General features: G+C 38.6%; 1 protein-coding gene and 1 non-coding gene across 6 annotated transcripts; one reads left to right on the top strand and one right to left on the bottom strand.

The window, feature by feature from the left end:
* The first annotated feature begins 19,277 nt into the window (after positions 1-19,277).
* On the top strand, positions 19,278-121,138 carry TET1 (tet methylcytosine dioxygenase 1). Of its 5 annotated transcripts, XM_069460573.1 has the most exons (12): positions 19,278-21,185; positions 45,888-45,941; positions 78,796-81,076; positions 85,547-85,637; positions 86,181-86,274; positions 97,734-97,945; positions 101,860-102,010; positions 102,351-102,437; positions 107,888-107,977; positions 110,222-110,359; positions 114,948-115,302; positions 120,126-121,138. In XM_069460573.1, the coding sequence occupies exons 1-12, from the start codon at positions 19,278-19,280 to the stop codon at positions 121,136-121,138; spliced, it is 6,474 nt and encodes a 2,157-aa protein (XP_069316674.1). The 5 variants fall into 5 exon arrangements, with proteins under 5 accessions (XP_069316674.1, XP_069316675.1, XP_069316676.1 ...); XM_069460574.1 differs by lacking the exon at positions 45,888-45,941; XM_069460575.1 differs by lacking the exon at positions 102,351-102,437.
* On the bottom strand, positions 63,043-63,104 carry LOC138376735 (U7 small nuclear RNA). Its single transcript, XR_011231712.1, has one exon. It is a non-coding gene; the product is annotated as a U7 small nuclear RNA (small nuclear RNA).
* Positions 121,139-121,896: the final 758 nt, after the last annotated feature.

Genomic DNA, 121,896 nt, shown 5'->3' with positions numbered 1-121,896 from the left:
ATTTACTTACTGTTTGTCTCCTGAAAGATAAAAACACTTTGAAAATATTATCCAATAGCTGCTGTCAGTCAGTATTTGTTCTATCAGCAATATTTATTTAGGGCCTTATAGCATGATAATGCCCCATAGAAAGATAGGATAAAAAAGACATAGAAGATTTTGAATTGTACCAGGGAGCTTTCAAGTAGTTGGGGAAATAAAACATTGGCACATGTTATACTAATGAATGGTACCAAAATTACATGTTGGTGAGTACAAATTAATAAAGTTCAATACTATTCTTCATGAATGCTGAGGACAGGGTAATAATTCAGGTGTTATCTAAGTTTGGTGAGATTGTTCAAGAACACTTCTAGGGGAATTGAGTTGTCATTGGATTTTAAATAATAGAATTCTAGAGATAGTAAGGGCCTTAGAAATTTTCAAGGCAAGGCCAGGTGCAGTGGCTCGCACCTGTAATCCTAGCACTCTGAAGGCTGAGGTGGGAGAATCATTTGAGCTCAGGAATTCAACACCAGCCTGAGCAAGAACTGGACCCTGTCTCTACTAAAAATAGAAAAAATTAGCTGGGCATGGTGGCAGTCACCTGTAGTCTCAGCTACTCGGGAGGCTGAGGCAGCAAGACTCTGTCTCAAAAAAAAAAAAAGAAAAAAAGAAATTTTTAAGGCCAATGACAAATATTATTTTCTTTGTTTGATTGAGACAGGGTCTCACTCTGTTTCCTGGGCTAGAGTGCAGTGGCATCATCATACTTCATTGCCACCTCAAACTCCTGGGCTCAAGTGATCCTCCTGCCTCAGCCTCCAGAGTAGCTGAGACAACAGGCGCACACCAACACACCAGGCTCATTTTCCTATTTTTTCTAGAGATGGAGTCTTGCTCTTGCTCAGGCTGGTTTTGAAATCCTGGCCTCAAGAAATCCTCCTCCTCCACCTTCCAAAGTGCTAGAATTACAGGTGTGAGCCACCACACCTGGCCAATATTTTTCAATATCTAGAGGAAGGGATGGGAAAGGGACCCATAAAGCCACTGTTTTGTATGGTTTGATACTAACTGCTTTACATTTATTGTCTTGTTTAAAATATTGTAGCACTGAGGAGTTTACCAAGAAATTAGCCTCATTTATACAGACACATAGAATTACATAATTGCAACCATAAAATTTAGATAGGACCTTAGATAGGCATTCAACAAAAATTTCTTGAGCTATTGGGTGCCCACTATGTGCCAAGTCCTGAGGTAGGCACTGGGAACATAAAATGAAAGACAGTCCCTTAACAGGTGTACAAGTTGGTGAGTAATTGGAGTAGAGTGTGTGAGAATTGCCATGAGAAAGATCTGGTAATATTGCAGAAACATCACTGAGTTCCACAGAGTTATGGAGCTCCTAATTCTGCCTGGGTAATTATGTAAGGCTTCACAGAATAGGAGGTCTGTGAGCTGGGTTTTGAGGGATTAGGATGAGTTTGCCAAGTTGACAAGAATGAAAGTAACATAGGGGAAGGACAGGACAGACAGGAAGGAAAGAACATTCTAGGCAGAGCTGCATCTGTCCCAACCTTTGCATCCCCTCTATTCACAAAGCCTGAGAAAATATATTTGTTAGGAGAGACTCACCAGGTAATTAAGAGAGCTTTACATTAATTCTTAGGGGAAAGATGTCTGGAAATAATTCAGTCAGTTGTTTTTAAAGTGCTGACTACGTGAAGGTTATGTCATAAAGAGAAGCATCAGAGTGGAGCAGGTCCCAGCATGTCCCAGGTGAAAATGAAAGGAAAATAGACCAAGAACACAACACATGGGTTTGGAGGCTAGAGAAAACAAACTAGTTATAGACCAAACAGTCAGGGCTGGCAACTCAATTTTGCAAGTCTTATACTGAGACCAGGAGTCCTGAAGTGTTTCCAGTACCAAGGGGCTTCTGAAGAAGGGAGCAGATAGAGAGAGAAGGCAAGAGAGAAGGTAAAGGCAACGTGGTTGGACATGTAGGTGGCCCATATAGATGTCACAGAATTCCAAGAAGGAGGCATTTTAAGACAAAGGAGAATGAAGATGTGTTGTAAATGTAGCTCTAGAAGAGTGGGTAAATGGATTCAAAAATAAATGGTATTGAAGGAACAAGAAGCAGCAAATAGAAATTGTCTGGGAAATAACTCAATAAGGTCAAGTTTGTTGTTTTTTTATTTCAGAGTATTATGGAGGTACAAATATTTTGGTTACATAAATTGCTTTTGTACAGTTTAAGTCAAAGTTATAAGTGTGCCCATCACCCAGGTAGTGCGCACTGGACCTGTTAGGAGTGAATTTACTCATCCTCTCCTCCCCCCTCCCACCTGCTTGATTTCCGATGAGTTTTATTTCTACGTGTGTACATAAGTGTTGATCGATTAGTTCCAATTTAATAGCAAGTACATGTGGTGTTTGTTTTTCTATTCTTGTGAGACTTCACTTAAGTTCCATCCAGGTTAATACAAGAGGTATTAATTCACCATTTTTTTATGGCTGAGTAGTATTCCATGGTATACATATACCACATTTTATTATCCACTCATGTATTGATGGGCAGTTGGATTGTTTCCACATCTTTGCAATTGTGAATTGTGCTGCTATAAACACTCAGGTGTAGATGTCTTTTTTATAAAATATTCTTTTTTCCTTTGGGTAAATACCAGTAGTGGGACTGCTGGATCCAATGGTAGGTCTACTTTTAGTTCTTTGAGGCATCTCCATACTATCTTCCATAGAGGTTGTACTAGTTTGCAGTCCCACAAACAGGGTATATAAGTGTTCCTGTTTCTCCACATCCATGCCAGCATTTGTTGTTTTGGGATTTTTTTGATAAAAGCCATTCTCACTGGAGTTTATGGTTTTAATTTGCATTTCCCTGATGATTAGAGACATTGAGAATTTTTTCATGTTTGTTGGCCATTAGTCTATCTTCTGTTTATGTCTTTTGCCTACTTTTCATGGAGTTGTTTGATGTTTCCTTGCTGATTTGCTTGAGTTCTCTGTAGATTCTTGTTATTAGCCCTTTATCTGATGTATAGCGTGCAAATGTTTCCTCCCATTCTATAGGTTGTCTATTTGCTCTGTTGATTGTTTTCTTGTTGTGCAGAAGCTTTTTAATTTGATCAGGTCTCATTTATTTATTTTTGTTGTTGCTATTGTTGCTTTGGGGGTCTTCCTCATAAATTCTTTGCCTAGGACGATGTCTATAAGAGTTTTTCCAACATTTTCTTCTAGAATTCTTATAGTTTCATGCCTTAAGTTTAAGTCTGTTATCCATTGTGAATTAGTTTTTGTGAGTGGTGAGAGGTGCGGATCTTGTTTTAGTCTTCTACGTGTAGAATTTTCCCAGCACCATTTATTGAATAGGTATTCTTTTCCTCAGTGTATGTTTTTGTCTGCTTTGTCAAAGATCAGATGGCAATATGAGGATGGTTTTATATCTGGGTTCTCTGTTCTGATCCATAGGTCTATGTCTCCGTTCTTGTGCCAGCATGATGCTGTTTTGGTTACTATAGCCTTGTAGTACAGCTTGAAGTCTGGTAAATTGATGCCTGCCAATTTGTTCTTTTTGCTTAAGGTTGCCTTGGCTATTTGGGCTTTTTTCTGCTTCCATACAAAGCTTAGAATTATTTTTTCTAGATATGCAAAAAATGACATTGCTATTTTAATGCGGTTGCATTAAATCTGTAAATCACTTTGTGTAGTATAGACATTTTAACAATGTTGATTCTGCTAATCCATGAGCATGAGATGTTTTTCCATTTGTTGAGATCCTCTGCAATTTCCTTCCTCTGTGTTTCGTAGTTCTCCCTGTTGAGCAAGGTCAAGTTTTAGTAAACATAAAAGACCTATACACAGCTGAGAAGGAATTAATAAAGAAGAGACTGAAGATGCTAGAAAGAGGGGCTCATTAATGGAACAAGAACTGCTTAAATAAAGTAACATGGAAACTATGGACTCAAGGACACAAGTTAATGGTCAGCCATATAACAAAGGGAAGAAACTTCAGGTAAGGAAGGAAATAGTACTGTTGAGGAAGGGAAGAAAAGGTAAATAAGAAATCTATTGGCCAGGCATGATGGCTCACGCCTGTAATCCTAGCACTCTGGAAGGCCAAGGCGGGAGGATTACTCGAGGTCAGGAGTTCGAGACCAGCCTGAGCAAGAGCGAGACCCCCATCTCTACTAAAAATAGAAAGAAATGATTTGGACAGCTAAAAATATATATAGAAAAAAAAATTAGCTGGGCATGGTGGCGCATGCCTGTAGTCCCAGCTACTCAGGAGGCTGAGGCAGGAGGATCGTTTGAGCCCAGGAGTTTGAGGTTGCTGTGAGCTAGGCTGATGCCATGGCACTCTAGCCCAGGCAACAGAGCGAGACTCTGTCTCAAAAAAGAAAAGAAAAGAAAAGAAACCTATTGTTTGAGGGCCTTTCCTGACATGGTGGGCTGTGAGCAGCTATGGAATTGAAGAGAATGAAGGTTTAGAACTGGTCCCATGGGAGGAAATGGTGAGAAGCCACAAAAATAGGGATTGCTGAGAAGCAAAAGACCTCAGGCAAATTTAGCTCTTAAGATTTTTTTTTTTTTTTTTTTTTTTTTTGCCCAGTAAAGTGGCTCATGCCTATAATCCCAGCTACTTGTGAGGCTAAGGCAGGAGAATCACTTGAGCCCAGGAGTTTGAGATTGCTGTGAGCTAGGCTGATAGCATGACACTCTAGCCCAGGTGACAGAGCAAGACTCCGTCTCAAAAGAAAAAAAGATTTTTTTTCCCAATTTTCTTTGTTTTTTCTTCTCTTCTTTCAATAAAGACAGGGGTCTTGCTATGTTGCCCAGGCTGGTCTCAAACTCCTGTGCTCAAACAATCCTCCCACCCCCAGCCTTCCAAGTAACGAGGACTACAACTGTGAGCCACCACACCAGGCCACCTCTTAAAATTCTGGAGCTGGTTAGAGCTCCAACAGAATTCTACCACTTGCAAGCAGGAGTATAAAAAATGGATGAAGAGTATGTAGAGGTGAGGTGGAAGTGCTTCCAGGTTGAGTTTGGAAGGTTTTTTTTTTTTTTTTTTTGATCTGAGACAGTGGATCTGATAACCACTAAGATGGCTACTAAGTGACTAATGGGTGGGTAGTGTACACAGCATGGTTACAATTATAGATTGTTAATTTCTGGAATTTTCCATTGAATATTTTCAGACCACATTGACCCAGGGTAAGGGCAGGGACTATTGCAATATGAACTATGTTTTGTCTTTTTCCCCAGCTCCTGTCACAGAGCTCCTAAAACCCTCGTATTTCCTGAGTGGAAGCAATGTCTTTAGTTATTCATAACAAGCCCCTTTATCACAGCAGGGTTTATGCTAATGAGGTGACTTAGGGTGGAGTTGCTAGGTAGCCTAGGTAGCCTTAGCCTAAGGTTAGCCACCAAGTGATTTCAGGATTGGAACTTTTTTTTTTTTTTTTTTTTGCAGAGTCTTGCTCTGTCGCCTGAGCTAGAGTGCCGTGGCGTCAGCCTAGATCACAGCAACCTCAAACTCCTGGGCTCAAACAATCCTCCTGGTTCAGGCTCCCGAGTAGCTGGGACTGGAAATACAGGCACGTGCCACACGCCCAGCTCATTTTTTCGAGATGGGGTTTTGCTCTTACTCAAGCTGGTCTCAAACTCCTGAGCTCAAGCGATCCTCTCGCCTCAGCCTTCCAGAGTGCTAGAATTGTAGGCGTGAGCCACCACTCCCTGGCCTCAGGATTGGAACTTTTAGCCCCATCCACAGACTTCTGGGAAAGGGAGCGTGGGTGGGCTGGAAATGACACACTACACAAACTATTGGACAATGCAATTTGTTGAGTTTCTCAGTTGCTGAACACGGAGCTGCTGGGAGTATGGTGGCCAAGAGAGGGCTCGGAAGCTCTGTGAGCTCTCCCTCTCACAATCTTGCCCCATGCCTCTCTTCATCTGGGTGATCATTTGTAGCCTTTTAAAGCATTTTCCCTGAGTTCTGTGAGCCATCCTAGAAAATTATCAAACCCAAAGAGGAGGGTTGTGGGAACTGTGATTTCTAGTTGGTCAGAAGCAGGGGTCACAACCTGGAACTTGTAATTGGTGTCTTGACTAAGCCCTTAACCTGTGAGGTAGTTTCAGAATTGAATTGAATTACAGGACACTCCCTTGGAGAATTGCTTGGTGTGCATGGGAAAACCCTCACACATCTAATCACAAAAGTGTTCTGTGCTGTTGAGTATGAGTAGAGAGAAAAAAAACATTTTTTCCTCAGTCTACCAGTAAATGCTAATTCTTAAAAACCTGCTCATTGCAAATTCTCTGATAATTCCCTTGGGTCTTTTCTACTCTAAGTTTTTCTTGCTCCCTTGGATTCCTAGCAGAGTTGACAGCACTCGATCTTTTGTAATGCTTAGCTACTGCTGGCTTCTGCTGTTGGAGATTTATCTTGCCTAGCTTTTTCCCTGATAACCCACAAGTCCTTGCAGATTGTGCTGTGCCAGGTCACCAAGAGAGAACTAACCCTTTTCTACTTATTATTACATCATCTATCTATCTATCTATCTATATCTGACTCTGATCTCCTTATAGGAAATAATGAGTCTGTCTTTCTTAGTTGCTATACCATTTATACCACCAGGTATTCAACCACGCTTAGTATTGCCAAACTTTTAAATTTTGGCCAATGTAGATTACATTCTTTAGGAAAAAAAGCCCTGTGTGTATGTATAGGTATATGAGTTTAAGGAGAGTGGACAATATATATATGTTTTTCCTAGGGCACTACCCAAGTTAATTAATAAGCAGGGCAGCTCAGATGATTTAGAGAGAGAGCAACAGTAAGATGAGAAAGAATTTCAGAAGGAACTAAAGTTATGTTTTTAGGAGTTAGATAAGTGCAGTTCCGATACCCATATTATATCTTCACATCTCTTTTCTTAAGAGGTGACTGGAAATAAGACATGAATTCTTGCTTTGTTTTTCAAGAAAAATGGGGTAAGTTATTACAATTGTAAGGATAAGGGGAAATTTTATAAACATTTAGTATTTGATATTGAGGTCTGGAAAGAATGACACTTTTTTTTTTTTTCTCCTTGGGTAGACACCTCATGTTATTGTTTAGTTTCCCATGACTTGTTCAACCTTTTATTTTCTGTTATAAATATGCAACCCCTTTTCTGACAGGTTCAGATAGACCTGATGTTATTAGGCACTATGTCTAAGAAGCAGATATCAAGGTGGCTTTAAATATCATCTACAAGCTGATGACTCCCAAATTTGCTTCTCTTAGATAACTATCTTTTACAAACTCAAAATCACCCCAGACTTAGCCATTGGGAGGGACATATATCCTTTCTGATGGGCATTTAGATGGTTTCCAATTTTTTACTGTTGTGGAACACAGTGAAGCTGTTCTATTGACACAGATACAATCCAGCCTTCAGGGTCTTTGCACATACTTTTTCCTAAACATGCAATATTCCCCCAGCTTCTTCCCTTACCTCTTTCAGAGCTACTCAATGAGATCTTCCTTGATTGCTCAATCTAAAATTGCAATCCTCCCTGGCACTGCCAGTCTCCTCTGCTTTTTTTCCTTCCATGAACTTATCATCATCTGACACAGTATATATTCTGCTCATTTATCTCATGTATTTTCTACACCCCCACCTCTACCCCATGCTGGAATGACAAAGCCACAAGGGCTGAGGTTTCATTTGCTTACTGCTGGTTTTCCCAGAGTTCAGAACTGTTCCTGACACTAAGTAGGGACTCAAAGAACATTTGTGGAATGAAGAGAATGAGTGTTACCATGGACATCTTTCTGCATCATTGTATGATTTTCCTATTTCAATACATTTTAAAGTGAATCAGTTCAACTAATTGACAAGAAGCTGATATTGCTATTTCATGATAGTCTTTTTCTTTTTGTTCTTCATGAAAACCAAGTATGTTTGTTTTTGTGGTTGTTGTTCTGTTTTGAGATGGATTTCATTATGTTGATTAGACTGGCCTCAAACTCCTGGGCTCAAGTGATCCTCCTGCCTCAGCCTCTGGAGTAGCTGGGACTAGAGGAACTGGCCACTGCACCTGGCTGAAAATCAAGTTTTGTTTTTTTTTTTTTTTTTTTTGTTGAGACAGAGTCTCACTTTGTTGCCCAGGCTAGAGTGAGTGCCGTGGCGTCAGCTTAGCTCACAGCAACCTCAAACTCCTGGGCTCAAGCGATCCTACTGCCTCAGCCTCCCGAGTAGCTGGGACTACAGGCATGCGCCACTATGCCCGGCTAATTTTTTCTATATAGATTTTTAGGTGTCCATATAATGTCTTTCTATTATTAGTAGAGACGGGGTCTCGCTCAGGCTGGTCTCGAACTCCTGACCTTGAGCAATCCACCCGCCTCGGCCTCCCAGAGTGCTAGGATTACAGGCGTGAGCCACCGCGCCCGGCCAGAAAATCAAGTTTTGAGTCAAATTCTCCCAATATTCCTTTCTTTTTATCTAAGTCCCAGGAGAATGTTTCTAACAAGATATTAACAATTAGGCTTTTCGAAGCATTGACTAAGAAGAGTCAATTTTTGTCTGTAAGATTTATTTCAGGGCCAGGCACGGTGGCTCATGCATGTAATCCTAGCACTGTGGGAGGCCGGGGCGGGTGGATCTTTTGAGCTCAGGAGTTCAAGACCAATCTGAGCAAGAGCGAGACCCCGTCTCTACTAAAAATAGAAACAAATTATATGGACAACTAAAAATATATATAGAAAAATTAGTTGGGCATGGTGACACATTCTTGTAGTCCCAGTTACTCGGGAGGTTGAGGCAGGAGGATTGCTTGAGCCCAGGAGTTTGAGGTTGCTGTGAGCTAGGCTGCCATCATGGCACTCTAGCCTGGGCAACAGAGTGAGACTCTGTCTCAAAAAAAAAAAAAAAGAAAGATTTATTTCAAATGCCACATTTCTGACTTTGTTCAACTAAGATACTTTATCTCATTGTAGCACTGAAAACACTGTACTCAGTAATCAGTTTACTTTGCTAGCCATCCTGGAATCTGTGTTCCTTCGGAGGAGAGGACAAATTTTATTCATCTTTGTATGCCTAGATCCTAGCTGAAGAATAACTTTGAATGACTTAATCAGTGGGGAAGGTTGAAAGTTTAGGAATCTTTCTCTTTTTTCATTATTTATATTTAAAATTTAATAATTTTGTCTTTTCCTTTCTTTCTTTCTTTCTTTTTTTTTTTTTACTTACCACTATACAAAAGAGGAAGGAATCTTTCTCAAAAGGACATCCTGGTGATGCTTACAAAGTATGTATAACAAAGAGTAAAGTTTAAGTGCTGAATGGGCGTAGAATGGTGTATGGAACAATGAGAGACTGAATCTTTTCTCTTTAGTTTAAGTTTGACATGGAGGAATGATAGTTGCATCAACAGCAATTTCCTTACCACCATGACCCCATTAAAGTCCTAGATTTTTTTGTCTGTGTGATGACTGACTGCTGGAAGGAGCAAAAGCCATCAAACATTCAGGGAGAAATTCAGATGCCCTAGTCTGTTAATTCTGGCATAATTCCACTGATTATTCCCCCTAATGCTGAAAACTCACCTCTTCAGGAGCCTTTATTCCTTCACCCATAAATTGATACCACCACTGCCCAGGTCCAGGGCCATATAACTAACAAAAATATTATGATGACCTGTGCAGACACCAAGAGCAGAGTCAAGGAATACAACCCTCATTTGGTTTCTCTCTTTGGTGTTCAGGGCGATTTTCCACTGCTTGCGACCTAGATACTGCTCAATGGTGTCATCTCTGACCTGGCAACCCCTTCATGTGTCTATAAACATGCAACTTAGAGATCCTAAAATCTTTTTTCTCTCAACCCTAATGTCCCCTCTGAAAAAAGGTAATGACAAAATCTTGACACCTCTCTACCTCTCCAGTACTCTCCTTTGACCTTCAAAAAAAAGATGTTGGGAGAGAAGAGGAAGGGGCGGAGGGGGAGAGGGAGGGGTCGACAGGGGAGTCCAGCTCCAGTTTGGGGAAATCCAGCTCGTGTTTTGCCTCTCGCTCTGCAGTGCAGGGTCCAGCGAAGGCAGAGCCCCAGCTTCACTCCCAGAGGTTTGTCCTGGGGAGACACTGCTGCTCCGGGGGGCTGACCTGGCGGGGAGTGGCCGCACACTCCGCTCCGGCGCCGCTTTGTGCGCGCAGCCACTGGTCCCTCTACTCCCGGGTCTGCCCCCCGGGACACCCCCCTGCCCCGCCCAAGTCATGCAGCTCTACCTGCCTCTCCACTGTGGACCTTTGGGAAGCAGCTGCCCACGCCGGGGGCTCGGGCCCTGACCGTGCCGGGAGCGGGTAGGTGTCCGTCCGGGACCCGCCTGCGCCCCTCGCGCCCGCCGGGTCCCCAAGCTCCAAAGTTGTGGGTACAAGCGAGAGTTGGAAAGTTTGCCTGAGGGCTGCTGCAGGCGTGGAGCTGGAGGACCCGCGCTGCCCTGGGAGCGGGAGCCGGCCAGTGGTGAGTTGGGGCCAGGGCAGAGGGCAGGGGTGCGGGAAGGGGGACTGGGACGCCGAGGCCGGAGGGGGTGCGGGGGGCGGCGCTCGGTGTGGGATGGACTTGGCGAGGGCTCTGCGGCCGGGGCTCTCCCGCGGCCGCCGGGGTGGGCCCTCTCCCCTCCGAGACCCCCCACCCTGGGACGCTCGGGGCGCTTTTGTTGCGGGTGGTAAACAATGCCCCCGGCCGGAGGTCTCGCCCGCCGGCCTTGGAGGCCCCGCCGAGGCACTGGGTGGGCGCAGCGGGGCGCCTGGGGTTCTGACCCGGGGCTCCGCTGGAAACGGAGCTGGGGGAGGGCAAGTGTGGCCTGGGGGAGATTCCTGAACGTGCCGGTGATTGCCGGGCCTCTTAGGAGAATCGGAGGTCGGGGCGCACCAGGGTGAGGAGAGGTTAATTCGTACAAGTTGTGGATGGGGAGCCCCGGCTGTCCCGTGCTCAAGCGTACCCCTTAAACAAGTTTTCTCCCTCCCCCCATAATTATATAGGGGACTGGATGGTAAGGAAGACACTTTGGCTCCTGTCTCCCTGAGCGTTTTGGAGAGGCGCCTTCAGGCTTCAGGGGCGAATCTTTGGAATGAAGGCAGTAGGCGAGTCTTGCTGGGGTTGACTTGGAGTTGTGTGGATCGGGGAGGAAGGGAGTAGGGATTAGAAGGAGTGGTCTGTCAAAATGGCTTTTAAGAAACTCTCATGAGCAACACCCGGTCCTTGAATGCGTTGACGTTATGGTCCCCTCAGTCTCACTCGGGCGGGATCCCGGAGCGGGCCCCGAGGATGAGAGGTGCGCAGAGTCCGGTGCCTGGGACTGGCCGATGCGCACGTGAGTGGCCGGGTCCCCGCCCGAGGGCGAGGAGGTGGCAGAGGCTACCTACCGCCCCCAGGGAGCACATTCTCATTCTCACTCCCTCTCACTCTCTCTCTCCCACCCCCACCCTTCTCCCCGCTCCCTCCTCCTTCCCCTGCTCCTGTCCCCCCCCCCAACCCCGCCTGGTTTCACCTTGCATAAGGTTGTGCAGCCCATTTATCCATATATACACACACACACACATATAAAATATATTCTACAAGAAGTAGGAAAGAACTGGCCGGCGCTGGTAACCTTTCCACAGGAACGGGGGACCTACATTGGACATTTCTGAGCCAGCAAAAATTAATGTGTCTCCAAGAGGACAGATGAATATTGAACTAGTCTCTCACTCGTCCTCCTCCCAAATTAACCAACCTCGATGCCTAGGTTTCCTACGATGCCTCCTCCCCTCCTCCCGGGTTCTGCTCTCCGGCGCTATACGAGCTGCGTAATACAACATAGCAATGACCGGTTTATGAAGAAACCTTTGAAAAGTGCTTCAAGACCTTCGAGCGGGCAAAGGATTAGGTGCACAGCCTTGGGTCTGCAGGGTGAGCTGCGCGTTTCACCCGGATGGGTTGAAGGGCTGCGCTATAGGACAGCAACCCCAGGTCTCCCCTAGACCGAAATGTGCTCGTCCTCCTCACCCTCCCCCATATAAAGTAAAATAAAAGCTTTGGCTTAATTGGGCCTCCAGATATTAGAAAAAAAATGTGGAAAAGGCGCTTCTTAACCAGTTGGGGCAAGGGTTAGAGCATATTAGGAATTTATGACTACAATTAAACAAGGGGGGGAGGACAGGTAGATAGGTATGTAAATAAGGAGATGTTCGGAGATTAATCCGTATTATTTCCAAGAACTAAAAGACTTAAGTGATTTTTGGTGTGTTTCCAGATTTTGCCGGTGTAGGTTGTACAGGTTAAAACTCAGGTCCCCTCCTTCCCCAATTAAGGGATCTTAAATTAGGTAGTCAACCTCTCTGTCTTTAAAGCCAAGCTATGGTTTCAGTTAAATTTCAGAAACAAGATATGTGGGAAATGGCAAACAGTATCCCTTTTTCTTTGCAAAGATTAGTAGCCCAGACTTACAACGCTGGGACCACCACTTACCATTTTATGAGAGTTAACTTTCCATCTCCATGCTGGTCTTCCAGAACCTATGGGTGGGAGGTTTGGATCTCCACTGTCCCTTGCTCTTTGTTTCTCTTCCTTCTCCAATCTGATGTGTCCCTCCCCTCCCCCACCTTCTTCAGTGGGTTTGTATCTTCCCTTTCCTGCACATTTAATTCCCCCACCACCACCTTTTAAGGTCTTCCTACTTTAAAGTCTTTTGATTCCAATTGTCTTTTTATATTCTGACTTTATTACTATAAATTTCTTCCCCTTCCCCAGTTTTTCGGCTTTCTTTCTTTTTTTTTTTTTTTGTTTTTTTTTTAAAGCATTTTCCTCCTTCTTATGCTTTTTCCTCTACTTCCTTCTAATTTGTTTTATGCCTTTCTTATCTTCAGAAGGGCCATTCTATCTCCATTTTCACTTCTCCCTTCCCTTTTCTGGGCTCTGTTTGGGCTTTTTCCCCCCTAGCTCTATGCAGGGCAGCAGGGGTGTTTTACATATGGAAGGAAGGAGGCCTTCACTAAATCTGCTGGCATTCTAGTGAGGTTCCCTGAACAGCTTTTCCCTCTGCCGAGGGCTCTCACACTTCCTGTGATAGAAAACTATCTAGGAACAGCAAGCAATTGACTGCTGCCTCCTCTTCCTTCAGATGTAGAACTTAGTTGCTGGAGGAGACAGAGCTAGGTGGTGTCTTTTTAAAAGAAATATTTTGTCTTGTTTTTCTCAGCCAAGTGCAAGAGGCTTTAAGTTCTATGGAGCTGAATGGAGAGACTATGAAATCGCAGTCTTTTTTGCAACTGGTTCTATGTATGCAAATACCACTTTTTTGGCCACTGCTGGTAGTGGGAAGGATTGCAATATAATTTTAAATTGACATGCGGGCTGGATGGTTACATCAGTTCAGCCACTTCCTGCCCAGGGGACTACTTTGAGATCCAGAAGGGAGAGGTATGGAGGTGGGAGAGGATTTTCTGACATGGTGCTGTCAATGTTGTCTTTTACAGATGACAAATACAGTTTAAGAAGTCAACTTTTCACTTTCTAGGCAAGGTGATTATTTTAAAAAATGAAAATGGCTCTCCTTAGTGAAAGAGTCTCATCACTTAGTAAGTTCAAATAATATTGAGGCCAAAATTCTGATCCTGTCTGTTGACCAAGGGGTGGGGATCTTGTGGCTTCAAGGCCACATGTGGCACTCGGGATCCCCAAATGCCGCCCCTTGACCAAATCCAAACTTCACAGAACAAATCCCTCTATTAAAAGAATTTGTTCTGTAAAATTTGGATTCAGTCCAAAGGCCACCCTCATGGATCCAGGAGGATCCATTAGCAAACCCCTTACACAAGCCATGGTTATCAGTGTTTGCTGGGGGACCTGCAGTTTCCGCTTCTCTACTCTGTCCTTAACCTATTGTTGTCTACTTTGGGCTAGCATCATGTCTTTTTATGTCTCAAGTTATGAGTCAGTGTCTTATCTCCTGGCCTGTAGTTTTGGATCTCATACACTCTAGTCCTCTAGACATTTTAGGGAAAAAAAGTTCTATTGCAGGCCGGGCGCGGTGGCTCATGCCTGTAATCCTAGCACTCTGGGAGGCCGAGGTGGGCGGATCGTTTGAGCTCAGGAGTTCGAGACCAGCCTGAGCAAGAGCGAGACCCCATCTCTACTAAAAATAGAAAGAAATCATATGGACAGCTAAAAATATATATATCAAACAAATTAGCCGGGCATGGTGAGCATGCCTGTAGTCCCAACTACTCGGGAGGCTGAGACAGGAGGATCCCTTGAGCTCAGGAGTTTGAGGTTGCTGTGAGCTAGGCTGACGCCACGGCACTCACTCTAGCCTGGGCAACAAAGTGAGACTCTGTCTCAAAAAAAAAAAAAAAAAAAAAAAAAAAGTTCTATTGCAGGTTAGGGGGTCTTGCCCTCTAGTGAAAAGATCTGTTAACTGAGCAATGTTTTGCATCCCAGAATTGGCTTTTAGGTGTTTATTTGTTGTGTTTTTCTTGTTTTGTTTTTTCACTTTTCCCTTCCAGGGCAATAAGAACTCAGGATGGTGTCAATTGCACATGGTTCCCTGTCCTGAGCCCACTGCAATAACAGGGTCACCAGTCTTATTTTCTGCTCAGAACATGATACCATGTAGCTTGAAGACATTCTGGATTAGAATAAAATTGATTTGGAGAAATATGGAAACATCAGTTTTCATCAGAAATGAAAAGTGGAAGTGGAATTAGGGAAGGGAGATTTGACTCTTGGAAATGGTTTAGTTCATCTGAGTGGTAGAATCTGAGTATGCATTTGAAAATGTACCTTTTTATTCATGAGTTGAATACTCTGTGATCAATAAAAGCATTAAAAGTGGAAGCAGAGCATTTATTAATGTTTATAAACTAAAAAGGGAAATTAATTTCAGAAGATCTTTGGGGGTAATTCCATATTTAAATATGGACTTGTTTAATAGAATGGACTACATTGTGTCTCCTCCCCACCCCCGACAAATTTCAAAATAAGCTTGCTAAAAAAAAAAGATAAGCTTGCTGCCCCTACTCCAAGAGTTCAGCCCTAGGGACAGCTTAGTTTACCACAAAAGAAGGTTACATTTCATTAGTGGAGCCAGTGATGACAAAATTAGGGTTTTACAGGAGCCCTTATTTTGTTTCTGGTTGTCTCTGATTCTTTGGCTGGATGATGCCCAGAGGTTTTCTCCCCTGCAGTTGGGTTTTTCAGGGGTCATTGGCCTCTTTCACAATCTCATAAAAAGGCTGTTACCAATTAAAGAGGCCACATCTTCCCAATCCATGTTGTTCATACCTTTTTTATTTTCTTGATGGACTCTTTTTTTAGGAGATAAGGTGTGAATGATACACATTATCTTAATTACAAGTCTGAATTTCTAAAGCATTTCAATTTAAAAATATAAAAGAATATAGAAGAGATAGAGATCAGGTTATACACTACTTTCAAAAGCAGATCCCATGACACCCTCTGGCATAGCCAGATTACTTGCCTACAGATATGAATTTTAATTTTTGTGGCTGATTACAATACCTAGAGTACATGCTCCTAATAAATTTTTAGAAGTGTAATCTTGATAGAGGAGACAAAGCATGCTTTTACTGATATTGTTGAATTTCTAGAGATTGAAATGGATTCTTTTTTATAATAAAAAAAGCATCCTTATAAAAGTATTGTTGACTTTCTGCAGATGGGAATTGGAATGTGTTTTGTTTTCTAAAAATGTTTGTACAAAAAGCAGCAGTCTTTGGACAAAATATCTTACAGGTTTTTTTGGGTTTTTTTTTAATAGCCAAGAGTGAGTTACTGTAAGCCAATTTTTTTTTTTAGGAAAAGGGGAAAGCAGTAAGCTTAGGTGCCAAGAATTCAAGTGAAGTATTCTCTGACCTAGTTTGTATTTAGTACAGATTTATTAAATTGCTATTTTTTGTTTAGTTAATGTTATCACTAATGTCTATTTAAAAAGTCTTAAAGGCACAATGCATTGACTCTTGTGCTTTAGGATCTCTTGTGTGTGTGACCTATAGTATGGTGGGAATGGAAACAAAAGAATATGGTCTTTTCTGCAGGATTTGGCAAACTGTGGGTTACACTGGTTCCATAATAATGATAACTACCACTTATTTTATTTTCTCTTATTATTTTTTGTATCTTGGAGTTGTAAACAGCCTTTTTTTCAAGCTCATATTTATGAAGCACCTATTATGTGCCAGCCCTGTGCTATAAGGCTTTATCATCTCATTTTATTCTCATGATAACCTAATCAGGTCAATACTATAATACTATGCTCCCTCTTCTATTATACATAAGGAAACTGAGTATAAAGAGACCAAGGAATCTGTCAGAATCACATGGCCAGTAATGTTTCTGAACTGAAAACTGAACCCAGTTCTGCCTACTTCCAATGTCCATCTTCTTACCTTGCCTCCACCTCCCCCTACACTCAACCTCGTACCCCAAGGATGAAACAAGGAAACTAGGTTTTCTTTGTAGAAGCCCAATGAAACTTCAAGACAACCTCATTTCAGTTGAAGAATGTGGACTAAGTTGAGCAGTTTGCTGAAGGACACATAGTGGGTGACCACAGATTCAAATTCAGGGTTTTCTGATGTGAGATTATTTCTAGCCTCTAAATCAACCAGTGGGTCCCCAGGATTGCCTGAATCAGTTCAATAAAACAAAAAAACAAAAGAAAATTTGAAGATGATAGAAGGCTGTCAACATTTTACTTTGCCCAAGTAGTAACATTAAAAAATAAACCCACCCCTCCCTACCTTTTCACAAAAGAAAAACTTTTTATTACTTTTTAAAGAAAGGACATTTTAATGGGAAGAAACAGCAAAGCATAATATCAGAATAAAGGATTATTATTTAAAATGAATAAATACAGCTTTTTGAAAAACCTCACATCAATCATCCCATTTTTTTCTCATTTTGTCATGACTGCTGATCACCGTCACAGAGCGGTGGTTGGTAACCATTCTCCTACACCAGGCTTTCTCACAAATTCAACAACCTGTCAACTAGTTTCAGCTATTCTGTTGCCACACTCTTGATTCTGTGGTCTATAGAAAGACTACTGATATATTAGTATAGTGGTGAGCTTCATTTTTGCTTATTACTTGGTCTTATTTTGAGTTAGGTAGTAGACCTGTGAGGAGACCCAGATGCAATTGGTGATAGCTCTAGGGCAGCCCTCTTTCATTTTCTCCTCTTTTCTTGCTTATCTTTCCAATAATAGTTGCTTGCCTAGTATCCTTTATTGTTCTAATTATCTCATGTTCTTCTATTTTTTTTTTTTTTTTTTTTTTTTGAGACAGAGTCTCGCTCTATTGCCCGGGCTAGAGTGAGTGCCGTGGCGTCAGCCTAGCTCACAGCAACCTCAGACTCCTGGGCTCAAGCGATCCTACTGCCTCAGCCTCCCGAGTAGCTGGGACTACAGGCATGCGCCACCATGCCCGGCTAATTTTTTTTATATATATATTTTAGTTGTCCATATAATTTCTTTCTATTTTTAGTAGAGACGGGGTCTCGCTCTTGCTCAGGCTGGTCTCGAACTCCTGACCTCGAGCGATCCACCCGCCTCGGCCTCCCAGAGTGCTAGGATTACATGCGTGAGCCACCGCGCCCGGCCTCATGTTCTTCTTATTTCCAATTTGGTTGCATAGGCATTCATAATAAGACTGTTGGGGCCCTTGGTAGAAGGGATTTTAGAACCAGCAGCCTTTGGATTAGGTCAAGTGAAAGAGAAAACATTTCTGGGTGTGGGCAGTGCCCACCACAATGGCTTTCTTACACAGAGTCAGCCCTCAACAGATATTTATTGGACCTGTGAGTCTTATTTGTAATCTAGTTGTCAATACTAACTCTTGAGATTTTATGCTATTTTTGTGCATGTGAAAAGTTCAAACTTTGTGGATTTTTAATTGAGTGTGGTATTAATCATTGTTGGATCTCCAGGGAGTAGAGTTTCTTCGATTATATTAGCCTCTTCCTCTGGTTTTACCAGCTTTACTCTCAAACAGATGATACTTCTGCCTATGTGGGGATGTGCTCAGGAAAGAGACAACAAAGAGATTTTTTTTTTTTTTTTTTTTTTTGAGACAGAGTCTTGCTCTGTTGCCCAGGCTAGAGTGCCATGGTGTCACCCTAGCTCACAGCAAACTCAAAGTCCTGGGCTCAGGCGATCATCCTACCTCAGCCTCCCTAGTAGCTGGGACTACAGATGAACAACATCATGCCCAGCTAATTTTTTCTATTTTTAGTCACCCGGCTAATTTTTTTCTTTTCTTTTCTTTTCTTTCTTCCTTTTTTTTTTTTTTCTTTTTGAGACAGAGTCTCACTCTGTTGCCCAGGCTAGAGTGCCATGATGTCAGCCTAGCTCACAGCAACCTCAAACTCCTGGGCTCAAGCAATCCTCCTGCCTCAGCCTCCTGAGTAGCTGGGATTACAGGCATGCGCCACCATGCCCGGCTAATTTTTTGTATATATATATTTTAGTTGTCCAGCTAATTTCTTTCTATTTTTAGTAGAGATGGGGTCTAACTCTTGTTCAGGCTGGTCTCAAACTCCTGAGCTCAAACGATCCACCCGCCTTGGCCTCTCAGAGTGCTAGGATTACAGGCGTGAGCCATAGCGCCCAGCCTTAATTTTTTTTTCTATTTTTAGTAGAGAAAGGGTCTTGCCCTTGCTCAGGCTCTTCTCAAACTCCTGACCTCAAGCAATCCTCCCACTTTGGCCTCCCAGAGTGCTAGGATTACAGGCGTGAGCCACTGAGCCCAGCCAAGATTAATTTTTAAAGTGTTCGAAATTGGTAAAAATTAGGATTTAAGCTTTAAAATACATATAACTATAGCAGATGTGGTTTCTAATGTAGAGAAACTCCCATTCCTACCTTATTTGAAGAACTTTGTCAACTTAATCTTTTGTCATAGCAATTAAAGGAGCTTTATATATGACTGCAAGGTTTAAAGGATACATTGGTATTTTTGGGGTCTATTACATATTTTTTTTTGCAGCAAACATTCTCAGTTCCCTACTTTCAATTAATAATTAGTAGTAAGTGTTCTATTTCAAATAGAAGAATGAATAGGAAAAAGTCTCACCACAGTGTTTTTTCTTGTTATTTCAGACCAAAACCTTGTGTGACTGCGCTCAACAGCAATATATCCAGATTCTCCTCAGAAGTGAGACTTTCCAAAGGACCAATGACTCTGTTTCCCGTGCCCTTTCATTTTTCCCTACTCTGTAGCTATGTCTCGATCCCGCCATGCAAGGCCTTCCAGATTAGTCAGGAAGGAAGATGTAAACAAAAAGAAAAACAGCCAGCTGAAGAAGACGTCCAAGCCAGTCAACAAACATGTGGCATCGGTCAAGACTTTAAGCCCTGGAAAATTAAAGCAATTAATTCAAGAGAGAGATGTTAAGAAGAAAACAGATCCTAAGCCACCTATGCCTGTCAGAAGCCTTCTGACAAGAGCTGGAGCAGCACGCATGAATTTGGATAGGACTGAGGTTCTTTTTCAGAACCCAGAGTCCTTAACTTGCAATGGGTTTACAATGGCTCTCCGAAGCACCTCTCTTAGCAGGAGACTCTCCCAACCCCCAGTGGTCATAGCCAAACCCAAGAAAGTTCCACCTTCTAAGGGTTTAGTAAAGCAACATGATTGTGATTATAAGGTACTCACTGACGTGGGAATAAAGCACTCGGAAAATGATTCAGTCCCAGTGCAAGATACTCTAATCTCTCCTACTATAGAGAATCTAATCTGTGTACAAAATACATCTTTAATTAAAGGTGAGAGCCAAGAGACAAGCCAGTCTTGGTCCCAAAGGGTTGAGGATTCCAAAATCAATATCCCTACTCACAGTGGCCCTGCAGCAGAGATCCTTTCTGGGCCCTTGGAAGGGACATGTTGTGAAGGACTATTCTCTGAAGAGACATGGCATGATACCAGTGTTTCCCCTAGAATGTTTGCTCAGGACACTATGTGTGCTCCTTTACCCCAAAGAGCAGCTCCCAAAGTTACCTCTCAAAGAAGCCCCGGCATTCAGTTAGAAGACTTGGGTTCACGAGTAGAATCTCTTAAGTTGTCTGATTCTTACCCGGATCCTATCAAAAGTGAGTATGATTGCTGCCCCACCTCCAGTTTTAATAAGGTTATACCTGAATCAAACCTTAGAAACTGCTTGTCTATTGGTGGGTCTACATATCCTACCTCTATAATAAAATTCTTCTTGACAGGCTCAGAACAAGAAATCCTTGGTGCTAAATCAGATCATCAAGAGGCCTTCAAAGCTACTGCAGATCAACAGGAAGTTCCTGATACCACCTCTGTCCTAGGACAGGCCTTTGGTGCTATCCCACATCAATGGGAATTTCCTGGTGCTAACCCAGTTCATGGTGAGGCCCTGGGTGAGACCCCAGACCCACCAGAGATTCCTGGTGCTATTCCAGTCCAAGGAGAGGCCTTTGGTACTATTTTAAACCAACAAGAGACCCTCGGTATGGGTGGAGGTGCTGTCCCAGACCTGCCTATCCTCCTTCCTGTTCCTCCAATCACAATTGCTACCTGTAATGCTCCTCCCAAATGGCCTGAGCCCCAGAGCACTGTCTCATGTGGGCTTGAGGTCCAGGGTGCTATGCATAGTTTGCCTTTGGGCTCAGGACACACTCCTCAATCATCATCAAACTCAGAGATAAGTTTGGTACCTCCAGTAATGGCTATAAGCAATGTAGAAAATGAGAAGCAGGTTCATATAAGCTTTCTGCCAGCTAACACTCAGGGGTTCACATTAGCCCCTGAGAAAGGGCTCTACCACACTTCACTGGGTGTTGCCCAACTCTCCCAGGCTAGTCCCGGCAAATCAGAAAGAGGGAGCTCCCAGGTCAGCACGACCAGCATGGTTGATGTTGTCAACACCACAGTGGTATCGATGCCAGTGTCACTCTCTAGTACCTCCTCTTCTTCCTACACAACTTTGCTACCTACTTTGGAAAAGAAGAAACGAAAGCGATGTGGGGTCTGTGAACCCTGCCAGCAGAAAACCAACTGTGGTGAATGTACTTACTGCAAGAACAGAAAGAACAGCCATCAGATCTGTAAGAAGAGGAAATGTGAGGAGCTGAAAAAGAAACCATCGGTCATCGTCCCTTTAGAGGTAAGAAATAGCCAAGGGACTGGGTTGGAGGTAAGCAAATATAGCCAAGGGGCAGGGACACTCCTGGGACACTTGGTATAGTGATCTGTGTAGATGATTTACTTCAGTATTATGCCCTTTTACTTTGGTAAAATGTGGCTTTGAGTTATCAACAGGAATTTGTGGACCTACCTGAAGTATGTCTTATGCAGTGATGCCTTAGCTTATTTTTAGAATTTGTCCCAGAAACTAGAACATACAGTTTTTCCATTATAGGATTTGATGGAAACATAGGGAAATTATATGAAATGTGGTTTTGCAAAGATTTCCACTATGCCTCATTTTGGCTAGTTGCATGTCTTTTTTGGAAGTTAACAGATTTAAAAATTAAGAGTGGAACAAATTCATTAATTCCCTTGCAGCCCAGAAAATCAGAGGACCTAAACTTCTTTCCTTTTGAAAGAATAAAACTGTCTACATTCTTAATCTTGAAACTTTGCCTTGGAGGCATAACAATAACACAGCTTTCATATCAGTTTATGGCTAATGATTTCTACCTAATCTACATATCTTATAGGGTTGTTAGGATTAAATGAAAATGATTTGGAAATTCCGAAGTGACATACAAACATTAGTTCTTATTGTTACATTTTATGAACCTAAGGTAGTAAAAGTATTGGTTGATTTAGAATTTATTTAAAAAATGTTATGGAGCGTGATTAACACTCAAACTGTTGCTTTATAGACTTTTAGAACACCTGCCAAATATGTTTCATCATTTTTAGATCACTCACTTAAAGTTATGTTTATTGTGTCTACCATGAATGCAGGCATAAGAGAATAGATAGATTTAAAAGTATTGTGAATTTTAATTCAGTTAACCTTTTCTATTGCATTCTTGACTTAAATTATCAGTTAAAAAATGCTGATTTTGGCTGGGAGCAGTGGCTCAGGCCTGTAATCCTAGCACTCTGGGAGGCTGAGGTGGGTGGATCGTTTGAGTTCAGGAGTTTGAGACCAGCCTGACCAAGAGCAAGATCCCATCTCTACTAAAAATAGAAGGAAATTAGCTGGACAACTAAAAATAGATAGAAAAAATTAGCCAGGCATGGTGGTGCATGCCTGTAGTCCCAGCTACTCGGGAGACTGAGGCAGGAGGATTGCTTGAGCCCAGGAGTTTGAGGTTGCTGTCAGCTAGGCTGACGCCACGGCACTCTAGCCTAGGCAACAAAGTGAGACTCTGTCTCAAAAAAAAAAAAAAAAAAAAGGTTAATTTTGTATTTGACAGAGCCATTGCAAACAAGAAGATTAGACATTTAACCAATCATGTATTGATGGGCATTTAAGGTGTTTCTAAAATATTTTGTTATTAAAAACCTTACTGTAATGCGTAATTTTCCTTTATTCAAGTCATTTCACACATATGGTAGTAGATCAAATGTAGCCAGTTACTGATGGTTTACTAAGTAACATCTAAAACACTTTGTAGCAATATCTCTAACAGAGAGACTTCCCTTATAAGCTACTGATTTGTAACATTTCTAACTAAAGTCTTTGGCAGAAACACTGTATCTCTAATGAACATAAACATTTGTTTTCTTCTTTCCCAAACCAGTTCTTTCTCTTGCATTACATGTTTGGTTCAATGGCTTACCATCTACATGGTCACCCAAAATAGAACATTTGGTCATCTTTGATTCTTCTCTCTATATCACCCATTTATTTTCTCTTGTTCAAGATCTGAGCACTCCTACCTCTCCATTTTCTCGGCCACTGCTATAGTTGAGGCTTTTATCTCTTATTGAGATATTTTCTCAATGTTCTCTTTATTATCAACAAGTTTTTTGCTTTGTTTTGTTTTGTTTTAAGAAACAAGGTCTTCTTTTATCTACTAGACTGGAGTGCAGTGGCACTATCATAGCTCACTGCAGCCTTAAACTCCTGAGCTCAAGAGATTTTCCCGCCTCAGCCTCCTGAGTCACTGGGATTACAGGTGTGAGCCACCACACCCAGATCAACAAGTATTTATTGCACTTCTCTGGGCTGTGCACTGGGGATATAATCATGAGCATACCAGCTAGCAGGATGTCAGAAATTTGAATAATGGCCAGGTGTGGTGCCTCACGCCTATAATCCTAGCACTCTGGGAGGCCAAGGCAGGAGGATCACTTGAGCTCAGGATTTAGAGACCAGACTGAGCAAGGAGACCTGTCTCTACTAAAAATAGAAAAATTAGCCAGGTGTGGTAGCACGCGCCTATAATCCCAGCTACTAGGGAGGCTGAGGCAGAAGGATTGCTTGAGCCCAGGAGTTTGAGGTTGCTGTGAGCTAGGCTGACGCCATGGTACTCTAGCCCAGGCAACAGAGCGAGACTCTGTCTCAGAAAAGAAAAAAAAGAAAAGAAAAGAAAAGAAAAGAAAGTTGAATAACAAGCTCTTCTTAGTGCAGTTCAAGCTTTATTTCTGAAAATCTGTCTCTCCTACCTAAGTACATTTAGTATTCCTCTGTATATGTAATATATTTTACTCAAAATAAAACAAAAGAAAATAGAGCAAAATGTTCAGTGCCTTCCAATCATAGATGAAGCCTAGATTCGTCAGCGTGGAATAAAGGGCCTTTAAGATCTTGGCACAATTGACTTCTTCTGTCTTGTTTGCCTTCATATCTCTTCACATTTTACTAGAGGTTGCAGCAGTGTCCAGCTACTGGCTACTTACATTTCCCCAGTGCCTGTCTTGCCACAGTCTCCATGCCTGTGTCATGCCCTTCTTCCTTTCCCTGTCTGACCCCACCCATTTACTCCCCCCTTCCTGCATCATAACTGTATATGTGTGTGTTCTCCAGGTTCTATACCTGGCTATCTTGGCACAGTGATAGGTGCTTCTCTGGGCTATGCACAAATACTCGTTAGTTAAATGAAGAGAAAATGTATCTGTAACTCAAATAATCAAGTTTATAAATTTAAGTGTTGGCATGTGGTGTCTCTGGCAAGCAAGTGTAGTCATTGTTGTCAAGTTTTATCACTGAGGAAAAAACTAATATTTGTTGACAAATGAATGAATACCTTGGCTGTTGGTCATAATATACTAAGCACCACATTCTTTATTCAAAAAACTTTCATTTTCACATAATTTAAATTTATAGAAAAGTTGCAAGAGTAGTACCAAGAATTTGGTATACTTTCATTCAGATTGCCCAAATGATAGCATTTTATCATATTATTGCATTACTGCATCTCTCTCTTTTTCTGAACCAATCGAGAGTAAGTTTCACAAATATGATACTCCTTTACTCCTACATACTAGAGAGTGTATTTCCAAAAAACAAGGATATTCAGTTATATTGTCACAATTAGAGAATTAACATTGAACCATTATTATTATTTAATCCACAGACTTCATTTATGTTACATGTTATCCTATAAGAAAATGTTCCTTTGGCCTCCTTTGATCTAGAACAGCTTCTCAAAAATTTTAAACAACTTTATATTGAGGTGTAATTAACACACGATAAACTGCACACATTTTAAATACACAATTTGGTAAGTATGACCTATGTATACACTGTGTGACCATTACCACAGTCAAAATCTATCACTCCCAAAAGTTTTTTTGTGCCCCTTCATAGTCCCTCTCCACCTTCCTGCATCTTTCCTCCCCAGGTAAATTCTATTTTTTTCTGTCACAGTAGATTAGTTTGCATTGTCTAGAGCTTTATATAAATGGAATTGTAAACTATGCACTTTTCCAGGTGGAGAGTGTTGAAGAAATTTCTCAATTTTTGTCTTTTATGACATAGCTGTTTTTGAAAAGTACAGATCAGTTGTTTTGTCCCTCAAATCTGGGTTTATCTAAAGTTTTGTCTTGACTAGATTTGGGTTATGCATTTTTATGGGAATCCATTATATCAGGAGACAGGTGATGTCAATTCATCCCACTGCTCATGATCTTCATTTTGATCCCTTGGTTAAGGTAGTGTCTTCCAGCCTTTTCCATTCTAATGTTGGCTTTTCCCCTTTGTACTTAGTAAAGATTGGGAAGTTGAACTTTGTAAATATCCTGCTACTCTTCAAACTTTCACTTCCTGGTTTCAGCACTCATTGACAATTTTTGCCTGATGGTTACCAGATAGTGAGTCTCTATTTCCATAATTTCTTTTTTTCGTTCTTTCTTTCTTTTTTTTTACCACAGTATTACACAGTCCTTAGTGGATTCTGACTTCCATGGCCACCATCCTGCTTCCATCATTTCTTTTTTTTTTTTTTTTGAGACAGAGTCTCACTTTGTTGCCCAGGCTAGAGTGAGTGCCGTGGCGTCAGCTTAGCTCACAGCAACCTCAGACTCCTGAGCTCAAGAGATCCTCCTGTCTCAGCCTCCCGAGTAGTTGGGACTACAGGCATGCACCACCATGCCCGGCTAATTTTTTCTATATATATATTTAGCTGTCCATGTAATTTCTTTCTATTTTTAGTAGAGATGGGGTCTCGCTCTTGCTCAGGCTGGTCTCGAACTCCTGAGCTCAAACGATCCACCCACCTCGGCCTCCCAGAGTGCTAGGATTACAGGCGTGGCCCACCGCGCCTGGCCCATCATTTCTTATAAATCTATTAATTAGCTCTTTAAACTCTAAGGAAGAGCTTTCCCTTATTATTTACTTACTTTGTTTTATTATTAATTTACATCTTTCAGTATGAGCTCATGGATTTTTATTATGTTCAATGATTTTGTTATCCTTTATCATCCTTATTATTATCTCTTATTATCTTTATATATATACATATGGAAGTGATATTTGTGTATGGTGTGAGATAGGAGCTGAGGTTCATTCTTTTTCATATGGATATCTAATAGACCAGCACCATTATTGAAATGATACCTTTTGCTAGAGTGGTGGCATGGGCCAGTAATCCCAGCCACTCAGGCTGGGTGAGAAAACCACTTGAGCCTGAAAGTTTGAGGTCAGTCTGGGCAACATATTGAGATTCTGTCTCAAAAAATAAATAAGATACATTCTCTAATACAATGTCAACTTTGTCATTTATCAGGTGATACGTTTTGAGTCTGTTTCTAGACTCTGTTCATTGACATTTTGTCTTTCCTTGTATTTATACTCTTTATTATGGTAGCTTTTTAATAGGTCTTGCTAACCAGTAGTATAAGTCCTTCAGCTTTATTCTTCAATATTGACTTGAGCTCTTTCTTGGTTCTTTAATTTTCATAAAAAATTTTGAATTGGCTTGTAAATTTCCACTAAAAAACACTGCTGAGATTTTGCTTGTGAGATGTTGAATTTATAGATTAACTTGGAGAGATTGACATTTTTTCAATGTGGGTCTTTCAGTTCATGACTATGGCATGTCTTTGTTTATGTAAGACTCATGGAATTTCGTTCAATGATAATTTTTTTTTTTTTTTTTGAGACAGAGTCTCACTCTGTGGCCCTGGGTAAACCTCAAACTCCTGGCTCAAGTTAGTCTCCTGCCTCAGCCTCCCAAGCAGCTGGGACTACAGGCATGCACCACCATGCCCAGCTAATTTTTTAATTTTTTTGTAGAGATGGGGTCTCGCTCTTGCTCAGGCTTGTGTCATTCTTATAGTTACCTAGAAATTTGCTTTTGCTTATGGTATTCCTGTGTATTTGTAATTTAGCATTTTGAGATTTATGCACTACCCTATTTATTGAACAGTGAAAGATAGTTAAATAAAAAAGGGGGAAAGAGGAATGGGTAGGAGCTTTTTACAGACATTAGAATAGGTGCTTTGGGTAGGCTACACTTTCACAGGTAATTTTTAGTATGTGTAAAAGCAAAAGAAACAGAACAGTTATTTGCAGACTCTGCTTCTGAGGGTGAGGTCTTGAGTTTCATTATATGTGTCTAGGCAGATGATTTTGGTATGGTATTATGCATTTAATTAACATTAATTGAATGACTAGACAAGCAATTTGCAAGTTGATATAGTCAAAGTGAAATAACCTCTCTTGTATTTACCCTGCTTAATGGTGATTTTTTTCCAAAATATTAAAAGGTTATTATGTGCTTGGTTAGATTAAATAGCAGCGTATTAGATGCTAAGTGTGCTGTGTTTATTACCACACTATCCTCTTAACTCATGCAAATTCCACCTGGAAAAATAGTAGTACCTACATAGGCTGTGTTTCAAAAGCTAACAGGTAAATAGTGTTATGATATAAATTGAACCACTGACTGTCTATACTTATGGATATGCTAACAGTCTAGTTTTAGAGTTGCCCTTTCAGAGTTAGCTGACGCACTCATTTTATTTTATTTTATCCTTTTTGGTGGTAGTGGGGGTGGGGCTAGCCTCTGTTGGCCACTGCTTTTCTTAGAGTTTTCAAACAGCTGGATCTCATTTTGGCATATGTTGTATATGGCATATGGAACAAATTTTTGCTACCAACTCCTTCAATTGAGGGCAGATGTTATATGTCCTTAAATATGCCTTTAAGGAATCTCTTTGTATCACTACTGAGACTTCAGTAGCACACTGCACCACAGAACTGGACATAGAAAAAGAAAAACCCTTGGTGCTTAGTGTACATACGTGTGTAAACTCCAAGTATGTCAACAAAACCATGCTGACCTTGATTGATTCTGACCTCTGGGTGTTAATTTCTGGAATCTTGTCACTATGGTTCAAATCCTTTGCCATTTTCTGTATATCATCTTATCCAGGAAGAAAAATGTGTGAAACTGGCTCACACCTTCATCTAATGTCAGCATACTCCAAGTCATACTATCATGTAATATTGAGCACCCCAGTATTTTACATGTTTGTTTCACTACAGAGCATAACTCCAGATCCCTTTTTGTTGGTCATGCTCTTGATTTTTTATTGCAGAGTGATATTTCAAGAGCTGACGATATCAAAGCTGAAAAAGTCCTTTTCCAGCAGCTAGCCATTGTGGGATTATGATGGATGTGGCACAAGTGTTATCAGGAAGGATAGAAGAAAGGATCTTATTTTTTTTGCATTATTATCATACTAAAATAAGACACAACTAGTAAATCAATCAAACATCAAATGAATCTAAGCAAGTCAGGGCATTACCTTGATAATGAGACTCAGTCATGAGTCTCAAGTCATGAGTACCCAGAAGGTGTTGGCTAATTATCATCAGCTCTTCATGTTTGTTAAGAATACAAAAAAGAAAAATCTTGCTTTTTTCTGATTTAATTATGCCCCATTAATACCAAGTCACTGTCTTTAAAAGAAGGCCATGAAATACTTAAGTGAGATGCTTAAGTTACTTCTAAAGCCCAAAGCTGGGATTTAGGAGATATTAGCAGCACATAATAGGTTCTCAACAAATATTTGCTATATAAATGGTTAAATTAGTGAATTAATAAAATCTTATAAAATTATAAGAGTCAGACTATTTCTCATATAACAATGTATGTTTTAAAAAAACCCCAAAACAACTATGCTGTATATTGTTCATTTTACTCCATATGTACTGGATATATTATTTCAGCAGCTATTACCCCAAAACAACATTTTTAGGGTTTATTCTACACATATCATTTTCAAGTACCAAAAATATCAGGATCGTGGGATATCTGTAACTGAAATTCAAGTAGAAGGCTTAAGGAAAAGATTTTTAGGAGGGTATGGAGTGCTTTAAAAATACGTAGTAGGCCGAGTGCAGTGGCTCACACCTATAATCCTAGCACTTTGGAGGGCCGCGGCAGGAGGATTGCTTGAGTCCAGGAGTTTGAGATCAGCCTAGGCAATAGAGAGAACCCATCTCTACAAAAAAATTTAAAAATTAGCTATGCATGGTGGTGGTGGTGGTGCGTGCCTGTAGTCCCAGCTACTTGGGAGGCTGAGGCCGGAGGCTCGCTTGAGCCCAGGAGTTTGAGGTTGCAGTGAGCTATTATGACCCCAGTGTGCTCTAGCCTGGGCAACAGAGTGAGACCATGTATTGCAAAAGAAAAAAAAAGTGATAAAAGCTGTCTGCCTGTGTTGTTTAAAATTATTACCATATACATTTGTGATTTGTGAGTTACACCAAGAAGGGAAAAGGAGCATGCAAGCTCAAAGTCGTGTATTTTTCTAATTGTAAATGGAATTTAGAAAAACAATTCCAAAAGGATACCTACCAAACCAAACTGTTGGAAGTGTTTACCTGAGGACTGGATTTTTTGGGTGGAGGAGGCATATATTAGAAAATATGTTACTTTAACTTTTTGCTTAAATTTTTCCATGTGGTTTGAATTTTTACATAGTGAGCTTGTGTTACTTTAAAAAATAATAAAATATATTAAATCAAAATAATATAATTTGCATTGTAGAAAATTTAGAAGTAGGAAAAAAAAAAAAACCCCACAATCTTACCACTTAGAGCAGCCACCATGAAGATATTGGCATATTTGCTTCCAGTATTTTTACTGCATTTAAAAAATAACATGAGGCCGGGCGCGGTGGCTCACGCCTGTAATCCTAGCACTCTGGGAGGCCGAGGCGGGTGGATTGCTCAAGGTCAGGAGTTCGAGACCAGCCTGAGCGAGACCCCGTCTCTACTAAAAATAGAAAGACATTATATGGACACCTAAAAATCTATATAGAAAAAATTAGCCGGGCATAGTGGCGCATGCCTGTAGTCCCAGCTACTCGGGAGGCTGAGGCAGTAGGATCGCTTAAGCCCAGGAGTTTGAGGTTGCTGTGAGCTAAGCTGACGCCACGGCACTCACTCTAGCCTGGGCAACAAAGTGAGACTCTGTCTCAACAAAAAAAAAAAAAATAAATAAAAAAAAAAATAAAAAATAACATGATTGAGGTCAAATGAGGTAAATTTTTTCTTCTATTTTTTTTCACTCAGTATTTTCTCTTACAATTAGAAGTTTGTAAAGATTTTTTTAATGCCTGCATAATATTCCTTTAGGTAAATGAACATAATTTACCAGTTTGTTTTTTGTGGCTGAATGCTTCAGTTTCTTATAATTTTCCATATGGTGGTGAACTTTTTTCTGCATAAATCTTGGCTCCCATTCCAGCTTATTTTTTGACATTAGGATCATTTGATTCTTTAGTCCAGCTGAAAGTATTACCAACCAAAATATTTTGTATTTTGCTCATGTGTTAATGTCTAATGACTTCTAATCGCTTTTGGAAACCTAAAGTTTATGGTCCAGGTATTTTTTGGAATGTCAGGTCCATTTTCTTCTCCCAAGATGAGAAACTCTGTAGTTTCTGTTAAATTCTTTTTGGTAAACACATCTTAAAGCCCTTTCATAGATGGTAATTGAGTCAGCATTTCAGCAAATCTCTAACTAATGACTGGATACTAGCCAGATCAGATTAGGTATTCTGTGTATTTTTAGCTACCATGGAAAATCAGAATTTTTAAACTGTATTATTCTATTAGTGCTTTAGTCCTGCTAAACTTTCCACAAGTCTTTTGGTTGCTGGACAAGAATTTCTTAGATTAATTCAATCCTAGTTTAAATGATCCCAACATCAGTCTTCTGGATGCTTCAGAAAGCATAAAAATACAATTTCTACATCAAAAGTTCTTAATCTGGATGGTCTTCAGTGGTCTGTGATCCCACCTCCTCAGAATTACGTGCAGCATATTGTTTTTATATTCGTTTTTCTGGGGAGACTGTCAATAGCTTTTATTAGATTTCAGAGAAATTTAAGTCACATCTCCCACTCCCAAAATAAAAACAAGTAAAAGAATCACACCACTCTTTCAGGGCTTTGAAGGAATGCCATTGACTATGGTTCCTATGGTTGAGGAAAACACGGTTGCACTAAGAATTTAGTTATTCCCCATATGGTCATCAGTGTGAGAATGTATCTACTTGGAGCATCGAGATAGTCACACTGCGAAGCAGTGCTGCTGGGAGGAGCAGAGATGTTTTCTGTAAGGGTCTCGCAGTGTACCTGCTACATAGCAGGTGCTCAGACATGGTGGGGACTGTTATATCCTTGAAGAGATTTGTGTATTTATTTCATTACGCTCGCCTGTTTTCCCTCTTACCATTCATTCATACTATTTAGAGGAAAATAACTGAAGTCTTCCCAAGTAGCCCATACACAACATTTCTCAATATCTGCAAAAGCATTTTTCCTGCTGGAGGATTAAGATACTTTATGAATGAATTGGTTTCACTGTTCCCATGTGATGCAAAATTATAGTTGTGGTTTCCAATGAGACGACTATGCCACAGTTATTTTCCTGTCCTTGTATAATGAGAGGGTTTTGGTGTTTCTGCTGTGTTCGGGACATTTACACTATACAGCTTATTTTTATATCATGTTTCATACGCAACACTATTTTGTGGTGAGTTTTCTGTTAAAGAGCAAAAGCAGGATCAAGGGAAGAGGAAGTGGGAGGACAAGACAGTGGAAAGCCACAGTTGCTCCAAGCCATGGAATTTTGGAAGGAGTGGATATAGGTTAGATTTAGAGAGAAGCATGTGCATGGGTGTGTTAGTTTCTCTTACACTTGCAGGAGTAATTTGTATAGGAGTTTATACAGAATTGCAGAGAGAGTTGTCTACCGGGCAACATAGAAATTAAGTTGTTTTCTTTATTCACCTAACCCCATTTTCTAGAGGCCCTTCTGGTGATGAGATGTTAAAATAAACAAAAACCAATAAAACAAAGAAATCAAAACAAGATAGTCTTTAACTCTTTTTTCTTCCTTCCTAAAGAATCAACAACCTTTATTAGTTAGGCACATTACTAATTAACATTACTTCATTACTAATTAGGTACATAAGATTTTTTTTTTTTTTTTTTTTTTTGAGACAGAGTCTCACTCTGTTGCCCAGGCTAGAGTGAGTGCCGTGGCATCAGCCTAGCTCACAGCAACCTCAAACTCCTGAGCTCAAGCGATCCTCCTGTCTCAGCCTCCCGAGTAGCTGGGACTACAGGCATGCGCCACCATGCCCGGCTAATTTTTTCTATATATATTTTTAGCTGTCCATATAATTTCTTTCTATTTTTAGTAGAGATGGGGTCTCGCTCTTGCTGAGGCTGGTCTCGAACTCCTGAGCTCAAACGATCCGCCCACCTCGGCCTCCCAGAGTGCTAGGATTACAGGCGTGAGCCACCGCGCCCGGCCAGGTACATAAGATTTTAATGAAATTTAAACTTCTTTGACTTGAAACACAGGAAGCTGACAAAGGTAGGGAAGAAGGAAGGAAATTAATGTTTTTGAAGGGTCTACCACGGGCCAGAAACTGATAAAAGACTTTCCATTACCATATTCAATTCTGACAGTAACCCATGAGGTATAAGTATTAGGATTCTCATTTTGCAGACTAGGAAATAGAAAAACACTTTAAAAAATGTGTTTAATTTTCCATGGCTTAGAAAGTGGTAGAGCCACTCTTTCTGCTACAATAAAAGAGAATTAAATAATCAATCTCTTACTTTTTTTAAAAAATTGAGATTTATATTATTCACATATTATAAAATTTACTCTTTTAAAGAACACAATTCAGATATTTACAAGGCTATGTGACCATCACCACTATTTACTTCTAGAACATTTTCATCCTCCCCACAAATAAAACCCCCGGTACCATTAAGTAGCCGTTCCACGTTCTCTCCCCCAACCTCTGGCAACCACTAATCTGCTTTTTGTCTCTATGGATTTGCCTATTCTTGTGATTTCATATCAAGGGAATCATACAATATTTTGTTTTTTGTGACTTGCTTCTTTCACTTAGCATAGTGAATTTGAGATTTATCCGTTTCATACCATATATTAGGACTTTATTCCATTTTGTGGCTGAATAATAGTTTATTGTATGAACAAACCAGATTTTATATATCCATTAATCAGTGGATGGATATTTGGATTGTTTCTACTTTCTGGATATGAATATTATGAACAGTAATGTACAGATATTTGTGTGGATGTATGTCTTTCGTTATTTTATATATACATATATACCTAGCAGTGGAATTGCTAGATCAAATGGTCATTTAATTTTTTTAGAAACTGCCAAACTTTTCCAAAGCAACCTTATCATTTTACATTCTCACCAGCAATGTACAGGTTTCTAATTTTTCTAAATCCTCCTCAACACTTACTATTATCTGACTTTTTGATTATTCCTATCCTAGTGGGTGTGAAGTGGTTTCTCACTGTGGTTCTGATTTTCATTTCTCTAATAATTAATGGTGTTTAGCACCTTTTCATATGCTTATTGACCATCTGTATATCTTCTTTGGAAGATATACAAGGTCTTGCCCGATTTTTTAAATGGGCTGTTTATCTTTTTGCTGTTGAATTGCAAAAGTTCTTTACATGTTTTGCATACTAGACCCCTATCGATACATGATTTATAAGTATTTTCTCTTTGTAAGTTGTCTTTTCATTCTTTTGATAATGTCTTTTGATACACAAAAGTGTTCAATTTTGATGAATTCCATTTTGTCTATTTTTTTTTTTTTTTTTTTTTGAGACATGGTCTCACTCTGTTGCCCAGGATAGAGCACAGTAGTGTCACAGTGAGGTAGCTCACTGCAACCTCAAACTCCTGGGCTCAAGCGATCCTCCTGCCTCAGCCTCCGGAGTAGCTGGGACTACAGATGTGTGCCACCACATCCAGCTAATTTTCCTTTCTTTCTTTCTTTCCTTCCTTCCTTCCTTTCTTTTTTCCTTTATCTTTCTATTTCTTTCTTTCTTTCTTTTTTTTTTTTTTTTTTTTGAGACTGAGTCTTGCTCTGCTGCCTGGACTACCAGTGGCGTCAGCCTAGCTCACAGCAACCTCAAACTCCTGGGCTTAAGCAATCCTTCTGCCTCAGCCTCCCAAGTAGCTGGTACTACAGGCATGTGCCACCATGCCCGGCTAATTTTTTTATATATATATATGTATTTTTAGTTGTCCAGATAATTTCTTTCTATTTTTTAGTAGAGACGGGGTCTTGCTCTTGCTCAGGCTGGTCTCGAACTCCTGACCTCGAGCCATCCTCCCACCTTGGCCTCCTAGAGTTTTCTTTCTTTTTTGTAGACAGGGTCTCACTCTGTCATCCAGGCTAGAGTACAGTGGCATCATCATAGCTCACTGCAACCTCAAACTCCTGAGCTCCAGTGATCATCCTGCCTCAGCCTTTTGAGTAGCTGGGACTACAGGTTTGTGCCACCACATCTGGCTACCAATAAATGTTGATTGAATTGAATGATATTGATCATAGCTGTGGAACTGGTAGGTAGGTAAATATTGATATCTGAAGGCATTAATAACACCTATCATGTGTATTTAGTATTTATTAAGTGCCCAACACTGCATTAAGCACTGACATACTCACTGTCTCATTTAATCTTCCAGCAACCCTATAAAATACACATTGTGCCTTTTTTTTTTTTTTTCCTGAGACAGAGTTTGGCTCTGTTGCCCAGGCTAGAGTGCAGTGGCATCAGGCTAGCTCACAGCAACCTCAAACTCCTGGGTTCAATCTATCCTCCTGCCTCAGCCTCCCAAATAGCTGGGACTACAGGTGCGCACCACCATGCCTGGCTAATTTTTCTATTTTTAGTAGAGACGGGGTCTCACTCTTGCTCAGGCTGGTCTCCAACTCCTGACCTCAAGTGATCTTCCCACTTAGGTCTTCCAGAGTGCTAGGATTATAGGTGTGAGCCACCATGCCCGGCAACACAGTCTTAAAAAAAATATGAATCAAATATTTAGAGTCATTGAGTTTGCCAATTCCTCTGCTGCTATATTTTAATTTCAGTGTGTTCCTTTAACTGTCTTTAACTCTTTCTCTGCATTTTTAAATCTTTACTTAAAATATTTTTACCTTCGTTGGACCTCATTGTCCTCTGAATCATGGTCTGATAATTCTTCACTATCATGGTGATTTTTCACTCTCCTATGCCTTCAGGCAGATGACTTTGTATTTTGTTCAGCTTTTCTAATTGTCTTCAGCAGGAGGGTTATTCCAAAGTAACAATTCCATTATCACTGGAAGTGTAAGTTTCATATTCTTTTTAACTTAATAAATGTAAGGTTATGTTATGATGGTATGGTGGAGTTAGCATGGTGTTGGCATGTCCCCGCTACAGGAGCTATCTTGCTTAGTACTAGATTTATCTGGAAGAGGGTCCGGTGTCCCAGATATTGTATGCTGTGAATATCTCCCATTCTTATATTAAATGAGTTTTAATTGCTCATTCTATTGTTTACTTGTATATAGTTTTCTCGATTAGTGACATCTATGATTCTGCTTTGCAGCTCTTGCACCAGCTGAAAGTCAGGCACCATACCACATGCTTCTCATGTCCATTATTGCATCTAACTCTAATGTCAGCATTATCCCTCACTGAGTCAACAGAAGGTTCACTTGCTCATGGTCCCATAGTTAATAGAATCATTGGAATTTGGATCCCCTCAAGGACATACTGAACTTGAATGAGATAGTATTCTAAGTTGGACAGGCCAAAAGAAAATACTTTCTTTTCAAAACATCTAAAGCCTTTTTCTCTTATCACATACATAGTAAGTGACTAAGAGAATTACTGGGTATGGTGATCCTTCACCCTCCCAAAATCCACTTATACTTCATTTGTTATCATGACTAGCAAAAGTAGCCCTATGAAAATATGGGTATATGTTTATAAAATAAGAAATGTAATCACAGCATCAGTGAATAGAATTTGACTTATTCTTTTTTTTTTTTTTTTTTTTTTTGAGACAGAGTCTCATTCTTTTGCCCTGGCTAGAGTGCCGCAGTGTCAGCCTAGCTCACAGCAACCTCAAACTCTGGGCTCAAGCGATCCTCTTGCCTCAGCCTCCCGAGTAGCTGGGACTACAGGCATGTGCCACCATGCCCGGCTAATTTTTTCTATATATATTTTTAGTTGTCCAAATAATTTCTTTCTATTTTTTAGTAGAGACAGGGTCTCGCTCTTGCTCAGGCTGGTCTCAAATTCCTGACCTCCAGTGATCCTCCCACCTTGGCCTCCTAAAGTGCCAGGATTACAGGTGTGAGCCACCTCGCCAGGCCTATTGACTTATTCTTAAATGTTGTACTTAAAAAGAACATCAGTTTTGGGCAAGGCAAGGAAAATATCAATTCATGGTTTATAAATATTTAGTGAGAATATCAAGAACCATTTATTTTAAGCAACAAGAGTGAATGTGCTTCTTGGATAAGCATTTGGAAGTCAAGTAGATCAAACAGACTTTGGGCCAACTAAAATATATATAGAAAAAATTAGCCGGGCATGGTGGCACATGCCTGTAGTCCCAGCTACTCGGGAGGCTGAGGCAGGAGGATCGCTTAAGCCCAGGAGTTTGAGGTTGCTGTGAGCTAGGCTGACGCCACGGCACTCACTCTAGCCCGGGCAACAGAGCGAGACTCTGTCTCAAATAAATAAATAAATAAATAATAAAAATAAGAGAGCATTACAGCCAAGAACCACTTCGTGTTTTAAAAAAAAAAAAAAAGACAAACAGACTTCGGTGGGAAAATTGCATTTTTTTTTGTTTATTTATTTTAGCAATAATCACGCCTTTGCTAAACCTCATTGGCTATGATATTGCCTGTGCAAAGCTGCATTTTCTTAATAGTCATTAAGAGTCAGTTCTGTGGAAACACTATTACAATTGTTTATGCTAAAATATTCCTGATAAAGATCGGCAATTTTTTTCATTTAATTTTGCACAGTTAACACAAGTGTAAGCTTGAGCGTGATACCTATTGGTTTTTACAGTGGGCTAAGGTAAACCTGCTTGTTTTCCTGTTAAATCAAGTATATCTCTTCCCGACCCCACAAGGTATTCCTAGGGGGCTTTACATTGCAAAATCTCGAAAGAATCCCCTTCAGACACATAAATGGTAGCAAGTTAGAAAGATAGGTCTCTGGTAAGAACACCGAGGACCATTTATTTATTTTATTTTGAACAATAAGAGCTAATGTGCCATTCAATAAGTATTTGGATGTCAGGAAAATCAAACAGACTTTGGAAAAAATTTAATTTTAGGAATTCTATTATAAATATTATGAGCTCAATGATAATTTTTTTATTTTTTGTTTTTTGAGTCCCTCTGGGGGTGGGGGACTGTAATCCTTCTCCTCTCTCTGAGTTAAGCTCCATGGAAAAGTGTTGTTCATTAAGTCAGAGAGCCCACAGATGGAACATAGTGCCCTGGAACATAGTTGGTGTTCTATATTCCATTTCTGGCATGAACAAAGGAAGAGCATCCCTCACTCCAAACATCGGAAGCATCTGTGCAGTACAGGGCTGTCCAGCTGAGAGAGTAACTCATTTCTAGGCAGTCAAATCTTTCCTCTCCATAGATGGTGTGAGATTCTAGTAAATGAGTTCAAAAACTAAAGATGTTAACTCTTCCTGACTAACTGATCTCATCTCAACAGAAAGATCTAACATATATCCATTCTCAAAATAATTGCTTTTCTCTGATTAGGAGACTTAGTTGTACAAGGGTGTTTTCTAGATTAAAGACAAAGATTTCAGATCTAGGACAAACCAATCACTTCCCTTTAGTTCCTCCTAAAGGTAGGAGGTAGCTGATATTTGTGATAATCACCTCAGTAGGAGCATTATTTTTGGCTTTTCAAAGAACCACTTACGGAAAACTGAAAGATGGAACAAAAAGAACAAGAAAATACAATGAACTGGAATGGTAGAGAACTAAAGGCTGACGGCATTTCTTCACATGCATGCTCAATAACTAGCCTTATTACCCAAGTGGCAGCATATTTATTTATATGCATATTTCCTCAGTGCCCCTTCACACTTGTACGGGAGTGTAACTTTCAGCAACCGCAATGCTCCCAGTGTTCTCGCGCATGCTATTACCTCCCTCTGAGACACATATCTTTCTTCCTTCTTGCCAGCTCCTACCTGCCTATCCTTAGATTTCATTGGAAATGTCACTTTCTCTGGAAAGCCTTCTCTTCATCCTGTATAGCTTCCTGGTCTCATGTCCATTCTACACTACATCATGAATGTCTGTTTATTTGTGTCTCTCATGAGATGCTAAGTTCCAGGGAGCAGCAATGATATTCCCCCAATTATCTGCTCAGTACCATGTCTGTATAAGAATGGTGACTGACATTTATTAAATTCTTGGGTTTTGGTTATTAAATGGGGAATGTCATTGTGAAAAATGAATTGATAATTTTTTTTTTTTTTTTTTTTTGAGACAGGGTTTTGCTCTGTTGCTTGGGCTAGAGTTCAGCGGCATCATCATAGCTCACTGCAACCTCGAACTCCTGGGCTTAAGCAAGCCTCCTGCCTCAGTTTCCCAGGTAGCTGGGACTACAGGCACATGCCACTATGCCTGGCTAATTTTTCTATTTTTTGTAGAGACAGAGTCTTGATATGCTGCTCAAGCTGGTGTCAAATTCCTGGCCTCAAGCAATCCTCCCGCCTCAGCCTCCCTAAGTGCTAGGATTACAGGCAAGAGTCATTGTGACTTATTTTATTTATTTCTGCCAATGAATTTATTTTTAAAAATTTTTAATTGTTATGGGTATACAATGGTTATGTATCTTTATAGGGCCCATGTGATGTTTTGATACAGCCATATAATGTGAATTATTCAAATCAAGGTAATTGGAGTATTCATCACCTCAGGCATTTATCATTTCTTTCTGTTAGAAGCATTCCAGTTCCACTCTTTCAGATATTTTAAAGTATACCCTATCTTATTGCTAATTATAGTCATTTTGTTGTGCTATCACATGTTGTTCATTCTAACTGTCTTTTTGCACCCATTAACCATCCCACTTTATTCACCTCCCCCTAACTGTCCTAATTGATAAATTTTAAAGAAAACATTTTTGGGCTTGGGGGTCTTTTGAAGTTGTTCAATAATTTTAAGTTTAATTTTGCTGGCTGGGCAACGGTGGCTCATGTCTGTAATCCTAGCAATCTGGGAGGCCGAGGCAGGAGGATCACTCAAGGTCAGGAGTTTGAGACCACCCTGAGCAAGAGCGAGACCCCCGTCTCTACTAAAAAGAGAAAGAAATTATATGGACAACTAAAAATATATATATAAAAAATTAGCCGGGCATAGTGGTGCATGACTGTAGTCCCAGCTACTCGGGAGGCTGAGTCAGGAGGATCTCTTGAACCCAGAAGTTGAGGTTGCTGTGAGCCTAGGGTGATGCCACAGTGCTCCAGCTTGGGGCAACAGAGTGAGACTCTGTCTCAAAAAAAAAAAAAAAAAAAAATTTGCTAACTTGGGAGATCTCTACTTCTAACTTTCTCAGTAAGTCGTGTGTGTGTTGAGTTTTGAAGTGAAAGAATAAATTTTTGTGATTTTGCTATGAGACTTGACTGTATAATTAGATTATCTAAAAATGGAGGGTGAAATGTTACCTTGAGTTAGCTGTCTAGCGTAAATGACATAGAAAAGGAAGGGCCTGAAGCTACAGAATACCTTTATGAAAAAGAAAGAGTATTACTGATTACAAAATAAATAGGACAGGCCATGAATAGGAAGCAAGCTTTAATATATCACTCACTCAAGGGCAAATTGTCCAAAATAGAAATTTCTTCCTTGATTTCTTTGTTTTTGACAACCTATAGATGCTGTTACTGGTTTTTTTCTGTCCAAATAATGGATCTAGACACTAATAGAGGGTGTAGGCTTGCCAATTTCTAGTTAGTACAAGGAAGAGTTGGGAAATTGGAGAAAGGTGATATTTTAGCCTCACTCTTGTGACAGTCTATGATTTACCTCGTTGTCTGTATGATTCTCAGGCAGTAACTGTTGAAGATTATTTGTCCACTTTTTCCTTAATTCCTGCCATTGAAGAACAGGTATTTTTAACTGCAGTAAACTGGAAGAAATGGGGTTGGATACCAACTAGACCTGGCCCCTTGGAGGGAAAAATAGCTCTAGTAGCCTCAAGGAAAGAGGTGGGGGAGGGGAGCCAGGGAACGATTGTACTAGGAGATCAGCCACCTATACCCAGACTATTGCTCAATCCAGTCACCCGGGAAAATTCTCCAGTGTTAGTCTTTCAGGTCCCTCTCACAGGAAATAAAAGAAAACTAACTGTAAAAATCTCATAGAATTGTGGTAAAAGGTATGAGACATTCTTTTCTTATTGATTGAAAATTTACAGAAGACGGTACATGGAATATCTTTATTCAGTTATCATTGCAAATGTTGTAGCCCCCAAAAGTAATGTAAGCAGAAAAACAAAGGATTTCATGGGAGAGGAGAGTGTGACAAATATTAGAAGGATGTGCTTCAATCTTGGAAAGGTGAATTACCCCTGAGATTAATTTACAAGAAGACTCCTCCTCATAATGTTGCTGTTGTTTTAACGTAGGAAGACTTTGTACATCTAGTTTCTTGTGAATACAGAATCGCTTATACCCAGAAAGAGAAGTAGAGTTTTGACACTATTCATAACTCTATCTCTGAGGGCACAAAACATGTTTTCTTGTTTTTTTTTTTAAGCTTCCTTAATGTAATGTTGATTTAAAATACCAATCTTCTAGAAACATGAGCTGCTAATCTTCTATTCTAAAAATGCAGGTATGTATTTTAGAGGACATTTCTTTTAAGGTTGTTTTAGGAAATTTTACAAATATATATTGCTGGATATTAAAATTGAAGAAAAGCTGTAGAGAAAGCAGTATAGATGGTTAGAAGTACATTAAGTTCTAACTTGCTGTGTAACCTGAGTTAAATGATTTTACCTCCTTGAGCCTCAGTTTATCTATGAAATAAGGTAATTTCTTATTTTTGTTATTTATTTATTAAAATTTATTATGCTAAATTTTCTCGTATATTTTCTTTAGTTCTATAATCCTGTGATTTTCAAGAGAAAGGAGATAGATCTCATTTAGTAAATATATAAAAGAACCTGCATAACAAACTTAGCAGCTAGACCGGGCGCAGTGGCTCACTCCTGTAATCCTAGCACTCTGGGAGGCCAAAGTGAGAGGATCGCTTGAGGTCAGAAGTTCGAGACCAGCCTGTGCAAGAGCGAGACCCCCGTCTCTACAAAAAAAAAAAAAAAAAAAAAAAAATGCCAAATAACTAAAAATAGAAAAAATTAGCCGGGTGTGATGGCACATGCCTGTAGTCCCAGCTGCTTGGGAGGCTGAGGCAGGAGGATCGCTTGAGCCCAGGAGTTTGAGGTTGCTGTGAGCTAGGCTGATGACATGGCACTCTTGCCCGGGCAACAGAGTGAGACTCTGTCTCAAAAAGAAAAAAAACTTAGCAGCTAAATAAAAAAAGAAAAAAATTATAAAAATATATATATAGGCCGGGCGCGGTGGCTCACGCCTGTAATCCTAGCACTCTGGGAGGCCGAGGCGGGTGGATTGCTCAAGGTCAGGAGTTCGAGACCAGCCTGAGCGAGACCCCGTCTCTACTAAAAATAGAAAGACATTATATGGACACCTAAAAATCTATATAGAAAAAATTAGCCGGGCATAGTGGCGCATGCCTGTAGTCCCAGCTACTCGGGAGGCTGAGGCAGTAGGATCGCTTGAGCCCAGGAGTTTGAGGTTGCTGTGAGCTAAGCTGACGCCACGGCACTCACTCTAGCCTGGGCAACAAAGTGAGACTCTGTCTCAACAAAAAAAAAAAAAAAAAAAAAAAAAAAAAATATATATATATATATAAAAGAACTTTATACCCTTGAGTTATTACAAAATTAAATACCAATTCATGCAGTCTAACAGTCATGATTCCTTGTGGGAAAAACAAATAGATTTAAGTGACAAAAGCAAGTTCTGCATAACTAGAGCTACCACACAAGGTTTCTTAATTTCTGTTCTTTCAACAGGATCTAGTTGTATGTACTTCACCCTAAGTAACAAGAAAATGGGAATGGCTCTTTTGACTGACCTCCAATTTCTCTGCTCAAATTTCTGATTATTCTTTCCCATCAAAACTCACTGTTGCCTAAGCCCTGAGGTGAGACTATCAAATCACTAAGTATAGGAATTGAAACAGATGGTCACAACCGATAGAGGTTACCAATCTATTCTATGTTCTAACAAGTACAGATCTTCACAGTGTAGTATCAGTTTGATATTTGGAATTAATGTTAGCTCTGGTCATTTTCATTAACTTTAATATCTAGCTAGGATGAGCTTTGGCTTTATTTATTAACTAATTTTACAGAACAGTGCACACAGACCTTTGACGTTTGCTTAGATTGCCAAGTATAATGTCGTATGGTTTCATGAGTATTCTATGCAGTGGAAATGCCTGTCCGTAGGGCTTTAAAACATGGACTTCTCACCATTGTAGATTTCAGTACACCTAATACTCTGAGCCTAATTTTATTTTATTTTATTGAGTCAGACACACACATAATTATGTCATAATATATCATAGCCACCTTACTAAATAATGAATAATTAACCTAGAAAAAATGTTGATGGTTTTTAAAAATTATATTCAAATATTCAAGGGAGGAGGTGTAATATTATATGTAATTAAAATGCAAGGCACTTTAAGAAACGTAGGGCTACCCTGTGTGCATGACTAATGAGAATGTATAATGGTGCACCTGCTGTGGAAAACAGTTTGGTAGTTCCTCAAAAAGTTAAACAGACTTATGTGATCCAACAATTCACTCTGAGGTATATACTCAAAAGAATTGAAAGCAGTGATTCAAATAGATACTGGTACACCAATGTTCATAACAGCGTTATTCACAAAAACCAAAAGGGAGAAACAGCCCAAATGTCTCACAACAGAAGAATGGGTAAAGCAAATGCGTTATATAGGCCGGGCGAGATGGCTCACGCCTGTAATCCTAGCACTCAGGGAGGCCGAGGCGGGAGGATCGCTCGAGGTCAGGAGTTTGAGACCAGCCTGAGCAACAGTGAGACCCTGTCTCTACTAAAAAAAAAAATATATAAAGAAATTAGCCAAACAACTAAAAATAGAAAAAATTAGCCAGGCATAGTGGGGCATGCCTGTAGTCCCAGATACTTGGGAGGCTGAGGCAGAAGGATTGCTTAAGCCCAGGAGTTTGAGGTTGCTGTGAGCTAGGCTAATCCTAGGGCACTCTAGCCCGGGCAACAGAGAGACACTCTGTCTCCAAAAAAAAAAAAAAAAAAAACAATAAAATAAAATGCATTATACATATCTACACAAAGTAATGTTGTTCAGCCTTAAAAAGGAGTGAAATTCTGATACATTCTACAACATGGATTAAATTTGAATACGTTATGCTAAGTGAAGTAAACAGACACAAAAAGATAAATATTGTGTGAACTGTTTATAGGAGGTACCACGAATAGTCAATTTCATAGACAGAAAGTGGAATAGAATTTAGTAGGGGCTGTCAAGGCCAATGAGGAGATACTGTTTAATGGGCAGAGAGTTTCTGTTTAGGAGGGTGGGAAAGTTCTGGAGATGGAGAGTGGTGATAGTTGCACATGGTAAATGTACTTAATGTCACTGAATTATACACTTAAATATAGTTAAAGAATAAATTTTATGTTACGGATATTTTGCCACAATAAAAAAATCATTAAGGAAAAAGAAAGAAAGGAGAAAAAAGACGTAAAGCTAAAAGGTTTTGTACCCATTTTCAAACCTTACTGTATGTAGTTCTATTTTTCTACCTGTTTCGTGGCTGCTTCATTCCTCACAGAGAGCTTCTTAGAGGTAGTGTGGGCTTAGTGTGTTTGGAGTTGTGCTGGTGGATGTGGTTAGGTCAGAATTCATTGGTTTTGCTACAAGTGTTTAACGAAGAGCTGAGAACACCACACCCATTAGGTTTTTTTTTCTTACGTGAATTTGCTAAAAATTAGGGGAAGGGGGAGGGGGAGGTAGTGTAAAAGTGGGAAAACAACGCATGTTGGACTTCCCATTCCAACGAGGAAAGCATGCATTTGTGGCAAACTGAAAGGCTAGGAATCAAGGGTGATGAAATGCAGGCCTTCCGGCCCTTACTCTGTTCCTGATTTCTGGTTGTGGGAATCTGTTCTGAATCCAACTGCAAGTGGAAAACCCATCTTTGGCTGAGCAGCCAAGGAGGCCTTCCTGCCAATCCCCCAAATGTGCTGCTGAAACTTTGGCCCTGCGAGGCTGGAGCTAGGGCTGTCTTCCCAAGATCTGTGCAGCTGTCAAGGTAGCTGTGATGGGACTGTGACCAGCCTCCACACTGCATTTTGGCAGTGACCTTGAGACCAGCCAGCTCACTGCAGCTGCCTTGGTCCTCTGCTGCCACTTTTGCAATGCCAGGAGGCTAAAGGGAGGGAGACTCCTCTGGTCCTGCCCTTCCAAGTGTCTGGCAGGTGCCAACTGTGCTGCCAGTTCTTCCAGTGCTTACCACTCACTGGACATAGGGGCATTCCAGGTGTGTCAGGGGAGATAGTGGCTTGTTCCACCTCTGGCTCAGGTCCCAATCTCTGAGAAGTGGGTGGCTCTGTCTGACTGCCAGCCTGGTGCGCAGACAGACTCCACGTGGGGACTTGCTTGGCAGCTCTGCAGAGAGATGCTCAGTGACAGTTGATGATCTCGGGAGAGACAGAAGCCAAAGGTGCCCTTTTTCCCCCCAAAGGTATGAGTCCAAGTTCTCCTTCTAGTAGGGCAGAGATTTCGTTGAGAGAGGAAGGTCATCAGAAATGCCCAGAGCAAGAGAGAAAAATCTTTTCTCTCTAGCCACTCAGAGCGGCAAGTGTATTTTGAAAACTCCGCCTCCCTCCTAGTCCTCTTCCTGTCCTTTTTCTTTTAAGTGGCTTTATTGTTATTTTTTAATCCGTTGTTGTCATTGGACATTTATTGACAGAAATCAAATTGCTGTGTTTCTGGGCAAAGCGCCTGCTGCAAAGAGGTGTGGTTCCTGAGGAATGAGACACGCAGCCCAACAGCTGAGCCTACACTGTCCTCACATAACCTCCCTGCCTTAAATATCGCCAATATTTAGCCTTGCCTTATAAAGTAAAAATGCACAATACCTTCCAGAGTTTCAGCAAGCCCAAATGCCCCCCTAGGCTCAGTTATATCTCCTGTACATTGGAGGCAGAGCAGCGCACCCCTACCCCGTGCAGACCTGCCCTCAGAGCCACCAAGAGGTTACTAATCAGGGAGACTCCGCCATCGATCCGATGGTGGCAACCTGGGGGATTTGTGTGCATTGTTTTTGCTGAAGCCTCCTGTGATTTCAGCGCGACCAGATCCTCTGCAGCGAACTCCATGTCGCAGCTTGTGGCTGCCTGTGTCCTGTGGTGAGAGCCCAGCCGCACAGGAGATCCTTTGTCTAGGAAGGGCTAGGCTGAGAAGATCACTTTGGAGTTGCTAAGCTCTGCATTGCCATTGGCTGCACTCTTTGTGGGGCTGTTTTTGCAAAAGGCATGCCCAGCACGTCTACAGTGCTGGCAGGCCAGGGCTGCCTTTAAACACCATGATAATAATACCAAAAAGCAGTTTGCAGAACTGTTCCACTGTAGAGGCTTCCTCTGCAGAAGCAAGCAAGATGGCTACCTCGTGGGCTTCGCTGTGAAGAATGCAGAGGCTAATTAAGACAGACTTTAAGGGGAAAAAAGGGTATTTCCCTACTTCATCTTTATGCAAGAATTTTTTTCAGTGACTTTTAAAGTATACATTTTACATAAACTCTTTAGGTTCTGCCTAGCAAACATGTTGATGATTTTAAATGGTATAAATAGTTTTACAGAGAAATAGCCAAAAATTTTTTGGGAGTGGGAGTTAATTTTATTTCTTAAACAGAGGCTCATTTTGCAATTTGATTTTTTTTTTTTTTTTTTTTTTTTAGGTTATAAAGGAAAACAAGAGGCCCCAGAGGGAAAAGAAGCCCAAAGTTTTAAAGGTAATCAGCTGTTGATTAAATAATATTTAATTATTTTTCCATTTCATATAGTATTTTTCTGTCACTTGGGGGTAAATTTGCAGTACAGTGGAGGTGCATTCTCCCAGATTTTCAGTAGATAAATGAATTCTCACTCAACTAAAGTGTTTTCTCTCTTTTTTGATGTGCTGCATAATGTGCATATTAGCATCCTTTATTTCAACTCCACACAAGTCTGCAGAAGGAAAAGTTTATATGCAAAGTGTTGTGAATAAAATTTGTTTTTCTTTAGAGCTCTCCTTGTAGCATCTGCATTTGTGATGTTGCACCAGTGTGTAAACTTAAGCTCTTTAGAAGAAAGGCACTATTTGAAGTTGACAGCTATGATCCATTGTGATTTTAATAGACTATCCATTAAGTACTCTTTTGAAATGTATGATTTTTCTTCAAAAAAAAAAGTCCTTAGACATTTTAGTTCAACTTAAAATGTGTAAGTCGTTGAGATTTCACAGCCAAATTATAATTGTTTGATTTCAGATTTCCATTATATCATCATTAATTTTGGCATTCATGGAGCTGTAGGAATATGCATGTTTTCTTTATTTTCGATAGTGTGCCTATGAGTATTTAGTAGTAACCTAATTCCGTTATAAGCTAGCAATCTGTGTTATGAGATTTGTACAGTATTTAGAAGGGTTAATTTAAAAGCATATGGCATCACTAAAAGTTCAAAGCTAGCTTTACAGTAGCACATAGGTGCTTATGTGTTTAAAATTTCCAGTGGTATATTGCTACTATAAATGTAAGCAATATTTGCAAGCTACCTTTTAAATGCAGGGTAAAATATTAAGCAATAAAATGACTGGTCTTTAAAATTATATTGTGTTACATTTAATTTAAAATATTTTAACCTCATCATAGTTTTTCTTTTGCAAATAAAGTTTTAGCACTCAAAGAGGAACATGTTGAACTATACATGTGGCAGAATTTTATCTTATTTTTTTTCCCCAGTTGTGTAACTTGAAAATATTGACACGGAGAACCGAACCTTGCATTGCTTTCAAATTTGTCTGACCACCTTGAGTTTCTGTTTCCTGTGTATACAAAGCATTTCCATGTACATTTTTTGTCAACCAACAAGTATTTATTTAATATTTACCACACAGTCAGCAATGTGCTAGGCACTGTGAAATGAATGAAATTGCTTGGCACAAATTCTCACTGGGCTTGGACAAATAGAGTAGTGGTTATTTTTAAGGTAAATTTTAAGATAAAAACCCTTTTCTGGTTTTCTTCATATTGATCCATCCATCCCATTTTATTACCTACTCCTCCAACAACTATAGAAGTGTATCATTAAAAGCTCTACTTATAGTTCCTAATCTCCTTTTACACTTTCTGTATTGGGTATATCCATCTCAGGCATTTTGTCTTAAATTTAAGTAAGAAATGGCTTCAGTCTTACTGTTATAAATGGCTCTCAAATTTGGTGAGGAGGAGCAGGAGGAAGTGACAGACCACACGGAGAAACTAATATAGACCAAGACTGGTAGCTAACTCTTCTCCCGCCTTTGCTAAGTAGAATTGGACTTTGGGAATGCTATTTCATTCTATGTTTATTTTGTTAGTATGTGGGTGTCTTGTCACCTGAAATAAATTTCAGAAGTAAATATACCATGTTTTGCTTTTTGGAATCATGGCAGTGAACTCTGACATTTTTTTTTTTTTTTTTTAAGTGCCTTTGGGTGGCCAAATTTCATCTGCCACAGCAAGCAGAACTGAATTGTTGCTCACTTTCTTCTATGGTTAATGATTATTGTACAAGAGTAGGGAAATGTTGTAAAAGGGAAAAAATTCATTTTTTCTGATTTGGCATTTTAAGATGTTTTTAAGAAATTTTATTAGACATAATTTTTTTTCTTTTCCAAAGAAAGCTTTGTTTCTACAGTAGAAATGCTAAAAACTTTCAGATTTGAGCTTGATGTGTGTGAAATTCAACTAGAGCAAGTGTAGAATATTATATAACCCTAATGGAGATGTTAAGAAAATGACATCTGTGTTTTGGGAGGAAGAGTGGGAGAAGAATACAACTTTCAGCTCTAGGTTTTATGTGTGAGGACTTCAACACTCCGGCGGTATGCTACCCAGATGATCCATGATGGGAATCTGCAGGTTGCAATTTGGTCTCCTATCATAATTCTCTGTCTTTGCATGTGGCATTGTAGCAGAGATCTAGTCTGCTTCCCTTGACTCTGTCCTCTTAGATCTTCAAATCTCCTGGGTCACCTGCTGTTTGTCAGGGTGGATGTTGCAGGTATCCTGACTGACTTTTCATCTTCATCATCTATTAGAACGTAGTTGGATAGATGAAGAGGCTGACTAAAAAAGTGGGTGTAGAATTAGAGACTCCTTCCATTCTGCACTGTACCCTGTAACTACTGAATCCAGCTGTGGGGCTGAAATGGACTGGTATGTCTCCCACCTCTCCTCTTAAAAAATATCTTATTATCTATTAATATATTGATACCTATATTAATTCAATTGTGTTCAAAATTTAAAACCATAAATAATATTCTCACATCCCTGACTAGAGAGTCTTCCTCTAGCTGAAATGACAGTTTCTGTCCAAAGCACTCTAATGGCCAGAATGGATATCAAATGTTCATGGGCCAGGTGGGTGGGAAGTCGCTTAGCATCAGCTTCCCATTTAAGCCCTATTGGTGATCACTAGAATTTTTTTCATGTATAGACGACAGCTATATATGTCATCATATGTTTCAATGCTATCATTGGAAACATAAGAGTTTCCTTGACTCTTGAATAAAGTAGAGATGTGGACTAGTTTCAGTATTTGATTCATGAACTTGGGCTTAAATGTGAGGTGGTTTGGGATTCCTCTTGGAAGAAACATTTATGTAAATAATCTCTAGTTTGTGTGTGGAAGGAGGTGCGTAGGAAGATATATTCCCTTAGGGGAAGACAGTTTTAAGGGTTTTGTTGTTGTTGTTGTTGTTGTTGTTGTTTTTGAGACAGAGTCCTGCTCTGTCGTCCTGGATAGAGTGCAGTGGTATCATCATAGCTCACTGCAACCTCCAACTCTTAGACTCAAGGGATCCTCTTGCCTCAGCCTCCTGAATGGTTGGGACTACAGGTGCACTGCCATAATGCCTGACACCTGGCTAATTTTTCTATTTTCAGTTGAGACGGGGTCTTCCTCTTGCTCAGGCTAGTCTCGAACTCGTGAGCTCAAGCAATCTTCCTGCTTCAGCCTCCAAAAGTACTAGGATAACAGGCTTGAGGCACCATGCCTGACCTTAAATTAATATCATTTTGATTACATTATTAGTCACTGTCCCTGGAGAAAATCAGATAGCACAGTCAATTGGGGGTTTGAGTAAAATTTAATGAAGGGATTATTTTAAAGGATGTGGGCAGGGTTAAGGAAAGAACTAGGGACAGCAAAGGATCCCAAGACTAATGAAGTCAGAGAGCTGTTACCACTACTAGGCCCGAAGGGGTAGGGGGATGAGAAGAAGCAACCCAGGTAATACAGTTGTAACTGAATAGTGGGAGCAGGTGCTTTTTCTGTGGCCTTTGGTAAAGGGGTGCTTCTGCAAGGAGTCATGAGGGTGAGTGGGTGTGATACATACCCTACCCTCTGACCCCTCTTCTTTCATTGGCTGATCCCAATGGGAAACAAGAGAGAGAGGCAGCCCTCTGATAAAATGCATTCTGTTCAGCCTCCGGGGACATATAAGAGGGTATATAAGGTGGAGTGTGGACCTGGAAGGGCAAAATGGTAGGGTCAAAAATAGTTCCAGAGCTGTGATTATGTAAGATAGTAACGTTAGGCAAGGCTAGGTGAAGAGTATATAAGAACTCTACTGATTTTGCAGCTCATCTGTAAATCTAAAATCATCTCAAATAAAAAGTGTGAGCATCCTTGAGAGGGGACACATTTATACATTCTGTAATTAGATACTCATTCTTGGCTAGTAAGGAACGTTTTCTAGCTATTTGGTTCTAAAATATCACCAAAGTAGTATTTAGAAAAACTGGGTGAACAAATACAAAGAAATGTCAGTGGCTATTAAACCAGGAAACTATCTACAGAGGCTGATTTAGAAAAGAAAAAATGAAAACTAAGTTATGTTCCTGCTCGCTTCTGCTCTGGGCACCCTGCTCTTCACTGTTTCCTTCCTTCCTTGATGATGCTGATAAAGGAGAAGAACGAGTGGTGGGGGGCTGATGGGGAGGGTGTGAGGCTGTGTCTCCGTAGGAGAGAGGGACAGGACACTTGCATATAGCTGTACTTACATGTCTTTTTGAAACATTTGTTCATGGTCTTCATTTGCATGACATAGTGACACTCAAAATATTAACATTTAGTACCATTGCCTAGCACATATTAAATGCTCAACAAGTCTTTCTTTCTGAATAACATTATTATTAACATTGAATAAATAGTTTTTGAGTCCATACTAAATGCCGGACTACAATGATATATAAGACCAGTGTGATTCCTGATCTCAAGGAGATTAAGTACTGCTGAGAAAAGGCAGATAAAAAATTATAGACAAATGAATTAATTACAAATTGTGGTAGATGCTTTGAAGGACACAAAAAGTGCTGAGGTGGTGGAAAACATCAGGGAAACTTGGTATCTTTGAAAACTATTCCCTTCATTTGTAAATTGTTATTATATATACTAGTGTCAATTCAAATTTAATACAATTAGATACAATTGAGTTACCTTGTTTATTTTTCCAATCCATTAAGCTATTGATACAAGAAATGGAAGATAACAGAGTTGCTAAAGATTTTTTTCTGCATACTTAATCTACAACTTTGTTTCAGTTAGTAAAAATAACCATTGGTAAATGATTTCTTTAAAGTTTCTTAACTTTGGTTATAATGCAACATTCCATTACTTGTAGCATCATGTTGCAAATTTAAGTGCTAGATCAAATACTAAGCTTGACCATTGTTCAGGGGGAAAAAAAACATACCATTTTGATAGAGTTCTTCGTGGTCCCAGGCAACTAATCCCAGACTTGTGAATGTAATGGGACAGTGAGGAAAAAATTCAGAGTGGGTGGTGAGTATCCGCAAAGGGATCCCAGCTTAAAGAAAAAAAAAATTGGAAGAAGATAATCTCAGGACACAGAAGGGCCATATAAATTTAATAATTTAGTTTTATGACAACATATGATCTTTATTTTACTCATTTTGTCATAAACTGGCAAAAACTGTTAAAGACGTGTGTTTTTCCATCAGTGTTTATTCACACAATCAAAGACACACATGGGGCTTCTGGTTTGCATACCCAGAAACTGTAATATAGCTTTTTGCCCAAAGATGATCCCACCAACTTCAGGGCTGGGTTCTCACCGAGCCAGCTCCCACACAAGCATTCACTTATCACTGGAGCATGTATATTTCCAGTGACTCAAGACTCACGTCCACTCTGATTTCTAGGAATGATCCCAGACAGAGAATCAGAGTGAATAAAAGCCAAATGGGGTTGGATGGGCTTAAGGAAAATTTCATTCAGGCTACAAAAAAAGTCTGTTGAATTCTTCCTAGTCCCCAAAAGAACATATGCTTTGCATCTTGAATACTTATGCTCATCTGGTACTGTGTGTGGCTTTTTCTTTTTTCTTTCTTTCTTTCTTTCTTTTTTTTTTTTTTGTCTTGTTTGTTTGTTTGTTTTTTGGAGACAGAGTTCTCCCTCTGTTGCCCAGGCTAGAATGCAGTGGGCTCATCATAGCTCACTGCAACCTCAAACTCCTGGGCTGAAGCAATCCTCCTGCCTCAGCCGCCCAAGTAACTGGGACTAATGGCGTATGCGCCACCACATCTGGCTAATTGTGTTTTGATGGTGCTGGATTCATATTGTTTCTGAGGTCTACCTTTTTTATTGTATACCTCTTTATATACAGACTAGGATATATTCAAGAGTTGGATAAAAAGAGCCAAATAATAACTGTAACAAAAATTTAATTTTTGTTAAAATCTTGCCAGTACTGATCTTAATTCATTTTCAAGTTATGATTATTTTAATGATGGAATGTCTTTCAGTGTCCGAAACATGTCATTTATTTTTGTCTTTTCAAAGATTTGATGGTAAGAGGTACCCACCACAATGGCGTATGCAAGAGAATGTAGCTAACAATGTCCTTTTTTTAACCTGCTCTGATGCTTCATAGTTTTAAATAGTAATTCTTCTAGTCCTTATCTGCACATGTAAAGTTCTGGGTTTTTTTCTCCTCTATTATTCCCATTATACATGTAAAGTTTTACATTTTACATTTTTAATTTTTTTTACATTTTTAATTATTACTTTTTTTTTTTTTTTTTTGGAGACAGAGTCTCGCTCTGTTGCCTGGACTAGAGTGCCGTGGCATCAGCCTAGCTCACGGCAACCTCAAACTCGTGGGCTCAAGCAATCCTTCTGCCTCAGCCTCCCAAGTAGCTGGGACTACAGGCATGCACCACCATGCCCGGCTAATTTTTTTATATATATATTTTTAGTTGTCCAGCTAATTGCTTTCTATTTTTAGTAGAGACGGAGTCTCGCTCTTGCCCAGGCTGGTCTTGAACTCCTGAGCTCAAATGATCCACCCACCTCGGCCTCTCAGAGTGCTAGGATTACAGGCGTGAGCCACCATGCCCGGCCTACATGTAAAGTTTTTAAAAGAAGAGATGCTACAACTTTTATCATCAATGTTTAAATTTTAGTAATAACCCAAGAATTTGATTAAAGCATAGGCTGTTTTTATAATTCTAGGAAACCAAGGCTGGGTGCAGTGGCTCACACCTGTAATCCTAGCACTCTGGGAGGCCGAGGCGGGAGGATCGTTTGAGCTCAGGAGTTTGAGACCAGCCTGAGCAAGAGCGAGACCCCGTCTCTACTAAAAAAATAGAAAGAAATTATCTGGCCAACTAAAAATATATATAGAAAAAATTAGCTGGGCATGGTGGCACATGCCTGTAGTCCCAGCTACTCGGGAGGCTGAGACAGGAGGATCGCTTGAGCCCAGGAGTTTGAGGTTGCCGTGAGCTAGGCTGACGCCACGGCACTCACTCTATTCCAGGCAACAAAGAGAGACTCTGTCTCAAAATAAATAAATAAATAAATAAAAATAAAAACATCACTTCTGTTTTTATTAATTTATAATAAGGAAGGAATATCTTAAATAAGATTTCAAATCTTGAAAATACTAAATTTCTCTCTTTCCCCTTTTATTTATAAAGCATATTTTACTGAAATAAGGATTTCATCATAAAAACTAGAATATCATCAATATGAAAAATAATCTCATAGTTGATGGTTAGTTTGAATTATAGAACTCAGTTGCAAAGATAAAGTTAGACAGGGATGAACACATTTGAAACTCGACATGAGTAACAGTGATATTTGCAATTTATGTACTTTGATTTCTTTTTCCTTTCACATAAGGAAGTTTCCAGTAAACTACCAAAAAATGTTTTTTGTTTTTTGTTTTTGGAGACAGAGTCTCACTCTTTTGCCCTGGCTAGAGTGCCGTGGCTTCAGCCTAGCTCACAGCAACCTCAAACTCCTGAGCTTAAGCAATCCTTCTTCCTTAGCCTCCCAAGTAGCTGGGACTACAGGGGTGCGCCACCATGCCCAGCTAATTTTTTCTATATATTTTTAGTTGTCCAGATAATTTCTTTCTGTTTTTTTAGTAGAGACGGGGTCTTGCTCTTGCTCAGGCTGGTCTCGAACTCCTGACCTCGAGCATCCTCCTGCCTCTGCCTCCCAGAGTAGTAGGATTACACACATGAGCCACTGTGTCCGGCCCCAAAAATGTATTTTAAATGTCTGAAGATTTTTGTTCTATTTTAGAAAGAGGAAACATTTTTACCTAATATTTTTTGTGTTTAATTATTATTCACCTAATAAATATATATTCCAATGCTTGAAATAGGCTTTAAAGTTATTTAGACATAATTTCCCTTAAAAATAGGAAAATACACCTGAATCTTACTGAGCATTTACATTTTGATAGGGCCATGTATTTAGTGCTTTTAATTACTTTTCTTTTTTATTTTATTTTTTTTACAGTTACATATTAGCCTTTATTGTGCAAGAAGCATTAAACCATATCCTTTTTTTTTTTTTTTAACTATGCCTCCTTGTGATTTCAGCAGCACCAAAAGAAGGAATATGACCTTTACTTTTCTTTTTTTTTTTTTTTTCTGGCCAAGGAATATGACCTTTAATGTCACTCAGCCCTGAGTTTAAGCCCTGCTTCTTCTATTTATTAACTGTGTGACCTAGGGAAATTTAATTTAATTCTCTGAGTCCTATTTTCATCATCTGTAAAATGGAAACAATAACTAATCTACAAGATGTTTGGTAGATTATACAGTTTATAATTTGCTGAATTTATCCTGTGCATAGTGGATGTACAGCAAATAGTATCTATCATCATCATTATTACTTTTATGATTATTAATGTAAAGTAAAAATCTTTATAGTAATATTAATGTGCTTAGATTTTGAGCTGCCTTTCTTCTTCTTACTAGGTTATAAACCCTTTAAGGGTAGAGCAGTATTCACCTTTGCGTTCTCCATAGTGTCTAACAGAATATCTTATGCCTGCAACTCAGTAAATTTGTCAGTTTAATGAATCATTGAATTAATGCATATTATGTTCTAACTTTAGTCAGTTAGTTCTAAACTATGAGGTTATTGTAATGACATCCGGATATATAGGAGAAACTACTTTCTCAAAAATTATTTTTGGTTTTTTTGTAGTTTTTGTTCTTAAGAAAGAGTCTCCCTCTGCTTCCCCAGCTAGAGTGCACTGGCATCATCATAGCTCGTTGCAACCTCAAACTCCTGGGCTCAAGTGGTCTAATTTTTTCTATTTTTAGTAGAGACAGGTTTCGCTCTTGCTCAGACTGGTCTCAAACTCCTAACCTCAAGTGATCCTCCTACATTGGCCTCCCAGAATGCTAGGATTACAGGCAAGAGCCACCTTGCCAGGTCTTACTTTCTCAAAATTGGGCCAGCCTTGATAATATCTGTAATGAATTTCAATGGAAATCATGATATATATTTAATATACATTTATTTTAATGTGCTTAATTTTTTCTCTAAAATTTTACTTTAAGAAAAATCCCAAAGCTACAGAAAAGTTGAAAGAATAATACATAGAATATGTGAAATATTAGTATTCTTTTTATATACATTTTTCTCTTGAACTGTTTGATATTTTACCTGGAAATACTTAACCATGTCTCTCCTAAGAACAAGAATATTCTTTTTTTTTTTTCTTTTCAGAGAGAGAGACTCACTGTGTCACACAGGCTGGAGTGCAGTGGTGCAGTCATAGCTCACTGCAGCCTTGAACACCTGGGCTCAAGCAATCCTCCCACCTCAGCCTCCAAGGAGCTGGGGCTCTAGGCCAGTGTCACCATGCCGGGCTAATTTTTAAAAATTTTTTTGTAGAAATAGAGCCTCCCTATGTTGCCCAGGCCGACCTCAAAGTCCCCACCTCAGCTTCCCAAAGTGCTAGGATTGCAGGCATGAGCCATCTGGCCTGGTGACAAGAATAATCTTCTACATAACCCAATATAATTATTACACTGAAGAAGTTTAATATTGATTCAATTTAATATCATGTAATGTCCTGTGCATTTTTAAATCTTTTCAATTTGTTCCCCTAGCAAATCTTTTTTACCCTTTTCCTCCTGATCTAGCGTCTAATCCTAGATCAAGTCTTGCATTTGGCTGTCATTGTTTCCTTGGTCTTCTTTAATCTGGTTTTCCCTCCATTTTGTGTATGCCTGTATGTGTGTGTGTGTGTGTGTGTGTGTGTGTGTGTGTGTGTGAATGCCTTTCTTGACTAATGATATTATAGACTACTTATCTTTTGTTAACATTTTTACAAAGTCTTTTGATTTGAAGGTCAGGTTATCCGGGTAACTGACAGTAAATTTCAGGTTTCATGTAGATTGTCCAATCTATGTTTAACTGTTGGGGTTTTTGTTGGAAACTGTCCAACACTTCCAGAATTTTAAATTCCTAATTAGAAGAGATTAGCAGATTGGAAAAAAATAATGTAGTTGGGTAACCTCAGAGATGAAAGTGATCTCTGCATCCACACCAGGTGTATCAGGGAATGGAAGATAAAGGGATGCCCTAATAATTGAATTCAATTGCTCATTGAAGAAAAATGGAAAAAATGAAGTAGTGGTATTTATAGAACAATGGGGAAGCATACACAAAAACATTATTGGCTTGCAATAAGGGCTTTGGTGGACCTTAGAAAAGTCTGAAAATTTGAGAAATTTGCTGATTAAGATAAGTAGAATCTACTTCAAAATGTTAATTTTGTCACTCCACCCATGAAATCTAGTTTATGCCTTCACTTAATGGACAGTGTAAAATAGTTGCATTGCAGGTTATAACATTTCATGACAAATTTAATCCAGCTGTGCAATGCTTATTTAAAGCCTCTGATATTTGATCACTTCACTAAACAGGTTAGGGTGATCAGAATGCTCACTTAACTGGGCCATATTCCTAAGATACTATGCATTATGACAAATGATACCATTTATATAAGGCTTAATAGGGTAATTTCTGCTCAGTGTAATTTTTAGGGGAACATTCTGAAGTTAATTTATGTAGTGTTCATGGTCAGAAAAAAAAGACAATCTAAATAACATATTTTTGTATTTTGACTTTTCAGTTAGAAAACTCAGTCAAATATATTGCCCAAGAAATGTAATTTGCTGAACTCTGAAATGAGAACGCATACTGCCTTCCCACTTCTTTCTTGTGCATTTCACAAAATTAAAAAAAAAAATTGTTTACATAATTTTAAATACAAAGAAAGCTGTAATGATAGTCTAAAATATTCACATATACCTTCACTTGGTTTCCTAAATGTTAGCATTTTATCTAGTTTGCTTTATCTTTTCCTCTCCCTCACTCCACATATATAGATTTTTTTCTTTGAGAGTAAATTTCAGAAATTATGTCCCTTTAACCCTAAATACTACAGTGAGTATGTCTTACAAATAAGAACATCTTACATAACAGTACAATGATCAAACTAAGGAGATTAACATTGATACAATGCTCTTATTATCTAATCTACCAATCAGAACCTGGTTCAGATTTCACCATTGTCCTAATGTCCTTTTTTTTTTTTTTTTTTTTTTTTTGAGACAGAGTCTTGCTCTGTCCCCCTAGCTAGAGTGCAGTGGGGTCATCATAGCTCACTGCGGCCTCAACAAACTCCTGGGCGATCCTCCTACCTCAGCCTTCCAAGTAGCTGGGACTACAGGTGGGCACCACCACACCCAGCTTATTTTTCTATTGTTAGTAGAGAAAAGGGTCTAGCTCTTGCTCAGGCTGGTCTCAAACTCCTGACCTCAAGGGATCCTCCTGCCTCAACCTCCCAGAATTCTAGGATTACAGGTGCTTGGCCTGTCCTAATGTCTTGTACTTCAAAAGAGAGTCTCCTCAGGCATTGCATTCAGTTGCTGTGTCTCTTTTGTCTTCTCAATCTGATGTGTTCAAAGAGTACAAGTCAATTACTTTTGTAGAATGTACCTCAATTTGAGTTAATTTGACATTTGCTCGTGATTCAATTAAAGTTATATATTTTTCACAAGAATATTAGAGTTTATGATCTTTTCACTGCATCGTATGTGGGGGCACTTAATGTCAATTTGTCCCATAATTATGACCTTAACATTGAGTGCTTAACTACCAAATGGTTTAGGTGGTATCTGCCAGGTTTCTCTAGTACTGAATTACTCTTTTTCATTTTGTAATTAAGTCATCTTTTGAGAAGATACTTTACCAAGGATCCTTATCTGAATGAACTATTATGATGGGCTCCATTGTAACCTAAACATTCTGTCTCGGACTGTGTTTCCTTTAAGGCATTTTGAATTTCTTTGGGGCACATCTTAATTTTTAAAGAGTAAAAGAACAAAACCTTTAAGTAATAATGAAAAAATGCCTATGGCTATATTGTAGTCCTCCCATGAATTCTGGTTTATGCCCTCAGGTAAACTAGATTAATGTCATATTGCAAAGTGTAATAAAATGGTTAATTTTGGTTGAGAAAGTTGGACTCAGGGTACTGTATGGCAAAATGTGGGATAGTAACTGGGATGTTGAGAAAAGGTTGGTGTTAGAGGATGTGGTTAACTAGGCTTGGAATTCCTAGGGAATGTGAGATGGACTTTATTCTTTCTTTATCTTGCCCTTCCTGCTGTTATCTTCCACATGACCTTATCTTACCAGGAACTTAATACAAAAGAAAGAAGGCAAACTCAAACTCAATGGAGATAAAGTAAAATAGAAGAGAACCAATTAATCAGTGACAACCTACTCTTCCAATCTAGGATAGAGCAGCTTTAACAAAAGAAAAAAAAAATTGTTTATGAATTAGATAGGAAACAAATAGCATAAAATGTCCTTCAGGCTCCATACAATAAACCCCACAAAAATTACCTCTGAGTGAAATTTATAGCTTATAATAATAGCAATTTTATTGCTATTGTAGGATCGTATTATCCAAAGGTAACGAGTCAAAGTTTAGTTAAGGAGGAAAATGCAAATTAATCAGTATGATTTAAAAGGAAATTCAATTAACTCTTTTAAAAATAGTTTTAAGTTATAAAAAAATCATTCTTGAAATAAATTAAAACAAAAATGTACAAACAAAAAGTAAAAGTTTTCCTGTATACTCATTGATCCTCCCTTCTTTCAGTCTTAGCCTCATATCTCAGTACATACTCTTGATAGTTTTGTGGGTATTCTTCAAGATATGATCTATAGACATACGGGTATATCTATAGTTACATATGTAGTATACGCATACATGTATCAACTCATTCTTTTTTAATGGTAGCATTATTTTTAAAATTTACTTTTATTGTAAATTGACTAATAATAGTGATATATGTTTATGGAGTACAATGTGACATTATGATTCTTTTTTTTTTTTTTTTGTTGAGACAGAGTCTCACTTTGTTGCCCAGGCTAGAGTGAGTGCCGTGGCGTCAGCTTAGCTCACAGCAACCTCAAACTCCTGGGCTTAAGCGATCCTACTGCCTCAGCCTCCCGAGTAGCTGGGACTACAGGCATGCGCCACTATGCCCGGCTAATTTTTTCTATATAGATTTTTAGGTGTCCATATAATGTCTTTCTATTTTTAGTAGAGACGGGGTCTCGCTCAGGCTGGTCTCGAACTCCTGACCTTGAGCAATCCACCCGCCTCGGCCTCCCAGAGTGCTAGGATTACAGGCGTGAGCCACCGCGCCCGGCCGACATTATGATTCTTGATATAGAATAATTAAATCCAGCTAATTAACATTCATTGCCTCAAATATTTGTTTTTTGTGGTGAGAACATCTGAAATTTACTTTCAGTGATTTTGAAATATACAGTATACTATTATTAGGTATATTTACCATGCTGTGCTGTATTTGAAGTAGATTTTACATACTGTGAAATAGTCAGCTCCTAAGTATATTATTCAACCAATTTTGATGAATACATAGCAAGACTTCAACATTTCTTTGAAGGAAACTTCTTTGTGCCTATTCTAGTCAGTCTACTCCTCTCAATCCAAGCAACTGCTGATCTGATTGCTATCACCATGGGTTACTTTTGTCTTTTCTATACTTTTTGGAATTATATAGAATATATATATTTTTTATGTCTGGCTTCTTTCATTCAGGACTAAATAAATACGCAGAAAGATAGATCGATTTGAATATCTTTGGTTTTTTTTTTTTTTAAACAGCATGGCTGGGCGGTGGCTCACACCTGTAATTATAGCACTCTGGGAAGCTGAGGCAGCAGGATCGCTTGAGGCTAGGAATTCAAGACCAGCCTGAGCAAGGCCAGACCTTCTTTACAAAAAAATACAAAAATTAGCTGGACATGGTGGCACCTACAGTCTCAGCTACTAGGGAGGATGAGGCAGGTTGCAGTGTCTTTAAAGAAAATGCCCCCAGAAAGCACCCCAGCTTCAATCTCCACAGCTTGCAGTACTGTGAGAAATAAATGTTTATTTTAAAAGCCCAGCTTTATTGAGATATAATTTATGTACCATATAATTCATCCATTTAAAATGTACAATTCAATGGCTTTTAGTACATTCACAAATGGGCAACCATCACTACAATCAATTTTAGAATGTTTTCTTTACCCCCCAAAATAACCGTATTCTCCTTAGCTGTCACTCCCCAATCTCTCCATCCACCCCAACCACTGGCAACCACTAGTCTACTTTCTGTCTGTATGGATTTGCCTGTTCCAGACATTTCATATAAATGAAATCATACAATACCTAATAATTTGTGACTAGATTTTTTTCATTTAGCATAACGTTTTCAAGGTTCAACCGTGTTCTAGCATGTATCAGTACTTCATTTTTTTTCTGAATAATGTTCCACTGTCTGTATATAGCTCATTTTATTTCTCTATTCACCAGTTGATGGCCCCTTGTTTTGTTATTTTTCCACTTTTTGGCTACTAGGCAAAATTCTATTATGGTCATTTATATACAAGTTTTTGTGTGGACATGTTTTCAATTCTCTTGTGTATCTAACAAGGTGCGGAATTGCAGGGTCATATGTTAATTCTATGTTCAATTTTTGCAAAGCAGGTGCATCATTTTACGTTCCCACTTGCAATGTATGAGCAGTCCAATTTCTCTACATCCTGGCTGACACTTGTTAATATCCGTCGTAAAAATTTTAGCCTTCTTAGTGGGTGGGTAAAGTGACATCTTGGATGGCTAATGATATTTATCATCTTTTCAGGTGCCCATTGGCCCATTTGTATGTCTTCTTCGGAGAATTCTCTTCTTCTTGTTTTTATTTTTTTTTTGAGACCAGATCTCTGTCACCTTGGCTGGAGTGCAGTGGCACAATCATAGCTGACTGCGACCTTGAACTCCTAGCCTCATGCCATCCTCTTCCTTCAACCTCCTAAGCCGAGATTAATGGTTGAGCCATCACACCTATCTCTTCTATTCATTTTAAATTGAGCTAGTTGTGTCTTTATTATTGAATTATCATAGTACTTTATGAATACAAGTCTCTTATCACATATCTGATTTACAAATATTTTCTCCCATTCTGTGGGTTATCGGTTCACTTTCTTGGTGATGTCTTTTGCAGTTTTTAATTTTGATTATGTCCAGTTTATCTTTTTGTCTGATTGCTTGTGCTTTTGGTGTCATATTTTAAAAACTGGCCTAATCCAAAGTTACAAACATTTATATCTACATTTTTTCCTAGGAGGTTTATAGTTTATCTATTATTTTAAGACCTTAGATCCATTCTAAGTTAATTTTTTATATGGTGTGATGTAGGGGTCCAACTTTCTTTTGCTTATGGATATCTAGTTGTCCCAATATAATCTGTTGAAAAGACTATTCTTTCCCCATTGAATTGTCTTGGCACTCAGCACAATATTTTTTACATTCACTAATGTTGCATGTATCAGTTGTTTGATCCTTTTTATTACTGAGAAGTATTCCATTGTAAGAATATATCAAACTTTGTTTATTCATTCTCTTGTTGATGGACATTTGGATTGTTTCCAGTTTGGGACTATTACAAATAAAGCTGCTATGAACATTCTTATACATGGTTTTGTTTTGTTTTTTTCCTTTGATATACCATATGTTTTCATTTCTCTTGGATAAGTACCTAGAAGTGGAATTGCTGAGTCACAGAGTAGATGTTTAATTTTTTAAAGAATCTGCCAAACAATTTTCTAAAATTGATGTACCACTTTACATTGCCACCTGCAATTATGAGAGTGCAGTTGCTCCACATCTTCTCAAACATTTGGTTTTAACGATTTTTTCATATAGTAATTTTAGTGATAGCAACTCTTTTTAATTGTTACATCGTATGGCTCTATAATACTTGCTTACTTTTGAATAATATTCTAACCCCAAAATAGTAGCATGTATTAGATTACAATAACATTTATAGAAAACACCATTCTCCGGGAGAATGAATTGGCTTTTAGTTTTTCACCATTACAATCACTGTTAAGGTGAACAAACTTGAATGAACACAGATTTTTAGGACATATGATATACTCTATGCAAACATTATACAATATTAAGCCTGTAATAACACCGTGGGGAAGAATAAGCTTTAAAAAGTGAGCCAAATGACTTGGCTCGTGCCTGGAATCCCAGCACTTTGGGAGACCGAGGTGGGAGGTGAAGAGAGTTGAAGACTAGCCTGGGCAAAATAGGGAGACCTCATCTCTACAAAAATAAAAAATTTTAAAAAATTAGCCAGGCATGGTTGTTTGAGCCTACAGTCCTAGCTACTTGGGAGACTGAGGCAGGAGGAATAATCTGAGTCCAGGAGTCCAAGGCTGCAGTGAGCTATGATCGTACCACTGCACTCTAGCCTGGGCGACAGAGGAAGATCCAGTCTCAACAAAAATAAACAAATAAATAAAAATAAAAGGTGAAATGAGGTCATCTTGTTTTTATTTTTGTTTTTGTTTTTTTTTTTTTGAGACAGAGTCTCACTCTGTTGCCTGGGCTAGAGTGCCGTGGCATCTGCCTAGCTCACAGCAACCTCAAACTCCTGGGCTCAAGCAATCCTCCTGCCTCAGCCTCCCGAGTAGCTGGGACTACAGGCATGCGTCACCATGCCCGACTAAATTTTCTATATATATTTTTAGTTGTCCATATAATTTCTTTCTATTTTTAGTAGAGACGGGGTCTCGCTCTTGCTCAGGACAGTTTTATTCTAAGAGCTGGAGGTGAATTTGGGTAGCAATGAAAAAAGGAACAGAACCTGTCTTGCAATTTTGCCATTTGCCTTCAATGTTTGGATTAAAGAATAGATAGTAAGTAGAGAATAGAAATTAAAGTTCAAAATGTTTAATGGTAGCATGCAAAAACTCATAGTTCTTCTTTAAAAAGTTCAAACTTCTAAGATGGATGATATCCCATAATGCTAACAGTCCTTGGAAATAAGAGCACTTTAATACCACCAGTGATGTTTGTAATATCATGGATAAGAGAAAAGGTGCCAGAAAAGTTAAAATAAAGAAAAAAACTTTTTTTTTTGGTGGGAGGGTCTTCTGATGAGGACTGGAAAACCTGCTAGACAAATTCTAAGAGAACTGTAACACTAAAGAAAAAAACTTGAGTGGACAACTTCACATAAGAAGAAATATAGACATTCAAGAAATAATTTTTAGATAGCCTTTATAATAATCTGAAAAGCATCCATTATTATAGGATACTATTTTTTGCCATTTGAATTTGGAAAGGTGAAAGAACATTAGTAAATATGGGAAACCTGAGTTATATTAACGCTGTCTTGCTTGGCATTCTGAGAAAAATTGGAACCGGGTGTGGTGGTGGTGCATGCCTAGAATCCTAGCACTCTGGGAGGCCGAGGCTGGAGGATCACTTGAGCTAAGAAGTTGGCAACCAGCCCGAGCAAGAACGAGACCCCTTCTCTACTGAAAATAGGAAAATTAGTTAGGCATTGTGGCTCACACCTTTAGTCCCAGCTACTTGGGAGGCTGAGGCAGGAGGATTCCTGGAGCCCAGGAGTTTGAGGTTGCTGTGAGCTATGATGATGCCATTGCACTCTACCGAAGGTGACAGAGTGAGACTCTGTCTCAAAAAACTAAATAAGTAAAATAAATTGGTACTGTGTTTCTGGAGAGCAGTTTGACTAGAATCTTGAAAGTATACATGCCTACTTTAAAGAAATGGAGAATGATTTAACAATGTATTAAGTAAAAAAAAAAAAAACAGGTTACAAAATGATATCTATGACCTTTTTTTATTTTGTTTTAAAAATACAACATAAAGCTCAGTGGCTCAGCCTTTAATGATAGCACTTTGGGAAGCAAATGTGGTAGGATTGCTTGAGCCCAGGAGTTCAGTACAGCCTGGGCAACATAGTGAGACCCTCTCTCTACAAAAGAATTTAAAAAATTTAGCTGATCATGGTTGTGCATGCCTGAAGTCCTTACTAGGGGAGGTTGAGGTAGGAGGACAGGAGGATCATTTGAGACCAAGAATTTGAGGTTGCAGTGAGCTATAATCATGCCATTGCCCTCTAGCCTAGATAACAGAGCAAGACCCTTTCTCAAAGAAAAAAAAAAAAAGAAAACAAATCAAAGAAATTTCAAATTAAAATGAAAAACACAAATTCTAACTTTAGCATTACAGAACAGAGTGATTAGCATACTGAATGTTATGAAATCCATTCCCCATCTGTAAATGTTCCGTTTAAAGTCAATCCTTGAGAGAGAAAAGGGGCCCTAGGGTAAAGGTTATAAGCTCAGGCTATGATTCACTTATGTTTATTTTTTATTTGGATATCATTTGAAATTTATGAAACTATTGCAAAGATAGTACAAAAATGTCTCTTATACACTTTATTCAACATCCCCAAATGTTAACATCTTTCATAACCTTAGTACCACGATCAAAACCAGGATGTTAATATTAACACAATACTATTAACTATTTTAAAGACCTAATTCAAATTTGGCCAGTTCCTACTAATTTTCTTTTCTGGGTGCAGGATTCAATGTAGAATCTCTCATTGCATTTAGTTGTCATTACTCCTTAATCTCCAGACTGTAACAGTTCCTCAGTGTTTCTTTTGTCTTTTTATGTTGGGGTCCTGACCCCGGGCCAAGGACCAGTGGCCTGCTTGGAACTGGGCCGCACTGAAGGAGGTGAGGGGTGTGCGAGGGAGAGTGGGAACCCTAATGTAAACTGAACCCTAATGTAAACTGCACATGTGAGGGATCTAGGTTGCACACTCCTTGTGATAATCTAATGTCTGATGATCTGAGGTGGAGCTGAGGCTGATGAGCTGAGCCATGGTGCTAGTGCTAAGGAGTGGTGGCAAATACGGATTATCATTAGCAGAGAGGTTTAACTGCACAATAAACGTAATGAATGCACTTGAATTATCCCGAAACCACCACCCGCCGACCAATCCATGGAAAAATTGTCTTCCATAAAACTGGTTCCTGGTGCCAAAAAGGTTGGGGACTGCTGTTTTATGACATTGGTACTTTTGAAGAATCTTGGTCAATTATTATGTAGAATGTCCCTCAAATTAAGTTTTCTTGATACTTCCTTTTTTTTTGTTTGTTTTTTTTTGTTTGTTTTGTTTTGAGACAGTGTCTCACTCTGTCACCCTGGGTAGAGTGCCGTGGCGTCAGCCTAGCTCATAGTAACCTCAAACTCCTGGGCTCAAGCAATTCTCCTGCCTTAGCCTCCTAAGTAGCTGGGACTACAGGCATGCGCCACCATGCCTGGTTAATTTTTCTATTTTTAGTAGAGAAGGGGCTAATTTTTCTATTTTTTAGTAGAGACGGGGTCTCGCTCTTACTGAGGCTGGTCTCAAACTCCTGAGCTGAGGCAATCCTCCTGCCTCAGCCTTCCAGAGTGCTAGGATTACAGGCGTGAGCCACCACACCTGGCCCCATTATTTCCTCATGATTAGATTTAGGATATGCATTGTTGGCAATAACTCACAGAAGTTATGTGCCCATCTCTGTGTATCATATCAGAAGATCTCATATCTTGCTTAACTTTGAGCTCTTGGCTTACCTGCCTGCCAAGTTTCTTCTTTGTAAAATTACTGTTTACCTTTGTAATCAACAAATATCTTGTAGGGAAATACTGGGGAAATACGAAAATACTCCATTTTTCATATTTAGCATCCATATACAATTCTTGCCTCCAATAATTATTAATGTGGTGTTTTACCAAATGGTCATTTTCTATTTCGACCATTCCTTCTACATTTATTAATGGAAATTCTACTGCAAGAAAGCGCTGTCCCTTTTCTCCCACTTATTTATTCATTCAATTATTTATTATATCAGTATGGACTCACGACTATTTATTTTATTCTATGGACTGTAAATCATTACTGGTAGTGGATTAAGGAAGAGCGAATGTCTTTTACTTGCCATCTCAGGTTCTAAGTGATAAAAAGAGGACCTAAGGGTGGGCGGGTGGAGGAAAAGCACACTATACTGTTTGGAGGTAATTAGTTTCCTGTTACCTTGGGTACTTAGCAAAGGTTGAGGAATCATTTAGTAAAGGTAATGCAGTGAGAGTCCACGCCTGGCATTGGTAGGTGGACTCAGTGCCCTTTAAGATCTCTTCTAACTCTGAGATCCTCTGAGCAGCTTAAGCAGAAAACACAGATGGCCACTTCATCACTTACTTAACTACTAAGCTTGTGTAGGCAGGGTTTTGCATCAGAGCATGTTTAGCCTCTGGTGTACCTGTCATGTAATTAGTAGAACCCAGCAGGACCCCCCCAGCAAAACATAAAGTGTGTAGAAGTTCAATGTAAATAATCTAAATATGCCATACGTGATGGATTCCACAACATCCATGTAGTTGGGGTCTCCCTTCTAACGCTAAACATAATGATGCATAAGTGTAGCTCAAGGTGACTTTTCTTGGAAAGTTTAAAGGATTATTTCATTTTCTGATGGTGTTTTCTGATACTAAGTACAGTGCTGTGTGATTTGTTGCCTGCTGCTTCCTCAAATCCTTTGTCAACACTTCTTCCTCTGAATTTCAGCCTGGAATTATAACCCCCAGACATTTTCGTATTTTTCAGCTGAATTCTTTTCTTAAAAACTTTTTTTTTCTTAATTTCATTAAAAAAAATTTTTTTTTGGTAGAAATTGGATCCTGCTATGTTGCTCAGGCTGGTCTCAAACTCCTGGCCTCAAATGATCCTCCTTCCTCGGCCTCCCAAAGTGCTAAGATCACAGGCCTGTGCCCACCTCACTAGGCCTTTCAGCTGAATGTTATACATGTTGCTCGTGCCCCCCATGTCTGAAATATTTTAATGAAACAATATGACAAACATATTTTGTTTTCTTATTTTACATTCTTTTACAATGCCACTGAAATTTTCTTCCCTTTTAGTAGCTTGGAGTATTGGTCCCATTTGTTATTGTTCCAAGACTTGATTTTTGCTCTTTTTCAAATAATTAAGTGTAGAAAGTCTGAGATTTAATTTGAATCTCTGTTCGCCCAGTATGCTCACTGCTGGCAAGGGTCGTTTGTTGGCTGTATTTAATCCAGTTTTTAGTCCCTGTGATTGCCCTTTTCCAAGCTGATTTGTTTGAATCCATTTTGCAAGTAAAATACCAAGAGGCCCTGTAGGACTTGCTTCATTATTAATGTCCAAATGTATAACATCTGCAGAGGCTGCATCATGCAGGAGCCTTGTGTTCTCAAAAGTCCCATTACTTCTACTGCTGTCATCTTATCTGTTAGCAGGCATCAAAATGGTTTAAAAACAGACCACAAAAGGCTAGGTGGCAACATTCCAGAGTGGTACAGATTAGATGTATTTTAACCTCAGGTTGTGATTTTGTAATTCATAAAAGAGGTGAGAAAAATTCAGCAGTAACAGAAAACCTTCAGTGTTCCCAGACTAGGGAGCCACATCATTTTCTGGTGTTATTTTTATTTTCATTAAAAGCCTAATATTCAGTTGTGTTGGTCTTTACAACGTTCCTCAGTTGTATGATTTAAAAATTCAGTGTTCTTCTTTTTTTTTATTGTGTAGCACCAATATTTTGAGAACTATGGAATTCAGAATATTGTTTATAACTGTCAAAGAAATATTTAAAAGGTGGGGAGGGAATGTAGTGTCTTCTGTGTGGTTGTAGGACTTGTAATACTTTTTGGAAATGCTTTCATTTTATATATGGTGTTTATTTGCATTGTGAAATAGATGTAAGAATTATTGCCACAAATGTTCTGGTGGAATTTGTTTATTGATTGATTGATTGATTAGAGATGTCACCCAGGCTACAGTGCACTGGTACAATCATTGTTCACTGTAGTATTGAACTCCTAGGCTCAGTTGCCTTATTTTTTTTTTGTTGAGACAGAGTCTCATTCTGTCACCCTGTGTAGAGTGCAGTGGCGTCATTGTAATTCACTGCAACCTCCAATCCTGGGCTCTAAGCGATCCTTCTGCCTCAGCCTCCTAGGTAGCTGGGACTACAGGCATGTGCCATCATGCCTGGCTAATTTTTTCTCTATTATTTTAGCTGTCCGTATAATTTCTTTCTATTTTTAGTAGAGACGGGGTCTCGCTCTTGCTCAGGCTGGTCTCAAACTGCTGAGCTAAGAGACATGGTATCTTCTATCACATAGACTGAACTATGGCCTGATCACAGGTCACTGTAACCCTGAATTCCTGGGCTCAAGTGATCCTCCCACCTTAGCCTCCTGAGTAGCTGGGACTACAGGTGCATGCCACCATGTGCCAGGCTGTTTTTTAAAAATTGCCTTTAGAGCTGGGGACTCCCTACATTGCCTAGGCTGGTATCTGACTCCTGGCCTCAAACAATCTTCCCACCTTGTCCTCCCAAACTGGTGGGATTACAGGCGTAAGCCAACATGCCTGCCCACTTTGTATACATTCTTAATTCTTTTTCTTATTAATAAGATGTCTACATATCTTAAATTATTACTTGTAATAAAAGTAGAAAAATAAGGAAAAAATTCTCATCTTTGTATTTATTTGTAGAAATAAAAGGAGGGAAAAAACCAAGACTATAACTAAACCCAAGATTTGAATGTACCAATTTGCCCACTGAAGTACAAAGACAATTTGTACTGGTGTGTAGCATCTCTTAGCTTCATAGATCTACTTGTAAGTGCCTATTCTGTTTTTTCTTCCTGACTTGTCATGATTGAAACATGCACCAAAAGAAGGGATAGAACCTGGTGTATACCCATTATCTCAATTCAACAATTATCTTTGTGTGTGTATGAACCATTGGAAGGTAGAAGTTATCATCCTTAAGGTTAAATCTCTTAACAATAAGAGTGTTCTATGTGATCATGCCAGTATTACAATTCCTTTCTATTATTTAATATCGAGTCCATACTTAGATTTCCCCAGTTGTTTTCCAAATGAAACAATTTTGAACCTAGGAGACAACCACCAAGATAAGTCCAGGATGCGGAGATAGCGTTGCAAACAAATAAGTAAGTACAGTCAATTGATTTGATAAAGAGCTGTGCAGAGATAGTAAAGCAAAGAATTGTTGGTTTATCTGGCTGAGGCTGGTTAAGAAATCAAAGTTTTAGGCCAGGCACTGGTGGCTCACTCCTGGAATCCCAACGCTTTGGGAAGCCAAGACAAGATGATCTCTTGAGGCCAGGAGATAGAGACCAGCCTGGGTAACAGTGAGACCCCATCTTGACAAAAAATTTAAGAAAAAACTAGTCTGGTGTGGTGGCTCAAGCCTGTAGTTGCAGCTATTTGGGAGGCTGAGAAGGGAGGATCACTTTGAGCCCAGGAGTTGGAGGATGCAGTGAACTATGATGGCACCACTGTACCCCAGCCCAGGCAACAAAGTGAGACTCCATCTCAGGAGGGAAAAAAAATGCCAGTTTCTACCTTCACCTTTGGTCCCTTTGTTGATAGATGAATAGGTGATTTGGGGGCTAAATTGGACAGGCTGGGGGAGGTGCTGAATGACAAAACGGCATTCTAGGTTGAGGTTGCTGTGACATCAAGCAAGACTGCTTAAAATAGCATTTGGCAAGCCTGGGGGTGGGGATAGAATGGTGGCAAGAGACATTGTGCAAAAATTGGCCAGAGTCAGAGAACTAGAGGGCTTGCTTGCTAGACTGAAAAATGTGGATTTTGCTCTGAGATTAGTGGTTCCCAAATTCCCTTACCAAGGTTCTCTTTGAACATTTATGGGATTTTTAGCTCCAGACCTATCTGAATCATGCAGGGGCTAATTTAGAATCTGCAGTGTTCTAAAATCCCCTTAGGTGATGTAGTTGTTCAGCCAGGTGCAGAATGCAGCCTGAAGCAATGAGATTTACATTTTAGAATGAACCCCTTACAACTGCATTGTACAATACTTGAAATTTGGGCAGCACAACTAAGAAACTGACTTTGTGATTTCCTTTCAATTAATTTAATTTTAAAAACTGAAGCAATATAAATTATTTTTCCATGGCATACAACTTCACCGTTTTGGTACCATACCACTTCATTTTACTTTAATCATTTAAAATTTAGCATCCGTGGCCGGGCGCGGTGGCTCACGCCTGTAATCCTAGCACTCTGGGAGGCCGAGGTGGGCGGATCGTTTGAGCTCAGGAGTTCGAGACCAGCCTGAGCAAGAGCGAGACCTCATCTCTACTAAAAATAGAAAGAAATTATATGGACAGCTAAAAATATATATAGAAAAAATTAGCCGGGCATGGTGGTGCATGCCTGTAGTCCCAGCTACTCGGGAGGCTGAGACAGGAGGATCGCTTGAGCCCAGGAGTTTGAGGTTGCTGTGAGCTAGGCTGACGCCACGGCACTCACTCTAGCCTGGGCAACAGAGTGAGACTCTGTCTCAAAAAAAAAAAAAAAAAAAAAAAATTTAGCATCCAGATTGAGATGTGTTGTTGAGTGAAAATTATACTCTGAATTTCATAGACTTCATATTTTAAAAACACGATATCTGATTTTTACATATTGGTTACATGTTGAAATAATATTTTTGATATATTGCCTTAAATAAAAACATATTATTAAGATAAATTTCACCTGTTTGTTTTTACTTTTTAAAAAATAACTCCTGAAAATTTTATAATTACATCAGTGTCTCATTATATTTCTGTTGGACAGGACTTCCTTAGAACAATATGATTAGAAGTGTTACATACTAGAAGCCAGCCTCAATTTTGAGGCTAATCTTACAAGTGTGCAAGACGACAGAAGATTAGGTTCTGAAAATGTTTGTCCTAAAAACCATTGAAATGTAATCTCCATAAATCTGGTATCATTTCTATTCTCTTAACCATGTCTAGAACATGTTCTAGGTACTCTATAACTACCTGTTGAATTAACACACTGAGACATGGGCCAGGTGCAGTGGCTCACGCTTGTAATTCTAGCACTCTGGGAGGCCAAGGCGGGTGGATCGCTTCAGCTCAGGACTTTGAGACCAGCCTGAGCAAGAGCGAGACCCCATCTCTACTAAAAAAATAGAAAGAAATTAGCTAGACAAATAAAAATATATAGAGAAAAAATTAGCTGGGCATGGTGGCGCCTACCTGTAGTCCCAGCTACTCGGGAGGCTGAGGCAGGAGGATTGCGTGAGCCCAGGAGTTTGAGGTTGCTGTGAGCTAGGCTGACGCCACGGCACTCTAGACAGGGCAACAGAGTGAGACTCTGTCTCAAAAAAAAAAAAAAAATACACTGAGACATGGAGAAGGAATGGAGAACACGGGATGGATGAAAGAGGTGTTAAGTAGATAGACTCTGCTGAAATTGGTGGTTGAATTTGGATCTTGAACACAGGAAGCTTCTGAGAAGATTCCTGAGTTATCAGGTGGGCAATGAGGTTGAAGGAGGTATGGGGAAAAGGTAACTGGATAACTTTTAGATATGGTTTTGTCTGGTAAAGATATCTACTTGGTGGTTGACTGAGCTTGGACTTCAGGGGAGAGATCTTGTGTTGATGCAGGAGTTATTAGCAAATATGTGTAGGCTGGAGCCCAGAATGTGGATAAGTGGGGAGATTGGAGAGAGGACAAAGGGGACGACCATCATTTCTAAGTGGGCAGAGGAGCCAGCAAAGGTAACTGAAATAATGAGTGGAGAATTGAAGGGTGGATCCTAAAGAAATGAGCAATAGTATCAAAAGATATTCTGGAAATTCATTGAATTTAGCAATTGAGACTACAATGGTAAATCTTGAATAGTTTCAATGTAGCGGTGGCTATAAAAACCTAATTGTAGTGGGCTGAAGAGTACATGTTAGACAGACAGTGGTTGCAGACAATTATTTAGAGGACTTCAGTTGTAAAATGGTGCAGTGAGATTCCATGGGAGCTTGATACTCCTGGCAGGTTTTGTTTTCTTAAGATAGAAAAGACTCCAGCTTGTTATATCCTGTGGGGAAGGAGCCTGGAGGGGAAGATTTACAGATCTCCAAACTTTGGCTCCAAACAGCTCTCTGATTTTTCTCTTAGGAATGTGTAAACATCTCTGTGCATATCATCACCAGCTGAGTGCTGATGGTAAATACTCACTATTCTTGGAGTATTTGTTCTTAGAAAGCTGAGACAGAAATAGACATTTTTTTCTTTAAGAGAAAACATTGGAGGAACTGACTAGAAACCCAAGACACCTGGTCAATATAGAAAAATCTAAAAGGCTAAACCTTTACTGGGGCCTTGTATGATCATAAATTAACTAATTATCTGATGGCCTTCCTCATGGAGTTGGGCAAGATCCCTGAATATTATCTTTGATCATGAGGGAGAATTCCAGGCAGGATGACTTAATAGAGGCTAAACCCCAGTGGAAAACAGCAGTTGTCATAGGACAAATCTCTTGAAATCTTGAGGAAAATTTAAGTGCTATTTGAAAAAACAGGGTTTTTGGAGCCTGCCTTCTATCTTGAGCCTTTACAGTATGAGTGATGATAAACTGTATTTGTAAAACTAGTGTGATTGCATCTTGTCTGATTGAATTAGCTAATCTAAACTTATATGATTTTTTAATTAAGAAAAACTTTCTTTTCTTTCTTTTTCATGTTTTTTCTTTTTCTTTCTTTCTTTCTTTTTTTTTTTTTTTTTTTTTGGAGACAGAGTCTCGCCCTGTTGCCTGGGCTAGAGTGCCCTGGGGTCAGCCTAGCTCACAGCAACCTCAAACTCCTGGGCTCAAGCAGTCCTCCTGCCTCAGCCTCCCGAGTAGTTGGGAACACAGGCATGGCTAATTTTTTCTATATATATTTTTAGCTGTCCATATAATTTCTTTCTATTTTTAGTAGAGACAGGGTCTTGCTCTTGCTCAGGCCGATCTCGAACTCCTGAGCTCAAACAATCCACCCACCTTGGCCTCCCAGAGTGCTAGGATTACAGGCGTGAGCCACCGCACCCGGCCCCATGTTTTTTCTTTAATTTTTTTTAAACTTTAATTTCTTTCTGGCAGTTGACAAAGATAAACTTTTTCTTTTTTTAAGACAGGGTCTCACTCTGTGACCCAGGCTGGAGTATAGTGGCATGATCACTGCTCACTGCAGCCTCCAACTCTGGGGCTTGTATGGTTTTTAAGTTTGTTTTGGGGCTATTATTTAATACCAATAAGTTTATACTGGATGTTAGTCTCCCAATTATGTGGAACTTAAAAAATTGAGGGAAAGGCTGGGCGTGGTGGCTCACACCTGTAATCCTAGCACTCTGGGAGGCCGAGGCAGGAGGATCGCTGGAGGTCAGGAGTTCGAGACCACCATGAGCAAGAGTGAGACCTCGTCTCTATTAAAATAGAAAAATTAGCTGGGTGTGGTGGCACATGCCTGTAGTCCCAGCTACGCTGGAGGCTGAGGCCGGAGGATTGCTTGAGCCCAGGAATCTGAGGTTGCTGTTAGCTAGGCTGAAACCACGGCACTCTAGCCCTGGCAACACAGTGAGACTGTCTCAAAAAAGAAAGAAAAAAAATTGAGGTAAAAAGATAAAATTTATCAGAATTATCCAGAAATGAGGGTTATAGTCCAAAGAACATTTGGTGGGAAAATAGACAATGACCTTTGACCACATCCTCAAGGATTAGATTCTAAATTGAGTTGTAAATTCACACACTTTCCTTAGTAACTTGGTGTGAACCCAGCGTACGCAGTATATATTGACTTTGGACATTAGGTGATACTATTTTGAATAGCTGTGCTATACTACTACAATTCAAAGTCAACATCCTTTCACAACGTTTGGTAAGTGATTGATGGAGCTGAGAGAATAGCCAAAGTTTGTTTGATTCCAGCCTAATCTATGTACTTAAAAATATATGAAATAGTTCAGATACTGAAGGGGTATGATGAATAATACAGGGAACACCAGAGTTGGTTATTAAACTTAAGCATGTGTGGCATTGTTCATGAAACGTGTGAAGAATAAAAAGGCAGTGGGTTTGGCTTTAGAACCCCCTAGGAGTAAGCTCAGGGAGGACACAGCTACAGTCAAGTCACCCGGAGGTGTGGCTAGCTCCAGGGGAGAGCCAGGTTTCAGAGAGTTTTCAGTGTAAATTCTTCCTGGGGGTCTACACACAAGACTCTTAAGGGGTCTTAAGCAAGTTAAGTCTATGGTATTAAGGAATGATTGAAATTGGCATTTGAGAACTCAATAATAACCTTGGAAGAAGAAGTTTAAGGTATTTTAATGAGGAGGGAAGTTGGTAAGATGATAGCTTGAGACCGATTTCAGGTCTTAGAGTGCTTTTTCTTCTTTTTGACTGGGAATACTCGTAGCCCCAAAGGAAGAGGACTGTGGCCAGGAACACCTGTGACTAGAGAGGTTTCGCTCTTAGGTCAGTAGTGATTATCTATACATGTGGAACCAATCTTCAGTGTACATGTTGTTTTTATTAAATAGAGGTTTTGTGTTTTTTTTGTTTGTTTTTTGTTTTTTTTTTTTTGAGACACACCACCACACTCGGCTAATTTTTTCTATTTTTAGTGGAGATCGGGTCTTGCTCTTGTTCAGGCTGGTCTCAACCTCCTGACCTCAAGCGATCCTCCCACCTCAGGCTCCCAGAGTGCTAGGATTAAGGGCGGGAGCCACCACGCCGGGCCTAAATGGAGATTTTTTGATCCTTCCCTCTATCAACAACCTGCTCAAATTCCCCTCCTCCCTTCACCCCACCCCTGAGTTAAAAGCATTTGCTTTGGGTTCTAATACCCTGTGGCCAGATCAGGGTGGAGTTTTTGTTGAGGGTAGGAATGAAAAAGTTGGAATAAGAAAGAAGCCCGCTTCTAGAGAAGACTTCTGTCTGTGCCATGGCTCCCATCCGGCCCAGGCGTGGAAGAGCCAGGAGGGCAAACAGCATTAAGGTAGGGTGAGTGGGGTGAGGACCGTCTGGTCCTTTAGACCCACTGTTTTGGGCCAGCAATTTCTTGGGTCCTGTCTTTCTGTGGCCTTTGACTCTCTCAACTAGTGGTTGTGGGCAGAGTAGGGAAACAGAGCTGAAGCAAAACTCAAAGAATGTTAGGACTACAAAAGTCGGTTTAGCAGCTGACCTATTTTTATCCTTACAAGAGGGAAAAGATAACTTGGTGGCTGGAAATCTGGACTAGCCGATTTCACCGCTCTGGTACGATAAGATAGCTATTGTTCAGGTCTCCTTTGAAAGAGATTTTTGTTGTTTCTGTATTAAATGTTCATTTTAGAATGTTTCTTGGATGAATCTTTGGTGGGTAGTTGGTTTGTCTTTTTTTTTAAGTTTAAATTTGGTTTTATTAGCAAGCAGTGGTGGTGAGCATTGTAGGGCGGTTTGTTGTAGAACAGGGTCTGAACTCCATGCTTCTTATTTAGAGTCAGTGGGAAGAAGTGAAATATAGTACCTTAAAGTCAGCGTGAGGCCGGTGCAGTGGCTCATGACTGTTAGCCCAGCGCTCCAGGAGGCCCAGACGGGAGGAATTCTTGAGGTCTGGAATTCAAGACCAGCCTGAGCAAGAGCAAGACCCTGTCTCTACAAAAAAATAGAAAAATTAACCGGGCATTGTGGCAGGTGCCTGTAGCCCCAGCTATTCAGGAGCCTGAGGCGGGATGATTGCTTGAGCCCTGGAGTTTGAGGTTGCTGTGAGGAGCTATCATGAAGCTGAAGCTGCACTCTAGCTGGGCTACAGAGCAAGACTCTACAAAAAAACAAACCCCCAAAAAGTCAACGTTATACAGGCACTAGTGGTTCTCTGAATTTTTTCCCCAAACATTCAATTTTCAGGGTGAGAATGTCACTTCTGGTTAGACACAAATACTTTGTGGGCTGCCCCTTGTGTGTTCTACATAAGAGTTTATGAAAAATTGTTTTTTGCCTCAACAACATGATTTATTTACTTCATGCTTTCTCAAGGGAAATAAGAATTGATTGTTGGCAAGTCGGGGGATCTTAAATATTACAATGTACAAAGGAAATAAATAGTATATCTGTGGTATTAAAATGTCATGGGAAGGCTATTAGGAAAAAGTGCCTAAAAAGGCTTGCTTGGAGGCGAGGTATTGGTGAAAATGAAAAAAAGTTGAGCAGCACTGATCTACCTGTAGTTAATAGTCTTACTGGACCCTTTCTATGAACATACTTTGAAAGGGTTTATTTTTCTATCTGATTTGAGTAGCTGTTCCTTGATACAGGAAATGCTGCATGTATGGAGTTGGGGGAAAGGGTTATAATCACATTCTGTTCAAATGACACGGGCATTTCAGAAAAAAATACCACCCTGCTCAATGCCACTGAGCTCCTTCAAGAGTGGGTATGAGATTATCAAGACAATGGGAATCTGGAAAAATGAGAAAATGGAGGGGGCTTGGGAAGTATTGGACCTAGACTTGATCTAAGAAGTTCAACGTTCTTGTTGGTTCAGAGTGGTTAGGAGGAGCCCAGAGCAACCTACAGTCTTAGTATGTTTTTTAAAAGCCATGAAATAAGGCTGGGCATGGTGGCTCATGCCTGTAATCCTAGCACTCTGGGAGGCCGAGGCGGATGGATCGCTTGAGGTCAGGAGTTCGTAGACCAGCCTGAGCAAGAGTGAGACCCCGTCTCTACTAAAAATAGAAAGAAATGATTTGGACAGCTAAAAATATATATAGAAAAAAAATTAGCCGGGCATGGTGGTGCATGCCGGCGCATGCCTGTAGTCCCAGCTACTCGGGAGGCTGAGACAGGAGGATCGCTTGAGCCCAGGAGTTTGAGGTTGTTGTGAGCTAGGCTGACGCCACAGCACTCTAGGTAGGGCAAAAGAGCAAGACTCTGTCTAAAAAAAGCCATGAAATATAACTAACAAAGCTTAGGCATTCTTAATTAAGCCAACTAATTAATGAGCATATCATATGAAAATATTCTTTTGGTACATAAGTCTTTTTTTTTTTTGAGACAGAGTGTTGCTCTTTTGAGACAGAGTTTTGCTCTCTGCCTAGGCTAGAGTGCCGTGGCATCAGCCTAGCTCACAGCAACCTCAAACTCCTGGGCTCAAGCAATCCTACTGCCTCAGCCTCCCAAGTAGCTGGGACTACAGGCATGTGCCACCACGCCCGGCTAATTTTCTCTGTATATATTTTTAGTTGTCAATATAATTTATTTCTATTTTTAGTAGAGATGGGGTCTTCCGCTCTTGCTGAGGCTTGTCGTCTCGAACTCCTGACCTCAAGTGATCCTCCCGCCTTGGCCTCCCAGAGTGCTAGGAATTGCCTATGGAATGAATTATATTTACTTTATTAAACAAGAAGTCTTCTAATTTTTGATATTTATATATTTCTCTTTTCTCGAGATATTGACTAGAATTTCCATAGTCATGTTAAGTGTCAGTGGTCTAGAGGTTCTTTTTCTTTTTTTTTAATTGAAAAATACAGATTTTATAGATTTATCATGTATAACATGATGTTTTGAAATATGTATACACTGGAAATGGTAGTTGTCATTCTATTGACTCCTAATAGCAATGAATACCTCTACTATCTTAATTCCTGTGGTAGGAGGTTTGATGTGCTGTTTCAAAGTTATTAATAATAAAGGAACAAAATAAGGATTAGCCTGTAGTTCCAGCTACTCAGGAGGCTAAAGTGGGAGGATCTCTTGAGCCCAAGAGTTCCAGGACGTGGTGTGCTATGATTGTACCTGTGAATAGGCGCTGCACTCCAACTTGGGGGAGACCCCTGTCTCTATAAATAAATATATGAAGGTTGGAGGGAATAGGGAATGACTGCTTAATGGAAGAATTTCTCTTTGGGATGAGGAATTTGTTCTGGAATTAGATAGTAGCACAACATTGCAAATGAACTAAAACCACTGAATTGTACACTTTTAAATTGTAAAGTGATGTACTTCACGTCATGTAAATTTCATCTCAGTAAAAAGGGGGAATTATGTCCCTCTTGACTCTCTAGAATGGCTAAAGTGAAAAGTCAGAAAATGCTAATTATTAATGAGAATCTGGGACAATTGGAACTCTCATAATTACAGGTGGGAGTGTATATTGATAACCACTTTAGAAAATTCTTTGGCCTATCTTCTAAAGCTGAAGATACCCACCCACTCTTATCACCTAGCACTTTCCCTTCACCCAGTGCATATGTATGTTCCCCTAAAGATGACATTAGAATGTTATAGCAGTATACTTTAAACAGCCAAAACCTAAAAATAACCCAGATGTACATCTCCAATAGAATAGATGACTACATTGTCATATGCAGCAATGATAATCAGTGGACTACAAGTATAATTAAGAGCACAGATATATCTCACAAGTATAATTTTGAATAAAAACCTGTCATTTATGTAAAGTTTGAAAATAAGCAAGAGAAATTTATGATGTTAAATATCAAGACAATGGTTACCTTTTGGGGGCCGAGTGATGACAAGACAGAGGAGTTCATGCCTGGGATCTGGTTACATATATGTTCATTTTGTGAAAGTTCAATAAGCTATATGATTTTTACACTTTACAGTGTGTATGTTCTACTTGAATACAGTTTGCATTAAAGCAATAGATATTCCCAGTGAATGGTAGCAATGTTAGAATAGTTTAAAAATTTATTTGGAAAAACAAATGAACATATCCAAATATTAACAGGATGAGATTATGATAGCCTCTAGTTCTTTCTTGTTTCCGTACACCTCCCTTTTTGGTATTTTATGACTTCTCTTAACATGTAAAAAGCAAAAATAATACCCTTTTAGGCTGTATCCACCGGGGTTTCATCTTTAGTTGCTATTACATTTTAAAGTTCTTACAGCTCTTATTTAGATATTTAAGTAGATGCTATGAGTAATTTCTATATTTATTTTACAGGCAGATTTTGACAACAAACCAGTAAATGGCCCCAAGTCAGAATCCATGGACTGCAGTAAATGTGGTCATGGGAAAGAACAAAGATTGGAATTGAACCCAAAACCCCTTGAAAATGTAGCTAAAAATGAAGAAAGCATGACAGGTGTTGAAGTGGAGAAATGGACGCAAAACAAGAAATCACACTTAATTGATCATGTCAAAGGAGATTTCAGTGCTAATGTGACAGAAGCTGAAAAATCAAAAAACTCTGAAATTGACAAGAAACAAAACAAACCTCCACAACTGTTTATACAAACTGTAAGAAATGGCATTAAAAGTGTACACTATTTACCAACTGAAACAAATGTGTCATTTAAAAAATTCAATATTGAAGAATTTGGCAAGGCATTTGACAACAATTCCTATAAATTCCTACAAGATACTGCAAACCATAACAATGCCATGAGCTCTATTGCTACTAGTGTGAGTTGTGATCATCTCAAGGGGAGAAGTAATGTGTTAGTCTTCCAGAAGCCTGGCTTTAACTGTAATTCTAATCCAGATTCTTCAAACCTCAATCTAAACAGTCACACTAGTACACACAATGAAGGTGATCAACCAAAAACTCCTGACAATATGCCAAGTAAAGAACCAAAAGATGGGTCTCCAGTTCAAGCACGAATTTTATCCTTAATGAAAGTTAGAAGATTAACACGGGACCAAGTGGTAGCCATAGAGGCCCTGACTCAACTCTCAGAAGCCCCATCAGAGAATTCCTCACCATCAAAGTCAGAGAAAGATGAAAGTTCAGAGCTTAGAACACCTAGATTGCTTAACAGCAGCCAGACAGCTTTCTGTTATGTAGAAAAAGACCTTCAAGACTCAAACATACAAGGAGAGCCACCAAAACTTCATCACAGTCCATCTTTGGAAAAGCAAACTTCATGCAACATAGTGGTATTCAATGGCCAGAATACTCTTTCCAACTCACATATCAGCTCAGCTACTAACCAAGCATCCACAACATCACATGAATATTCAAAAGTCACAAATTCAGTACCTCTTATACCAAAAACAAATTCATCCAAGACTGACACCAGTAAAAATATTGCTAAAGGTAGGATTACTCTTGACAGTTCTTCCAAGATTTTGGATCAGTTCCCACCAAGAAATGATAAATTGGGGTATTGTAATGAGTTACTGGACAACAGTAAAAATTTGGACTCAGATGATGTATTATGTCAGGATGCAGCCCATACTCAAATTGAGGAAGATGTTGCAACACAATTAACACAGCTTGCATCAATAATTAAATCAACTAATACAAATCCAGATGACAAAAAACTTGAAAGTAATAATAATGCACGGCAAAAATATAGTCAGGAAAAGGGCTTAATACAACAGAAACCACCTTCAAGTGTACAAAATAATGGTTCATCATTAACAAAGCAAAAGAATACAACCCAGAAAAAGACAAAATCCACCCCATCAAGAGATCGGCGGAAAAAGAAGCCCATAGTTGTAAGTTGTCAAGAAAAGCATCAGCAAAACCAGAAAAAGTCATATCAGTATCGTCAGTTACATGACATTTGGATAGGAGCCAGATTTCAAAGGTATGGGCAATTTTATCCACATGTTTTTCCTATCCTTTTGGGAGAAATTCCGCCCATAACCACAATGTGCAAACCACTGGCTCCAAAAAGTTCAACGATACAAGACAAAAAATTCTTTCCTCCAGTCACTCAGATAAAATTCGAGAGGTATACAGAATTAGCACAGGAAAAAATGGTGAAAGTTGAACCACTGGATTCTCTCACCTTATTTCATTTTAAAACGGAATCCAACGGGCAGGCGTTTACAGATAAAGCTTATAATTCTCAGGTACAGTCAACAGTGAATGTCAATCAGAAAGCTCACCCTTCGACCCAGCCCTCCTCTCCACCTAACCAGTGTGCTAAAGGGATGGCTGGTGATGACCAAATACAGTTGCAACAAGATGTTAAGGAGCAACTCATGCATCAGAGACTGCCAACATTACCAGGTATCTCTGAAGAGACACCCTTATCGGACCCAGCACAAATTCTCAGGAATGTAAATGTAGTGTGTTCAGGTGGAATTACAGTGGTTTCTACCAAAAGTGAAGAGGAAGTCTGTTCATCTAGCATTGCCGAATCAGAATTTTCCCCAGTAGACAGCACACAGAAAAGTTTTAATGATTATGCCATGAACTTCTTTACTAACCCAACAAAAAACCTGGTGTCTGTAACTAAAGATTCTGAACCACCCACCTGCAACTGTCTTGGTAAGTACTTGTGTGGATGTGTTCTTTCATCTGTATAAACTGCCTCAAGTCCTGAGAGAAGCTTGAGTGGTATTTTTGCTCCATTCCTGTTCTAGCTAAGATAGACTTAGTAATTCTATACCCATTTTTCTGTGGGATCTTTATTGATTCTGCTCAGAAAAAAATGGAAAATTCAACTCATAATTTGGAAAACAAAGGTAAATTTTCTCACGTGGAAAATATACTAATTTCTCTCAAGGCAAAATGTCTCTTGTTTACTGTGCATAGCGTAAGAATGAATTCCCTTATTACTTCATTACAGTTTGTTTATTCTTCCCATATTCAAAAGTATTTCAATCTACTAGACTTTCATTAACATTTTTGTGTGTGTGAGATAGAACATGCATAGAACAGAGAATGTAAAACATGGATACAACTTAAATAAGTATAGAAAGTATAGATGGCAATCGCCATCCTGGTCTAGAACTGAAACTGGCTTATATCTTTTTAAGTGTCTTGTGGTTTTGTGCTCTGTGCAATATAAAGGGTACACTCATATCTAAAGAATTTCCATAATCTTGGTCACTTGAAGAATTCATAAATCTTTGAGTTTTAACATTTTAACAAATTTGTCCAATAAATATTGATTTCCTATTTTTAAAAAACAACAACAAATAGGTTTATGCTAATAGCTGAGTTAATGAACTGATTTGTAACCAATGTATTTATACATTTTGTGCCTTAGGAGTCATTGAAAGAACATTCGGAAACTAACATTCTTTTTATGGGTGTGTTAAAAGCACTGAGAAAATCTTTCTGGGGTAAAGATTCTCAGCAAGAGTTTTGAGAAATTTACTCAATATTCTAAACATGTGAAAGCTTAAGTTGACTCCTGTGTTGATTATTGGGAAGGATAAGTACTCATTTTGATATTTTTTAACTATGGTAGAAAAAATAGTGTAGTGTAGTGATGCCTTTTAGTACTTTTTTTTTTTTTTTTTTTGAGACAGTCTTGGTCTGTTGCCCGGGCTAGAGTGCTGTGGGGTCAGCCTAGCTCACAGCAACCTCAAATTCCTGGGCTTAAGCAATCCTTCTGCCTCAGCCTCCCAAGTAGCTGGGACTACAGGCATGCCCCACCATGCCCAGCTAATTTTTTCTATATCAGATAATTTCTTTCAATTTTTTAGTAGAGACGGGGTCTCGCTCTTGCTCAGGCTGTTCTTGAACTCCTGAGCTCAAACGATCCACCCGCCTCGGCCTCCCAGAGTGCTAGGTTTACAGGCATGAGCCACCACACCAGGCCGCCTTTTAGCTCTCGATTATCCGGAGCACACTTGATATCCTGAAATAATATCCTTCCATTTCTCTGCTAATCATTCAACACACAGTTTTTTGTTTGTTTGTTTGTTTTTGGTTGTTTTTTTTTTTTTTTTGAGACAGAGTCTCACTCTGTTGCCCGGGCTAGCATGAGCTCACAGCAACCTCAAACTCCTGGGCTCAAGCAATCCTCCTGTCTCAGCCTCCCGAGTAGCTGGGACTACAGGCATGTGCCACCATGCCTGGCTAATTTTTTCTATATGTTTTTAGTTGTCCAGATAATTTCTTTCTATTTTAGTAGAGACAGGGTCTCGCTCTTGCTCAGGCTGGTCTTGAACTCCTGAGCTCAAACGATTCTCCCGCTTCGGCCTCCCAGAGTGCTAGGATTACAGACGTGAGCCACCGCGCCCGGCCCAACACACAGTTTTCGACAAGCTACCATGTGCCAGCCACCAAGGATAGGCTCTCCTGAGAAGAATCTCATAATCTGGAATGGGTGACGATGCTGCCTGAATGGGGTTGAATTGGGAGAATAAGAGGTTCTTGGACCAAGGAGACAAGAGTGGAAAATGATAATGGCTCCTATTCTAGAGCTCTTACTACAAGTCTGGTATTGGGCCATGCCTTGACTTGTGATATTCATAGCAACTCTACAAAAGGAGGGCTTTTTATCCCCATTTTGCAGATGAGGAAACTGAGACACAGAAAACTTCACAGCTAGTAAGTAACTGAACTGGGATTCAGAGACATGCAGCAATCTCAACTCCAGAGCCTACACTTATAACTTTCACCCTCTGTTGCTTCAAAAATCTGAAGTATAAAAGGGAAAACACTTAATCTGAATATCACTACAATTGGGAAAAAGGCCTATAATTCCAAATGTAAATACCAGTAAAGTTTATATACCTGAGCTAGTCTAGTTTTACTGTGTGCATGGTTCTAAAAGGATGCTTGTCTGGTTTCGAGACCCTTTCTTCATACAAAATAACCAGTCACAGTTTATAAGAGTAAAGACAGCCAGGCATTCAAACTTGATTGAGTACCTGCAGTGGACTGAGAACTGTTTTATACACTGTCACTAATGTGTCTTTCATTAATCATTACATGTTAGTTTATTGTGCTTATTGTGTAAAAAAGGTAACTTTAAGACTTTACATTCCAAGTAAGACCGTCATATCCGAGGGTAAAGAATTTCCATGGTGGTATTCTGTTCTAGCAAAATAGAGTAAATTGATCTCTAGATTAGGGTTCCAAACTTAGCATCATTGGCATTTTGTACCTAATAGTTCTTTGTTGTAGGGAAGCTATTCTATGCCTTGCTGGGTGTTTAGCAGCATCCCTGACCGCTACCTACTAGATAGTAGTACACGTACATATCTGCTGAGTTTCACAACAGAAATTCCCTCCAGATATTGCCAAATGTCCCCTTAGCAGAGAAATTACCCCTTGTTCAGAACCACTGCTCTACTTACCAATAGTAAGTTAAAAATCTATTCAGTATATCGTGCTTAATAAGCCACAGAAGTAAGTCTTCTTTGTATTTGATGTCCTATCAAAATTATTAAATAATGACTTTTTGGTGTAGGTAGAAATTCATGAAATGCAGAAATTCCCCAGTGATTTTTTTGTTGAGACAGAGTCTCACTCTGTCACCAGGCTAGAATGCAGTGGCATCATCGTAGCTCACTGCAACCTCAACCTCCTGGACTCTAGCCATCCTTCCACCTCACCCTCTGAAGTAGCTGGGACTACAGGCCTGTGCCACCGTGCTTGGCTAGTTTTTTCTGTTTTTAGTAGAGAAAGGGTCTTGCTCTTTCTCAGGCTGGTCTCCAACTCCTGACCTCAAGTCTTCCTCCTGCCTTGGCCTCCCAGAGTGCTAGGACTGCAGAGGTGAGCCACTGTGCCCTGCCCCCAGTGATTCTTTTTCTTTTCTTTTCTTCTGCTTGCTTGCTTTCTTTCTTTCTTTCTTTTTTTTTTTTTTAACAGTACATCTAGGTTTGGAACCCAGTGATTCTGGTTATACACAATGCTAAGAGACCACGGTAAAAATATTGTTTTCCCAAGAAATGTATAACTTATACTCTCAAATTCAAACAGGGCTGGGTGCAGTGGCTCACACCTGTAATCCTAGCACTTTGGTAAGCTAAGGCTGGAGGATTGCTTGAGGCAAGAAATTCGAGACCATCTCTGAGCAAGAGCAAGACCCCAGCCTCTACAAAAAAGAAAAATTAGCTGGGCATGGTAGCACGTGCCTGTAGTCCCAGTTACTTGGGAGGCTGAGGCAGAAGAATCGCTCGAGCCCTAGAGTTTGAGGTTGCAGTGAGCTATGATGATGCCATTGCACTCTAGCCAGGTGACAGAGCAAGACTCTGTTTCCAAAAAAAAAAAAAAAAATTCAAAGGGTACAGAAACATGCAAACATCTCCTCATAGTCCCCATTCTCTGAAGATAAAAATTCCTGTCACGCAGTTTTCTATAGGAATTAACATTATTAGTGATTTTAATTTTGTTTTCATGTTTACAAAATTTAGGACTTTTAGAACACACTATTTTTCCAACTTGCTTTTTTTTAAATTCATGAAATCATAGATTTTGTAATGTTTGTAAAAACTGTTTCCATAGGTTTAGTTCATTCCACTATATAAGCATCCCATAATTTATTTAACCTACATCTTATTGACAGATGTTAAGTATATTCCTCTCTTTGATATTACAAATAATTAGCAAGGAACATTCTTTTGTATGTTTACTTTATAAATACATAATTGCACTAGTGTATAGTATAATAAATTCTTAGCAGTAAAATTGCTTGGCTCAATTTTAATAGGATTCTGAGGCCAGGCTTTTTATATTTATTACTCTTGGATAACTTTTAATTTTGCTCTTCAATTATTACGGATTTGTTTAAAGCAGGAGATAGGAGTATAAATCTGACCCACATCTTAAAATACTTTTTTCCCTCTGATTCTTAGAGGGAGAAAGAATTAGGAGCAGGAAGAGTAGAACATCAACAAGTTAAATTCTGTGGCCTATTGTCCTTGACTTTAATTATTAAAACCTTGTCAAGATTCATGGTTCTGAATTGAGGGGGAAAAGAAAAAATAAAAATAGCTCCTCCTTGCCCCTATGTAAATCTGTAAAACTTTGGGTCTAATAATCTTATTCCTTCCACAGATCGAGTTATACAAAAAGACAAAGGCCCATATTATACACACCTTGGGGCAGGACCAAGTGTTGCTGCTGTCAGGGAAATCATGGAGAATAGGTGAGGAAATATGCTTCCCTGTTAAAATCATTTTTATTGTGGACCTGACTCAATGCAGATAAATTATCTCTGGGACCAAACATGAGATGAATAGAAAATTTTGAGCAGTATGAGTTGGATGTTCTTTAGGGCCCAGGAAAAAAGGGGTGTCCTGGTGTCCCTGCTGAGTCCCTCATCACATGGGCTGTTGGGCATATAACTGGGCACTCACAAGGCAAGCTTAATTGTCTTTGATAAATTCAGAAATACTTATTTAGGTCAAATTACCCCCTTGACAATGCACACTTTACATTCCCATTGTTTGTCTTGAAGTCAGGCTTTTTTAAAAGAGTCATCTTTAAGGATAAATAAACAGAACTGATAAAAAATAAAAACATCTGCTGCACAAATGCAAATTTTTTACAAAAGTAAATTATGAGAAGTGTTCGATTTTTGAACTTCTGTCCATCCATCTGCTATACATATTAAGATGTTAAAAGTTGAAGGTTTCAAGTGTAGATTGCAATTAATTAGTACATTCTCTCCTGTGTTTTATATACTCAGGTATGGTCAAAAAGGAAATGCAATAAGGATAGAAATAGTAGTGTATACTGGGAAAGAAGGCAAAAGCTCTCATGGGTGTCCAATAGCTAAGTGGGTAAGTATTTCTCATTTATACATTTTTGAAGATCGATTTATTCTACATATAAAATGAATACATTTTTTTTGACCCATGAAAATATGGACTAGAAAAATAGGCACTCCCACAGGGATAAAACAAGGAAGATAATTTTGAGGATTTGTCCTGTAAAATATGGATTCAGTCAGAAGGCCATATGTGGCCCCCAGGCTGCAGGGCCTCCACTCCTGGATGTGGTTTTTATGTTAAATAATAGAGGGGCATAGCCCTGCCCAGTTGTTATGCGCAATGGTCTTCTTCTTTTTCCCCCCAGGGTTACGACTTTTACCAGTTTCTTGTATATTTTTAGAGATAGTTCAATACATTCATAATCAGCATAAAGAGATGGTACCGAATTATACACACCGCTTTATATCTTACTTTAATCAGTAACTGTATTTTGAAAGTCTTTCCAATTCAATATCCGTAGAGCCACCTTAAAGAAGATCACATAGTATCGAAAACAAAACCACATCTACAACATATTCCCAAAATTGTTCCTATGACTACTTTGATTTTTGCACAAATGCATAATTTAAGAGAACTGGATTCACCTTCTCTAGGAAGTTCTCAAACTGAAAACCACGTTCATAGCCAAATGTGTCTTTTCAGTAGGGTATTCACATCTGCAAAGATGTTAACCAGTTTATTTGGAATTCTTGACCATAGAATTTTTTGGTCTATAATCTATTAATGATGATGATTGTGGCAATAATAATGATGACAATAATAGCTACCTTTGATTACATATCAATCATTCTAGCACCTCAAAAGCCTCCTTTGGAGTCCCTTTCCAATCAATAACTCCCTTTAAAGGTAACCACTATTTTGAGCATAGATTAGTTTTGCTTCTTTTTTGAACTTCATACAATTAGAATCCTATATTATGTACTCTTTTGTCTGCCTCCTTTCACTCAACATTTATGTGCCATGGATTTAAAGGCTTGGATCCCAACAGCCTTCTGGAATCATGAATTGATGTGATGTGGAAGTCATGTAGGATAGTGGGAAGAAGTATAGGAACCTGAGTCCCTGTTGATACCGATGGAGCTGTTATACTACCCCCAGGCCTTCTTAAATCTTGATTTCTGTAACATGAGAGAGAAATGTTTTGTGAGTTTTCTTTTATTAGCTTGTTTAAACCATGTTATTTTGCAATGGAAGTGAGTTCTGACTAAGATATCTGCCTTCACTTTGTTATAATCTGAGTGAATTTTGGAGAAGAAAAATTTTCAAAATGCGAAAGATAAGTGAAGGAACTCATGCTTATTGAGTACTTTGTATTGCCATGCCCTGGGCTAGATACTGGGAATACAAACGTAAATTAGGATCTATTAATCATTTCAATTTGCGGATGTGAAGGCAGCGTGGCCCAGAGGTGTCAGCCATTATACACACATTTTGACACTTGACTTGCTGACATCAGGTTCATTAGTTTATCTTCTGATAATGCAAATGTTAGCTGGTGTCACCTTGCCTCTTAAGAACTAAATAAAATTTCTTAAAATACTCAGTTTTGTTCCTCTTGTAGTCTAAAACTTTACCTAAGACTTTTAAAAGTGTGAATGGCTGGAGTAGGGCAGGGTTTGGTGATTGTGGACTATTACTTCCTCAGTTCATGGATCAACTTCTTGTCCTGCTATGCACTGATTTTTTTCACACTGTGTCAACTGAGCAATGACGTTTACTACTTAATTTTCACAAAACACCATTCATCTAAGTCAATCTATATGTGTAAGAGATTTTGAAGACATATCCAAAGAGTAGCCTGGGTGATCTTTATTTTTATTTTCATATTTTATTCCCCCATTTGAAAAAGTAACTTATGACCTTGTAAGTGTGACTTATAACATTTTTAAAGTAGGAAATAATATACAGACTGTTCATTTTTCTATTGTATAATTTTTGATTGATTTTATAGTAGCTTTCTAAGAAAATTGGCCACTTGTGATAAAAGTTGTAAATGTGTATTCTCAGTTTGTTATGCTTTTACCATTTAGATTTTTTTATAAATGTAGTCAACTTTTTCATCCTTTCTTTTATAGCTTTAGGGTAATATATCTTAATTATAAAAATTTTCCCACTATAAATAATTCTCTAATTTTTTTTGTAGTATTTTAATGATTTCATTTTTTTCGTCCACTTTAATATTTTATCCATTTTATACTTATCCTGGTTTAGAGTATTAGTAACAACTTACACTTGCTCAGATGGCTACTTAGTTATCCAACACCACCTTTTTAATTGTCCATCTTTTCCTTACTAATATGTATTTGTTTACATTTGTTGATTTTCTGTTGTTACATCAATGTCTTTTCCTTTATCAGCCATCAGATGGCTGTAATTATTTAGGTTTTATAGTATGTTTCCATATCTGTTAGGCTAATTCCTCCTTTTTTCAGAAATTTTCTGACTATTCTGCCTTGTTTATTATATCACGAGTTTACAATCCGCTTATCTAGTTGCAAGAATAAAATCCTATTGGTATTTTTATTGGACTCATATTACATAGAGAATTTGAAGAATTTACTTCTTTTTGGTATTTAGTCTCCCTATCCTAAATATTATATCTTTCCATTTGCTTATGCCTTCTTTTGTCCTTGAGGGCTGTTTTAAGGTTTTGTGCCTATTGAAGTTACATGTTCCTTGTTTCCCATTTTATGTCTCTTGTGTGTCTTCTAATACAGTTGGTTAGTCCAACAGACTATTCTAATATCATATTGCTTTGGTAATGATGGTCTCCTTACCTTGTATCTCTGTCAGTGGGAATCCTTCCAGGGTTTTCCCATTAAGCATGGATCCTCAGGGAAGGCCTTTTGGGAGAGGGGACATTTAAGCTGAGAACTGAGTGACAAAAAGGAGCCAAGTATTCAAAGGAAAACCCCCCAGGCATGCAGCAAATAGCATTCCTAAGCAGAGAAAACAGCAAGTACAAAGGTCTTGGGTGAAGGAAGAGAGTACTCTTATTTTTTTAACACTCTAACAAGAATCTATTCAAATTGAGGAGGTAGGGAATGGAACTGGGGAAGGATGAAGAGATAAGCAAAAACCAGATTAGGAATGGTTCTGCAGGCCGTAGTGAGGAGTTGCAGTTTTATTTCCCGAGTAACATAATACACCTTTGACCTATTTTAAATAGGGGTACGTTATCTGGTTTATGATTTATAAATAGTATTTGAGGAATTAATTCATAAAATTTGTGTTGGTTATCTGTTGCTGCTTAACAAATCGCCCCAAAATTTAGCAGCTTTTTCTTTTTTTTCTTTTTTGAGACAGTCTCCTTCTGTCACCCATGCTAGAATGCCCTGGCAACAGCCAAGCTTATAGCAACCTCAAACTCCTGGGCTCAAGCGGTCCTCCTGCTTCACCCTCCCAAGTTGCTGGGACTACAGGTGCACGCTACCATGCCCAGCTAAATTTTTCTATTTTTTGTAGAGATAGGGTCTCACTATGTTGCCCAGACTAGTCTTGATCTCCTGGCCTCGAGTGATCCTCCCTTCTTGGCCTCCCAGAGCGCTGGGATTACAAGCATGAGCCACTGTGCCTGGCCAAAATTTAACAGGTTTGAACAACAAACAGGCATTATCTCTACTTTTTGTGGGTTAGAAATCCAAGAGCAGTTTAGCAGGATGCTTCTGGCATAGGGTCTCAGGAGGTTGCAGTCATTTGAAAACTTGGAGGAGAGTGTGTGGCCATTTCCAACCTTTTCTACCGGAGGCCCTAGTCCTTTGACGACTGTTGACTGGAGGCCTCAGTTCTTCATCTTAAATGTTCTCGTACCATGTCAGTTTGGTTTTCCTTAGTGCGAATGAATCAAAGGAGAGCAAGGAGGAAGTTACATCTTTTATGACCTAACGCTGTAAATTGCTACGTGGGTCAGCCCTTTGCTGTGGAGGAGGTGACTAAGCAAGGGCATGAATTTCAGGAGATGGTGATCATTGGGGACATCTTAGAGTCTGGCTACAACAAAATTCAACATCCATTCTTCACCAAAAATAACATCAATACGTTAAATAATTAGTAGCAATAACATCAATGTTAAGGACACTACATTGGCATAGTAAAGTATATGTATCTACCTTAGGCATTTTTTCTCTGAGGGAGTAATGCTTTATTTTATGAATCTTTATTCACAAAATTATGCTGTTAAACATTAATACTTCATTATGGAATATATAAACAGAAAAGTTTATAACAATGTACAGTTTGCCTATAAAGTGAATTCTTATGAAAAAACTACCCAGGCCAAAAATAGAATATCACCTGAGGAGTTTGACACCAGGAGTTCGAAGCCAAAATGCATTATGATCATGCCTGTGAATGTCTAGCCACTGTACTCCAGTCTGTAAACATAGTAAGACCCCGTCTCTAAAAATAAAAAGAAGGACATCACTAGATTCTCAAAAATCCCAATCATAAACTTGCCATTTGCCCAGAGTAGAGGGCCTTGGCTTCAATCTAGCTCACAGCAACCTTAAACTCTTGGGAGATCCCTCCTACCTCAGCCTCCCGAGTAGCTGGGATTACAGGTATACACCATGACGCCCAGCTAATTTTTTTATTTTTAGTAGAGATGGTGTCTCACTCTTGCTCAGGCTGGTCTCTCAAACTCCTGAGCTCAAGCATCCCTCCCACCTCAGCCTCCCAGAGTGCTAGGATTACAGGCGTGAGCCACAGCGCCCGGCCCAGCTTACGTTTTTCTTAACAGTATAGTTCTGTGTTTTGCTCTTTTGTATCTTACCTATACACAATGCCTTGTACATTTGCTGAAATAAAGGGCAGGGATTGATTCTCATTATCTGTCACTGATGGTTGATACAGGTGTATTAAGTTGTATTTGTTATGTATTTCTGAATTATTTACTTAAGTAGCAAGGAGTGAAAATATCCTGTGACAGGCCAACTGGCTTCCCCTGTAGAGAGTGATCCAGAAGAGAGCAAGGTAGCTGGGTTAACTGGTGGGATTCTGGATGATTTCTCCTTCCTGCCTTTCAAATCTTTCCTAATGTAATAATAATGACACTGATAGAGCTGGGGTGTTGGGGTGCATACTTTTTTTTTTCCTAACAAGGGCAAATAGAAACTCCATAGCTTATATATTTCGGTAGCAACATTCTATTTAAGTCCTATCGGTTTTGGTCCTCTTCAAGGGTTATTTATTAGATACAAAGAAGAGCATTTGTTTAACATTTCCCATGAATTAGGTATGCCAAAATTGCTTTTTCTTGTTTTTGTTTTTTGTAGAGACAGAGTCTTGCTTTCTTATTTTCTCTTGTGCAATAAGTTTTTTCAGAATAAGTAGAACATCTCAGAATATACTTGATATATACACAATAGTTATCTAGCACTTTTTATAAATGCACAAATAACCCAGAGATAAGGAATGAAAGCACTGTTGCTGAGAATCTTAATGAAAATTTCTATATCTACTAATGACAATTCAAAAATATAATCTTGATAATAAAACCAAGTGATAATACTGCACGTCTGTGAAAAAGAAATAGGTTTCATAAATTATTATATATGCTAGAAAAATCAGAACTTTTTTGTTTTTTAATTTTTTGTGGAGACAGGGTCTTGCGATTTTGCCCAGACCGGGAGGCTTGAACTGGCCTCAAGCAATCCTCCTGCATTGGCCTCCCAAAGTGTTGAGATTACAGGCGTGAGCTACCATACCCACATAATGTTAATCAGACTTTATTATCTGCAAACGTTCTGGCTATCTTATTTAAAATATTCATATTATTCACTGCTTTTGCCTGGAGCAATGCCCAGCACATAGTTAGCACTCAATACAGTTGTGTGGAGTGAGTTCATATGGAGTTTAATAAGAATATTTCAGAAACTTGCAGAAGATTTTTAATTTGATCAGGTCCCATTTATTTATTTTTGTCGCTGCTGTGATTGCTGTGGGGGTCTCCTTCATAATTTTTTTGCCTAGGCCAATGGGCCAGGCATGGTGGCTCACACCTATAATCCTACCATTTTGGGAGTCCTGGGTGGGAAGATCACTTGAGGCCAGGAATTCAAGATCAGCCTGAGCAACTTAGTGAGACCCCATATCTACAAAAAAAAGGAAAAATTATTTGGGTGTGGTGGTATGCACCTATAGTTCAGCTACTCAGAAGGCCAAGGCAAGAGAATCACTTGAGCCCAGGAATTTTGAGGTTGCAGTGAGTTATGGACACACCACTGCACTCTAGCCCAGGCAACAGAGTGAGACTCTGTTTCAAAAAAAAAAAAGAAAAGAAAAGAAAAAGAAAGAAAATTAACTGAGTATTTTGAATTTGAATTACTGTCTTGAAATACTATTGCTGTGGTATTCCTTATTTGCCATTTTCCAAGGCCTGGGAAACTTTGATTGTTAGAGCCAGGAGTCTGCTGGAGTTGTCCAACCCAAACTTGAACTTTAGGTAGAGGTTAGATGAACAACAGAGATTATACTCTGCATAGTTTTTAGGAATTTACCAGTAGATTAGTTTGAATGACACTAAGTGCAATTTAGTACTTGTATATGGGGAAGCAGGAAGGAAATAATAATTTTGAACTAAGGAGCCTAATGAACATTCAGCTAGTAAATTGCATTTCTCTAAATTTACTTTTCTTCTTGGACAATGTATACTTTTTGCATATTTTTTATTAAACATTAACCTAAATCAAGTACTGTTTGATTTCATGTATTGATTTCATGATTTCATTCTTAAAATCTTCATATGTAGGCTTACTTAGATTTTTCAACAGCAGTAGAATTCTGCCTTCCACTTTTTTATTGTGTTGCACTTGCCTTCTTTTCTTGGAGGAGTGGTTTATAGCTTCTCTGTTGAATGGTCATACACAAAAAGTCTAACAGCAAAATCTAACTGGGCAGCACTGTTTTCTGAGACATTCTCACATTGTTTTGTCTTTGCACTCTACACTGTCTTATTCTTTTCTTAAAAGGTTTTCTTGCCAGGTGGTCATTAACAAGTTCCACATAATTATTAGCCTTTGGCCCAGATTTTTGACTTTTTCTTTCTCTGCTGTCATGGTGGCTCTTATCTGAGACCAGTTGTCTTGTTATTCCGTAGATTTTGGTATAAAGGGTGATACAGTTTCTTGGATGCACCAGGCTCTGTTAACTATTTATACTACTTGACCTCTTAAGACTCTAGGGTGATGGCAGAAGTAGAAAGTAGAATTTAAACAATAGGCTGCCTGTTTGGCTCCAATGCCTGAGTGATTCATACCAGGCACCAGTTCATGGGTTCACCTCTATAGGATTGGGTATTAGTACATAGAACAGATGTGGCAATGAATATATACAATTATACAAACATAATAGAAATACATACAAGTTTCATTTACTACTCTCATCTGATGTGACCTGAGTTTTGGGGCGAGGTGTAAACCAAGCTGAAGTATCCAAAAGTGTTCAAACTATCTTACTTGGATTTATACATTTATCCAATCTTCAAAGATGTTCCTTTTTTGTTCCTTTGTTCCTGGGTTCTGCCTTGGTTGTCTTTGAGCTATACCATGATGCTACTTATTTCTGTACCAAAATCAGACACCTCCTTGAATATTACCATGACACCAAATAAAGGGAATAGTTGGTGTCCTAGGCTACTTGTTGGGTACCTTCTTATATCTTCCTAATGTGAGATAACCATTTTATTCTCAAAATTTAGACAGAGGGCAAGAAGTTGATGTTAATTGTTAGTAATGTTAAACTGTAGTAATTGATGTTAACTGTCAGTAATCTTAAACTGACTTAACATTTTTCACTCTCCCAGTTTTTTGTTTTCTTTAGGTTTTTTTGGTTTTGGTTATAAAACATGTTTTTCTTGTTAAGCTTATTTTTGGCTAAGGTACTATTGGAACTACTTTTAGCCTAGGCAACATGGTGAGACACCCTGTCTCTATAAAAAATTTAAAAATTAGCTGGGTTTGGTGGTGTGCACCTGTAGTCTTACTACTTCGCTACTGGGAAGGCTGAGGTGGGAGGGGCGCTTGAGCCCAGGAGTTTGAGGTTGTAGTGAGCCATGATAGTGCCACTGCATTCCAGTCCTGGCAATAGAGCTAGAACATGTCACAAAAAAACTCCACAAAATTTAGAAGGGTAATTCACTTTTGTTAACTGAAAAAAAACAAATGTTTTTACTTGATGCTCATTTACTTTTCCATATGAACATAGAAACAAGCTAAATTTTTATTGATTGGGGAAGGAATTGGTGGCTAGATGCAATGTCTTTTAGTCTTTGACTTTCCCTTCTAGGAATACTGTTACTATGTTCCTTCAACTATGCTTTCTTTTATAATCTTCTGTTTGTATGTTTAAAGTTTTATTCTTATCACTTTTGCATCTTTCTATTTTTAACAACTTTACTTAGATAACATTTACATGCATATTCTTTAAGAACATCTTTACTGGTATGTTTAATTCAAGGTTTAATCCAAACCTCTATTTGGTTCTTGTTGGTATATATTATTCAGTCTTTAATATTTGTAAGTATCCACCTGTTTTACTATCTTTAAAAGTAGAGATTTTTCTGTGAATGTCTTGAATATTCTAGAAAGACTATTATGTCTATAATAATTGTGTCTTACCATTTTAATACCATTTTTATATTATTGTTTATGTTTTGAATAGAACTATAGAACAATTATGAAGTCTATATATCAGTAAGGGAAGTCAATACATATAGTGAAAAAATAAATGTCCACATACTATTCATTGACATTTCAAGGGCCAGATGCGGTGGCTCACGCCTGTAATCCCAGCATTCTGAGAGGCTGAGGCAGGAGGCTCACCTGAGCTCAGGAGTTTGAGATGAGCCTGAGCAAGAGTGAGACCTCATCTCTACTAAAAATAGAAGAAATTAGCTGGGCGTGATGGTGTGTACCTATAGTTCCAGCTACTCGGGAGGCTGAGGAAGGAGGATTACTTGAGCCTCCTGCCCAGGAGTTTGAGGTTGCAGTGAGCTGTGATGACGCCACTGCACTCTACCCAGGGTGACAGAGTGAGACCCTGTCTCCCTGCCAAAATAAAGCTGTTTAAATACTTGTATTTTCTGTTTTCTGTATATGTATACTTTTAACCAGAAGTCGGATTTGCTTGCAGTAGCAAAAAAGTTTCTTGGGCTTTGAGTTTCTTCTATCCATGTCCTGGGAATATAAAAATACTGTCACCTACATTTGCCTCCTGGGACATTACAGCAGTAACTTTTGCAGAACAGTCTATTTTCTCTCCACCAACATGGGTAGTGCATTTAAATCATGTTTTACTTTGCTATGTGACTGATATTGTGGATTATATTTTCATATATTTATCATCTGCATATTCTCTTGTGAAGTGTGAAGTGCCGGTTCAATTTTTTTTTTGGCCAATTTTCTGTTGTGGAAATTCTTTATGTATTTTAGGTATGAATATTTTGTTGTACGTATTGTAAATTTTTTATCATCCTGTCTTGCTTGCCTTTATACATTGATAATCTTCTGCTGGTTAATGTTTTGATGAACAGAAGTTCTTAATTTTAATACAGTATTTTAATTCATAATTAGCAAATTTCGTAATCCGTTTTTAACTGATTTACCTGCTGCTCCAAGGCCATAAAGATATTTTCTTCTATAAACTATTGATTTATTTTTTTCATATGTTGATCTACAACATAACTCAAGTTTGTCCTGTGAGGGTAGGGCTCAAGATTCATTTTTATCCTTGTGGGTATCTACAGTGCCATTTATTGAAAGGGCTATACTTTTTGCACTGCAAGTCACTGTCTGTCTTTGTTCCTTTTCTTGGTTCTTTGCATTTCCACATAAACTTTGGAATGATTTGGTCAGTTTAAACACACACACACACCAAATAACCTCTGATAGGGTTTTTGTTTGTTTGCTTTGGGGTTTGTTTGTTTGCTTTGTTTTGTTTTAAGAGACTTGGTCTGGCTCTGTTGTCCTGGCTGGAGTGCAGTTGCGAGATCATAGCTCACTGCAGCCTCCAACTCCTGGCCTCTAGCGATTCTCACACCTCAGCCTCCTGAGCAGCTGAGATTACAGGTGTGCGCAGATATACCCAGCAGATTAATACTTAAGCAGTTTATTGAACGTAGGTCTGAATTGAAAGGCAAAGCTCCTAACCACTATGTGTAACTTTTCACTGTACACTGAAAGAAATTTAGAAAATGCAGAAAAAACACAAACATCATCACTAAAAAGTATCTTAGCATTTCCAATACAAAGGCTTGATTAATATAAATTTGTTGTTAATTTGACAACTTGAAAATTAATTGGTATAATTTTGTTTGATACAATATATATCATTTTGTATTTGAGGTTTTTGCAAGCAATGTGTTCTTATTTGGCTGTAAAAGGACATATAAATATAGAAAAAATTTTAATATAAATAATTGTGTTTAGGGGGAAGGTCCTAAAGCCAACTCTACTCAAGGAATGCCTTGGTAGCAATGATTGTTAACCATCTGGAGTGACAGAAGAAAGTGATATTGGGTAACTAACGTCTTAAGAAGTTTCATCTCAAATTTTGTAATATTATAGCAACAAAATATTGATTATGCTATTGGTTGCTCCATTTTGGTCACATGGGTGGGCAGTTGCATCATGAATTATGTACTGATTCATGTGGTCAATTTCTCTGCTCTGTAAATTTGTGATATATGGAGGGGGTTTTCAACAGTTGGATGGTTTTATGTGGTAACAACTTTTCTGTAGAATTTTTTAAAGTAAACACTAGGACCACTGGGCAATATTTTGTATACTTCTGAAGTCTTTTTCTCATCCTAAGAGTATGATGCAGTGTAAGATAAATGTATGAAAATTCAAAATTAATTGTTGGGTTTTGCATTCACCACATTAGCTTGACCACATTAGTCTTAAATGAGTATATTGTATCCTTCTGTTAGCATGGAAAAATCATAGAAATTGCAGGGACATTACTTTGTGTACATTTTTCTATATAGTAAATGAGTCACCCAAAAGAAAAATTTGGAACTGTCCTCAGATGGCCAAATTTCACTATTCAAGTTTATTTTTAATGTGGGGAGCTCTTGGTTATTTCCATCTAACTACGTTTGTCCTGTTGTGACATTTGTGGAGGTGCACACCAGTTAGTTGTTTTCCACCGGGCCCTCTGTTGTCTCTTGGTGCAAACTGTAACAACAGTGAAATAAAATACAGAGTGCTTTGTACTACATTTACAAAAAATAATCACATACCACAGATTTCTGTTCTGCCTGTTGTTAGTCATGTAAGCCGGGATACTCTGGTGATGAGTCACATGAAGGCAACTATTGAGACAACGGAAGGTCCTATAAGCTTGAACCCCTTGAAATAGTAATTTAAAAACACCTAAAACATTATCATACAGAGCTTTAAAAGGAATATCCATTGCATTTGAATTTAGGATACTCATTTTCCATAGATAAATGCATTCTATTTTTCCAGGTTTTAAGACGAAGCAGTGATGAAGAAAAAGTTCTTTGTTTGGTCCGGCAGCGTACTGGCCACCACTGTCCAACAGCTGTGATGGTGGTGCTCATCATGGTGTGGGATGGCATTCCTCTTCCCATGGCTGACAGATTGTACACGGAGCTTACTGAGAATCTAAAGTCATACAACGGTCATCCCACAGACCGAAGATGCACCCTCAATGAAAAGTAATTAAATCTGTTTTGTGCTGCTTTGCCACTCAGATCTTCATTATGTCATGGTATCATGGTCAATTGTGAAGCAACTACCAACTAAGCATATTATCATGTTTTCTTTTAGTACACTTAGTCTTCATATAACATCCTCCATAGGTTCTTGGAAACTGCGACTTTAAGAGAAATGATGTACAGCAGGTCCTTGAATATGTTCAACATTGTTTAATTATAACATTGATGAGAAAAAGATTAGTTTAAATATATCCTGTTTGAAGAACCTATCGACCATGATAAGCAAGGATTTACTTACTGTACTTGTTTAAAATGTAAATTTTTGAAATGTGAATCTTACGTGTTTGCTGATGAATTGTAGGAAGAAATCAGTTTTCATCCTTTTTTCCACTTATTCCAACACTGCTTACTAAAGAGTACATCTTTTCCCCTTGATTTGAAATGTTGCCTTTACTGTATGTAAAAATTACATATATAATTGAGTCATCTCTCGGATTTGAATTCTGTATCTCAGGAATTTGTCCTGTCTTTTCAGATACTAGTACCAAATTTACTTGTAGTGAACTGAAATCCTTATGATATTGAGTCTTCTAATCCAATAACATGACTTTATTTCCATTTGTTCTATTTCCTTTTGTCTTTTGAGAATATTTTATAGTTTGTCTCATAAGTCTTTTTAAGAAAAAAATAGTCATTATGCAAAATAGGACCGAAGTCATCCCCTTCCCAATCCCCACACAAGATTAATTCTTATATATTCCATAGTTTTCTTTTATGTTTATAATATCATTTCCTTATAATTTACTTATCTTTCCAAGATCACAATGTATATGTAATTCTTAAAGCCTGCTAATTATTTTACTATGTGGATGTACAATGATAATACCTCTTGTGTAAAGTCAGTGCTCCAAAAATTATGCATATATTCTTATTTAATATTCCTAGTAATCAAATAAAATAAGTATTATTCTATTTCATTTAATGTAGATCTAGCATACCATTTAAAAAGAACTTCAGAGACTAGCCTGGGCAACAGATAAAGACACTGTCTCTACAAAAAATAGCATATCTGTAGTCCCAGCTACTCGGAAGGCTGAGGCAGGAGGATCCCTTGACCCCAGGAGTTTGAGGTTGCTGTGAGCTAGGCTGATGCCACGGCACTCACTCTAGCCCGGGCAACAGAATGAGACTCTGTCTCAAAGAAAAAAACAAAAAATAACTTTATATTTATAGAAAGACACAACAATACATCAGGGAACTCTTATATACCCTCACTTAAATTCCACAGTTGAGAACATTACATTATATGTTTATTTACACATGTACACATATAAACACATATTGTTGTTGATTGGTTATTTTTTCTTGACTATTTGAGAGTTAGATGCTGACTATATATCTTTTTTCTCACAAATAATACTTCAGACTATAAAAATGAGGATATTCTCTTATATAACCCCAGCATAATGATCAAATTTAATTTTGATCAAATACTTTTATCTAATTTTTAATTCATATTCAAATGTCATCCATTTCCCAATAATGTACTGTGTAGTAATTGTCCCCCATTCACAATTCTATTCATTTAGTTATTTTGTTCTTTTGCTTCCTTAATCCTTTTATTTCAGCCTTTGTCTTCCATGACATTGAAATTTTTGAAGGGAAAAGGCTAATTTTGTAGACTGTTAGTCAACTTTGGCTTGTTGATTGTTTCCTTTTGTATCAAGTCAGGTTATGAATTATTGGCAGGAATATTACAGTAAGTATAATACAAGCTATCCGGCCGGGCACGGTGGCTCATGCTTATAATACTAACACTCTGGGAGGCTGAGGCCGGCGGATCGTTTGAGCTCAGGAGTTCTAGACAAGCCTGAGCAAGAGTGAGATCCTGTCTCTACTAAAAACAGAAAGAAATTAGCCGGACAACTAAAAAATATATAGAAAATTAGCTGGGCATGGTGACGCATTCCTGTAGTTCCAGCTACTTGGGAGGCTGAGGCAGGAGGATTGCTTGAGCCCAGGAGTTTGAGGTTGCTGTGAGCTAGGCTGATGCCATGGCACTCTAGTCCTGGCAACAGAGCGAGACTCTGTCTCAAATAAATAAGTCAGTAAATATAATACAAGCTATCCCAAGTCAATTTCTCCCATTAGTGCTGGTGTTGACTATTTAAAATATTTTAAGGATGCTCTTTTAAGTCTCACAATTTATCACATTTCTTCTGTGTTTAGTTTTTTATATAATAGTCAATAGTAAATTAAGGTATATTTTTCTCTCCTATGTATCGTTTCATTGATATAAATAATTTCTTATTTTTCTATTTGTTTGGCAACTTTAATTTTCTTCAATTTCAAATTTAATTTAACCTCCTTGATTTCATTTGTATCTAATTTCTTCCTTATCAAACTACTGTAACATTTTGCCCCTTAAAATATATCTTCTTGCTAAGAAGTTTTATGGGAAGTTAGCATATTTGACGTACTCTTTCTTTTTTTTTTTCCCCTCATACTATCTTGATTGATCCTTATAGTAGTCTTTCTTACAAGCAATGTTATGTCACATATCAGGCATTTTCCTGACTTTCACAATTAAAAAATAAAAATAGGTGGCCAGGACCTATAATCCAGCACTTTTGAAGGCAAAGGCAGGAGGATCACTTGAGACCAGCCTGGGGAATACAGGAAGACCCTGTCCCTACAAAAAAATAGAAAAAAAAAAAAAAAATTAGCCGAGACTGGCCTTTTGTCCCAGCTACTTTGGAGGCTGAGGTGAGAGGATTACATGAACCAGTAGTTTGAGATTACAGTAAGCTATAATAGTGCCACTGTACCCCAGCATGGGCAACAGAGTGAGACCCTGTCTCAAAAAAAAAAAAAAATAATTTTGATTGCTAAGTGTCTATATTATTTTCACCTTTAAAATATAATATTTGTGTTTTTAGACTGTATATTTTCATCATTATATAAATACTACATACGTACTATTGGAAGTTTTAAGCAATATGCAAATTTAGAACCACAAGAAGAGTATATGCTATTTTCTTGGTTTCAAATCTTTGTATGTATATTCTAAACATTGTCGCTCTTACTGTAGAGTCTACTTTAGGGCTTTGGAAATGTCCTAAATGTGATACACTTACCAAGTTACTGAATGTAACAGGCCTTGTCCTCCATTTTCTCTGAAACACACTTATAAAGTGTTTAAAATTGAGAAAGTAATAGATATATCATATTATCCTTTTTTAATCCTCAGAAAATTACATCATTTTTGACATAAACAATTCCAAAGAGCTAAACAGTTATTCTAATTTTCATTTCTGACAGGAAACACATGTAGGCTTTAAAATCCAGTTTCTTTATTTCCCCATCTCAGACATCTCCAAATTGAATGAAATTGTGGATATTTTATTTCATTTTTATTTTTTTGGAGACAGAGTCTTGCTTTTTTGCCCTGGCTAGTGTACAGTAGTGTCATGATACTCACTACAACCTCCAACTTCTGGGCTCAAGTGATCCTCCTGCCTCAGCTTCCCAAGTAGCTGCGACTAGAGGTGCAGGCCACCACACACATGCTCAACCATTTCTCCTGCCTCGGCCTTAGAGTGCTAGGATTACAGGCATGAGACACCTGGCCTGGCCCTGAGTTTGTGGATATTTTTTAGATCTGTATTGTGTATTTCCATTTCTTTGTGTTTACAATCTTAATATTTTAGGATAAAATTTGGTTATGATCAAGTATAGTTAGCTTTTTATTGTTGTCATAAAACCACTTTAGATTAAATAAGCAATACAATAGATAAGTGTTATAACCAGCTCATTAGGCATCTATACTTCTAAAGTTATATAAACGTGAAATGTTGTGTCTGAGATATTATCCTGCTTCATCAGTTCATTCCTTTGCAATTACCATCTTACAGTCGTACCTGTGCGTGTCAAGGAATTGATCCAGAGACTTGTGGAGCTTCATTCTCTTTCGGCTGTTCATGGAGTATGTACTTCAATGGTTGTAAGTTTGGTAGAAGCCCAAGCCCCAGGAGATTTAGAATTGATCCAAGCTCTCCCTTGCACGTAAGTGACCTTTATATTTTTTATTTACACAATAAATATGTAAGTACATTCCTTTAAAAGTTTTTTTAAACAGTAAAAAACTTAAATATTAAAAAGTAGTAATAAAATAGTAAGAATTTATTTATATATGTATAAGTAAATAATTTAAAATTCTAAATAAATTAGGTAAAGTCTTTAGCTAATCAACCCAAATTCCAGTTGTCCTTGGCTTCCTCCTCCTGCTCTGCTCCCCTACCCCAGAGGGAATCTTCGTTAAAAGAGTCTAGAATTTTATACCCAGCCAAGTAGGAAAAAGCCATTTGCCAACATTTCAAAGACTCAGAAAGTTTACTACCCACAGACCTACTATGAAAGAATTACTAAAGGACGTAATCCAGAAAGAAGATATATGAAACCGGAACGAATCTGTCCGGGACACGAGGCCATGGTGAGCAAAGAAATTAGTCAAATTTGGTGTTAAGTTTAAATAAGTTGAGTAGAACCTATACGTATAATTCCATAACTTTATCAACTCTTGGGTGGGTAGGCAGTGGGGAGTGGTTGGGGCACAAATAGGAACTAAGTATGGTAATGTTTGTTGGCTTTGTTTGGGTGGAGAAGATTTACATATTGATTCACTCTAAAATTGGTGCGTTTTAATCACTGAGCAGTGACCAACAGAAAAAAACAAACAAGTGTATAAATACATACACACAAGATAATAATTAAAATAAGACTAACAGAAAATAATACTTACTCTTCTTACATGTAACAGTACTAACATTAAAATATAAAGAAAGTTAATGTCAATATAGTGATTTCTAATCTGTATGATGCATCATAATATTTTAAATTAGATTTCATTTCTTTTTGAACTCTTAGTTTTGACCTACTAAGCTGATTTATGTCCCACTAACAAGTCATGAGCCAAAGATTGGAAAACATACATTTGACAAAGTGTATGTTAAATTTTTTTTAATTAGTAGCAATAGAATTTATATCTTTTGAACTAGTGGGAAAAAATTTTTAAAGAAAACAATCAGGAGCCTGGCATGGTGGCTCTTGCCTATAATCCTAGCACTTTGGGAGGCCGAGAAGCCTAGGAGGGAGGATCACTTGAGGCCAATAATTTAAGACCAGCCTGAGCAACATAATGAGACCCCATATCTACAAAAATAGAAAAATTAGCTGGGCATGGTGGTGGGCACACCTGTACTGCCAGCTTCTTGGGAGGCTGAGGTAAGAGGTTCTCTTGAACCCAGGAGTCTGAGGTTGCAGTGAGCTATGATGATACCACTGCACTCTAGTCTTATATTCTATAAGTCAGTGAAGGGAATTAAAGAAATCATTAGCATGCATGATAAATAGAAAACACCAAATTAAACATCAGGAATTAATCCAACTAAGTATGTAATATAATTAATATAGCACCTTTCAAAAAAAAGCTCACAATTAAGAAATAATATTCCTATTACAGATATAATCAAAATTATTCAGCATTTTCTAGAGTTTCCAGGTATTGCAATAAAACCAGGAAGTGGCTCAAAAGAGAGGGAAGTGTTATTTACAGATAATATGATTTTCTATCTAGAAAAGAAAATAATCAACCTACTGAATATTATGACTATTAATAAGTTTAACAAGATGGCAAATACAAGGCTATCTTGTTAAAAATCAATTAACTTTCATGTCTACCAGTCATAACCATTAGGAAACATGACATTAAGAAAGAGTCCCATTGACATTAGCAACAAAAATCTATAAAATACCTCACAAGAAGTCTATTGGACTTGATAATGGGAATATACCATATTCGAGGATCAGGACACTTGATAATGTGATGTCAGATGTTTCTTAAAATTAATGAGCTAAGTATTCTTTCTAAATATTACATGATGAAAGTATAATATCTATTACTATACAAATACAAGGGGTCTTCAAAAGTTTCATGGAAAATATATATTATGGAAAAAAATGCACGTATTTCACACTTTATTTGCACCAAAATAAACTTGTGCTAACTTGTTACAACATGTCTGAACAAAATCTAGTTTGAGGCACTAGAAAGGATAAGACATCAATTTAAAAAGAGCCCCTGTCAGAGCAACATGGATTCTGCTAAGATTGAAGCAAGAACAAAGATCAAGTTTATGGTGAAGCTTGGGTGGAAGAATGGTGAGATCATTGATACTTTATCAAAACTTTATGGGTGCTGGGCGTGGTGGCTCACGCCTGTAATCCTAGCACTCTGGGAGGCTGAGGCAGGAGGATCGCTTGAGCCCAGGAGTTTGAGGTTGCTGTGAGCTTAGCTGATGCCATGGCACTCACTCTAGCCAGGGCAACAGAGTGAGACTCTGTCTCAAAAAAAAACTTTATGGGTGCGATGCCCCAGAGAAATCAGCAATTTACAAATGGATAATTTGGAAAATCCATTAAGACAAATGGATAATTTGTCTTAAGAGGGCAAAAACATGATGTTGAAGGTGAAGCCACAGCAGCAGACTATCTACATTAATTTGCAAGTAAAAAATTCATCTTGTTTGTGCCTTAGTTGAGGACTGACAATTAAGAGCAGAAATTATAGCCAACACCATAGACATCTCAGATGGTTCATTTTACACAATTCTGACTGAAATTAAAGTTGAGCAAATTTTCCATTTTATGGGTACCAAAACCACTGGGCCCAGATCAGCTATAGATGCGAATGGAAATTTTATACAAGTGGGATCAAGATTCGAAAGCATTTCTTTGAAGAATTCCAGGAAATGAAACATGGCTTTGCTAGTAGAATCCTGAAGGAAATGCACAGTCAAAAGCAATGGCTACCAAGAAGTGGAAGTGGTCCAATGGACTAAGTGAAGAGCAAAGGTCATGGCAACAATGTTTTGGGATGCTGATGGCATTCGGCTTGTTGACTTTCTGGAGAGCCAAAGAACAGTAACATCTGCTAATCATGAGAATGCTTTGAGAAAGTTAGCTAAAGTTTTACCAGAAAAAAGTCCAGAAAAGCTTCACCAGGGAGTCCCTCTTCACTACAACAGTGCTCCTGCTCTTTCCTCTCATCAAACAAGGGCAATTTTGCAAAACCTTTCATGGGAAATCATTAGGCATCAACTTTACAGTCCTGATTTGCCTCTTTCTGACTTTTTGTTTCCTCACATTTTTTTAAAGGGTAGTCAAGTGAAGCAGTGGGAGTGGAGAAGGAACAAAGGAATCTGTAACTGGTTGTGATCAATTAGTTGTAAACACCACTGCACTCAGACCAGCCTTGTTTCCTAATCTTAAAATCTATAAAAGGCTATGTTGCCCAGCCTAGTCTCGAACTCCTGGCCTCAAGCAATCCTCCTGCTTCAGCCACCCTAGTAGCTGGGACTTTTAGGCACATGCCACCTCACCCAGCTATCTTTTTTACGTTTATCTTTTAATTGTATTTTTCCACAAACTTTTTGAAGTCCCATTGTATATTAGTAATACTGAAATGACTTCAATTTTTTGCTACTACAATAATACTGTTATACAATTAATGAATGTGAGATCAGTTTTTGTTTGTGATTAGCATTAACAGTGAGTAACATTTGTAAGTGCTTATAATACAGGAAGAAGCATGGCTCATACCAGGAGCTGTCAGAAGGGCAATCTGACTGAAGCTCAGCAGGCAAAGGAGAGTGAGGTACACGCAGCTGCCCTGTGAGCCATATCAAGAATTTTATTAGATCATCGAAGGGTTTTAAGACAAGTGACATAATTAAATGTGTCCTTTGATGAGATCTCTCTGGTGGTCTTTGAATAATTGATTGGCCACGAGTGGACTTGGCACGATGAGCCAACTATCTATGAGAACAATCCCTCAAGGGATAATGGTGGCTTAAACTGTGTGGCGGTGGTCACCATTGACATGGGGCACACTGAAATGGGACCACGTTTGCAGAGGGGAGATCATAAATTCAGTTTGGACATGTTTGTTTTTAAGTTCCTAAAGGAAATCTAAGTAGGGATGTCAGGTCAATAATAATATGAACTGGAGCTGAAGGGATGGTCGAGGTTGTAATGACAGCCATAGGTGTAGACATCATGGTCCTAGAGATTAGGTAGAGAGTGAGAAGCACAATGGGATATAGTCTTGAACACCAATAGGTAGGTAAAGATCTGATAAGAAGCTGCCCCTAGGCCGGGCGCGGTGGCTCACGGCTGTAATCCTAGCACTCTGGGAGGTCAGGGTAGGAGGATGGCTTGAGGTCAGGAGTTCGAGGCTAGCCTGGGCAACAGCTTGAGCAAGAGTAAGAGACCGTCTCTACAAAAAAAAAAAAAAAAAAAAAGAAGCTGCTTCTATACGTGATGTGCACATTCATTCTAATGAAACAATTAGAAATTCAGAGTTTTTACAATATGAATAATGAGCCTCACAATAAAAAAATGATGCCGGTAGTCAACTATACAAGCTTTATTTGAGTTGTTTCTGTTTGCCTACTTAATTTCAACACTCTCACATGATAAATGAGATATTGCAAGATGACAAACCACTCAGTTTGACTTGTGATGTTGGATGGCCCATGATAGAATAGATATAACTATAAAATAGAATAAAATTATGTGAGAGTATTGAAGAATATAAACTTAATAGTGCATAAGAATTATGGAATTGGCATGTGACTTTTCCAATGTTTATGTCAATAGCAGTACACAACTATTAATATTTCCCTGCTTTATTCTGTCAGCAATAAAACACAATTATCCACCCCACACAATATTTCCAGGGTTACAAAACACAATTAAAATTGTTTTCATGGGTCTTTAAATGATTCTAAATTTTGTCCTCAATAAATGCAGTAATTTATGTGCAGGTATATCTAGGAAATGTCTTTAAAGTAGAATCATGGTTTTCCTGACGTTTTTTAGCCACTTCAAGTAACAGATACAAAAGTAGACAGATGAACAGACTAATCTAGAAATTGACCCTATGAAATTTTTTTGCATAGTAAAGCAGCAGGAAACCAAAAAGGTTATCTGTGATGCTTTATAGTTGCCAAGATTGAGGCTTGTCAAAAATCACTACAGAACCGACTTCCTATGTCTGCATTTTTTTGTGGCTTTGTCTTTCATAATAATTTGCATACCAGATGTGAACTGATTTACATGAAGGTCTTCTTAATGTGTTTGACATCTCCATCTACTCTATCTCACATGAGGTGAAAGCCTCAGTCTTTTTTTAGTCCCTTCTCCATGCTTGCTCTCTATTCCCTTTCAACTGACTTCTTAGATCTGACTGTTCATTTATCAAGTCTCTAACTTTTTATAGAATATAATCATTTCTGAAAAACTTTCAGTGGCCTTTCAACTCTTCTTATTTGCAAAGTCTCTCCCCTCTGTTTCATGCGTCATACTTGGCATCACTGACATTTTTAATAGAGACTCTTTTTGTGATAGTTTAAAAACATACTGTTTATATGTGAGATAGGATCTGATACATAGTATGTGCTTTATGTATGTTCTCTCCCTTCTCTGTTACATAAACTTATCGAATTGAATCTGAATTGTTTACCTTGACATCTCCCCTTAGCAGCAGGAACCTTGTCTTTATTTATTCCAAGTGCCGAGTACTATTGAATAAATATAAAATAATGATTCTCATTCTTAACAATATGAACAGTTTTGTAACTTACCTCTAACACTAAATTTCTAATTAACTTATAACAAAATAGTCATTTCAAAAGACTTAAAACATAACAATTTCTAATAGTGTAGATTAAGAAAACATATTATATTTTCTATGGTATCTATTTTATCAGGGTAAGTATGAATTGTGCATCAACGACTATCAGCAATGATTTATGATTCAATTCATACCTTAAATTCACTTGATATCATAAAATAACTGATATAGACTGTCTTTTCCCATAGGAAAAAAACCTTGAAGATAACCTACAGAGTTTGGCTACACAATTAGCTCCTATTTATAAGCAGTATGCTCCAGTTGCTTACCAAAATCAGGTACGTTTTGGAACCTTATACACTGCCCTTAAGTATGGTTGTACTTCGGTTTTTTGAGACAAGGTCTCACTCTCTCTGGGTAGAGTTCAGTGGCATCATCATAGCTCACAGCAACCTCAAATTTCTGGGCTCAAGCCATCCTCCTGCTTCAGCCTCCTGAGTAGCTGGGACTACAGGTGTGCACCACCACACCCAGCTAATTTTTTTTTTTTTTTTTTTTTTTTGTAGAGAGAGGTTCTCACTATGCTCACTATGTTGCTCAGGCTGGTCTTGAACTCCTGGGCTCAAGGGATCCTCCCACTTCAGCCTCCTAAAGTGCTGGGATTACATGCTTTGTATACAGCCCCGAACTTTTTATATATATTAAAAAATCATTATTAATAAAAAACTTTTCAAATTAGAACATAATATTTATATATACATAGATAGTATATTTATATAAACATATAAAATTGTGTTTTAAATGATTAGTCTTTTCTGATAATCTTCCAATTATGATAGTTGAATTAAAACTCCAAGGTGGTAGAAGTATATTATTTGTATTAATAAAAATTATAGAAGCAGGAATGCATGGTTGGTTCAACATATGAAAATCAATAAATGTAATACATTATAGATTCAGAAAAGGCATTTGATAAAACCAACATTCTTGCATGATAAAAAATAAACACTGTAATAAACTATCGATAGGAATAGACAGAACTTACCCCTGCCTAGAAAAGGGCAACTAACTACACAAAACACACAGTTAACATCATAATTAACGGTAGAAGACTAAAAGCTTTTTGCCTAAGATCTGGAACTAGATAAAGATGTCCACTCTCACCATTTATATTAAACATTGTATTGGAGGTTCTAGCCATGGCAATTAGGCAAGTAAAAGAAATCCAGATTGAAAAAGGAAAGGTAAAACTCTACAAGCAGATAATATGATCCTGTATATAGAAAATCTAAGGAGTCCATATAAAAACTATTAGAGATAATAGACAAGTTCAGCAAGGTTTCAGGACATAAGATTAATAATGTAAAACCCACTGTATTTCTGTTCACTAGCAATGAACAATCCAAAAATGAAAGTAAGAGAAAATTGATGATTGGGCCAGGCATGGTGACTCACGCCTGTAGTTCCAGCACTTTGGGAGCCCAAGGAGGGAGGATCACTGGGGCCAGGAGTTTGAGACCATCCTGGGCAACATATCGAGTGAGACTCCATATCTACAAAAAATTTCTTTATAAAAAGAAAAAAATAGATAATTGGACTTCATCAAAATTAAAAACTTTGTGCTTCAAAGGACACCATCAAGAAAGTGAAAATATAAATCATTTTGTGAAAAATAATTTTAAATCATATATCAAATTAGAAAAGAAGTGTATTTTTTTTTTTTTTTTTAAGAACGTGACCAGAGGTCTGTATCTGGTTTTTTTGTTTGTTTGTTTTTTGGTTTTTTTTGTTTTTTTAGATAGAGTCTCTCGCTCTGTCCTCTGTCACCCAGGCTATATAGTGCAGTGGGGTCATCATAGCTCACTGCAACCTCAAACTCCTGGGCTCAAGTGATCTTCCTGCCCCACCCCAGCCTCTCAAGTAGCTGGGACTACACAGCACCAGGCCCAGCTAATTTTTTAAAGTTTTCTGTAGAGGTAGGGTCTTTCTATTGCCCAGCCTGATCTGGAACTCCTGGCCTCAAACGACCCTCCCACCTTGGCTTTCCAAAATGGTGAGATTACAGGCGTGAGCCACCACATCAAGCCAGAGGTCCATATTTTTAAAAACATTTAGTTTATTTGTATTAACATTAATAACATGCTCTCTGTTAAGTTCCAACTTTTCATATTAAAAGGAATTATAAATTCACTTTCTGTCATGGTTCATGGAATTGTATAGATATGTACTTTTTGTAGAAATGTAAAACTATGCATATATATGTTTATTGGTCTTTCTAATGGAATAATATAGGCTACTTTAGTTGTTTATCCACCTTCAGCAGGAATTAGTATCCTCACTTTGCCTTCAGATGTAAAGTTGGGCATTGCCATTGTTCTTCATGTATTCTCAAGCACTTTATATCCACAGTATTGCTAAACTACACATTCACAACCATAATACACTGTAGTCTCAGAAATGACAAAGTGTAATTAATGTGAGAACTTGCCAGGAAATGATTTGTAGACTTTACTAAAGGTGATTTTTTTTTTTTTTTTTTTTTCCTGTCTTTTAAAAGCTGTGTTTCATGCTTTCTTCTTTAGGTAGAATATGAAAATGTTGCCCGAGAATGTCGGCTTGGCAGCAAGGAAGGTCGTCCTTTCTCTGGGGTCACTGCTTGCCTGGACTTCTGTGCCCATCCCCACAGGGACATTCACAACATGAACAATGGAAGCACTGTGGTATGTACCTGGGTAGCTTTCAATTCTCAAGGCTCCATCACTGTATACTTAGGCTGCAGTCCTTAAACTCTGATTGTTACTGTTACAAATCGTATTTTATGTGCTGTTAAATATAAGCATATTTATAGGTAGTATTTGTTAAATTTATTATCAATGTGCTTTGAAAAGTTACAAAACCAACCTTAAACAAATACTTTTGTTGACAGGCTTAGATTAATTGTGAACTGGGCACGGGTGGTTTATGCCTGTAATCCCTGTAATTCCAGCACTTTTTGGAGGCCCAAGTGGGAGGATCTTTGAGCCCAGGAGTTGGAGACCAGCCTAGGCAACATAGTGAGACCCCATCTGTACAAAAAATAAAAAAGTTAGCGAGTTGTGGTGGCAGGTGTCTATAATCCCAGCTACTTGAGAGGCTGAGGTGAAGGATCAGTTTCAAAGCAGCAGTGGGCTACGATCGTGCCACTGTACTCCAGCCTGGGGGATAGAGCCAGATGCTGTCTCTACAAAAAAAAAAAAAATTCAGATATGTTTGCTGGGAGATAGTAGAACACGATTATTTAAAGTGGCCATTCTGTGCTATCAAATTGGTAGGTATGAAGTTGAGCAGGTTACTTAATATTTCATTTTTCCATCTGTATCTCAGGGTTTTTGTGAGGGATTTGTGCCAAACTCACCATCATTTAAATGTTTATTGGTTCTTAATGCCAGTGTGTACAAAGTAATAAATATTCCAAAGTTAGCAATATATGCATTCAGATGTGCCTACTATGTTTATAGTCATGAAAATAATCACATACCCATTAAGTATCTCAGTCAAGAGGCAGAAGACCCAGTGCAAAATCGTACAATAGTCCTTTGTTTGCTTCAACTAATTGTCTCCTTGTCACCTAATAAAACAGAGATCAATAGAGAACGATTGCTTCTGTTTTTCCACTGCACCAGTTTGTTGGGTTTGCCTGGTAATTTGGAAACCTTCATTAAGACTTAAGCTATAGGCTCTTACAGTGTGATTGGAAGTGTACAACGAGATCTATCAAAAGGCCACCATCCTTGCTTGGGCAATAGATGTGTATCTATGATAGATTAAGAAGCCAAAATAACTTTTTTTGCACATCATTCCTCTCCACTAATGTCGAGTGTAGTCTTTGAGACTAATGCTGTTTACCAATGTTGAAGTTTTGTAAATCTAGCCTGGTGAATATTAGCCAGGCAATGGCTCATCATCGCTTGGCCAGTACATCTTACCTGAATTACCTCATTACCGAATATCTCTGATCAGACTGGATTAGGTTCAGAGTCAAATTAAGTTATGGTTTCTCTTCTGTGTTCTTTTAGTTCCACTGCTCTGATTACTCATGCAATGTGGCTCTTACCTGGAACTTGATCTCTCTCCAAATTTCTCCATCTTCAAAAACTTAAACTCTTAATTCTGCCACTACCTGTCCTCTCACCCTTTCTGTTTTCCCAGTCTTTCTAATTATGCTCATGTCTACTCCAGTTTCCTTCTTAGTCTCCTGTGGATAATTAAATTTTTTTTTTTTTTTTTTTTGAGACAGAGTCTCACTCTGTTGCCCAGGCTAGAGTGAGTGCCGTGGCGTCAGCCTAGCTCACAGCAACCTCAAACTCCTAGGCTTAAGTGATCCTACTGCCTCAGCCTCCCGAGTAGCTGGGACTACAGGCATGCGCCACCATGCCCGGCTAATTTTTTTTTTGTATATATATATTTTAGTTGTCCATATAATTTCTTTCTATTTTTAGTAGAGACGGGGTCTCGCTCTTGCTCAGGTTGGTCTCGAACTCCTGACCTCCAGCGATCCACCCGCCTCGGCCTCCCAGAGTGCTAGGATTACAGGCGTGAGCCACCGCGCCCGGCCCTGTGGATAATTAAATTGGTTGCAGTAACATTTATTAATGAAAGATTCTGGGCCGGGCGCGGTGGCTCACGCCTGTAATCCTAGCACTCTGGGAGGCCGAGGTGGGCGGATCGTTTGAGCTCAGGAGTTCAAGACCAGCCTGAGCAAGAGCGAGACCCCATCTCTACTAAAAATAGAAAGAAATTATATGGACAGCTAAAAATATATATAGAAAAAATTAGCCGGGCATGGTGGTGCATGCCTGTAGTCCCAACTACTTGGAAGGCTGAGACAGGAGGATTGCTTGAGCTCAGGAGTTTGAGGTTGCTGTGAGCTAGGCTGACGCCACGGCACTCACTCTAGCCTGGGCAACAGAGTGAGACTCTGTCTCAAAAAAAAAAAAAAGAAAGATTCTGATTTGCAAGATGACTGTTTTTAATTATTAACATATTACTACCCTGGTAGCTGCATATTTCAGGCCTTGCTGATAAATGTAACCATAGATATCTATCATGAAACCAAAAACACCTTGAAAATCAAATCTATTTTCAGTTTTTGTTATCTTAGGAACAGCTTTCAGCTCTGGAAAGATATTTTTAATGAAAAATAAAAAAATGATTTGATATGTTTCTCTTGGATTTCTGTTAACATTGGGGAAGTAATTATAATTAAAATATTACTTTATAATACAAAATATTAATAGTTATCAAAGGTCAGGAATTTTTTTGTCTATTAATATAGTTCTGTATTTTCATTTCTCTAAAATAAATACAACTTTTAAAATAAGGAGGAGGGGCCGGGCGTGGTGGCTCACGCCTGTAATCCTAGCACTCTGGGAGGCCGAGGTGGGCGGATCGTTTGAGCTCAGGAGTTCGAGACCAGCCTGAGCAAGAGCGAGACCCCATCTCTACTAAAAATAGAAAGAAATTATATGGACAGCTAAAAATATGTATAGAAAAAATTAGCCGGGCATGGTGGTGCATGCCTGTAGTCCCAGCTACTCGGGAGGCTGAGACAGGAGGATCCCTTGAGCTCAGGAGTTTGAGGTTGCTGTGAGCTAGGCTGACGCCACGGCACTCACTCTAGCCTGGGCAACAAAGCGAGACTCTGTCTCAAAAAAAAAAAAAATAAGGAGGAGGGCTTAGATCGATTGCATTAAAGAGAAATTTTTTTTTTAAGGTATAGTATTTTTTTTTCTTTTGTGGGGGTTTTTTTTTTTTTTTTTTTTTTTTTTTGACAAAGTCTCACTCTGTTGCCCAGGCTAGAGTGCCCTGGCATCAGCCTAGCTCACAGCAACCTCAAACTCCTGGGCTCAAGCAATCCTCCTGCCTCAGCCTCCTGAGTAGCTGGGATTACAGGCATGTGCCACCATGCCCAGCTAATTTTTTCTATATATATTTTTAGTTGTCCATATAATTTCTTTCTATTTTTAGTAGAGACAGGGCCTCGCTCTTGCTCAGGCTGGTCTTGAACTCCTGAGCGCAAATGATCCTCCCACCTCGGCCTCCCAGAGTGCTAGGATTACCACGCTCAGCCTAAGATATAGTATTTTATATTCAAAAGATAGGCCGGTGTGTTTTTTTGTGGCTTCTCACTGGAATAGAATCAAAATGGAGCAGAAAGAGAAAATTTGTTTGGTTGTTTTTTTTTTTTTTTTTTTTTTTTTGAGACAGAGTCTCACTCTGTTGCCCAGGCTAGAGTGCCGTGGCGTCAGCCTAGCTCACAGCAACCTCAAACTCCTGAGCTCAAGCGATCCTCCTGTCTCAGCCTCCCGAGTAGCTGGGACTACAGGCATGCACCACCATGCCCGGCTAATTTTTTCTATATATATTTTTAGCTGTCCATATAATTTCTTTCTATTTTTAGTAGAGATGGGGTCTCGCTCTTGCTCAGGCTGGTCTTGAACTCCTGAGCTCAAACGATCCGCCCACCTCGGCCTCCCAGAGTGCTAGAATTACAGGCGTGAGCCACCGCGCCCAGCCTGAGAAAATTTGTTGATGTTAAATATTTTAGTTAAATTTTCGAAACTGAAACTGTAAGTCCTTTTAGAAAGAGAAATCTCTTATACCTCTTTTTTTGCTTTTGATATTCTCAATTCATTTCATGAAGAAAAAAAAATTATCCTGACAAAGAAGGCAGAGAACATATCTATAAATAAATCCCACTTTTAAGCAAAAGTAGAAAAATCTAAAGGAAAACCCAGGAAATTAGGATAATTCATTATAATTAAGCCCCCTCTACCCAAGGAATTGATATTATTGAAATATTCAGAAATAGGGTGCTATATAAGCTAAAATCATACCATTATTTATTTACTTATTTTATTTTTCTGTTGTTTTTCTTTTTTCACCAGGTCTGCTTCCAAATACATCTTCTTAATAATTAACACTTAATATAAACTCAATAAACACAATTTAAGAGCCATTCCTTAACTTAGGCAATACAGTAAGATGGATGTAACAAGAAGCTTTAACATAAAAAAAAGTTGTATAATATTATTTATAAAATCAACTCAATATTACTTGTCTGCTTATAAACAAATGATAAGTTACTAGAATGGAGTACAGTTAGGTGCCTTGATATAAGATATGTATCCAAAATTAATAGACCATCAGTAATCAATCAATAAATTGGGAATACATATTACTTTCTCAATGGCAACAAAAAGAATGTAGGAATAACTATAGTGAATGTGCACAACCTATATTTCCCATTTCATGTTTCCTTCCTACTAGGTTTGTACTTTAACACGAGAAGATAACCGCTCATTGGGTGTTATTCCTCAAGATGAGCAGCTCCATGTGCTACCTCTTTATAAACTTTCAGACACAGATGAGTTTGGCTCAAGGGAAGGAATGGATGCCAAGATCAAATCTGGGGCTATCGAGGTCCTCACACCCCGCCGCAAAAAAAGAACACGTTTCACTCAGCCTGTTCCTCGTTCTGGGAAAAAGAGGGCTGCAATGATGACAGAGGTTCTGGCACATAAGATAAGGGCAGTTGAGAAGAAACTCATTCCTAAAATCAAGCGGAAAAATAACAGCACCATGACAACAAACAACAATAAGGCTTCGTCACTGCCACTCTTAGGTGAGTCCTATGCAACCTGCTAATTTTCTCTCTACAACTTTCATTGACGAAAGAGTTTGTACTTGCCCTTTCATGTTATTTTTCCTCTCCTTTATCTTAGTTATTGTCTTAGTGATGAGACATTATGAAAACAGAAATTTTAGAGCAAATATTAATTAACTCATTGTTCTTGAATCTAATTTGTCATTATTATAGTTTGTTAGGAGTTACAACTCAGACACTGAATGTATTTCTACATATGTGCCTGAACTAAAAGTCAATAAAAAAAGTGACCCTTAAGTATTTCTTGGTAATTTTTTCTACTTATCCTTTTTTATATTTTAACATTCTTATCGTTGTTCCTGTGACTTTCCCATATAATTTGAAGCCCTACTCATTTTTCTTGGTATAGATGAATGACATGACTTCCTGGAAGCCTTCCTTGATCACCTTTAGCATCAGTTTTTTTTGTTTGTTTTGTTTGGTAATCCAGTCAACAGATATTACTAAACACCACTTTGAAGCCCTTTGATTTTTTTTTTTTTTTTTTTTTAGTACCTTATGAAAACTGTCAATGAACTTCTTCGAACTGCTTTAGGTTTTAGAAAAGTTCTAGTGAGGGAGAAGGGAGATACTGCTGTAAGAGATTTTCTACTTAAATATGGCTGCTAAAAAAAGGATTCACTGCGAATATGGCATTTGAGCAAAGTCCGAAAGGAAATGAGAGGGTCAGCGACGTCAATATTTGGAAAATAATATTCTAGGCAGAGGAAATGGCAAGTTCACAGGTTCAGAGGCAGGACTTTACCTTGACTATTGGAGGTGTGTAAAGAGGCCAGCATGACTGGAGCAGAGTGTGAAATGAGCAGAATACTAGCAGATAAGATCAGAGTCCTAAGAGGGGTGTGTGAGCAACTCCCCCCAGGCTTTGTAGACTTCTGTAAAGGCGCTGACCTTTATTGTGAGTAAGGAGAAGGTTACTGCAGATTTCAGAATAAAGCAGGGCTATGATCTGACTCAAATGTAACCCTGTGGTTACTGGGTTGAAACTATAATAATAAAAGGGAGCAGAGGACAGAAAAGTAGGGAGATCACAGAATCTTTTTTTTTTTTTTTTTTTTTGAGACAGAGTGTCGCTTTGTTGCCCAGGCTAGAGTGAGTGCCGTGGCGTCAGCCTAGCTCACAGCAACCTCAAACGCCTGGGCTTAAGCGATCCTACTGCCTCAGCCTCCCGAGTAGCTGGGACTACAGGCATGCGCCACCATGCCCGGCTAATTTTTTTTTTTTTTCTATATATATTTTAGTTGGCCAGATAATTTCTTTCTATTTTTAGTAGAGACGAGGTCTCGCTCATTGCTCAGGCTGGTCTCGAACTCCTGACCTTGAGCGATCCACCCGCCTCGGCCTCCCAGAGTGCTAGGATTACAGGCGTGAGCCACCGCGCCCGGCCGGAGATCACAGAATCTATCCTAACACTTCAAGAGAGAGAGGATGGAGAATGGGCCAGAGTAGCTAATGAGGAGGACATGAGCAATGTCTTGATTCTGATGATGTTTTGAAGGCAGAGTCAACAGGATTTGGTAGATTAAACATAGAGTATGAGACAAAAAGAAGTGTCAAGGGTTACCCTGATGTTAGAGGCCTGAGGGAACTGGAAGGATGCAGTCAGCAAGAGGAACGGGGAGAGAAGAACAGCTTTGGAAAGATAGATGGTGGGAGATCCGAAGCTCACTTTTGGATGTATCAATTTCAAGAACTTATCAGGCATTCCAATGGTTGCATTAGGTAGGCAGAGAAGAAGTTCAGGCAGGAGATGTAAGTTCAGGCAGGTCAGCAGCATAGGGAGAGTATGAAAGCCAAGAAACTCAAAGAAGGATAAAAGCAACTCAAGAACAAAACCTGGGAATTCTCAATTTTTAGAGGATTCAGAGATGAGAAGGAAACAGCATGGAAAATTTAGAAGGTGTGGTGAGATAAGAGTGAAACCAAAGGCTAGTATTTTAAGAAAGGAATGACTGACTTCTCAAATGCTCCTCCTTTGTCCAGTGATGTGAAGACTAAAATTTCCCCATTCTATGCAAAGGCTATTAGAGGCCCTGTGAGAGCAGATTCAGTAGAATGGTGGAATAGAGAATGAATGAAAGTGGATTTATGAGGAAATGGAAGAGGAAGAGGAATCAGAGAAATTATTTTGGTTGGCTACAAAGGGCATCAGTGGAATGCAGTGAAGGTTATAGAATTGAGAAGAGTTTAATGAAAATGTTAAAAAATGTACAAAAGTAGCCAGGCACAGTGGCTCATGCCTGTAATCCTAACACTTTGGGGAGGCCTAGGCAGGAGGATCACTTGTGGCCAGGAGTTCAAGACCAGCCTGAATTCCAAGATCAAGAAAGAAAAAAAAAAAAAAAAAGACCAGCTTGAACAAAAGTGAGACCCTGTCTCTACAAAAAATAGAAAAATTTGCTGGGTGTGGCAGTGTGCACATATAGTTCTGGCTACATGAGGGACTGAGGCAGGAGAATGGCTTGAGCCCAGGAGTTGAAGGCTACATTAAGTTATGATGATGTCCCTGCACTCTAGCCTGGGCAACAGGTCAAGACTCTGTCTCAAATAAATAAAAAGAAAGAAAGAGAGAGAGAGAGAGGAAGGAAAGAAGGAAGGGAGGGAGGGAGGGAAGAAAAATGTTCAACTTGTCTCATCTTTGGTCTATAGAAACCTCTTAAGCTGGCTTCTGAGTTCTTTTGTCACAATCCCAGTTGTCTTTGATAGCTTTCTTTGCTTCTGTAACAAGATGTGCCAGGTTCATCTTAAATAGTTCTGCCCTATATCTAAAATCAGCCATTTCTCTAAGGAGCTACAGAAAAAAATACATCCCGAACTTACACTGATTTTCAAACTTAGAATTACAGGATATTCCTTAGCTTCTTTTATTGTTACATTGATAACAGAGGTTGTTTGTTTTTGTCAGATGAGAGAAATGACAGTACAGGCATTTATATAATGCTGGAAAGGATTCAATACAGAGAAATACTAAAGAGGCAAAGTGGGGAGAATTAGTATTCCTTCTTCCTTATAGCTCCATTTTACAGATATTTAATTTACGTTTATTTTATGATTTGCATATGTGGTCCTATGTTGCTTATAAAGAGCAACCATATCATTTTCATCTTTATGTCATTCCCCAATAGGATGCTGGTTAAAATGTGAATCGTTTTTGTATGTCATCTTTTGGCTATTTTCTTGCAATGTGTTTCCTGATATTAATGGCCGTAAGTACAATGGCCAACAACCTTCTGTTCCTTTGTAATTCTACCCACCCCTATTTTTAATCTTTCCTTCCTATTATATTCCTATTTTTAATCTTTCCTTACTATTATATACTTTCTACTGACAACTTAACCTCTAGAGACCACCATAGATAATAGCACAGGTTTCCTGACGTGTCATTGCTTGGGTTTTAAGTAATGAGAAATGTCATGTCTCCAGGTTGTATCATCTGAGAGGACAATTGCAGATCTTTGAAGTTAGTCAATCTTTACTGTTATTTTATTATTAGTTATTTTAAAATATGGCTACTTTACTTTTTCTTTTTCTTGGTCCTAAAATTTGCTGCTTGCACACTTCCAAAGATTTATTTTTTAATTTTTTATTGATACATAATAATTGTATATATTCATGGAGTACATGTTATATTTTGATACAAGCATATAACATAATGATCAAATAAGGGTAATTGGGACAAGATTCACCTGAAACATTTATCATTGCTTTATGTTGGGAACATTTGAAAACTTCTAGCTATTTGGAAATATAATAAATTATTGTTAACTATCATTGCACTATTGGACACTAAAACTTTTTCCTTCTATTTAACAGAATTACCCCTTCACCAAGACCTATTCATTACCCCTTCCCACCACCCATACCAATCTCTAGTAGCCACCATTCTATTCACTACCTCCTTGAGATCAATTTTTTTTAGGTCCCATATATGAGTGTGAAAATGCAATATTTGTCTTTCTGTATCTAGTTTATATCACTTAAAATAATGTCCTCCAGATCCATCCATGTTTCTGCAAATAACAAAATTTCCTTCTTTTTCATGGCCAAAATTTTTTTTAAGGACAGAGAATGTCCTCAAGAAAAATGTTTCCATTTGATAGGAGGTTTGTGTGGATCTTAGCAAACAACTCACACGTGCCAGTATGATAATAATGATCTACCTAATTAGTGAGAAAGAAAGGGAGCTGAAATGCTCTTGCTGTTGAGGGTCACAGAGTTTTATTTTCAACTAAAAATTTTTTGTATGACTTCCTCCAGCCTAATAATTGGCTTTGCCAATTATGATGTTTTTGTCCCAGAAATATTTATAAACTGTTACTTATTTTTACTTTTTGGAAAATGAAGTCATGCAATGCTTAAAATATATCTAAACATCTCTTTAAATAGTTAAATATTTTTCTACGTCATAATATTATAAGACTTGCACAATATTCCAATGTATAGTTGTATTTTTTATTTCATAGCCAATTAGGTCATTTCTAATATTTTACTATTTTAAACAATGAATATCCATTCTTTTGGCTGAATCTTTGCACTTATGATTACACGCCAACGGAAGAATTCTTTAAGGAAATTTGTTGGGTGAAAAAGCATACCAAACTACTTATAATATTTAATTCTGTGTGCATTTGAGTATGATTACAAACAAATAGAACAAAACTGGCCAACCAGTGTTTTATTATATTCTCTGCACTTCTCTTATAAAAATACCTCTTAAAGACAACAGCTAACAAAAGAAATTTGTATTTATCTTTACATTTGGTGTCCTTTTCTCTGTTTAGGGAATAAAACTGAGACGGTGCAACCTGAAATAAAAAGTGAAACGGAACCCCATTTTATCTTTAAAGTTTCAGAAAACACTAAAACCTGTTCCCTGATGCCATCCACTCCTCACCCGGCAAAGGAGGCAAACCTATCTCCAGGTTTCTCCTGCTCCTCGAAGACTGCTCCAGCCACCACAGCTCCATTTAAGAGTGATGCAACAGCCTCGCAGGGGTTTTCAGAAGGAAGTAGCGTACCCCACTACACAACGCCTTATGGAAGCCACAGCGGTGCCGATGCAACTGCTGGGGAATGCACTGGAATTGCACAGCCTGGTGAAGTGGCTCCTCTTCCCGCCCTATCTACACCTGTGACAGATTCCTTGGTGTATTCTGAGCCTCCCACTGGTCAACCTGAGCAGCTAACTTCTAATCAGCCAAACCAGCAGCCCCCGTTCCTCACCTCCCCTCATGAACTTGCTTCCTCTCTGATAGAAGAAGATGAGCAGCATTCTGAAGTAGATGAGCCCCTATCAGATGAGCCCCTCTCTGACGACCTCCTGTCGCCTGCTGAAGAGAAATTGCCCCACATTGATGAGTATTGGTCAGACAGCGAGCACATCTTCTTGGATGCCAATATTGGCGGGGTGGCAATAGCGCCTGCACATGGCTCAGTTTTAATTGAGTGTGCCCGGCGGGAGCTTCATGCTACGACTCCTGTTGAGCATCCAAACCGTAATCATCCTACTCGCCTCTCCCTTGTTTTTTACCAGCACAAAAACTTGAATAAGCCCCAACATGGTTTTGAACTAAACAAGATTAAGTTTGAGGCTAAAGAAGCTAAGAATAAGAAGATGAAAGCCTCAGAGCAAAAACACCAGGCAGCTAATGAGGTCCCTGAACTATCCTCTGAAGCAAATGAATTGAACCAAATTCCTTCTCATAAAGCAGTAACATTAACCCATGACAATGTCGTCACCGTATCCCCCTACGCTCTCACACATGTTGCAGGGCCCTATAACCATTGGGTCTGAAAGCTTTTCTCCCCTTCTTAATGCCTTTGCTGATGTAGTGTATTTTTACAAGGTGCTTTTGAAAGAAAGTCATGTTGTGGTTTACTATATCTTCATCTCACCCATTTCAAGTCTGAGGTAAAAAAAAAAAAAATGGGGTGGGTATTCTTAACTGTGACTATATTTTGACAATTGGTAGAAGGTGCACATTTTAAGCAAAAATAAATGTTTTATAGTTTTAAATACATAAAAGAAATGTTTTGGTTAGGTGTTAACCTTGATAGAATCACTCAGTTTGGTGCTTTAAATTAAGTCTGTTTACTATGAAACAAGAGTCATTTTTAGAGGATTTTAACAGGTTCATGTTCTATGATGTAAAATCAAGACAAACAGTGTTAACTCTACACAGCTCCTGGTGCTTAACCACATCGACACAGTTAAAAATAAGCTGAATTATTATTTCATGGTGCCATTGTTCCAACATCTTCCAATCATTGCTAGAAAATCGGCATATTCCTTTGAAATAAATGTATGAAATGTTTTCTCTCTTAAAATATTTCTCCTATATAAAATAACTCATTATTGTTAGTAATGGTTGGAGGCTGTTCATAAATTGTAAATATATATTTTAAAAGCACTTTCTATTTTTAAAAGTAACTTGAAATAATAGAGTATAAGAATCCTATTGTCTATTGTTTGTGCATATTTGCATACAAGAGAAATCATTTATCCTTGCTGTGTAGAGTTCCATCTTGTTAACTGCAGTATGTATTCCAATC

This window comes from Eulemur rufifrons, chromosome 28 (genome assembly GCF_041146395.1).
Source record: "Eulemur rufifrons isolate Redbay chromosome 28, OSU_ERuf_1, whole genome shotgun sequence".
In the NCBI taxonomy this organism is placed as follows: Eukaryota; Metazoa; Chordata; class Mammalia; order Primates; family Lemuridae; genus Eulemur; species Eulemur rufifrons.
This window is presented reverse-complemented; position numbering and strand designations above follow the sequence as displayed.

What these genes read in the sequence shown, in the direction of transcription:
- TET1 (XM_069460573.1), top strand. Translation starts at nt 19,278, where the DNA reads ATGTCTCGATCCCGCCATGCAAGGCCTTCCAGATTAGTCAGGAAGGAA. An exon ending in GGTGTCCAATAGCTAAGTGG is followed by an intron (nt 86,275 to 97,733) that starts GTAAGTATTTCT and finishes CTATTTTTCCAG; the next exon opens with GTTTTAAGACGAAGCAGTGA. An exon ending in CAGTTGCTTACCAAAATCAG is followed by an intron (nt 107,978 to 110,221) that starts GTACGTTTTGGA and finishes TTTCTTCTTTAG; the next exon opens with GTAGAATATGAAAATGTTGC.